General features: G+C 40.7%; 3 protein-coding genes and 1 pseudogene across 4 annotated transcripts; 3 read left to right on the top strand and 1 right to left on the bottom strand.

Moving 5' to 3' along the window:
- Positions 1–42,958: 42,958 nt before the first annotated feature.
- Positions 42,959–60,060, bottom strand: LOC132819802 (dihydropteridine reductase-like). Its single transcript, XM_060831595.1, has 7 exons — positions 59,885–60,060; positions 59,489–59,581; positions 59,244–59,340; positions 58,398–58,538; positions 51,404–51,512; positions 48,410–48,493; positions 42,959–45,107 (listed from the first exon to the last, which is right to left on the bottom strand). Exons 1-7 carry the CDS (start codon positions 59,969–59,971, stop codon positions 45,002–45,004), a joined length of 717 nt encoding a protein of 238 aa, XP_060687578.1. The 5' UTR covers positions 59,972–60,060; the 3' UTR covers positions 42,959–45,001.
- Positions 60,061–60,807: 747 nt separating this feature from the next.
- Positions 60,808–60,901, top strand: LOC132821047 (U6 spliceosomal RNA; annotated as a pseudogene).
- A 9,639-nt stretch (positions 60,902–70,540) lies between these two features.
- clrn2 (clarin 2) lies at positions 70,541–78,918 on the top strand. The gene is made up of 3 exons (XM_060831582.1): positions 70,541–70,793; positions 76,361–76,540; positions 78,653–78,918. Exons 1-3 carry the CDS (start codon positions 70,541–70,543, stop codon positions 78,916–78,918), a joined length of 699 nt encoding a protein of 232 aa, XP_060687565.1.
- A 9,559-nt stretch (positions 78,919–88,477) lies between these two features.
- lap3 (leucine aminopeptidase 3) lies at positions 88,478–143,836 on the top strand. Of its 2 annotated transcripts, XM_060831566.1 has the most exons (14): positions 88,478–88,631; positions 97,018–97,133; positions 99,733–99,787; positions 103,806–103,911; positions 104,937–105,096; positions 106,012–106,176; positions 122,092–122,250; positions 123,798–123,922; positions 125,066–125,154; positions 134,228–134,330; positions 140,282–140,361; positions 141,984–142,093; positions 142,902–143,132; positions 143,231–143,836. In XM_060831566.1, the coding sequence occupies exons 1-13, from the start codon at positions 88,521–88,523 to the stop codon at positions 143,095–143,097; spliced, it is 1,575 nt and encodes a 524-aa protein (XP_060687549.1). In that variant the 5' UTR covers positions 88,478–88,520; the 3' UTR covers positions 143,098–143,132; positions 143,231–143,836. The 2 variants fall into 2 exon arrangements, with proteins under 2 accessions (XP_060687549.1, XP_060687543.1); XM_060831560.1 differs by lacking the exon at positions 143,231–143,836 and having other exon boundaries at positions 142,902–143,220.
- Positions 143,837–144,179: the final 343 nt, after the last annotated feature.

The following is a 144,179-nucleotide window of genomic DNA, read 5'->3' as shown; positions in this document are numbered from 1 at the left end:
TCCTTGGATAAACACATGGATGACTTTAACTTTCCCAATATTGATTGGAACTTCCTTCGAGCAGAAGATTTGAATGGAACTGTTTTGTAAGGTGTATTCAGGATGTTGACAGGCCGATGAGGGGAGAGGCCATTCTAGACTTGGTGCTCGGAAATGAGCCGGGGCAGGTATCAGATCTTGTGGTGGGAGAGCATTTTGGTGATAGTGACCACAACTGCCTCACATTCTACATAGCTATGGGGAAGGAGAGAATTAGGCAAAATGGGAGGATATTTAATTGGGGAAGAGGAAACTATAAAGCAATTAGACATCAGTTAGGAAGCATTGATTGGGAGCAATTGTTCCATGGTAAAGGCACTATAGACATGTGAAGACTGTTTAAGGAACAGTTGTTGCAAGTGATGAATACATATGTCCCTCTGAGACAGGCAAGAAGTGGTAAGATAAAGGAACCTTGGATGACGAAAGCGGTGGAGCTTCTTGTCAAAAGGAAAAAGGTAGCTGACATAAGGTGGAGGAAGCTAGGGTCAAGCTCAGCTCTACAGGATTACAGGCAGGCGAGGAAGGAGCTCAAAAGTGGTCTGAGGAGAGCCAGGAGGGGACATGAGTAAGGCTTGTCAGGAAGGATTAGGGAAAACACAAAGACATTTTACACTTACATGGGGAATAAGAGAATGGTCAAAGAAAGAGTAGGGCCGATCAGGGATAGCATAGGGAATTTGTGTGTGGAGTCTGAGGAGGCAGGGGAAGCCCTAAGTGAGTTTTTTGCTTCTGTCTTTACAAAAGAAACGAACTTTGTAGTGAATGAAACCTTTGAAGAGCAGGTGTGCATGCTGGAATGGATAGAGATTGAGGAAGCTGATCAGCTGAAAATTTTGTCAAACATTAAGATTGAAAAGTCGCCAGGCCCAGACCAGATTTGTCCTGGCTGTTTTGGGAAACGAGAAATGCAATTGCTTCACCACTTGCGAAGATCTTTGCATCCTCGCTCTCCACTGGAGTTGTACCTGAGGACTGGAGAGAGGCAAATATAATTCCTCTCTTCAAGAAAGGAAATAGGGAAATCCCCGGCAATTACAGTCGTCTGCAAGGTGTTAGAAAGGATTCTGAGGGATAGGATTTATGACCATCTGGAAGAGCATGGCTTGATTAAATGCAGTCAACACGGCTTTGTGAGGGGCAGGTCATGCCTCACAAACCTTATCGAGTTCTTTGAGGATGTGACTGTAAAAGTTAATGAGGGTGGAGCTGTGGATGTGGTGTATATGGACTTCAGCAAGGCATTTGATAAGGTTCCCCATGGTAGGCTCATTCAGAAGGTCAGGAGGAATGGGATACAGGGGAACTTAGCTGTCTGGATTCAGAATTGGCTGGCCAACAGAAGACAGTGAGTGGTAGTAGGAAAATATTTTGCCTGGAAGTTTGTGGTGAGTGGTGTTTCTCAGGGCTCTGTCTTTGGGCCTCTACTGTTTGTCACTTTTATTAATGATTTGGATGAGGGGATTGAAGGATGGGTCAGCAAATTTGCAGACAACACAAAGGTTGGAGGTGTCATTGACAGTATAGAGGGCTGTTGTAGGCTGCAGCGGGACATTAACAGGATGGGCTGAGAGGTGGCAGATGGAGATCAACCTGGATAAATGTGAGCTGATGCATTTTGGAAGGTAGAATTTGAAAGCTGAGTACAGGATTAAGGATAGGATTCTTGGCAGTGTGGAGGAACAGAGGGACCTTGGTGTGCAGGTACATAGATCCCTTGAGATGGCCACCCAAGTGGACAGGGTTGTTAAGAAAGCATATGGTGTTTTGACTTTCATTAACAGGGGGATTGAGTTTAAGAGACGTGAGATCTTGTTGCAGCTCTATAAAACTTTGGTTAGACCGCACTTGGAATACTGCATCCAGTTCTGGTCGCCCTATTATAGGAAAGATGTGGAGGCTTTGGAGAGGGTTCAGAGAAGATTTACCAGGATGCTGCCTGGACTGGAGGGCTTATCTTATGAAGAGAGGTTGACTGAGCTCGGACCTTTTTCATTGGAGAAAAGGAGGAGGAGAGGGGACCTAATTGAGGTATACAAGATAATGAGAGGCATAGATAGAGTCAATAGCCAGAGACTATTTCCCAGGGCAGAAATGACTAACACGAGGGGTCATAGTTTTAAGCTGGTTGGAGGAAAGTATAGAGGGAATGTCAGAGGCAGGTTCTTTACACAGAGAGTTGTGAGAGCATGGAATGCATTGCCAGCAGCAGTTGTGGAGGCAGGGTCATTGGGGACATTTAAGAGACTACTGGACATGCATATGGTCACAGAAATTTGAGAGTGCATACATGAGGATTAGTGGTCGGCACAACATCATGGGCTGAAGGGCCTGTTCTGTGCAGTACTGTTTTATGTTCTATGTTGATGGGATAGTGTAGGGGGTCGAGCTGAAAATAGTTCACAGGTCGGCGCAACATCAAGGGCCGAAGGGCCTAGTTGTATTAAGCACTGGACCATTGTGGTTACAGCTGTTATGAAGGTGTAAGGGGTACTGTACCATTAAGAGAGTTGAAAACTAGCAAGGACTTAGAGAGATCTACATAGAGTACTGGAGAATTTACAGTGCAACATGTGGTCCAGCAGCAAGCAGTACCTGGGTTGCTATGGGACAAAAAAAAAATTCAAATTTGGCCAGTTTAAATTATGCCTCAAGATACTAAACTCCAATCAAGTTTGAATTTGGTATTTTGATAAAATTAAAGCCTATGAAATGATCCAATGCTCTGGGGTATAAATATTAAACAAATTGAACAGTTGGGGGAGAACTACCAAAAGACCAACAGATGTAGGCTGCTAGTCAGAAGTCTCTGAGAAGTAAATTGTCTGGAGAAGGAATTTGTACAGAGGAAAAACACCGACACCGACCTGGAGAGCAAATCTATAGAGGAAGATACAAACAGAAAATTTGCCAACTAACTGGTTTTGAAATTTGAATATTTTTTGTAAATCTTAATCGGGATCTTTATTGGACCAGTATTATAGAAGGGAAAGTAAAAGATAGGTTAGTGAATAGTTGTTAGTTAATTATTCCTGTTAGACTTAAAAAAAACAAAGTTGTTAATTTTTACTTTAAATAGTGACTTTTGGGATAGTTCTTGGCCTCTCGAATTTTAACAGATTACAGCACGGATTAAATCATTTCTGTGTTGCTAGTTTAAATTAGCAGGGGTGGAGTTTACCCTGCGTCGTAACAACTCAGTGAAGCTCTGCTAGTCACTACCTGCCATCCTGAAAAGACCCATTTATCCCCACTCTCTGCCTTCTGCCTATCAGCCAATCCTCTATCCATGCCAGTACCTTATCCCTAACACTGTGGGCTCTTATGCTACTTAGCAGCCTCTTGTGTGCTACCTTGTCAAAGGCCTTCTTGGAAATCACATCCACTAGTGTTCCTTTGTCTCCCCTTGATGATGCCATGCTGAACTCAGCCCTATTTTACCATGTACTTCCAAAACTCCACAATGTCATCCTTAATAATTGGCTCTAAAATCTTAGCAGTGTCTGAGGCCTGTAACTTACATAAGGCCATGGGTGCAGAAATTGGGCCATTCAACCAGAGTCTGCTCTGCCATCCAATTATGGCTGACAGGTTCATGATAGATGAGGAGAAAGTGGTAAAATGGGGTTCAGAATCCTATCTATCTCTGTTTAAATATATTCAATGACCTTGCATCCATAGCCTTCTGTCACAATGAATTCCATAGACTCACCAACCTCTGGCTGAAAAAGTTTCTCCTTATCTCTGTTCTAGAGAGTCTTCCCTTTCTTCTCAGGCAGTGCACTTCGGTCCTCACCTGCCAATGGAAACATTTTCCCAATGTCTACTCTGTCCAGGCCATTCGGTATTCTGTAAGTTTCAATCACCTCCCATCCTTCTAAACTCCATCGAGTATTGACCCAGAGTTTTCAAATGTTCCTCACATGTTAAGGCTTTCATTCCTGGGATCATTCTTGTGAACCTCCTCTGGACCTGCTCAAGGGCCAGTACAGCCTCCCTGAGGTTTTGGGGCCCAAATATTGCTCACAATACTTCAAATGTGGTCTGACAAGAGCTTTATAAAGCCTCAGAAATACATTCCTGCCTTTCTATTCTAGACAGCAATAAATGCCAACATTGTATTTGCTTTCCTAACTGTTGACTCAACCTGCAAATTTACCTTGACAGAATACTAGACCAGAACTCCCAAGTGCCTTTGCACTTCAGAGTTCTGAATTTCCTGTCAGAAACTTCCTGTCTTCTGCCTCCCTCCTTTAAACAGGTGTGTTATGAAAGCAATTTTCCAGTCCTCTGGGCCCCTCCCTGACTCTAGAAATTCCTGAGAGATAACCACCAATGTCTCCACAACCTCCTTCAGAACTCTGGGGTGTAGTCTATCCAATCCTGATGATTTACCCATCTTCAGATCTTTCAACTTGCCCAGCATCTCCTTGGGGTTGGAAACTACACTCACCTCTGCCCCCTGACTCTCGAAGTTCTGGTATGCTGCTGGTGTCTTCCACTGTGAAAACTGATGTAAAGTACCGATTCAGTTCCTATGTCATTTCTTTGCTCCTGATCACTACCTCTCCAGCCTCATTTGCCAGCAGTCCAATATTCATTCTTAACTCTCTTATCTTTTAGAAATCTAAAAACTCTTGTAATCTTTTTCTATTACTAGCTAGCTTACTCTCATAGTTCATCTCCTCTTGCTTATTACTATTTTGGTTATCCTGGTTTTTAAGGGCTTCCCAATGCTCTAGCTTCTGACTAATCTTCACTATACTGTATGCTTTTGCTTTAATGCTGTCTTCCCTTGTCAGCCTTGGTTGTTTTGTCCTCCCCTTTGTATGTTTCTTCTTTATGGGGATGAATCTTGGCTGTGCCTCTTGAATTACTCCCAGAAACTCCTGCCATTGCTGGTTCACCATCTTCCCTTCTATGGTCCCTGTCCAATCAACTCTGTGTAGCTCCTCCCTCATGTCTCTGTCATTACCTTTACTCAACTGTATAACCATTACATCTGACCCCAGCTACTCTCTCTCAACTTGCAGGATGAATTCTATCATATTCTGGTCACTGTCCCCTAGGGCTTCCTTCAACTTAAGTTCCCTCATCAAATCTGCCTCATTAAATGTCACCAAATCCAGAACTGCCGGTTCCCTACTGGGCTTGACCAGTACTTCTCGAAAACAAAAATCTTGGAGACATTCCACAAATTCCTTTTCTGGAGATCCACTCCCAACCTGTTTTCCCAATCCATCTGCATATCGAAGTACTCCATGTTTATTGTCATAGTGCCGTTCTTACATGCCTTTTCTACCTCCTGATTTAGTTTCTTCCCCACGTTGGATTACTGCGAGAAGGCTTGTACACAACTCCAATAAGGGTCTCTTTTGCAGTTCCTCAACTCTATCCACACAGATTCTACACCTTCCAATTTGATAAATTGATAGCAAGAAGTGTTCATTTCATTTCTTACTAACAAAGCAATCCCACCCCCCTGCCCATCTGCTTATCCTTTTGATATGACATGTATCTCAGATATTTAGTTTCCAGTCATGTCTTGGTGGTACCCACAACATGTACCTACCAATTTGCGCTATGCTCATTTACCTTGTTTTGTACTGCATGCATTTAAGTACAACACCCTCAGTCTTGTGTTGACTAGCCCCACTTCTCATGGTTGTCCTTTATCTGTTGTGCTTGAAGTTAGATTCCTGACCCTTTCTGTACTTTGTCCGATTACTTGTTCTGGAAACTTTAATAACTTCTGCTGATAACCTCCTCCCTCCACCATTCCATAATTTTCCATGTAACTGAACCCACCCCTCCACTAGCTAGTTTAAAGCCCTATCCACTCACCAGAAGTGCCAAGTGGATGAGCCATCTCGACTTCCTCAAGTGGTCCCCAGCATCACAGATGGCAGTGTTCAGCCAATTCAATTCACTTCACATGCTATGAAGAACCAGCTGGAGGCACTGGATACTGTAAAGTCTATGGGCCCTGACAATGTTTCAGCAATAGTACTGAAGGCTTGTGCTCCAGACCTTGCTGTTCCCCTAGCCAAGCTGTTCCAGTACAGCTACAGCACTGGCATTTACTGGCAATGGAGAAAATTGCCCAGGTATGTCCCGTACATAAAATGAAGGACAAATCCAACCCAACCAATTACCACACCTGTCTACTCTCAATCATCATGCTAGGAATTTTACACCAAGGAATTTACCTGCTGACTCCCCAAAGTCTATCCACCATTTACACAGCACAATCAGGAGTATGATAGAATACTCCCCACTTGCCTAGATGGATATAACTCCAAAACACTTGATGCCATCCAGAACAAAGCAACCAACTTTACTGGCACAACATCCACAAACATTCACTCTCTCCAGCACCAACATCAGGAGCATTAGTGTGTACAAGATGCACTGTAAAGGACAGCACCTTCCAAACCCATGTCATCTTCTATCGGGAAGGACAAGGACATCAGATACTTGGAACACCACTTGAAAATTCCCCTCCAAGCCCCTCACCATTCTGACTTGGAAATAGATTGCCGTTCCTTTGTTGTTACCAGGTCAAAATCTTGAAACTCCTTCCTAATGACAATGAAGGTCAAACTACAGCAAACAGACAGCAGCAATTCAAAAAGGCAGCTCAGCATCACCTTTAGGGGCAACTGGGATGGGCAATAAATACTGCTCTAGCCAGCAATGCCCACGACTCCATGATTCTATCCTGGAACATGACTAACACACCACACTGACTGATGGCGATAGGTTCATATAAACAAACAGCCTGACATGCTGCAATCAGCTTGCCAAACCTTCCACTTTTTACAATACTCTAAGGGAAGAATGTAAAGATGAGAATGACAATTGATTTATGGTTGTTTTTATAAATGGTCATTGGACTTGAAACATTACTTAATTGTCTTCTCTCTACAGAGGCTGCCAGTGTTTCTCCAGTACATTACTTTTGTCTCAATTTTCTAAGCTCGTCTTACTCGCAGTATCTCTTGTCTTGTCCAGAACACACATTATAGATACATTTAAATGAGAAAGAAAAATTGCCAAGGGACAAGCAACCATCTGTGACTGACTTGGAAACTGTTAAAGATTGTATCAACCTTGAAGATAAGGCACATAATTGTGCATGTCCAAAGGCTGGACAGAATATAAAGAATAGCAAAGAATGATTTAAAGATTAGAGAAAGGTTTGAGTACAAGAGAAAGCTAATTACAAATATTAAAGTTTTAGATATTTAAAAAGCAAACTTAAAGTGAGAATCATTACTATACACAGACTGAATCTGGAGAATTAATAAAATTGAAAATAAGGAAATGGCAGAAAATTGAATAGATATTTTGCATCACAAGAGGAGATATAGTTCTCTGTCAGAGAATGGTTAATCTGTGGAATGCATTGCCACAAAAAGCTATGGAAACCAAGTCATTGAGCGTACTTAAGACAGAGATAGAAAGGTTTTTAATTATTAAGGGAATCAAGGGTTTACAGGAATGTGACTTTATAAATGTAACAACTTTAATAACTGTTAATGGATTGAATGAACCAAAGATAATCTGTTATACTTGAAAGAATCAACAATAACTATTTCTGGAATAAACTGTTTCTTGAGATGAAAAGGGCAAGAAAAAGCTGTTAGCAGAAGGTTTAAGCAACATGGGAATTAGCCATCTCTGTGAAAAACAACATAAACAATCTGTTTCCTGGGAGAGAGAGAGATCATAACTGCTTGATAATCTGCTGCCATGTGACAAATGATTATTTAAGACTGCATGCAGAAGTAATATTTTGAAATAAAGCAGTTAATTGCAGGAAGAGCTGGGTTTTAAACAGGTAGCTAATCCTGAATGTAACAAGGAGCAGGGAAGCTACTTCTGATAAGAAGACAACCTACAAACTTGAGATCTCCAAGAAATAATCAATGTTGGGAATGAAAGAATCTACTGGATCATCAATAACACCCCACTACAAACTTGAAAGAGAACAAGTTGCATAGAAATCAAACATCAGGACAAGCCAGTAACAGAACTTCAAAGAATAACACTGCACAAGGATTGAACCCTGGAGACTTGTGGAGACAGACACCACTGGTGAAATCCTGGCCACATTCCTCAGGTAATTGCCAAGTTGGGTTGTAAGGCTTCACTTGTTTTCTTGAGGGGGTCTTAATTTGATTGCAACATGCAATAACATTTAAATCATTGTTTCAGTGCTTGATTATCTGTGGGACTCCTTAATAAGCAGCAAATTAAAGGTAAGTTGGAAGAAAGCAGGAGAATGGAGTTGAGGAAACATATCAGTCATGGTCAAATGGTGGAGCAGAATGATAGATCAAATGGTCTAATTCTGTTCCTTTATCTAATGGTTTAACATTCTAGAAATAGCTGTAAATCATGAATTGGAAGGGTGGGAGGAATACAGAAAACTTACAATCACCAGGGAAGTGGCTATGAGTAAATGCTTGGAGCTCTGGTTCCTAGAATCTTAAAAAGGAAGTGGTTGGTGAGATAAATGATATGTTAGTTTTAAGTCTCAAATTCTCTCATTTGAGTACACTTTCATTAGTTTGGAAAGTAATGAATTTAACACCTTTATTTTAACTGTGAGAAAGATAAAGCACGAAATTACAGGCTACTTATCGGTCTTGGAAAGATGTCAGAAAAAGCAGCAATTGTAAAAATTCAAGGCCATCAATAATGTTGTTTTGCGAAAGGGAAATCATACTTAATGATTGGGGTTCTTTGCAGTATCACCATGTGCTTTGGATAAAGGGAACAGTGGATATATTGTACTTAGATTTCTGGAAGGCAATGTTAAAATGCCATGTCAAATGCTATTATGAAAAGTAAAAACTCATGGTGTAGAGAATAACATTGTCATGGATAGAAGATTTCCAATCAGTCAACTTAAATTCGGCATAAACAGGGCTTTTTCCATTTGACTAGAATGCAACGAGTGTACCACAGGAAATAGCAGCAGCAGCTGGAGTAGATTATTCCATATCTCAAACCCGCTCCATATTTAACTGATCATGGTTGGTCTCCTACTTCTGCTATTTTCTTGCACTACCCTTATATCCTTCCAGTCCTGATGACATCAGGGTATGAGGAATAAGGCACCGAAGCAATGAAACTTTCCTGCCAGTAGGCAGATCTGCACTAAAGTTCAGCAGGGATCACGAAAATGCATCTTTACAAATGTATTTGTACAGACCAAGTGGGGCAACAGTTTCCTCTAGGTGCCAGAAGGAAATACTGGAGCTTCTCTTATCCCAGGTTTTCACTCGCACTGCAGAGCATTGCCTGTGGCCTGGTTCCACAAGTTCCTGTTGACGGCCTCTGAACAACCTGACTTTATCAACTCAGCAGCTGCTTCTCATCAACCTGCCAGCCATTTAGGTCAGGAAACCAACAGGAAGCATTTTAACAAGACACAGCCGTTATTATCATTAGAGTCTCCTTGTTCTTGTGCCTGGAACCTGCTAAAGCCACTGAACCAGTCAGCAACTTGTTTAGGTCTTGTTCAAACCCCAGAGTGAGAATTGTCTCTGTCTGCGAGTTACCTTTACACCTCTGTTCGGTCTGCAAGAATGATTTTGAGCTGCCATTTACTCTCTTTTGAAATTGTCTCCATTGCAATTATGCAGTCAATCTGACCTCAGTTACCTGCCCTGTGCCAGTAAAACTCTCTCCTGTGCCCTCCCCCCCAACATAGTCACCTTTTCTTCCTGATTCTTTACTTGCTCAAACTGTGAAATCTCTAACTCGTCCAGTTCAAATGAAAGGTGATTGACCACACGTTTTGACTGAATATGAAAAATAAGAAAATGGAGCAGGGCTCGGTAATCTGACCCCTTCAGCTAACCTTCTCCACCATTCAATAAGGTCAAGACTGAACTTTAACCTACAATCCACTTTAACCATTTTCCTAGATTCCTTGAGTCTATTGTTCTTAATAGGAATCCACCAATTTGCTTGCTGACCCACTTCGTATTTCCAACATTTTTTGAAGTAAGCTGACATAATTTCACAGAGTTATATTTCACAATCTACCACTGAGAAAGCTAGATAACACAAATCCTGAATAGGCAGCTACCACCCTTCTTACCCGGGGAATTCAATGGCACAAGGAAATTGAAGAAAAATCAATTCTTCTACCTTTGCAATACCAAAGCAAATCACATTTCTGTTGACAAATGTCAAAGTGTATATCCATAAAACGTGGATGCAGCAATATTATCCTTATTTGTATCCATTGATTTTCTGTTATTGGAGCAAACCTTCCCTCATTCCCTCTTCTCTGTACACAAGTACACAGAGTCTAGATCTCAGGTAAGTGTACTTTTGAAATACTCATTCCTTAGATATCACTAAAACAAGGTTATATAGTGAATAATTGCTTGGTAGTACAGACTTAAACATTAAAAAAAAAGACAAGAATCTAAACTTTTCATCTCACATAAGTAGAAACAGGTCATTTGGCCACCCCACAATATTATGGCTGATCTGCCTTAACTCTTCTTTCACATCAGTTCAACATAGCTCTCAATTCCTTGATAATTTCAAAAATCTACCTACCTCCTCTTCAAATACTTTCAGTGACTGGGTATTGCAACATAAAATTCAATATTCACAGCCCTCTGGGAAGAGAGATTCCTTTGCATCTCAATTTTAAGAGTTTGTCCCCTTATTGTATAACTATATACTGTACCTCAAAACTCACTCATTAAAGGAAACATCTTTTCAACATCTACCCCTGTAAGCCCCCTCAGAATCTGTATGTTTCAATAAGATCAGCCTCATTCTTCCAAACTCTAATGAATAAAGACCTGACCTGTTTGACTTTTCTTGAATCCTTTCAGCCCAGGAATCAGCCTAATGATCTTTTAAACAGCTTTCAAAGCCAGGATATCCTTTCTTAAATACGGAGACCAAAACTGTAAACAGCATGCTGCAGGTACCAGTGCCAGACTCACCAACACCATTATACCAAAGCCTCCCTATTTTAAAACCCAAACACCCAGCAATAAAAGCCAAAAAATGTATTGCTGTCTTAATTGCTTGATGTATCAGCACATTAACTTTGTTTTGTTTTACATACACCGGGACATCCGTAACCCACTGCGCTGAAGTATACTGGACTCTGCTTCCAAATTAGATAACAATCTGTCTTTTTGATTTTCCAACTAAACTGCATGACCTCATTTTCCTACATGCAATTACAGGCGGTGAAGTTTTTGCCCAGGCACTCAACAATCCTTATGTCCTTATCACAACATGCTCTCCTACTTATTCCAGCAAGAGGTAGTTGTGATGTATTACACTGTGCTCTCTCCTCTAAGTCGTTAATATAAATAGTGAATAATTAAGGCCCTAGGAATGATCCTTGCTGACACTTTCCATGTTACATCTCTCTAACCTGGAGAAGACTGTCTGTTTTGTGTGTTAACCAATCCTCAATCTGTTTTAATACGTCACTCCCAACACTGAGCTCCTACCTTTGCAATAATCCTTTTATGCAGCAAACTTATCAAACACCTTCTGGAAATGCAAATACACTACATTTACAGGATCCCCCTTATCAACTCTGTTTATTATATCTTCAAGGAACTTGACTGTCATTATTCTACTTAGGTTAAGATAACTACTGTAAATATATCAAATATTGACTATAGCTGACACCTTTAGACAAAGATTGCTGCTGGCAAAAGCACTCATATCATAACCAATGAACAATGAACTAGCATACGATTAACATTTTGCTTGTTGTATCGGTTTACCTCATGAGATCAATTTCTTTATAAACTTCACTTTTAGTATAAAGCACAGGCGAGATGCACTGACAAGAAATTTTAAACACTCAGGAGCTGTATACTTCAGTTCTTCATAAAACAAAATCAAATTACTAGTTAAAAGGAAATCAGTGCATACTTATCAAATAGAAGGCAACCGAAAATTAAAGTAAAAAGGCTTTTAGTGGCAGATAAATCAAGAAAATACTTTATCAAATTGCAGAACAAGCATCCAAACTAAAACAATCTTAAATCAAAATTTTAAGCTCACTATCAAGAGTAAAAGATGGAAGGCTGATTCTGAAAAATACTTCATAATAGGAACTAATTTCACAGGACCTATCTGGAAATAAGCAACTCAAAATACTTTTATTGCTGAGCAAATAGAGAAATGACCATGCTTGGATACTGGAAAGGTGTTGCTGTAGTCAGGCAAAATGTAAACAAAGGGGCAGGAGTCAATAGATATGAAGTTGGAATTGCACAGCAGGTCAGACAGCATCCAAGGAGCAGGAAAGTCAATGTTTCAGGCCAAAACCCTTTGACAGGTCTGTGGAGGGGGAGGGGATCCAAAAGTAAATAGAAGAGGAGGCGCTGGGGGAAGGGTGGGTGGGATGGTGACAGGTGGATGTAGGTATTATGATTAGGTATGTGGGAAGGGTAGAGCAGTTAGGTGAGTAGGAAGATGGTTAGATTAGGTGAGGGGATGGAGATGGGGGGGACGGGCTGGACATATGATAAGGCTGGGGGTGGAGGGAGTTTGAAGCTGGCGAAGTCAACGTTGAGGCCATTGGGCTGTAAGCTCCCCAGACAAAATATAAGGTATTGTTCCTCCAGTTTCTGTTTGGCCTCACTCTAAGAGTGGAGAAGGCCAAGGATGGACATGTCGCCAGGGAGTGGGAGGGGGAATTCAAGTGGAAGGTCAGGTTGGTTGATGCAAAAGCATTCATATCCAAATCAAAGAACAATGAGTTAGCATATATTTAATATTTTGGCTGCCGTATCTGTTTACCTCATGAGATCAAGTTCCTTATTACAAAGGTGTAAGTTTTATTTTAAGCATAATGATAAAACACAGGCTAGAATGCAGATGCTCCACGAACCAGTCCCAAAGTCAGTGTTTGGTCTCTCCAATCGAGAGGAATCCCTATCAGGAGCAATATCTACAATAGAGGATGATTCTAAAGGTACCAATGCTAAGTTTACAGGTTCAGCAGCCATTATATACAGTTTTCAGGTTAACGGGGCTGTTTAATGTGATTACAAATTGTCTTTTACAATAACCATGCAACTGAGGAGAGCAGTGGCACTGGAGTTTACCTAAAATTCTGGTCTGTAACATCCAGAAAATAAATGAATATCATATACCAAATTCCACAAGATGCAGCATAATAGCTTACTATACATCTAAACACAAGCTCTAAATTCAATAGTAAGAAAGATATTTTAAAATAAAAGAGAAGCCCCTTTCCAGCTAGGTAAAGTATTTCATGAAACACCAAATTAGTTTTAAAAAAAGAATCAATTCTCAAAATTTCCAAATTCTACAGGGCACTCTGCAAGGATCAGTCAGACGAAGTCTTGAGCATCAGTTTGTAATCATAATCTGATTTGATTTATTGATTGTCATGTGTATTTTGTGAAACACAGTGAAAAGTGTTGTATAGCCACTCTCCGGCACAATCTTAAAACACAGAAAAAAAACCAAAACATAGAATATAAATGCAGAAAAATAAAGAAATAAAGTGTTCAACTTTACAGTTTTTCTTGTTAAGCCTTGGGACTGGTGGCCAGGGACAAATCCTCTTTGCCACGCCACCTTCACTGGAACAACTGTTGCCACTGTTTGGCACCAACTCACCTCCACCAACACCCTCTCCCTCGCCGAATTCTCGCAGAACTTCACCAAAGTCACCAATGCCACTGAGTACTGTACCAGCCCAAACTCCACTCTGCTGCTGCCTAAGTCCACTTTGAACCCACCTTGCTGATGTCACAAGGTCTCGTACTGGGCCCAAATCCGCCCAGGCCACAGCCTTCATGAATCTGCGGTGGGCACAGGACTCCGCCAAGAGCCCAAACTTGCCTCTGACACTGCCATCATGAGTCGGCACTGGGCTCACTCAATGTCGCTATGACCAAACTCTTCAACAAGAGATAAAATAACAAAGAAGAAAAACAACAGAAGAAACGAAAAAGAAATAAATGAAAAGAAAGGCAAACAAAGCGGATGAGACCCTTGGCTAAGAAGCACTACTCCACTGCCATCTTGGCAGAACGTCGCTTCCAACTTTTGATACAATTGATCTCAGCAGAAGGTTGGACACTCTATGTTGAGAGTATGTAATGGAAGTGTGTTTGTACAACTTCAGGAGAGTCACTCAAGCTTCCCAAGGAAGGAAACATACAGTGGCACTTGTGACAGGCTGGAATGTCATATAAAGATAATCTTTTCCCATAAATAAACAAGCAAATTGTTTTCCCAAAATGCAGCCTCCCTTCCACACAAATGGTGATTCTGGGTTCCTGTCAAGTGAAATTTGACAGTCATTTGTGGAGAAAATCAAAGAGCATTTCCTGACGTTGTACATACATAACCCTATTCTGCTGCTCTGAATGTGTGCTTCATATACTTGAAGTCTCCAATGTGCATGTACCCTATGAAGCCACACAATACATGAAGTGAATCTATAATTTAGTACAAATATTACAAAAAGGACTTACAATAAATATCCTCAGAATAATTTTTCAAAAGCACATTTCAAATCATTTAATGTCAATTAAATTATGTGAACAGTGTCTTAAATTACACTTTACTCTATCACTCTCTGAAACAAAATCTTTGAAACTATCCAGCCTGCATTGACACCACACTGTCTTAATTACTCTTGTGTCGAATATGACAACTAATTAACAACTTACAATTCCCTGCATGCAGTTGTTGAGCAATTGAGTTATGCTGACTTCTCATAAACTGTACATGCCTGGAGTGAACTTGTCTTTTTTGTGTGCATCTCCTTCAATTAGCGAATGACACTCAAAGGTCAATCAAAAGGTCACAATATTTCCATTTGGTTTGGTCGCATTCCATTAAAAAGGATCTTGGATTACTTTTAATGAAAGGATACTATGAGAAGTCTGACAGTTTGAGGGGCTGGACATAAAAGGCTTGAAATTCCTAGGCAAACTATAATTGCAGCAGCAGGTGCAAGGCTGACTTCGATAAACAGGTATATGATATTATAACTGGTCACGATTTGTAAGTATCAACAAAGATAAACTGCTATACATGGAAAGCAGCAGTAATAATTCTGTCTGGAATAAAGTATTGAAGTGAATGACAAACATTCCTATGTCTAGAAAAAAGAATCAAAGCTACATGAACAAAATTGTTTTGACATCTGCTTGATAACTGGCTGCTTTATTTATAAGGATAATTGATTGCCCGGCAAAAAAATTTAAGGAGTATCACATAAAAGTTGTGTCTTCAAATAGACAGACAATGCCAAATGTAACAAGGAAAAGGAAGCTACTTTTGATAAGATGGCAAGCTGCAATAATTTGGATGAAAGAAACTAAACAAACAAACAATAATATCACATCATAAACCTAAAGGATGAAAAAAACTATGTAAGAATCCAACACTAGAATCATTCGACAAGGATCGAACCCTGGACACTTTCAAATAACGACACTGTTGTCTGGAATCACAGCTGAATTTCACCATTAATTGTGTAATAGCCAAGTTGGGTTGTGAAGTTTAACTTGTTTACTTGAGAGGTCTTAATTTGTTGCTACGCAACGTTTAAATCATTGTTTCAGTACTTGATTGTCTGTGAGATCTCTAAATAAGTACTGAAATTACCAATGGTGTTGATTTACCAATAAGTATAATGCTTGAAAGCTTTGAAACTGCAAAAATTGTAGGCATCTTTAATTTTCAAATACATTAACAAATCAAACTGGCAAAAAAAAACAGGAGGAAGCTCTCATGTTCATGGTCTGTATTTCAGACAATTTCTGTGTCCAGTCAGGGAGCAGACATATGTTTGTTCTTGTAATGTGTAATGAGACAGAATCGATGACCTTATAATAATCATCCTGCAGGCAACAGTAATCATAAATCACACAGAATTTGACATTGTTTTGACCAGGTATGAGAGGGTGAATTAACTCTCTGCATTCCAACCTTTTTAGTTAACCACAAAGGCTGAAGTCTCAAGTTGAAAAGAACTATCTGTCTCCACTGAAAATGTAGTTGATGTTTTTTAAATTGCAGCAGTAGGGAACCAATCAAGGTTTTCTGGAATGAAATTTTATTTCTGGCTAGCTCTGACAAAAATAATGAAGATGTGACATCAAGCATACATTCATCTGGCAGTCTCTCTCACACATAAATATCCAAAGTTTAAATGGGATAGTGTCTAGTTCACAAGGAAGGTAAGAGAATACACAGCTTAGAGTCCTTGCCATGTCCCTGAAACACCAAGGGTTTTAATCTAAGACGATGATTGATTAATTGACTTTTTGGATCATTAGCAGAAGCAAACACTATTTATTTTAAAGTTCTTGGGTTTCCTGATGAGTCTTTCATGTCAGTGTTGATACTGGGCTGTTTTTCTTGAGACACAGAGAGAGCCTTTTCCAGCCTATTTCAGACTGCAACTAAAATCCTTCTCCTCAAACTTTTCACTAAAAGCACCTCAAAATACAAATCAAAATACAATATACTCAGTTCTAAAGTTTTGGTTCCTCAGGCTTGCTAATCATGGGTGGTAGAGAGAACACAGAGACACTTAACAGAGTTTTAGCGTCACGTAATTATATAGGCCCGGGGAATGAGTTGGCCAAGTGGACCGGACAAAAATATTAAAGTTGAAGAATAGTGGCAAATGCTTCATGAGTCATTAGATACCTCTCAATTAAAGTATATTCATGAGAGGAAAAAGAATTGTAAAAATTTTTTTTTTAAATCATTCATGACTTAACAAGGATTTCAAGGATAACTAAGGCAAAAACTAAGGCAAACCATACTGCAAAAGATAAATGGCACTCTGGAGGATCAGGAGAAACGTAAATTTCTGCAAAGGGTTTCTAAATAATGAAATCAGAGGAGCAAAGATGAACTACGAAAGGAAACTAACAGAAAACATAAGCACTGATACCAAAAGCTTCTACAAATATAAAAAGGAATACTAAAAGTAAATGTTGGCCATTTAGAGGGCAAAAATAGTGAGGTAATAATGGGAAATTTGAATGGCAGAGACACTTTTGTTTCTGTTTTCACCAAAACTGCAGTTACTACAGAGGAAATTACAGTAACAATACAGTAACAGGAATGGGAACCTGAGGTGTAAATGCAGTGCACAGGAGGATGAGAGTAAGGAGGACATGGACAGGCTTTCATGGTCACAGGAGTGTGCTGGCAGACAGCAAGTTGGTTTGAAGTGTGTCTACTTTAATGCCAAAGTATCTGAAATAAGGTAGGTGAGCTTGCAGCATGGATAAGTACCTGAGACTTCGATGTTGTGGCCATTTCAAAGACACGGATAGGGCAGGGTGAGGAATGGATGTTACAGGTTCCGGGGTTAGATCGTTCATTAAGAACAGGCAAGGTGGTAAAAGAGGGGGAGGTATGACCTTGTTAGTCAAGGACAGTATAATGTTGGCTGAAAAAACTTTTGATGAGGACTCATCTACTGAGGAGTTTCGGGCTGAGGTCAGAAACAGAAGAGGAGAGGTCACACTACTGGGAACTCTTACAGCCCTCCGTAGAATTCCAGGGATGTGGAGGAGAGGATTGGCAAAACGATTCTGGGTAGGAGTGAAAGGAACAGGGTGGTCATTATGGGGAACTTTAATTTCCCCGATATTGACTGGAAATGCTATAACTCTAGCACGTCGGATGGATCAGTTTTTGTCCAATGTGTGCAAGAGGGTTTCCTGACACAGTATGTTGAAGGACCAACACGAGGGGAGGCCACACTGGATCTGGTGCTTGGTAATGAATCAGGCCAGGTGTTTGATTAGTGGTAGGTGAGCCCTTTGGAGAGAGTGACTATAATTTGGTTACATTTAGTTTAGCAATGGAAAGGGATAGGTATATGCCACAGGATAATAGTTATCGATGCGGGAAGGGAAACTATAATGCGATTAGGCAAGACTTAGGATGTGTAGAATGGGATCGCAAAATGCAGGGGATGGGGACAATTGAAATGTGGAGCTGGATTAAGGAACAGATATTGTGTGTCCTCGATAGGTATGTCCCTGTCAGGCAGGGAGAAAGTGATAAGGTAAGGGAACCGTGGTTTTTCTAAAGAAATTGCAGCTTTTATTAAGCAGAAGAAGGCTTATGTGAAGTTGAGACGAGATGATTCAGATGAGGCAATGAAGAGTTACAGATTAGCTATGAAGGATTTAAAGAGAGGAGTTAAGGAGAGCAAGGAGAAGATATAAACAGTCCTTAACAGGTAGAATAGAGGAGAACCCTAAAGCTTTCTATAGGTATGTGAGGAATAAAAGGATAACTAGGGTAGGAATAAGACTGAAGTAGGAAGTTGAGTGTGGAACCTGTGGAAATCGGAGAGTTGCTAAACAAATATTTCTCATCAGTTTTCACTCAGGAAAAGGAGAATATTGTAGAGGAGAAGAATGAGATATGGGCTATTAGACTAGAAAGGATCGAGGTTAGTAAGGAAGGGGTGTTATCAATTCTAGAAGGAGTGAAAGTAGACAAGTCCACTGGGCCGGATGGGATATATCAGAGGATTCTCTGGGAAGCTAGGGAGGAAATGGCGAAGCCTTTGGCCTTGATCTTTGAGTCGTCATTGTCTACTGGTTTAGTACCAGAGGACTGGAGGATTGCAAATGTTGTGCCCTTGTTCAAGAACGGCAGTAGAGACGACCTAGGTAATTACAGAGCAGTGAACCTTACGTCTGTTGTAGGAAAAGTTTTGGAAAAGATTACAAAAGATGAGATTTATGATCATCTAGCAAGCAACAATTTCATTGTAGATTGTCAACATGGTTTCATCAAGGGCAGGTCATGTCTCACAAACCTCATTGAGTTTTGAGAAGGTGACCAAGCATGTAGACGAGGATAGGGCAGTTGACATGGTGTACATGGACTTCATAAAGACTTTGATAAGATTCCACATGGTAGGCTTTTGGAGATTAAGGGTGATTTAGCAGGTTGGATTACGAATTGGCTATCTGTAAGAAGGTAAGTGGTGATTGATGGAAAATATTCAGCCTGATTACTAGTGGTGTGCCACAAGGGTCTGTTATGGAACCACTGCTCTTTGTCATTTTTATAAATGACTTAGATGCAGACATAAGTAGATGGATTAGTAAATTTGCAGATGACACTAAAGTCAGTGGAGTAGTAGACAGTTTGGAAGAATGTTACAGGTTGCAGAGGGACTTCGATAAACTGCAGAATTTGGTTGAGAGGTGGCAAATGGAGTTCAATGCAGCTAAATGTGAGATGATGCACTTCGGGAAGAATAACAGGAAGGCTTGGTCAATGGAAAGATTCTTGGTAGTGTGGATGTGCAGAGGGATCTTGGAGTCCATGTGCATAGCTCCCTGAAAGTTGCCACCCAGGTTGATAGTGCTGTTAAGAAGGCATACAGTGTGTTAGGTTTTATTGGTAGAGGGATTGAGTTCCGGAGCCGTAATGTCATGCTGCAACTGTACAAAACGTTAGTGCGGCCGTATTTGGAATGTTGTGTATAGTTCTGGTCGCCCCGTAACAGGAAGGATGTGGAAACATTGGAAAAGGTGCAGAGGAGATTTATTAGAATGTTGCCTGGTGTAGAGGGAAGGTCTTATGAGGAAAGGTTGAGAGACTTGGGTCTGTTCTCATTGGCAAGAAGAAGGCTGAGAGGGGATTTGAGAGACACATACAAGATGATCAGAGGATTAGATAGAGTAGACAGTGAAAGTCTTTTCCTTGGGATGATGACATCAGCTCATACAAGGGGGCATAACCACAAATTGAGGGGTGATAGATTTAAGACAGATGTCAGAGGCAGGTTCTTTATGCAGAGAGTGGTAAGGGCGTGGAATGCCCTGCCTGCTAATGTAGTCATCGCAGCCATATTAGGGACATTTAAACAATCCTTGGATAAGCACATGGATGAAGGGATAGTGTAGGGGCATGGGCTTAGATTAATTCACAGGTCGGCGCCACATTGCGGGCCGAAGGGCCTGTTCTGCGCTATATTGTTCTATGTTCTAACAAGGGAGAAGCTATTAACCAAACAGATGGGATTAAAGGTAGATAAGTCCTCAGGGCCTGATGGCTTGCAGTCCAGGATATTAAAGGAGGTGGCAGCAGAGATAGTGAATGCATTAGTTATACTTTTCCAAATTTTCCTGGATTTTGGAAAGTACCACTGGATTGGAAATATGCACATGTGACACGTTTTATCGTAAAAGGAGATAGGCAAGAATTGGGAAGCTAGTTAGTTTGACCTCTGACTCCAGCAACATGACAATCATAAAGTAGATGATATCTGAAGGCTTAGCAAAGCAAAACTCAATTCACCAGTGTCAGCACGGTTTCTTGAAGGGTAAGTCCTGCTTGACAAACTTGCTGGACTTCTTTAAGGACGTGACCAGCAAGGGTTGACAATGGGGATCCCGTGGATGTGGAATATTGTCAGAAGACATTTGACAAGGTACTGCATAAAAGACTGATCCAAGAGTTAGATCTCAGGGGGCTCAGGATAGAGAGTATTGGCTTATATAGAGGATTGGCTGACTGACAGAAAGCCGAGGATCAGGATAAATGGGGCATTCTATGGATAGCAAATTTTAACTAGTGGGCGAGTGAGGGGCTCAGTTCTCGAACTCAACTACTTATCATCCATATAAATGATCTGCAAATAGGGACAGAGTGTAACATAACAAAGTTTGGACATGATATACTAAAACAGGTGGGAATGCAGGCAGTGATGAGGAGATGGAGTTTACCAATGGATATGGATAGGCTTGGAGAATGGGCCTGAATCTGACAGATGGCGACTAAAGTGGATAAGTGCGAGGTTGTCCATTTTGGCTGGAAAACTAAAAGGGCAAATTTTTAGTTAAATGGAAGGAAGATTCAAAGTGCAACAGTGCAGGGGATCTTTGTGCGTGAATCATAGAAAATAGGTATGCAGGTGCAGCGTATAATAAGAACGGCAAATGGCAGCCTGGCATTTATTGCAAAGGGACTGGATTGTAAAAGTTAAGAAGTGTTGTTACAAACATATAAGACATTGGTGAGACCAGATCTAGAATTTTGTGTCCAGTTTTGATCTCCTTATTTGAAGATGAATATGGTCGCACTGGAGGCAGTTCGAAGGAAATACAGCAAGTTAATTCTAGGGTTGAAAGGGCTGTCATCCAAGGAACATTTGAATAACTTGGGTTTGTACTCTCTGGAGTCCAGAAGAATGAGGGGGCATCTAATTGAGGTATCAAAAATGCTAAAGGGGATTGAAAAGGTGGATGCTCCCCCCGTGGGACAGTTTTGAGCAAAAGGGCATAGATTTAAAGTGAGAGGAGGTAGGTTCAAAACTGAGATAAGGAGAAATTATTTCTCTCAGAGGCTTGTCAATCTGTGGAACTCTTTGTCCCAGAGTGCAGTGGAGGGAGAATCAATCAACAGACTCAAGAAAGAAATAGATATACTCCTGATGAAAAGGGAGATAAAAGGTTACAAGGAGCAGGCAGGAAAGTGGAGTTGAGACCAGGATAAGATCAGCCATGATCATGTGAAATGGGGGCTCAGGCTCGAAGGGCAGAATTTCTTACTCCTGTTTTCATCTGCAACACCTTAAGAACCTCATAATAGTGCAAATCATATAAGGATCTATTCATACCTTTGGAGTTAAGATGGCAAGGGTGGAAGAAGCTAGTTGACTGTTTTTATTGCCATGGGGGAAAGAAAATCAAAATTTCAACCCAGGCTATCTCTTGCCTATGACACGGTTTCATGAAACTTGGCCAACCTATGTATCTGATGATGCCTGTGGCCATTTCAAATTTGGTGCACTTGGTTTCTTTTCAAAATCATTCAGTCCATGAAAGCTTAGGTCTTAAATCAGAGGATAGAATTCAGAGATATTGGTCGATATTTTATGTCATGGTAAGATTTAATTGGAGAATGAAAATTGGAAATTTGAAACAAGAGCCCTGGTTACAGACTTGAATAAAACAGATTGAGAAAATAGGTTGCAGGTAAAATTGGAGAGAAGCAGGGCAGATGCTGAAGGAGATATTTGATCATTCTCAAAGATATATTCTCTAGGAAAGACCTTGCAAGAAGGTTGAACTATCCATGGTCATCTAAAAAAATTAAGGCTTGTATCCAATTGAAAAAAAATGACACACAGTTCAGAAAAAGATTAGTTATTCCAAATGATTGGAAACTTTGCAAACCAACAGAGGATAATAAATAAATAAAGGGGAAGAAATTAGGAGAGAAAATGAGGGAAATGTAAGAACAGACAGCGAAAGCTTCTGCAAACATATACAAAAAGAGCAAAAAGCTCAGGTAAACGTCTCCTGGACCCATTACTTTGTAGTTTGACTCTAAATAAATGACAGCGGGCATGGGTGCTGCATCGTTTTCCATCTTTCAGAATTCATTTGATTTTTGGAAAGGTCTCAGCACATTGGAAAATTAGAAATAAAAACATAGGAGTTAAGAGCAAAAATAGTGTATTTAGGGTCTCTGATAGGTTCTACAGCTCAGTTCTGATCTAACTGTATCCACCATATTACCCTGGGAACGTTTGGTACCCATGTTATTCAAGAAGGTATCTACCACTGGCTTAACAATATTAAAATATTAAACAACGATGCCACCACTATTCTTTGGGGAAAGAGGATTCCAGAGACGTATGATCTTCCAAGCAGAAAAATATAATTTCTCCATCTTAAATGAGAGGCCCATATTTTGAATGGTGTCCCATAACTCTTGTCTCTCTCGAAGGAAAACATCCAACCAGCATCTAGTCAGTCAAATCCCTTCAGGATCTTATGTTTCAATAAGATCTCCTCATTCTTCATGACTCCATTGGATATAGGCTCAGCCTATACAATCTATTCTCAAAATATAACCCTTTATCTCAAGAATCAGTTGTGTGAACCTTCTCTGAACTGGGGCAAATACATGGCAGAAGAATGTAATTTGGATTAAGTGTGACAATATCCATTTTAATAAGAAAATAGAATGGTGGAGTATTTAAATTATGATATATTGGGAAAGGTTGATGTACATAAATATCTGTACATCAGTCAATGAAAGTAAGCAGGCATATGCAGCAAACAGTTCGGAATGTAAATGCTCTTGCACAAATACAGAGGCATGGGATTGAGGGTGATTTAACGGTTTGGATCAGAAATTAGCTAGCTGAAAGATGACAGAGGGTGCTGGTTGATGGGAAATCTTCATCTTGGAGTTCAGTTACTAGTCGGGTACCGCAATTTTGGGTCCATTTCAGTTTATCATTTTTACAAATGACTTAGATGAGGGCGTAGAAGGATGGGTTAGTAAAACTGCGGATGACACTAAGCTTGGTAGAGTTGTGGATAGTGACGAAGGATGTTGTAGGTTACAGAGGGACATAGATAAGCTGCAGAGCTGGGCTGAGAGTTGGCAAATGGAGTTTAATGCAGACAAGTGTGATTCACTTTGGAAGGAGTAACAGAACTGCAGAGAACTGGGCTAATGGTAAGATTCTTGGTAGTGTAGATGAGCAGAGAGATCTCTGTGTCCACGTACATCGATCCCTGAAAGTTGCCACCCAGGTTGATAGGTTGTTAAGGCGGCATATGGTGTGTTAGCTTTTTTTAGTGTAGGGATTGAGTTTTGGAATGATGAAGTCACGGTTCAGCTGTACAAACCTCTGGTGCGACCGCACTTGGAGTATTGCGTACAGTTCTGGTGACCGCGTTAGAAGAAGGATGTGGAAGCTTTGGAAAGGGTGAAGAGGAGATTTACTAGGATGTTGCCTGGTGTGGAGGGAAGGTATTATGAGAAAAGGCTGAAGGGCTTGAGGCTGTTTTCGTTGGAAAGAAGAAATTTGAGAGGTGACTTAATAGAGACATATAAGATAGGGTGAACTGTGAGAGCCTTTTTCCTCGGATGATGATGGCTAGCACAAGGGGGAGAACTTTAAATTGAGGGGTGGTAGATATAGAACAGATGTCAGAGGTAGTTTCTTTACTCAGAGTAGTAGGAACTCACTGCCTGCAACAGTATAGATTCGCCGAATTTAAGGACATTTAAATGGTCATTGGATAGATATATGGACAAAAATAGAATAGTGTAAGTTAGATGGGCTTCAGATTGATTTCACAGGTTGGCACAACATCGAGGGCCGAAGGGCCTGTACTGCGCTGTGATGTTCTATGGTATGTTGGCCTTTATTGCAAGAGGGTTTGACAAGAGCAAGGAAGTCTTGCTGCAACTGTAAATGGTCTGGTGAGACCACACTTGAAGTACAGTCTACAGTTTTGGTCTCCCTACCCAAGAAAATATACACTCATCATACAGAAAGCACAATAAACGTTTGCCAAACTGATTCCTGAGATGGAGTTTAGAAGAATGAAAGGGAACCTCATTGAAATAAAATTCTAACAGGGCCGGACAGACTGGATGGAAGGACATTTCCTCAGCCAGGGACTGTAGAACAAAGGGTCTTGGATTCAGGATACTGTTTAGGCTATTTTGAGTTGTGATGAGGGTAAATTACATCATTTAGAGGGTAATTAACCTGTGGAATTCTATACCAAAAAATGGCCATGGAGGCCAAATCACTGAATACATTTCAGAGATAGATGTCTAAAGGCAAATGGTATCAGAAGATATGGAAAGAGATCAGGAGTATGGTGTTAAGACAGAAGATCAGCCATGAGCATATTAAATTGTCAGGCAGGCTTGATGGGCTGAATGGTCTATTCGTGCTCCTACTTTTTATGTTTCCATAGTGTACACAAAAAGCATTTCAGGTATAGCTGTAAATGAGGAGGTAAAAGGATGAGTGGAAATGACAACCACTGGGAAGGTGTACTGACCAAACAGATGAAGCTCTGTGTTGGCATGTCCCAGAGTCCTGAAGGACTTCATCCAAAGGTCTTAAAAAGAAATAGGTCATGAGATCATAGATGCCTTGGTGTTAATTTTACAAAATTTATTAGTCTCTGGAAAGAGTCCATCAGATTAGAAAGTAGCAAACATAACTCTGATATTCAAGAAGGGGCAAACTCTGCAAACAATAAACTATAGGCCAACTAGCTTGATGTCTGTCATGGGGAAGGTGTTCAAATTGATCATTAAGATGGGCACTTCAGAAGGTTTAGAGGCAGGGAAAACCTGGGAAGACAGAATAATTGAAATAGTCTTTCAGAGAACAAACCCAGTCGTGATGAGCCATCATGGTAACAATTAGCCCACACAGTTGTTGTGAATCCATACAGATTTGGGTATTGTCAGTGTACATGCAGGTCTACATATGAAAGCAAATGTTGTGCTTTCACATAATTCAGTGCATGGCAACAAGTAAGTGTGAAATAGGAGAGGGATAAGTACAGACTCTTGAGGACACCACAGATAATGGTATGGGGGCAGGTTAAAGGCCGAGACTGATTCTCTGTTTTGCATTTCATTCCACATAGTCCAGAAAACTAAAAGGCATTATGAATTTTTAATAATGCTATGTTAGAAGAGGCAGCAATCAACAACTTCATAATTGGATTTTTAAAAATAAGAACAAAATGCAGTCACTTTTAGAAAGAAAAATATCTATGGAGTCAAAAAAGCTATTGTATATTGGTTTTTAAACAAACTTAAATATGCTTGTGGTAGTGACGACTATCTTCTTGCCAACTATTTTCCTGCAGAAAGTCAACTTTGCAAGTTGAACATCTAGGCTCAGTGATCAATCTTTCCCAATGTCAGCGGAGTTCCAGACTAGAATAGTTTTGGTCTTGAAGTGTTAACCTTTTAACTTTTCCACAGATCCTGTTGAGTTTCTCCAGCATTTTCTGGTTTTGCTTCAGAACTCCAGCAGCCACAGTCCTTTGTTTTACACCAATCCTTTGCAGCAGTTCATCAATCCTGATCAGTTAATCGATTTGTACACGTAACACTGTTCTGGTTAAGTGTGTGTGTTCAATGGTGTGCTCACAGGAAGAATAGCAACAGCCGATGCCATCCAAAGCCTGAAAACGGCAGTGTTCGGAGCCGACATAGTGCACCAGTTGGAGGATGCTCAGGTGGAATCCTGTCTACATGTACCCCTGTTCAGACTGAATTTACATCAACCCCAAGGATCAGAACTTCCCTCACGAACCCCCCCCCCCTTCACTCTTACAATCTGAGCCAGCTCTTAGTTACATGCAGTGTGTTTCTTGTGAAGAGGCATTTTTAGTAAAGGTTGCTGCTGCACCTCGATTTTAATATCAACTCCCCCAGACACGCCTTGGCATGTCAATTTACATCGGGCAGCAATGATCCCCAGCAAAGGGCTTTCTAGATGGGAGTCCTCTCTCTATTCCTCAGGGATCTAGGGTGGAGAATGTTCCAAGCAGCAGATCCTTATATCTGTGGATTGAGGTGGTTCAGAGACTCCCAGACCAACTGTTTCATTTTGCAGCACTGTGGAGTCTGTGGACCATTTTTATGTTGGCTGTACTCCCTTTTTAATTATTTGTCAAATCTTCTGTTGTATTTGAGGCTGTATGTAAATCCTATGGTCTTGATCTTTGGGCATCCACTGCAGAGGGGTGTGGGCAGATCAAAGGACTTCCTCGTGGGTCTACTCCTGATCCTAGCCAGGCTGGCTATAAACAGATCCAGGCAGCGGGTCATGGAGTGGATATATCTGCCAATTGTCTGTCTCTCTTCCATGGCTATGTTCATGCCCAGGGATCATTGGGAAGGGGACACGTTGCTCTTGATGCCTTTAGAGAGAGGTGGGTACCACAGAGGATACAGTGCTTTATTTCCGTATCCAATGCCATCCTGATTTAGTCACTTCCCACTCTCCCCACCAACTGCCTCACCATTGATGGCTTGCATTACCCATATTAGGCTTGGCCTGTAAATATTCAATTGGTGACACTAGTATTTTTACTGGTGGTAGTTATTAGATAAAAAAAACAAGTCACTGGTGTTTTGGTGGTGGGACGGTCACCCAGTTGCGTGTGATGGGTAGGAAACAAAAAAAAAGGAAAAACAACAACAGGAAAAATAGAGGCCAGTTAACCCAGGCTTATTAGTTTCAGTCCATGCCAGTTATAATACACTATCAGGCAAAAAGCAGCCTTCAAGGTTTCATCACTGATACAATACCAAAGAAATCACAGAACTGGAAGGTTGAAACCAGCAATACAATTGAAAAACCCACCAACTAAGTTCAGTCATCATTGTTTTACAGTCATTTAATATTAAACTCATTACATTTCTATGTTGTTTTATTTAAGACCTGTTTCTTTGAATTACATTGTCATTTCTTGCTATTGCACATTATAACTATCAGATTTTGGACTTGGTTAGTGCCATGTTGGAGGAAATTCAAGTCAGAGCTTATTTTGCAAGAAGACAGGCGAACCCCTTCTCTCATGGTCTTGCCTTCCAATGTTGCCTCATTACTTTCTCCTAGCCACTATGACCTTGTTTCCCTCTGCCCTGTGCCCAGCCTTGCCTCTTGCACTCTATTCTTCCCACAGGTCTGTATTCAACTAATCCTTTCTCCCAGCTCCTGTCCTGAGCTCACATTGATACGTGCCATTGAGATGTTGGTCAGTGCAGGTAATATTGGGACTCAGCAGCTCCCTGCATTGACTGACTTCTTCCACTAGATGGAACCTGATCATCTAAAATGAGAGAACTCTTAAATTTTACTTGAATACTGCCTAATGCATTGCATATTTTTTATATTTAGTGATGTATTTGTTTTGCAAATTATTTCAGTTAGGAATGCACAGTGCTGTACACGTACGGTTCAGTATTTCAACTTGCGCATTGTTTTTTCCAGGTAAGAAATGCCTGAAGGAACCTAACTCTGGCTTTAACATTGATTTCTGTGGGTACCTAAGATTCACTTGAAGTCACAATTTTCAGGAACACAGTCTCAACTTGAAGTGAGGTCTCCGTGTAAATTATAAATTTGACTGACTTTACCATCAATTTACCAGCTATATACATGTCACAATCAACTTTGCAAATATTATTTTTCAAAAATAATAACATTTATCAGTCAATATTCTCCACAAGGCTTCCCTGGATATAAGGATTATGCAATATTTAAATGATTCCATAGAGTACTAACACTTTAGCTTGCAATTGTACTGGTACTTGCGCATCAAATTTCTGGTTCATACTAAGAAAACACTTATTGGGCTAGCTAGGTATCTGACACAAGGAAACCCATCAAATTTATAATGCAACAGCCCCACAATAATGTTATTGACTCTAAACTGCCCTTTGAAGTCAACTATCCAGTTATTCAGTTATATCAAAGCGCAATCAGCAGATTAAGTTATCAAATTGCTGTTAGCTGCAGCTATGTAAGACTCTGGTTAGACCTCACTTGGGAATACTGTAACCAGTACTGTGCATCACTCCTTAGAAAGGCTATAATTGCCTTGGAGGATACCTGGACTTTGGGAGTTATGGGGAAAAACTACACAAATTAGGCTAGTTCTCTCTAGAATTTAGAGGGTTAATGGATGATCCGGGTTATGTGGAAATGCAGCAAGATCTTGATCAACTGCACCAGTGGACTGAGAATAGCAGATGGAGTTTAATTTAGATAAATGCAAGTGCATTTTGGTGGGTCAAACAAGGCACAACTTACACGGTTAATGGTAGGGCCCTGTGGAATGTTATATAACCATTCGCCACAGCAGATTCACCACCGACAATTAACCACTGCCCTTTGACCACTGAGGACGCTTAACCACCGCCCATTGGCCACTGAAGATGATTCGCCACTGCAAGTAAGTCATATATTTTGAATATTGGTGGTAGCATTTACTTGTTTTAATAACCATTTATTTTTGTTAATAGAATTTTTTTTATTTAACAATGTTTAAAATGTTAGAGAACAAGCATATCTAATATATACAAAATTGTCGTTATCTTGGTTAAGATAGTGTTTGCGTTGTTTCAGTTACAACTTATTTTCATTACAGGAGAGTTTTTTTCAAGCCTGTTTTTTTTTCCATTTACCCTCAAGTCTTCAAAATGGAAACTGAAATTATTAGTAAACGTGGAAATAAGAAGTTTTATCACGATGGTTTTATATATGTTTTCGATAAACTATCCAAGAGTGATTCAAGTACTAAGTTTTGGTGATGTGAACAAAGGGGCTGATGTAATGGACGAATCCACACCAAGAGTGGCACTGTGATAAAAACAATAAATGAAGATTGTTTGGAATATCTTAGATAAATTATCAAATGAACTAAAATTTCATTGTTTAATATTAAGATGAGATTTTATTGCCATTATAAAGGTGTTTAAAATATATTTCCTTTTTCTGGTTAAATTTTGTAACTCATTTTTATATATAAATCAATAAAATGATATTTATTTTACCTCTTTTTTTAATCAATATGTAGTATGTAGTTGTACAAATAAAGGGGACCGAGAAATATGAAAGAACAGGCGGGAGGGAAAACAGTCAGTACATTTATATATTTCCGGTGGTGAATAGTCTCCAGAGGTCAAACGACCCCAGTGGAGAAACGCTGGTGGAGAACCGGCAGTGGCTAATCATTGGCGGCGAATCTGCCGTGACGAATCGTCACCAACCCAACCAGGGGTACAGGTTCATAGCTCCTTGAAAGTCGAGCCACAGGTAGACAGAGTAGTGAAGATGGCTTTCAACATGCTTGCTTTCATCAGTCAGAACACTAAGTATAGGTGTAGGGACATCTTTCTGCAACTGAACAAGGCATTGGTGAGGCCACATTTGGAGTACTGTGTGCAGCTCTGGTCATCCTATTATAGGAAGAATATCATTAAACTAGAAAGAAGGCAGAGAAAAGATTTACCAGGATGCTACCTGGACTGAAAGGTTTGAGTTATAAGGAGAGGTTGAATAGACTGGGACTTCTTTCCCTGGAGCATAGGAGACTGAGGGGTTGCCTTATAGTGGTCTACAAAATCATACAGGCATAGATAAGACTGCTTTCCCCATGGTAGGGGATTCTAAAACTAGAGGGTATAGGTTTAAGGTAAGAGGGGAGAGTTACAAAAGGGTCCGGAGGAGCAACGTTTTCAGAGTGTTGGTGAGTTTTCAGAGGTTGGACTGCCAGATGTAATGGTGGAAGTGTGTACAGTTTTGTCACTTAAGAAACAGTTAGACAGGTACATGGATGAAATAGGTATGGAGTGATATAGACCAAATGCAGGGCAATGGGACTAGTTTCATTGTGAAAACTGGGCTGCATGGACAAGTTGGGCCGAAGGGCCTGTTTCCATACTGTGGACCTCTATGACTCTATCTGATCAAAGCCTTCAATATATTAACAGGAAACGATGGGGTTATTAAAGGTAAAAGATGGGGTTGGTAAAGGTAAACTATTTCCAGCGTTTGGGGCTTGGACTTGGGTTGGGTGAGAAAACAAAATTTAGAAAGCGTCAAATTTGACCTCAGTCCACCTTGAGCCCACAGATCCTATTTCACTAGAATGGGAGACAGCCAACAAATCCACATCAGAACAGGAACAAGAAATAGCTTTTAAATGGTGGAGGCTGCTTACCTCCATTTAAAATAAAGGTGCCAGGATGAAAGAGCATTCCCCAAGTTTAACAGCACAGCTACTTCCAGTTCAATGTTGGCCAACTTACCTTATCTCTCTTCATGTACTCTCACAATGACCTCTCACCATCGTACACTCTCATGTTCTTCTTGTGACCTTTCAACAATCTTCCACAATCTCAACCTCCAAATGTCAAACTCCTCCAAACATTCCCAGCTGAAATCAACTTGTCCCTCAGTCTGGCTGTCAGATAAGAACCCTGGAATTTAAAAACTGCAATCAATATCTGCAGAGCATCCTGCAAACTGCCCTCTCAGAGTCTTTTATCACACTCCCAAAGCGCCACCCTGTAAAGTGTGGCCATGAACTCTTGCCTCGCAACTACCCTGACGCTAGCTGGCCTGCTGATTATCACCAGCATTTTCTGATTGGGGGTCAGATTTCCAGCCTTCGCAGTGTTTTGGTTGAAGGTAAGAAAGTGTCAGCCGCTCCCTGACCCCTTGAACTGGGTTCAATTCACAGGGGTGGAGCTCTGTGTTCTGTCGGATACGCGCACAGGGAGGGCAGAGTTTTGAATCATTTACAAGTCGAGCTCCATTTGAAAACCTTTTATTTCTTTGCAGTGCATGTAATTATACAAGACCGTTAAAATTGAATATGAAAACGCACAAATGGGTGTTCAAACAATGAAAATATTTAAAATAAATTCCAAAATGTTCACTGATGCGTTCTGCACTTGGTGCCCTTCACGATTTAAAACTAAATTCAAACTTTCCAGGCGGGATGGCTTTTCTGTCGCCAAGATAGTTTGAGGTCCATGCACTGATATCAATAGAAGGACCACTGGGTTATGCTGAAGGCTGTGGCTGTGCTGCCCTCTGGAAGTGAGGGCGGGTGCAAGTGGGTGGGTGAGTGAGTGGGGATCGCTGGCCCAGCCTTGGGACCAGGCTGCACTCTGTGCGATGGATCAGAGTCTAGATTAGAGCAGTGCTGGAAAAGCACAGCAGGTCAGGCAGCATCTGAGGAGCAGGAAAATCGACGTTTCGGGCAAAACCCCTTCATCAGGATGGACCAGAGCCAGCAGGGGAAGGGGAGAAACTTGGCTGTGGATCAAATCAGTGGTGCTGCCAGCCCTCTCCCTTCATCTTCCACTGGGTGGGAGGCTGCAGTAAATTCACATCTTTGTGCAGCATCTTGCCCGATACCGCCACCAACTAGTGCTTTCATTTCCCTTCTCTCTCTGAAGGCTTATAAGTGATGTTTACACATGCACCCTGGGTAATAGAGTGGTACAGCACGGTAACACAGCCTTCGGTCCAACCAGCAAGCGCCCAACATAATTCCAAACTAAACTAGTCCCACCTACCTGCTCCTGGCCCATATCCACCCCCCCCCCCCCCTCCCACCCCCAAACCTTTCCTAATCATGTTTTTATCCATGAGTCTTAAACATTTTAACTATACCCCAACCCACCACTTCCTTGGGAAGCTCATTCCACCGGAAACGCTCTTTGTTCTAAAAAAAGCCTCAAGTCTTTTTTAAATCTTTCTCCTCTCACCTGAAAAATGTACCTCCTAGTTTTGAAATCCCCTACTCTAGGGAAAAGACAACTACCATTAACTCTATCTATACCCCTCATTATTTTTATAAATTTCAATCATATGACATTATTATGAAACAGTTGAAGATGCTTGTTCTGTTGTAAAATCTTTCCAACATGCCTATAATAATTATAAGTGGTTTAATCTTACTTGTCTAGGAGGGTTTAATCCCTTGTTTTGATAATTTGGCCCTTACCCTGGATTTCAAGGTCCTGTAAATCTCCAGGGTGAGTCTGAGTGGAGTGAGCTGCATCTGCACATGATTAACTGGGTCAGCAGGGGCATCATAAATGTTGTTGTTCATCCTAAACCCCTCCCCCACACTATTTAGGTCTGAAGAACACCCAGTGCCCCTTTTGAATTTTGAAACCCCTGTGGCAAGTCTAAGTTACCCTTACCATGTGAGAATTGGTCACCCTGCCTGGTTTCTCTGCTTGTTCCACGATTTCTGTGTCTCCTGTTTAATCTTTCACTGTCCTTGGCCCATCCGCTATCTTACTAACTGTGACACTGTCACTGCTCTTGGTTTATTCATCTGTGGATATTATAAAAGTCCCAGAGGACCATAGGCCTGCTCTCTCATTAGAGAGGGAGAGAGATGACTTGTGGTTTAACTTCAGCGTCACTGCCTCAGGTAAGGGACAAGGCTGAGAATGCGGGACCTTCATGGTGACCTCAGCTGGTGTGAGAATTGAAACCTCATTGTTGGTGTCTTTTTGCACCACATCCTGCTAACTGAGCTAACCAACCCCCAATGAATATTATTTTATTACATGGTCCTTTGTACCTCTCACACCGGTCTCCCTTATAAACCCTGTACAAAAGTACTTTCCATTGATTCTGAGATTTGGAAGCTCCTAGCTTTTGATTGGCACATAGGTTGTGGAGTTTGACTCTATCATTTCATTCTTGGAATCGGAACAGCAGAGTATCTTGGTGGTTTTCCCCAAGGCTAAGCAGCCTTCTTCAGGATTCACTCTGCTCAACCCTGCACGGGGAAGGTGCTAGAAAAGGTGTCCATTGCCAACTTGGCTGGAAGATGCAACCAACAGGCTCATCTACTTGTAGACTGAAAACCAATGAGAAACTCAATCTCAGGACCTGGAACACAAACCTTCATCAACAGCAGGCAAAACAATTGTCTGGAATGAAACCTCAAGACCCTTGAGAATGACCATCAACGTTGTTTGAGCCGGATTCTCCACTGGGAGGGCAGGCATACCAGCATCAATGTACTTGAAGCAGCTAACAGCACCAGCATCGAGGCTATGATCATCAGAAACCAACTCCGCTGGGCTAGCCACATGCTTAGGATGCCTGAGTTATGACTGCCATAGCAAATCTTCACCCAACTCAAGAAAGAGGACAGAGGAAGTGTTTCAATGACACCCTGAAGGCTTCCCTCAAAGAATGCAACATAACTGTTAACACATGGGAAACCTTCACTCAGAAGAAACCAACTTGGAGGAACCTCCTGTATGAAGGTGGACAATTCTTTGAGAACACTCAATGGCAGGAGGAAGTACAGTAAAGGCACTGGAGAAAATAATTCCAACAATCTCAATGCCATCTCCTGAAAATACCTGCCAAATGTGTGGTTGGAGATGCGGCTCGAGGATCAGGCTCATCAGCCACACATGGACCCACAGAAACAGCGACCAGAGACACAGAATTTCCTGGGGGAGAGAGTGGGGGAACAATCATACTCGTTAGTGATAATTGCTACCCACAGAAGGTCTACCCGTAATCCTTGGAGATGTTTTCCAAACCTTGTGTTCTTTAATGCATATTTCATAAATGCAAAATCAGAAATTATGACTTTTTAAATTTTAAATAACATTTATTTAGTTTTGATATTATCATTTTTGTTTGGCCCTTGACAAAGTGAGGCAACTACTGAACTGAACATCATCAGCACATGCATTCTGAAAATTACTTGGAAATCCATTCAATAAATTATCCATCAGTAACTAATAATTTGTTAATAACCAAAAATAGGACGTAGACATATGGAAACTAGAGGAGTGGGAGGAGGCCATTCAAGCCCTTCGACCTACTCCCTCATTAAATATGAGCATGGCTTTCTCCCCATACCTACTGATCCCTTTAGTCCTTAAGAACTATTCTTAGTTCCTCCTTGAAAACATTCAATGTTTCGGCTGCAACCACCTTCTGGGGCAGAGAATTTCACAGGCTCGCCACATTCTGGGTGAATAAATTTATCCTCCTCAGCCGTAAATAGCCTATCCCATATCCTTAAACCGTGATACTTGGTACTGGAATCCCCAGTCAGCAGAAACAACGTTCCTGCATTTACTCTGTCTAGTCCTGTCAGAATTTTCTACATGATAAGACCATAAGACCATAAGACATAGGAGTAGAAGTAAGGCCATTCGGCCCATCGAGTCCACTCCGCCATTCAATCATGGCTGATGGGTATTTCAACTCCACTTACCCACATTCTCCCCGTAGCCCTTAAATCCTCATGACATCGAGATCACCCCTCATTCTTTTATATTCCAGTGAATAAAATCCTAACTGATCCAGTCTCTCTTCATATATCATCTGCCATCCCAGGAATCATTCTGCTAAACTTCATTTATTAATCACCAAAACAGTAATTTCCAACAGTTGGTGCTGAATATTTACACTCGGGGGAAAAAAAACTCTCAGACTCTCAATTTTTAACCAACAATCCCCAGACACAGGTTTAAAAAACAAACCTTGAGAAAAGGAATTCATGAGTAATGTAAAAATGAGAATTGAGAGTCTCTTTAAAGGTCCACATTTGCTGTGGAGTTACAGATGGATAACACATAAGAGGGAGAGGCAAGACCAGAGTAAATTCTGCAAACACTGGGCTCATGGTTAATTCTCTGTGGTCAGTCTGTAACACAGAGGTACAAAGAAATCAGAAAATTTGCAAGTTTATTCCCTAATCTTGGATTTTGAATCAACTCAACCTCAGACAGCGTGATGGATGCAGCAACATCCCCATTTTGAGAAATGAGAGTGGACAGCATAGCACCAAAAATACACCAAGACTTCGAATCAATAAAAAAAAGTTTAAATCTCAGCAATAATTAGGATCTCCATTCTAAAATTTAAAATCCAATAATTGTAGACAGTCAGAACGACTGAAGGAGATAAGGAGTCTCAAATATTAATGGGATAATACTAGATATGTTTTTTGGAAGGATAAATGTTACCAGGGGATCAGGGAGAAATCTACTTTTATTTAAAATAGAATCATGGGATCTTTTATGCCAACAAACAGATGAGGGCATCTGTCGGGGCATAATGTACATGCTTACAACAAAATGGCCCATGTCTGCTCACACAATGTGACCAACAAACAGAAAGAGACAACCTGCCTTCCAATTAAAACACAAAATGGCTGACAGGTGTTAAATAAGTCTAACAGTCTGTTCCAGCCTTTAATTAAAGAAAATGACATCTTTGAACAAAGTTACGCCAAAGCCATGAGTACCCAATTCCACAGAGTACTGATAAAGGCATGTATCTAAAATAGACAAGCAACTAATTCCAGCTCTCATTAATGGAAAAGTAATTGCCCCAGTGAATGAATGAACACCAGGCATGAGATAAGCCCAGTCGCCTCCTTAAGTCATTACCAGAACAACAGTTACAGTTATTTTGTAGTTGTTTCTTTGAAAAGAATTACTTTACAATATGTTCTAAATAGATATTCCTTTGGGAATCGTAAGGATAGTTTTTAGCATAAAAATATATGCATATAACCAACGCTTAATAAAAGTATTAAAGAAAAAGCATTTAGATCTAGATGTGAAAGTTAATTAGCTTCAGGAAATACCATTCTGCGCTCTGAACAAACTAGATTGCTTATACCAAAGTACTCTTGAGTAGGAAAAGCTGTATTTAACTAACTTCCTAACAAAAGTCAATATTACAAATCTTAAAGCAACAAGTTGAAACTAACTGTCTTTTGTATTTTTGCACGCATAATTAGGTCAGTGGGCAACTGAATTTAATAAAGACAGCACAAGATACAATAAATAATCAAATTCAAACCGTCCCTACAGATAAATCCAGCCTGAGAGGCCCGAAGGAGTATAGCAATAAACTTTGGAATGCAAATGAACAGGATGCTTAGAAAGATCTCAAGGCCTAGAAGTTATAGTGTCTGTTAAACACCATGAGATCATGGGAAGCTGAGGCTGGTCAAAAGGGCGTCTATCACTGATTGGGTATTTTACTGGTTTGGATGTATGGATTAGAAGAGATGGACTTAGTTACATTGTATGTAATCATTGTAGTACAGAAATGTATAAAAACACTACTTTTTATTGTATGCGTTAGCGTGTATCATTGATCTATCTTCTGATCTGAGCCAAAGATTAAGCAAATAATATAGTTTGTACATCGAGGCCAGGTTCAGGGAAAATTCTTGGCTCTCTCCCTGCTTTAACCAGTTTCTGCATGAATAAACTTCCACTTTGGAGATGCCGGTGTTGGACTGGGGTGTACAAAGTTAAAACTTACACAACTCCAGGTTATAGTCCAACAGGTTTATTTGGAAGCACCAGCTTTCGGAGCGCTGCTCCCTCATCAGGTGGTTGTGGAGTACACAATTGTAAGACACAGAATTTATAGCAAAAGTTTACAGTGTGATGTAATTGAAAGTATACATTGAATAATACCTTGATTGTTTGTTAAGTCTCTCATCTGTTAGAATGACCATGTTAGTTTTAATTCTTTCATACGTAAAACACAAAACTTCTTGTAAAATTTACATTCTCAGGTTAACTCATTTTTTAGATTAGAATCAGTCTAAACATGGCACAGACAGGGGGCGAAAACACCTTCAACATATTATCTGGGCTGACACCAATTGTTAAAGTTAACCTGAGAATGTAATTTTCAAGAAAGTTTTGTGATTTACATCTAAAAGAAGTAAAACTATCATGGTCATTCTAACAGATGAGAGATTTAACAAACAACCAAGATATTTTTCAATGTATAATTTCAGTTACATCACACTGTAAACTTTTGCTATAAATTCTTACAATTGTGTACTCCACAACTACCTGATGAAGGAGCAGCGCTCCGAAAGCTAGTGCTTCCAATTAAACCTGTTGGACTATAACCTGGTGTTGTGTGATTTTAAACTTCCACTTGCCTGAGTTCTGCCTGCTTCCTGAGTTTTCATTCCCTCTCAGGGGAAAACGCTTCTACAGTATCAGTTTAATATATAATCTAAATGCATCACTGACTGTGCACCTTAACCTTAATATCAATGGAAATCACATCTTGATGGTTCAATTTTGCCAAAAAAACCATCCAGTTTCTCTCTTGGAGCAAAGAATGGCAAGTGCTTGAAAGGTAGCCTGCCTCATCAATAGAAATGGAGTTTCAAAATCTTCTCTGTTGCCTGAAAAAATCCACACCCAGAACTCTGAGGACTTGGCATGTAAATAAGACATAAAGATGAAAATTATTCCTGAATACGTCATCAGGTGAAGGCTTTAATTTGCAGAAAGGATGTGATGATTCAGGACCTCAACAGCAGCCTTGAGGCCTCAAAGTCACAAAATGCAAAGTTTAAACTTAGATCATTCAAATTAAATTACATCATTACTGGTCCATGAGATGGCAGTTGAATCAATGAACAGCAGAATGGCCCATTAACTTACAAAAACAATGCAAGCAACATCACAGAAACACAACTGGACAATTAGCTTTCCTTAAACGTTTTTCAGCATCGGAAATGGAATCATACTGCCAGAGGAGAAGAAAACCAGTCACTTGGTGAGTATCTGCTAAGTAACTAAAGTCTTTTCTAATCTTGAGGTTCAACATAGAAAAGCAACTGGTAATGAAATTAATAAAATGTACAAAAACATAGTTAAATATAAAGTTCAATAAAGTAATTGAATGTTTCCTTAGAACACATTAATGATGCATGGCAGGACAGGAGTTGTGTCACAGCTGCAAAATGTGGGAGTTTGAGGATACCAGTTTGGTCCAGAGTAGGATGGCATGGTGGCTCAGTGGTTAGCACTGCTGTCTCACAGTGCCAGGGACCCAGGTTTGATTCCAGCCTTGGGCAACTGCCTGTGTGGAGTTTGCACATTCTCTCCATGTCTGCGTGGGTTTCCTCCGGGTGCTCTGTTTTCCTCCCGCAGGCCAGGTGAATAGGCTATGCTAAATTGCCCATAGTGTTAGGTGCATTAGTCAGGGGTAAATATAGGGTAGGGGAATGGGTCTAGGCAGGTTATTCTGTGGAGGGTCAGTGTGAACTTGTTGGGCAGAAGGGCCTGTTCCCATACTGTAGTGAATCTAATCTAAATACATCAGTGACAAGTGTTTGTAAATCAAGCAGCTTCTTCTCTGAGTTCATGAACTGGAGGCTGAGCTACAGACACCACAATGTAACAGAAGTGGGGAATGTTATCTCAATTATTTGCACCAAGAAGCAGTGACACTTGTTAGGTTGGAGTTATCTGATTTAGTCATTATTCAGGGAAGGAGATTGACTGACTGAGCGTAAAGCAGGTAAGGGGACCCACAGGGGACAGAGCACCAGAGCCTCACCTTTTGCAATTGTCCAACAGGTCTGAGGTTCTTTCAGCTTATCTGGATGAGAATTGGGTTTCCAGATAGCTTCTCGAATGTTATTGGAGTTGCACTCATCCAGCCAAGTGGGGAGTATTCCATCATACTCCTGGCTAGTGCTTTCTAGATGGTGGACAATCTTTAGAAAGTCAGGTGGTGAGTTACTCGCTGCAGGATTCTTAGCCACAGTATTAGTATGGTGAGTCCAGTTCTGCTTCTGGTCAATGGTAACTCCCAGAGTGTTGATAGTGGGGGATACAGTGATGCTAAAGCCATTGACTGTCAAAGGGTGATGGTTAAAGTCTCTCTTGTTGAAGACGGTCATTACCTGACACCTGTGTGGCAGATGTGCCACTTGCTCTTTGTCAGCCCAAACCTAGATATTGTCCAGGCCTTGCTGCACTTGAACACAGACCACTTTACTATCTGAGGAATTGTGAATGATGCTGAACATTGTGCAATTCTGACTTTATATAAATATGTTTTAGTCCCCTCCCCAACACCCATGTCGTGAGCGTATAGGTGTAGGACACAGTGAAGAAACATCGAGTGCAGAAATCTGTATTCATATTCCACCACCAGAAGAAAAAGAACACCCGAGTGGCCAGTGACAGGCAGTGAATTCTGACCCTATAATGGAGGCAAGGTTGACCTATCCCCACTTCACCATCCTGTCCCACCTCCCTCTTTATCTGCAGCTCCCCCCATCCACCCCCAGTCCTGAAGAAGGGTTATACCCGAAACGTCAACCTCTGCACCTTTTGATGCTGCCTGTTTTGCCGTGTTCTTCTAGCCTCCTGCCTGTCTACTTTGGATTCCGGCATCTGCAGTTTTTTTTTGTCTCTAACCACAGTTGTTGATGAGACGGTTGAGCCTAGGACACTGCCCTGAGGAGCTCTTGAAGAGATTTCCTGGAGCTGAGATGGCTGACCTTCAAAAAGTACAACCATCTTCCTTTGTCTGACTCTGACAAAAAATGGCTTCTATTAATAACTTACCTGGTTTTATCTTTGTGGCCAGGTTTTTCTCTATTTCTCCCTCAACTAAATTTTGATTTTTTTTGCATTCTGTCCAATCTTTTGACTGTGTACAATCATATTTTTCTGTTTAATACTGTCTTTAACATTTTCAGTTCACCATGGCTGATGAATCCATCCCTTGGAAATTTTCTTACTGGTTGAAATGTATCTATATTGTATATTCTGAAATATCCCCCACTGCATCCTTATTGAACAATCCTTTAACCTAATTTGCCAATTCACTTCAGCCAGCTCTGCTTTCATACCATCATAATATCCCTAACTTAATTTTTTCAAAAGTCTCAGACCCACACACCTCTCGCAATTGGTTGCTGCTACACAGGGGCACTTCAACCAAGCAATCATAATCTTATCTCATTGCTTTCTAGTTGGCTCCAAATGTGCTGTTGTCGGAACCTAACCTAAAAAGGTCTGTAAACTCCACATCTAGGATACATTTGCCCAACTGAATTTTTCACTCAATGTGTAGATTTAAAACTCCAATGATTATTGCGGTACCTTTCTGACAACCTTGTACTGTTACTTCCTTTATGCTCCACCCAATCAAATGGTCATCATTAGGTGGCCTCTACACCAATGCCCACATGACTTCTTACCTTTACTATTTCTCATTTCTGCCCACATCTTTGGTTTTCTGAACCTAAGTCATCCCTTTGCATTGAGCTTCCTAAAAAAAAAAAATTGATGGGATCTGGGCATTGCTGACTGGATTGGCAGTTATTACCCATCCCTAGTTGCCCTTGAGATGCCTTCTTGAACGACTGCAGACCATTGGGTGTTGGTATGCCACATTTGGGAAAGGACTTACAGGATACTGACCTAAGATATATTATTAACATTATTAATTAAGACTCACCCCTTCACCTTAAACTGGCTTCCTGTCATTGCTAAATTCCTGTACTTGATTCACGTCCTAATCCATGTCAGCTTGCAGCCTTGTCTCTGTAATTGCTACCAGATTGTACATATTCATTTCTATTTATGCTCTCCATTCATCTGTCTTGTTTGAATGCTACAGATATTCTGATGTGGAATCCTTTGTTTTATCTCTTTACTCTCTTTGCAAAGTCTAGTCTTATGTGTTGGTCGTTTGTACTTACTGAATTGTTCAGATTAGGTTCATTTGTCCACAAAGTCTCTTGCCTTCTCTGCCGTGTCAAAGAGATGTACAGATCCATCTAAGGTGATCCAAAGCATCGCCAGATACCTCAGAGAGTACTGAATCCCAAGTTCACTCAGTCTTCCCTTGACGCCATCATAGGATTTTCTTTTTTGAATCACTGCCGCTGAGAAGTCCTGGAAGAACATGATCCTACAGTAAATTAGGGCCAGTGTATCCTTCCCCTGAATTGTGGAAGCTTCCACGATTCTCTCCTTATTTCTATAGTGATGAAACCGCACCAGGAGAGGACGAGGACGTTGACTAAAACCTGATCTCCACACTGTGACCCGGTGAGCCCTCTTGATCTTCAAGCCTCTCATGCCAGCCTCCAAGTTAAGGAATTTCGGCAACCAATCCTCAATAAATTCTGCAGGCCGCTCACCTTCCTTACCCTCAGGCAGACCGACGATCCGAATATTCTTTCTCCTGCCCCTGTTCTCAAGATCATCCACTTGGTCACGCAAATTGCGGACCTGCGTGTCCAGGGCTTGGATCCTATCCTTGGAGGAACTCACATCAGCTTCCACCATTGTGACTCTGTTCAATCTTTTCCAGGACTCCTAGCTTCTGCAGCATGAAAGAGATTGGGGCCAGTTTCTCCTCTACCTGCTTACCCAGCATCTTACGAGATTTCACGAGCTCAATCACCAGGGCCTGGTAAGTAATCGAGTCAGAGGATCTTGTAGGCTGGGCCGCAGGCCCGGCCTCGGCCTCGGTTGCTCCTCCTCCCTTCTTCAGCATCTCTGGACGGCAAAAAACTGGAAAGTCAATTTTTCACAGTTTCCTGGGACTCCACGACCTTTCTATCCCAGGATATAGCAATGGTCCGGGTTGGGCGGGTTAGAAATTTGTCCCGCTTGTGCTGCGGTGTGGCGTTCTGCAACATGATCGCCCTAGATTGCCGCCATCTTGGATCCCCACCACCTGACTTTCTAAAGATTGTCCACCAAGGCACTAGCAAGGAGTGTGATGGAATACTCCCCACTTGCCTGGATGAGTGCAACTCCAATAACATTAAAGAAGCTTGACACTATCCAGTACAAAGCAGCTGGCTTGATTTGCACCACTCATCCACATTTTTTCCTTCCATGACCAATGCTCAGTCGCAGCAGTGTGCACCATCCACAAGATGCACTACAGAAATTCACCAAGGCTTCTTAGACAGCACTCTTCCAAACCCATGATCACTTCCAGTTAAAGGGCAGAAAATACATGACCTTCAATATCCCCTCTGAGGTCCTCACCTTCCTGACTTGGAAACACCAATTCCTTGGCTGTCACTGTTCTGGAACTTGCATTGAAATTTTATCCTCCCCGCACTGTGCCTGTACCGATACCAATGGATTGCAACAGTTCAAGAAAGCTGCCTTCTCAAGGGCAATCAAGGATCAAAAGCAGCGTTAATATATTGAATAGGAATTAACTATTTTTCTGTTGGAGGATGTCAGTGGTGGGGTTGCCAATTTAAACAGGTCACCAGGACTTTGGGTTGTTGGAGTATTAAATAAGCAATCAGAGATTTCTGTAAATGTTATAGAGACAAGAAACAGCACTGGCAGAGACCTGTAAACAGGTCACCTCCTTGTAGTCTCATCCAGCGATGGTGCTCAGGGCAAAACTCAAGAAAGAAGAACATGAGAAGTGCAAAACTACCATTAAACAATTATCACCTTTAACAGAATGACTTTGAAGAACTCAAAAATAGAGCATGTTAGGTTAGTCAAAAAATGTGAATTACACTCTCTTTCTTTGCATCTGTTATCCATTGATAATTGTATATAAAAACCTATTTTCTGATAGTTTCATCACAATGGAAGCCTCCATAATGCAGATAATATTTAAAATACCTTCTTTGGAACTAGTAGTTCTGTAGAACTAGTGTGTGCTATCAAGTATTTCCTGTAAAACATAAGCATCATCTTAACACACTGGAAAGGTCAACAAGGAAATATATATTTGCTTTATTCACGACAAGCTACAGCATTCAGATGTAAATTTTAATATCTCCATTTTACACAACATCATGAGTCAAGGTGTACATGGCAACAAGATGCAAAAATACATTTGTGCAAAGCAGTAACATGTTTGTATTGGTACAGTTATACCTAGAAACACACACAGACAAACAAAACTACAGCACTTGTCAGAAAGTTAAAAACAGAAATGGTTCCGACCTGACTGTAAAACTGACAGATTAGTAAATTTTCTTTTTATTTTCACACTTGGTGACACTTGACGAGTTTTATTATTTTTAAGATACGTTTTCCATATAATTAGACTAGATTCCTCCATATAGTTTCCATGGACTATATCCCAACTTGCTGGCCTGGGGCATGAAAAGAGAATGAGAGAAAAAAAGAAACAACTCATGGGCAACTGAATGAATTATCTGCCCCAAGACTCTGGTAACGAGTTTGAGAATAGTAAACACTGTACCAAGCAACTAGTTACATTCCTGTCAGTTGGAAAACAGGACTTGTTAAAAAAAATTGTATAAAATACATGTTTTTCTACTATGTTTTTATTCTAGTCATTCACAAATATATTCACACACCAATTCTGACATCTTAGAATAATTTTAAATTAAAATGAATTATGGAAACTGATTTTGAAAGCCTCAAAACGCTTATGGAAAATAAATGGTCTTTAAATAAACAATATTTCTCACATTTTGCTCAAACATATGGAACAGACAAATCTTGATTTGCATCAAAGAAGACAACTTTACAAGCACATGTAAACAAAATGACAGGAGGAATTAACTAGCACTTCCAGTATTTGTGAATACCAGTTTAGAATTAATATTGAGTGTTGAATCTAAGAAAAATATAATGCTGATTCCAGGGTCTCGCTGGAAAAGGCAAAGAACAAATAACGAGATGCAAGCAATGAGGTAGTGGTATAAATTAATACAGTCAGTGTGTGTGACTGTTCTGTTCATTGAAGATTTCTGGTAATGCCTTCTTTTTTAAAAATCACATGGATCTTAAATTTGTTTATATTCCTCTTGTGATGTGGCAATCTTGAAAATATGAATGTTTGGTATTGCCCTCCATTATGCCCCAGTTACAGGGAGGATGGGCGGCACGGTGGCACAGTGGTTAGCACTGCTGCCTCACAGCACCTAAGACCCGGGTTCAATTCCCGACTCAGGCGACTGACTGTGTGGAGTTTGCACGTTCTCCCCGTGTCTGCGTGGGTTTCCTCCGGATGCTCCGGTTTCCTCCCACAGTCCAAAGATGTGCGGGTCAGGTGAATTGGTCATGCTAAATTGCCCATAGTGTTAGGTAAGGGGTAAATGTAAGGGTATGGGTGGGTTGCGCTTCAGCGGGTCAGTGTGGACTTGTTGGGCCGAAGGGCCTGTTTCCACACTGTAAGTAATCTAATCTAAAATTTCAATGCAATTCTAAAGGATTCCACTGAATTGAATGTATTACTCAAAATAATTTGTTGGATCAAACCAAAATCATCCACCAGTAGGAATTCTGTTCAGGGTGTTCACCCTTTTGGAATTCTGTGACGTTAAGAATTTTGGAAGTGAGCATGACCATAAAAGTTTAAAATCCATCTGTACATTTAAATGGGTCATTTTGACCTGAAACAGGATTTATTACAGTGAAGCGCACATGTTATTGTTAAGCGATATATCTCAAGTAAATAAGACACAAGGAGGTTTTGGGCAGTGAAAATTGACTTTCTTTCTCCAAATAACTCTGTGGGTGCATTGTGCATTAAAAAGAGATAAAGTAAGTTATTGCATTTAATTAGACAAGAAAAGTAAGAGGTGCAGGAAAGCCAAAATAATTAAATGGGAAAAACTGGCAATTATGTACAGGAGCCAGTAAACTGTAACTTTCCAATCAAATATTTGATTTTTCTATCACCCACCAAATTGGAATTTAACATTCAACTTGATCTAAACATGTTCATGGCACTTCTTTAAAAAAAAATTGATTTCTCAATTGATACTTTTACAACAGTAATTCCACCTTAAAGTTGAGCAGGAATTAGTTCAGTTTTGCTCTCAGCTGTAATAAGCTGAATAAGACTTCCTGAAGTAGGTCTGGTTTCTCTGAAGGTCCAATTGAATAAGGTTCTGGAAAAGACATATAGAACTCTATGTTACACAAAAATCTATGTTGTATAGAACAGAATAATCTTCTAAAAGTTTAAAAACAGTGATTTGCAAATTTGCCAAAACTTGGAAATTTATTTTCTTAAGTTTTAAAACAATCAGAATGCAATACACCTTCAATTATTCTTCTGGGGTTACCAAATTTCTGAGTAAGACAGTGAGAACAATCTCAAAATTCCAATAAGTACAGATTCAGTGAAACAAACATATGAGGTTAACTCAGGGTTGAGGGTGACTCTGCACTGAATCCATAACTCAGGAGAGCTGACAACCCTTCAACTTGGGGCCAATAATCTGAATGGTCTGCTTGGTCCAAAGAGTTTGCTGTGGTGGATAATTGTGACCTGTCAATCTGGTTGGAGAATGCTTCATCTTGGAGAAAAACTGGAAGAAAATGTCCTAGACTCAGAACTGACAGTCTTTGTTAACCAAAAAGCATTGCATTGAACTAGAAGAGTCCAATGTGCAATACAGACTATCCTGTGCTCTTGGTGAAATTTAATGAAGTGGTCAAATGCAACAATTAAACATTTTTTAAAAAGTGGGAAAAGGATGATGCGCAGGATGCAAGGTTGTAAAACATATTAGCACTTTTGGAATTCGGATGATTTAAAAAGAGATGCATATAAATGTGGGTTAGCACTGTGTTGTTTTTTTAAAAGAAGTCAGAAAACCATTCTGGAACAATGACATGGATGTACCCTAGTTCCATGCAATTAAAGGCTTAGGAGAACCCTTGGACAGTTATGGAAGAAATTGTTTATACGTTTGGGTTTATAAAGAGCAGGGTAAATACATTAAATTATTAGTTTGCTTTCAGTTCAGTTTAGAAAGCACCAGAGTTTTACTTGTGAAGAAGCAAGCTTTTAGCCTCTGTCCCAGTGTAGGAAAACATCCGTCACCCTCCCTCAGAAAGGGATTGTAAAATTGTCACAATAGTTCAAGAAAGAGAAACTGGAAGAGTCGGTTAAGTTTCTGTTTATAGTGTAGAGTAATAACTTGCATATAAATATGGAGGTAATTAAGTTAGTAAGTTTGCAGGCAATTGCAAAAATTGGTGTTGCTGATATTGAGGAGGATGGTCTCTATGGATCAGCTGGTAGGTCGGGCAGAGCAAGGCAGATGAAATTTAATCCTGATAAGTGCAAAGTGATGCATTGGACACCGATAAAGGAAGGATTTATGCAATGAAGGTGCCTAGAGAATACGGAGGAACAAAAGGACCTTGGTGTACAAGTCCAGAGATATCTAAAGATGTCCGTACAGGTAGACAGGCTGGTGAAGAAGGCATAGAGGATACTCGCGTTCATTAGTCGGGGCACAGAATTTAGGAGCAAGGACATCTTGTTAGAACCTTACAAAACACTGGTTAGGCTGTAGCTCGAATGCGGTTCTGGTCACCACACTATCAGAAGTACATGTTACACCAGAGAGGATGCAGAGGTGATCCACCAGGATGTTGCCTCGGATGAAAAGTTTCTGTCATGAGGATAAGCTGGATTTGTTTTTCTCTGAATAGAGGAGGCTGAGGGGAGGGCTGATTGAGGCACACAAAATTATGACAGGCATAGACAGTAGATAGTGAAAATTCTTTCCCCATGGCAGATGTGTCTAAGGCCAGAGGGCATAAGTTTAAGATGAAGAGTAAGTGATAAGATGAGCCGGAGGAAATTTGAGGAAAAGAAAAATCACTACAGGGTGGTGGAAATAGAAAACGTGTTGCCTGAGAGGGAGGTGGAGGCAGGTACTCTCACAACATTTAAGTAGCTTCTGGATCAGCATGTAAAATGCCAGAGCATAGAAGCCTGTGGACCAGGGGCAGCTAAATGGGATTAGTGTAGTTTGGTGTTGTGAAAGCATAACTTCGTCTCTACTTCTTCAAAAAGCTAAAGAAATCTGGCGTGTTCGTAAAGACTCTTCCTATTTTTTATAGATGCACCTTAGAAAGCATTCTATCCAGAGGCATCACAGCTTGGAATGGCAATTCCTATTCCCAGATCTGTAAGAAACCACAGTCCAGTCCAGTATGCAATCCAACCTTCCATCCATTGACTCCATCTATACTTCTTACTGCGTCAGGAAGGCAACCAACATCATTAAAAATCCTTCCCACCCTAGTTATACTTTTTTTCCAACCTCTTCTGTCAGACAGATGATACAAAAGCTTAACCACATGTACTAACAGATTCAAGAACAGTTTCTTCCCCTCTGTTATTAAACTTCTGAATGGACCTCCCAAATTTTAAATTTAATGTTGATCTGCCTCTTTGTGCGCTTTCTCTGCAGCCGTAACATTGTATTCCTTGCTCTGTTCTATTGGGAGAAAGTGAGGACTGCAGATGAAGGGCTTACGCCCGAAACACCAACTCTCCTGTTCCTCGGACGCTGTCTGACCTTGCTGTGTTTTTCCAGCACCAAACGTTTTGACTCTGTCCTATTACCCTAAAACACTGGTACGATTGGCCTGTACTGCATGCAAAACAAAATTTTTTTCACCGTATCTAGACACATGAGACAATAATAAATCAATTTTTTAAAAAATCTTGTTTGGAAGTAAGCTGCATAGACCACGAATGCTGAACTCATTGATCTCAGATTTGGCAATTGTTAAAAAAAAAACGTGCCACTGTTCTCAATGTCCTGGCCTAATTAAGGCATACAAGCCATCTGTTTTCGAAAACAACTCTTGTGAACCATGTACCAGGTAATATAGAGACCACCTTGACTTTGATGCCTCCTGTTGTCAAATATTCTTCTGCCATTCACTGTCTAAACTCACACATGAAGAGGGATGATGTCCAATTTACTTTGACACAACAGAATTTAGATGGAATGGTATATGTTGATTTAAAAAAAAGCTCAACAAAGTATTATCATAGATACATTCTAATTAAACTGGTGATTCTGTCTGCAATAAACATAAAATATTGATTTCAACAGTGTAATGTGTTTTTAAGGAAGAAGATCTCAAATGGGGCAAAAATTATATTGTGCTTTCATTTGTTTTTCCCATTTGGAGTCACTGACGCGAAAGTATTAATTTCCGTGAGCCAAACGCTGCAAATGAGTCACCATGGAAAGGAAATGTCTCTCAGAAAAGGTCAGCTGTCCTTTATAATTTGTGTGTTCAATTTGTGGCCCTGCTCAGTGAGATAAATCAACCTTCCATCTGGAGCCTGAACATTAGACAGACAAATAAAAACCAGACAGTGACAAACAGATGTGAAATGATTACTGACAATTCAATCTAGCTGGATACTTACTCAGCAACAAATTCTAATGGTGTCCAGGAGCTGAAATCTGCATTAGGCATTGATTTCCTATTCATTGGCGTGTCCAAGGTAACACTGCAAAATAAATTAAATTGCTTTGAAATCCCTTTGTGTTGTACGCATATTACGTTACCAAGGTGGATAATGCCAGGATGTCGATATATTGGTAATATAAAAATAAACTCACTTCAGGCTTCCACTGACCTTTCCAAATTGAGAATAAATTCAATTCTACTGTTCCTGCATTGCAGTTATACTCTGACTTGTAAATCTAACTTTAAGTCTGTTCTACTTACAATACTTGGGAAGCAGGATAAAAAGCAGAGTGTGATCAGTTTCTCTTAGAAGACCACCTGGATAGAACTGGTAGAAAACCTCACCGATCCCAAATAGTTTGACTGCAATACTGATTGTTAAGCAAGTGTGTTTGTAACAAAAACAGCTTGCCTTTCACAGCCAAGGTAGTTCATAAATAGGTAAATGAAGAGGGAAACAGAGCAAGGAAGAAAGAGATTAGGTGGTGTACCTGAAAGCTATGATAAAAGAATGAGTTTTGAGGAAGTAATTTGGAAAGTGAAATAAAACAGATAGGGGAAGACAATTAGGGAAGCAATTGCAGAGACAGCCAAAAGGTGCCTGCCAGCAGCTGTGAAGCAAAAGCACAATATGTGCTTAGTGTGTGGGTTTTCACAACCTCAACATGCCTCAACATTATATGCCATCAATTAAATCCCTTGAAAGCATAGGACCTATTGTAATGTAGGAATGCCCATACCAAGCATCTCAAACAATAGGAGAATAATCGGATCATTTGCTTGTGATACTTACTAAGAAATAAACATTCTGTGGTGCATCATTGTCTCAGGGTAACAGTGTCATACAGCATGGAAATAGACCCTTTAGTCCAACTCGCCAGCACCACCCAAACATCCCAATCTGACCTAGTCCTATTTGTCAGCGTTTGGCTCATGCCCCTCTAAGTCCGTCCTATTCATTTACCATCCATATAACTTTTAAATGCTGTAATTGTACCCACCTCCACCACTTCCTCTGGTAGTTCATTCCATACATGCACCACCCTCTACATGAAAACGTTATCTCTTAGGTCCTTTTTAAAATCTCTACCCTCTCAACTTGATCCTATGTCCTCCAGTTTTGACTGCCCACCCTAGGAAAAATACGTTGGCTATTCACCCTATCCATTCCCCTTGTGATTTTATAAACTGCTTTAAGGTCACCCCTCAACTGCCATGCTCTAGGGAAAAAAGCCTCAGCCTATTTACTCTCTCCCTATAACACAAACCTTCCAGTCTCAGCAACCTTCTTGTAAATCTTTTCCGCACCATCTCAAGTTTAACAGCATTTTTCCCATAGAAGGGCAACCAGCATTGAATACAGTATTCTAAAAGTGGCTTTGCCAGCTTACAGCCGTAACATTACCACTCAACTCCTTTACTCAATGTTCAGATTAATGAAGGCAAATATGCCACACGCCCCCTTCACTATCTTGTCTACCCCCGACTCCACTTTCAAGGAACTATGCACCTGTACCCCTAGGTCTCTTTGTTTGGTAACCCTCCCCTTTATAAGCCCTGCTCTGATTTGCCTTACTCAAAATGCAACACCTCACATTTATCCCAATTAACTCCATCTGCCACTCCTCAGCCTGGTGGCTCACCTGATCAAGGTCTTGTTGTACTCTTGAGATAATAATCTTCACTGTCCATTATCCCACTATGTTAGTGGCACCTGCAAACTTACCAACCATGCCTCCAATATTCATATCCAAATCATTTATAAAAATGACGAAAAGTAGTGGACCCAGCAACAATCCTTACAGCACACTGCTGGTCACATGCCTCCAGTCCGAAAAACAACCCTCTCTCTCCCACTTTCAAGCCAATTTTGTATCCAACTGACTAGGTTCCCCTGGATCCCATGTAATCTAACCTTACTAGCCAGTCTACCATGCAGAAACTTGTTGAATGCTTGTGCTATTTAGCTAGAACCTCCTCCCTGGTGAAGAACAGATGTGATGATGTTTGGTTAAAGTATGGGGTATTAATGAGGTCTTAAAGAAGACAGCGCGAGATGGAAAAGGCAGAGACAAAATTATAGAGTTAGAGCCTAGATGGTTGAAGACAGCCACCAATAGCGAGCAAAGGGAGTAAGACATCTAAAAGAGGTCTGTGCTGTAAAAACACACAGATCTTGGAAAATTGAAGGGTTAAAGAAGGTTACAGATATAAAGACAAGTCCAAACAATTATTTCACTACTACTGCAAGCAAATAAATAGCAACTTGCATTTACGAAGCACGTTTAACGTAGTTAAATGTCCTAAGGTGTTTGACACAAACTAGCTTGAACACAAGGGGCTCTGAATTTTAAATCTGAGGCAATGGGTGTCACTGCTTATTGACTTACATTTGTCAAATGTAATGGGTGATAGGTGAATCGGACATGTGCAGTTTGCAACGCAGCTAGTAGATAACTGAGGAAGGATCCTCAGAGAATCAACAGGAAAAAAGACAAGGAATGGCCTAGGGTCATGAACAGAAGCCAAACTGCTCATAAGAGTCAGAGATATTAATGACTAAAGAGACATTTTGTGATCACAAACAGATGACCAGAAGGAAATAAGCCATTAACACCCAGTGTATATACATATACGAAAAAAGTAATTAACTGCTTTCAAACACTTTGGCAAATCCGAAGGATAAGACATAAATAAACAAATGTTTGTTCTTTAATTTTTACATTCAAAACACAGCCGTCTTAGAGAACTGTGAATAATTAACAAATTGAAAAGATGCATTTAAAAATCACTAAAATGTTATTACACTAAGTTTAAAAAAAGCTAACACTCTAAATATCAGCTTTTGACCTCTGTCATTTATGAAAGTCATGAGCAATTTTCTCTTCGTGGGGCACTGAACATTATCAAGTCTATTGTAGTGCGAGGTACTATAATTGCAGACACTTACGGCAGAATTGCAAGTGCTGAAGATCCAGGGGGCATTCCACTTTTCTCTCCAGCTAGACTCTGACAGAGCTGATGAACAGCTGCCTTTGCCATGCCATAGCCCACCATTCCTAAAGAAAAAACGGAGAATTTAAAAACTAAAAACTTTACTGCGGTCAAATACATTTCAAGTGGAAGGGAAACCCTTTTGTGAAACTTCTGTCAACCACCTGATGAAGGAGCAGCGCTCCGAAGCTACTGCTTCCAAATAAATCTGTTGGACTATGACCTGGTGTTGTGTGATTTTTAACTTTCTATTTTTAAGAGCATCTCTGGACTCAAACAACAACTCGTGTTTTTTTCTCAAACAGATTTTGTATAAAATAGCTTTCCCATGTAATCTGATGCATGTTTTCATCATGAACTGTATTTTAAGGTTGCACAATATAAGGTGAGTTCACTTTGTTCTATTCTCTGAGGGCAACGACAGTTGCAAACTTCCCAAGCCTACCAAGGTTTAATGACACTGGCAGCTTTTGAGACTATGCCCATGCACAGACCAAGCAGTAAACATCAGCTGCTTACTCAGCATCACAGGCAAATATCAAACTATCTTTTACCAGACATCCACAAATTTCTAGCAGGAGTCATATTTAGATTTAAATTGTCCAATCAGTTCAGTTTTGCATATCGAGTATCGAATTGAAATAGTACGCAGGATAAAGGAAATACCAAAAAGAGATTGTTATAATCGTGCATTATGTTCAAGTCTTCCAAAATGAAAGACAAATAATGATGACTATTTACTCTCGCTGTGACGAAGTGGATCCTCAGCTTGAGTTCAATAAGTTCAGATCCTGATCTCTGTGAACCATTTTGATACATCCTCGCCGAGGTTGGCACCTTGTTTTCAGTCAGAGCTGGCCTCCGTTCTGCTCTTAACACCAACTCCGAACCCACGAGCACGATTATGCCCTTTGCTCTCTTGTTCCCTGGCACTTTGATCTCTAATCTCTCCTGTCCTCTTGCATTGATTTCCATCCATTTTCCTCTTCCCCACTTAAAAACAGCATAAATCACATGACACTTCCATCTCTTCTTCATTCTGAAGAAGAATCACACCAGATTTGAAATGTTAACTATTTTTCTCTCTCCACAGTTGCTGCCAAGCCTGCTGATTTTCTCCAGCTTATTCTGTTTTTATTTAGGCTGTGTCTGCTGACACCCAGTGTTGCTTACAAATGCATGCGCTACATCTGATTAAAACAACTAGAAAAGTTAGGGTCTGGGCTGCCTTCTTGAAATGTTTTGAGGGGATCTGGCCTGATCGAAAACACGGGGTCCCTAGCAGAGATATTTGTATCATCAACAGCCACATGCGAGTTGCTGGAAGACTGGAGGGTGGCTAATTTGTATGAATATTTAAGAAAGGCTGCAAGGAAATGTCAGGGAACTACAGACTAGCAAGTCCATCACTGGTGGGCAGGTTGTTGGAGGGCATTCTAAGAGACAGGATCTTGCATTTGGAGATGCAAGGACTGATTAGGGAGAGTCAGTGTGGCATCGTTCAAGGGAAATTGTGTCTCACAAATATGATTGAGTTGTTTGAAGAGATGACCAAGATAGATGGATAAAGGCAGAACGGCAGATAGAGTTTAAGTCAGATAAGTGTGAGGTGTTGCATTTTGGCAAAACAAACCAGGGCGGGACTACACAGTTAATGATAGGGGTCTGGCGAGTGTTGTCAAATCGAGAGACCAAGGGGCAGTAACATAGTTCCTTTAAGGAGGCATCATAGGTAGACAGGGCAGTGAAAGCGGAGTTTGGCACTCTTGCCTTTATCGGTCAAAGCAATGAGTACAGGAGTTGGGACATCATGTTAAAGCCACCTTTGGAGTACTGTATATAATTCTGGTCTCCTGCTATAGGGAGGATGTTATTAAACTTGAAATGTTGCAAAAAAGATTTACAAGGATGTTACTGAGACTGGAAGGTCTGAGTTGAGGCTGGAAAGGCTGGGACTTCTCTCCCTTAAGCATAGGAGGCTGAGGGATGACCTTATGGAGGTTTATAAAATCATGAGGGGCATAGATAAGGTGAATAGGCAAGGTCTTTTCCCAGGGTAGGGAAGTCTAAAACTAGACAGCATAGGTTTAAGGTGAGAGGGAAAAGGTTTAAAAGGGACCTGAGGTGAAACGTTTTCACACAGAGGGTACTGGATATATGGAACGAGCTACCAGAGGAAGTGGACTGGGTACAATTACAACATTTAAAAGACATTTGGACAGGTACATGGATCATGGATAGGAAAGGTTTAGAAGAATATGAGACAAATGCAGGCACGTGGGACTAGTTCAGTTTAGGAAACCTGGTGAGCCTGGACAGGTTGGGCCGAAGGATCTTTGTGCTGTATGATTCTATGACTGAGACATTCTAGAAGATTGCATAAAATTCCAATGACGTCGTAAGCAAAGGGATTCATATATGCGTGCAGGGAAGTGGAGAGGGCGCACTGAAATGGAGTTCAGCAGGGGGGTGAGAGAGGGAGGGAGAGAGAGAGAGAGAGAGTGAGGACATCAGGTTAAGAATGGGTGAAATGAGGATGGGAAGCCCCTCTCTCTTCCATCTTCTCCCACCTATTCAGAGCTGCTGGGGGAGGGGGAATTTAAGGCCAAACCCGTTTAAATGCGCCTCAGTAAATTTAGGCATTATCCAGTGCACAGACATGGTATTTTATTTATTTTTCAGGTTTCTTTTCCAATCAAAAAGGAAAAGGGAAGAAAAGACTGAAAAGGTCAAAGGAAGGATTTTAAAGAATTGTGAAATTTAAGATAAAACTGTATTACACATCAGAGGTGGATGGTTGTGACTGATTCTATGCCCTGAGGAAAAGACTATCACCACTCAGAATAAAGCAGAACATCAATTATCACATTTTTAATTTAAATAAATATTGTTCTGTGTTGTAACCTAGGAGGAAAAAAAACTGGCAAATGAGACATACTCATCTTATGTATTTCAAAATTGACATCCAGTATGATCATTCCTGAGAATTATTATTTTTACCTCTTGGGGGAAAAGAAACAAATGAGAAATCGGTTTTGAAACCAAGGTAAATGCAACACATTTTATAATATTTCCTGTGAATGGAATTTACTTTTGTTTTGATGCCAGTTATTATTACTGGAGAAGCCAAATCTCAGACTGAAACTTGGATTGATGGATCATATTTTGTTTCGGTTTTAACAAGGCAGTGTCTCACTGAAATGTAAGCACATAATGTGACAGATTTTGTGTTAAAAATGAACGAGTCTGTTAGACAAAATAAATGAAGATAACTAGAAAGAACCAAACTATTTATGTATAACACTAACACAAATAATTTTAAACACACATTAGAAGACTAATCCCATTAATCCCAAAACCGTCTGTTACTAATTTTAAAAAAATCAAATCTCTTATGTAGTACCCAAAAGCTCCCATTATACAGTTTTGACACCAGAATCCTGAAAATTTTATTTAACACTTCACTATGACTTTAACCTTTAGACTGGAACCTCTGATAGCTTAGTTAAGTTCTCATACACCTGAGTAACCTCTTTAGGGTTTAGCCTAACACTTCTGATCCAGAACTATCACTAACTCTTTTCAAAGGAAATTTATTTTTACTATATTCTTCCCTTCTCAGGACCATTGCTCTATACATCCACCTTTTTGCAAGGACTTCACAGAACTTCCCAAACCAATATATAACTGAAACAAAAGTCTTTCTCTACACCATATGTAATTAAGCCTTAAGCTTAAAAGAAATACTCCCACTCTAGAAATTTTAACAGAAAACTTGAGGTAGCGTATTTACCTAGCTAAGCTGTAAAATCCTAAAATAACCATTATTGCTGTTAAAGTAGCTCTCACAAATTATTTTAAATCACTATACTTACTGTCAGTTAATTATTGACTTCAGACACACAGGAAATCCATATGTTACTAACTCAAATTCCAAAAGCCCAAACTTAAAAGCAATTGCTATTAAATATACATATAAATCATGCAATTCATAAATCTAATACAACAATTAATAATTTTGTACTTTACTGCTTAAAAAAAACAATTCCTCAAGTCCTAACACCAAAGGTAGCAACTGATTACTTTGAAAACAAACATTCAACTTTTAAGCAGACCATCCAAATTATTGACACTGTGCATTACGAAACAAGTCAAAATTCTCTAGGTTCAACAGTACTTCTCTTCTACTGATCAAATACCAGTTCAAACTTTGAACTCTTACACATATAAAAATGCTGTCTCATTCAAAATTTAACCCTTCAACCTATGTCCCCTTGAAGAAACATTTGCATATTTTACTTAGCTACGACTTTCAATGAAACTATGGAAACAGCCACCATAATGGCATACATTGCTAAATTGTAAATTATATTTGTTAATATTTCATAGAAAACAAGAACTATAAAGCAATCCACATATTTATTCAACTATTTTTATGCTTGGCACATTTTCTATCAATAAGATTTTTTTTCAAAAAAGATTAAGTGAATTATAATAGAAATATGGAGCATGATTTCAGTTTTTATTAAATTTTTAATGCAGAAATCCTACTGAAGTTGAGTAAAATTTGCAAAGTTATTCCGTTAGTTATTAAACTGAGATAAGCATTTACTTTGATAGATTTAAATTTTGATTCATATTCTGGCAATCACATATTGAAGAATAGAATTTCAGAATTGTTACAGTACTGAAGGTGGGCCATTCAGTTCAGCATGTCTGAATGCTGTTAAAATGCTGTGAATTCCACTCTCCAGTTCTTTCTCCAAAATGCTGCACAGTGTGTCTATTTAAATAACAATCTCATGCCCCTTTCATGTCTCAGCTGAAACTGTCTCCTTCCAGACCCAAACCCATTGCTGTGCAAAAAAGTTTCTTCTTACTACTTTTACAAAGTACTTTAATCCTCTGCCCATAGTTATGGAGTCAGAGATGTACAGCGCGGAAACATACCTTTCAGTCTAACCCATCCATGATGACTATGAGACAGAACAGTTTCTCTCTGACTACTCTGTCCAGACCCTAATGATTTTTAAAGCTTCAATCAAATCTCCTCCTAATCTTCTCCTCTCAAAAGAAAAACTGCCCCATCTCCCCCAATCTACTTTCAGAACTGAAGTTCCTCATCCCTGGAATAACCCTCATAAACCTCATCTACACTCTCAAATATATGGAGATGCACTGAATGGAAATGTGGTGGAGTGGGTTCATTCAGGATGGCTTTGGATGATTATTTGGGTTAAAAATATTGGTTTGGGGAGAAAGCAGGAGATTGGCACTAGATAATGATGTTCATTTAAAGAGCTAGAACAGACACGATGGGCCAAATGGCCTCTTTCTGCACTGTAAGACTTTTGTGATATTGTATTCCCAGCATTTCTGGATGTAGTACCCAGAACTATCCACAATACTCCCTTTGAGGTCTAATTAGTGACTTGACCAGGGCATTCAATTAAATTTGAAACATTTGTGAGTTTTACTTTAATATACATTTTATTTATTGCTCAAAAATTAATATTTACATTTCTTTGGACCCAAACTTCATTTTTATTTTTTAAAAACTATTTCTCAACATGCCTTGCTGAATTGGTTTATTCATGTGAAGTCACCAGACACAGCATGGTCAGAGAAAACTCATTGGTTAACCAGCAGCAAACTGTCAAATATACAGCTGAAAATGTGTTGCTGGAAAAGCGCAGCAGGTTAGGCAGCATACAAGGAACAAGAAATTCGACGTTTCGGGCATAAGCCCTTCTTCAGATTCTGAAACGTCGAATAGGAGGCTTGCTTATTTAAATAACTTACTGATTTCCTAATTTCCAGCACAGTTCAGTGCCAAGATGAGCAGAAATGATAATACCAGTCTGTTCAAGTTAACATATTTCCAACAACATACATTTAAATGCATTCCTGTCCATCAGCTGCTTGAGTCAGTTCTGCCATTTAATGAGATCATGGTTGATCTGATTGCAATCTCAAATCCACATGCCCACGACCTCCTGAAATCCCATCGACCCCTCCTTAACTAGAATCTATTTACCTCAGCCCTAAAATATGCAAAGATTCTGTTTCCATCACCTTATCACAAAGAGAGTTCCGAACTACACGCTCTCAGGAAAAGATCTCGCCTAATGTCTGATTTAAATGAGTGACCCTGGATGTATAAAGTGATTTTTTTGATAGTGATAGTTCTTGATTGTCCATCTGTTCCATACTTACCCCGAGAATACTCCTCAGCAATGTGCGTGTGTCAGTCAGGTCATCTCTATCATTCTAAATTGAACAGATACATCTCGAGCCTGTCCACCCTTTCTTCATAAGACATCTCGCCAATATAAAGCATTAGTACAGAGTACAATCCCACATTATCCTGCTTTTGTTCCAGTATGGAAACTGGATCTACATAATGAATCAAAGGAGCCTAATTTCAGCCAAAAGTTTGTATTTTGGAAGAGAATCCAAATACAAAATTGAATGCGCACATGTAGTATTAAAATTAAATTATTTTTAAAAAATCAACGTGTTCAGACACCACCAGGGCAGCTTCAACTTGAACTGGACCCTCTGGCCCTGGAATAGGGACACTATCAATGTCCATAAGAGCGCATTCATTTAACAGTTCTAGGAATTACATCAAACGCTGCACAGATATATTATTTTTAATCAACCTGTTTGGACACACTATGACACTGCTTTCATGGAGCTAAGTGTGAGCCACTATTACTGGCCCATCTGCTCCCTAAAAGTTATATTTAATTAACTTGTTATGACACACTTCCAGAATAGACAGGGCTTGATCACAGATTTTTTTTGGTTCAGAGACAGGAACAATCCCACTGCACCATGAGACACTTCAGGAGATTCATTTCATTAAACCTAGTCAACGGTGCAAGTGCTAACACTGACAGACTTCAGCCTATGTGTCAAGAGGTAATAGGAGAAGCTCTGCTCACCTGCTGTACCCTTCAAAGCAGGACTTGCCCCTGTCAGTGTCAACAAGCCATCGTCTTTCAGATGTTTTGTAGCTAAATGACTAGAGATTGTTGATGTCCACACACTCTGTTTCCACATCAAGTCAGCGTTTTTAAAAAGAGCTTTGAAAAATAAATATCAAATATTGATTACTTCCATTGTTCAAACTAACCCAAGGAAAAATGGTAACAAAACAAAGAGAAGAGATCGTGTATTTAGAGTATCATAAAATTATTATTATTAGTATTTCAATACAGAGCTTTTTTTAAAATCTTTATTGGTACTTAACAAATAACTAAGGACAGAGTGAAGAGAATCCAAGTATTTTACAGAAAAATACTTTATTTATCACAAGCTTGAAAACTATGTGTCAGAATTTGAGCCCTTCAATTCTTCCACACTGTAAGTCTGGATCACTTCTATTGACATTCATCTGTAATTAACCATCTAGAAGCTTTTATGAAAAGATATTTACCATTATTTTCTGTGCTAAATCATACAATTGGTCATTTGCAAATGGACAAAATTTCCAACAGAATATGATGGTCAAACAATGCCAACTCAAGGTCAATAAATACAACAGTTCTTGTTTCCTTGCATACATACCATACTAGAAATGGGATTTTTAGATTAATCCATACCACTGATGAAGGGAGCGGGCAGTTTTCGTAATCTATAAAATGTAACTGTGAAAAACAGAACTCACCAACATTCATTCATTCAACTTCATAAGACCCCAGAATAATATGGAAGTTGCTTAAGTTTTCTTATCTTATAGAACAATAAAATATGAATGAAAGCTTTAACAAAATACAATATAGACTTACATTTTGCCTTTGCACTGCCACCAGCCCACCCTCCTGCTACACAGATAATGGCATCCACCTTCTGTTCCCCAAGAAGACTGGCAACCTCTGTGGTAACCTATGGCAATGAAAGACATTTACAAAATATCAATCCCGAACGTTTAATTCACCTTAACCCTGTGGAAGTACCTACATTAAAACTTACAGTCAGGTCCAATGTACTCCTACCTGGATCTGTCAGCAGCATTTACTGCAATAGTTATTACCTGCTCCGCCTGCTCAGTGAACGACTCGCTCATCTTCACGATGATATTTGCATTCGCTTCTTCATTAGACATTAGATCAATGGAGGCAACCCACTGGAACCGAGAGAAGTTTATCAGACAGTGAAGGAGATGGTGATTTAGGTTCGGACAGAAATGAAACTCTAGCACAATGTGAAAGTCACGGCCTGTTGGTGAACCCAGCCCCGGATTCACTTGTCACTAACAAGGCTTTGTGTTTAATGCGGTGCAAATGCCGCCGATTATGCTTTAATTAATTGTTAAATATAGCAAAATGACAGGTTGTGATCTGAAATGAAAACTGCATTATTTTTCCTACCCACCTCCCAACAAATTATCTCCCCGTGTGTCCGCGAGATCCTCGTTCCTGAAACTTACCCAGTGCTTGGACTTAAAAAACTCAACACACTTCGTGCCCAGAGCTCCCTTTCCTCCATACACGATGACTCTATGAGCTGCTGCCATTGCTGTCTTTCTCTGCCGCCTCCCTCACTCTCCCAGATTGTTCACAAACCTCCAATCGTCAGCCCAAGACCTTCAATATAATGCACAGTCCAAGCAGAGTCAGCAAGAATTAATATGTTGTTCTAGCACCACCTTCCCTCCGGAGGTCTCAGTACACATGAAAAGATACATTTTAGTAAGTGGCTGACAGTATTGACAAGTATTGTGCTAAAGAGTCGTACTTCCACTGTCTGTTCTCCTCACAGATACATGCTTAAATAAACTTGTAAGGATACTCTGAGTGCACCCAGTTCCATTAAACAAAACAAATGTGCATCCTTTTCAAAAATCATTGAATTGACGCAGATGGAGACCACTCAGGACCTGATAAATGCAAAGGCTTTCTGAATATTTTGACAGATTGCCAATCTCCTATCTTTTCCTCATTGTTTTCCACATTGCTTCTGTAGTGATTGTAACAAGAACAGCCTATGGACCTCATAGAATATGAGTTCCTCATTGGGGCTGTTGATCAAGGGGCTATCACATCCAGAACTGAGACCTTTTTGGACTAGGAGAGACCAGATAACAGTAGAGGCTCACTTATTACTTATGGGGAGCAAGAGTGATTGGCTCGATGGTGGCTGAACTCCACCAGGGTGACCAGGGATTTCCAAAGTGAAGATGTTGGCGAGAAGTTATGTCCAATGGCCAGGATTGGATGCAGACAGCCTAATTGGTGGGACAGAGTCCAGAGGACCAACAAGGCAAAAGACAAAAAGCCATTGGCTCACCCGTGTTCATGGGAATGGCCAGATAAACCCTAGACTCAGTTACAAATCAACTATGCAGGTCCTGTGCTCGCTTTGGCAGCACATATACTAAAATTGCAATGACACAGAGAAGATTAGCATGGCCCCTGTGCAAATTTATGAAGCGTTCCATATTTTTATAATAAAAATATATTTAAAAAAAGACTGTGCAGGTCCTTTCGTGGGCTCAATTTTCTTCATCATTGTGGATGCCCACTCAAAATGGTTGGACATGCACAGGGTCCATTTGTCAAGGATGGGAATCACGATAGAAAAACTGTGCACATCTCTATTAATTTTAAAATAGTGATGGAGAAAGATAGACCAAGTCTAAACATTGAAGGTCTAAATTGGAGAAAGGCCAATTTTGACAGTATTAGGCAAGAACTTTCAAAAGCTGACTGGGGGCATATGTTCACAGGTAAAGGGACGGCTGGAAAGTGGGAAGCCTTCAGAAATGAGATAACAAGACTTCAGAGACAGTATATTCCTGTTAGGGTGGAAGGAAAGGCTAGTAGGAATAGAGAATGCTGGATGATGAAAGAAATTGAGGGTTTGGTAAAGAAAAATAAGAAAGCATATATTAGGTATAAACAGGATAGATCAAGTGAATCCTTAGATATAAAGGAAGTAGGAGTATACTTAAGAGAGAAATCATGAGGGCAGAAAGGGGACATGAGATCGCTCAGCAAATAGAGTTAAGGAGATTCCAAAGGATTTTTACAAATACATTAAGGACAGAGGGTAACGAGGGAGAGAATAGGGCCCCTCAAAGATCTGCAAGGCCACCTTTGTGTGGAGCTACAGGAGATGAGAGAGATATTATATGAGTATTTTGCATCAGTGTTTATTGTGAAAAAGGACATGGAAGATATAGACTGTAGGGAAATAGATCTTGAAAAATGTCCATATTACAGAGGAAGAAGTGCTGGATGTCTTGAACTGCATAAAAGGGGATAAATTCCCAGGACCTGATCAGGTGCACCCTAGAATTCTGTGGGACGCTAGGAAAGTGATTGCTGGGTCTCTTGCTGAGATATTTGTAATTTGTTAGTCACAAATGAGGTGCCAGAAGACTGGAGGTTGGCTAACGTGGTGCCACTATTTAAGAAGGGTGGTAAGGACAAGCCAGGGAACTATAGACCGGTGAGCCTGACGTCGGTGGTGGACATCTCTTTTTTTAAGATTACTTACAGTGTGGAAACAGGCCCTTCGGCCCAACAAGTCCACACCGATCTGCCGAAGCGCAACCCACCCATACCCCTACATTTACCCCTTTACCTAACACTACGGGCAATTTATCCTGGCCAATTCACCTAACCTGCACATCTTTGGACTGTGGGAGGAAACCAGAGCACCTGGAGGAAACCCACGCAGACACGGGGAGAATGAGCAAACTCCACACAGTCAGTCGCCTGAGTCGGGAATTGAACCCGGGTCTCAGGCGCTGTGAGGCAGCAATGCTAACCACCGTGCCACCGTGCCACCCACATCTTGTTGGAGGGAATCCTGAGGGATAGGATTTACATGCATTTGGAAAGCCAAGGCCTCATTAGGGATAGTCAACATGGCTTTGTGTGTGGGAAATCATGTCTCACAAACTTGATTGAGTTTTTTGAGGAAGTAACAAAGAGGATTGATAAGGGCAGAGCAGTAGACAAGATCTATATGGACTTCAGCAAGGCATTCGACAAGCTTCCCATTGGAGACTGGTTAGCAAGGTTAGATCTCATGGAATACAGGGAGAATGAGCCATTTGGATACAGAACTTGGATACAAAGGTAGAAGACAGAGGGTTGTTTTTCAGACTGGAGGCCTGTGACCAGTGGAGTGCCACAAGGATCGGTGCTGGGTCCACTACTTTTCATCATTTATATAAATGATTTGGATGTGAGCATAAGTCTGTAAATGACACCAAAATTGGAGGTGAAGTGGACAGCGAAGAAGGTTACCTTTGATTACAATGGGATCTTGACCAGATGGGCCAATGGGCTGAGAAGTGGCAGATGGAATTGATTTTCGATAAATGCAACGTGCTGCATTTTGGGAAGGCAAATCTTAGCAGGACTTATACACTTAATGGTAAGGTCCTAGGGAGTGTTGCTGAACAAAGAGAACTTGGAGTGCAGGTTCATAGTTCCTTGAAATTCCTTGAGTTCCTTGAGTCACAGGTAGATAGGATAGTGAAGAAGGCGTTTGGTATGCTTTCCTTTCTTGGTCAGAGTATTGAGTACAGGAGTTGGGAGGTCATTTTGCAGCTGCACAGGACATTGTTTAGGCCATTTTTGGAATATTGCATGCAATCCTGGTCTCCTTCCTGTCGGAAAGATGTTGTGAAATTTGGAAGAGTTCAGAAAAGATTTACAAGGATGTTGCCGAGGTTGGAGGATTTGAACTATAGGGAGAAACTGGATAAGCTAGGGCTGTTTCCCTGGAGTATCGAAGGCTGAGGGGTGCCGTTACAGAGGTTTATAAAATTGTGAGGGGCATGGATAGGGTAAATAGACAAGGTCTTTTCCCTGAGTGGCAGAGTCCAGAACTAGAAGGCATAGGTTTGGGGTGACAGGGGAAAGATATAAAAGAGACCTAAGGGACAACCTTTCCACGCAGTGAGTGATACGTGTATGGAATGAGCTGCCAGAAGAAGTGGTGGAGGCTGGTACAACTGCAACATTTAAAAGGCATTTAGATGGGTATATGAATAGGAAAGGTTTGGAGGGATATGGGCCGGGTGCTGGCAGGTGGGACTAGATAGCCTTTCCAACTGTTCCTGAACCCGTGGGTTCTCCTTCTCTGAGTGTTGAAGGTACCTTGGAATCTGAGATGGACATGGAGAATGTTGCCAGCTTTTGCTGCCAGCAAAAGAGAATGAATTTCCTCCCCGGCAACCTACTGTATATCAGGGGCAGAGTAAGAGGAACCTGACTCGGTGCTAAAACACCCCAGGAGGAGCTACAAAAAAAAAGGCCTATGTCCATGGACTCAGAGGAGGAGGGGTTCAGTGATTGTAACAAAGTCAGCCAGATCCAAAGATGTGCAGGTTAGGTGGATTAGCTATGGAAAATACAGGCTAATAAGGGTACAAAATGGAGTGGGTCTTGTTGGGATGCTCTTCAGAGAGTCAGTGTGGACTCGATGGGCTGAATGATCTGCATCCATACTGTAGGGATTCTATGATTCTAGGCGGACCTCATAGGATATGAATTCCCTCACTGCCGCTGTTAATCTGGTCTGATCTGGAAATCCTGGCTAACATAAAAACAGGAGTGTCTGACACCCTGTTCACACTGAGAACTGTCTCTGAGGGAGCTGAATCAGTGTCAAGGATTCTCCACATGCAAATAAAGGATGACTTGGTGACAGGATACTTGCATCTGTGGAGTTATTTCATTTTCTATTTCAATAATAATCCAATGTCTCTTGGATGCCTCAACTGAACTAGCCTCCAACCTCATTCCAATGTATTTCATCCCATAACTGTGTGGAAAAGATTTTAATGAGCTTGTATTTGCTTCAGTTGAAAACACTTTAAATCTGACCCCTTAGTTCTTGATCCTTTTACAAACAGGAACAATTATATATTCTATCCAGGCCCATCATAGTTTTGAAAACATATATCAAACCTCCTCATAGCTGACTCCTCTCTAAGGAATACAGTCCCAACCTCTCCAATCTTTCCTCATAACTGAAGGAGAACCATCCTAAACACATTTTGTAAATCCTATTCACATCCCGCTTAAAGTAGCAAAAAGAACTGTACACATTACTCCAGCTGAGGTCTAACCAGTTCAGCATGACCTCCTCGACCTTGTACTCCATGCCCCTACTAATGAAGCCTGGAATACTGCAAGTTGTTATGAACAATCTCAATCTACCTGTCCTGCTACATTTCAATGACTTCTATACACACATATACTCAGGTCTTTTTGCTTCTGAGTATCCTTTGGAATTATACACTTTATTTTAAATTGTCTCTCCATGTTCTTTGTGTCAAAATATATCACCTCATACGTCTCCACATTGAACTTCATCAGCTACTTATCTGCCCAACATCAGCAGCCTGTCAATGTCCTTTTGGAGTTCTACACTGTCACAGTTTTTGTGTCATCCAAAGATTTTTAAACTGTCCCCTGCACACCAAGATCTAGATCATCAATATATATCCGGAAAAGCAAGGGATCCAAAACCAATCTCTGGGGAATTCCACTACAAACCTTTACCCAGCCTGAAGATACACCATAACCCTCACTCTCTGTTTCCTGAAACTCAGCCAATTTACATTCCCATTTCCACTGATTCTTTTCTTTTTCCCCATGAGCTATATCTTTTTTTCACAATTCTGCTATATGGTATTGTAATGAATGCCATCATGTGCACACAACAACAGCATTGTCCTCATCAATCCTCTCTGTTACCTCTTCAAATAATTCTGGCAAGTTAGTCAAATTTGACATTTCCTTGACAAATCCATGCAGGCTGTTCTGAACTTACCCAAGATTTTCCATAGGACAATTATTTCCAGTAGCTTCCTCACCACTAAAACTAAATTGACTGGCCTGTAATTGCTTTACAACTTTTTTTGAACAAGAAAAGGGCACAGCTAAGGTGCAATGACTAAGGAAAAGGGTAAATTGAAATAACATTGTTATTCTTAGTTTCCACAGAGGCCTCCAGCCCAGGTCATGGCAAGTCTCAGACAAATTGACACATTCTTCACTCTGAGGCTCACATGGTTCACTTGTACGCTGCCAAGACTGTGGCAGGGGTAAAGGCAGAATTGACACTCACACGAGGCATTACCGCATGCATCCTTAAATGGCCATTATGTTAGCTTTTTCCTGTTTTATTTCAGATTTCCATAATTTTTCAGCATTTTTGTTTTTTTGTACCACAATACTTGGCAGCGGCAATTCCGTCACTGCCATCCGTGATTGCCAACTTTCAAACACACTAAGTCAAAAAGGCACTAGAAAAGCACAGCAAGTCAGGCAGCATCCGAGGAACAGGAGCGTTGGCGTTTCAGGCATAAGCCCTTCATCAGGAATGGGGTGGGGGCAGAGGGGCCTGAAAGATGAATAGGAGGGTGGGGGGAAGGTAGCTGGGAAGACGATAGATGGAGGGTGATTGTGACAGGTCAGTAAGGAGGATGGAGCGGAGATGTGAGAATGAAGACGGACAGGTTAAGAGGGCGGTGCTGAGTTTGAGGGTTGGATCTGGGATGAGGTGCTGGGAGGGGACATTTGGAAACTAGTGAAGTCGATGTTGATGTCTTTTGGTTGAGGGGTCCCAAGGTGTTCTTCCTCCAGTTGTCAGATGGCTTGGATCTGGAGGTGGAGGTGACCTAGGATTTACATGTCCTTGATGGAATGGGAGAGGGGAGTTGAAGTGGTCAGCCATAGGGCGGTAGGATTGTTGACTGCATGTGTCCCAGAGATGTTCCCTGAAATGCTCTGTGAGTTGAGGTTCTGTCTCCCTGATGTTGAGGAGACCACATCGAGAGCAACAGACACAATAGCTGAGGTGGGTGGATGTGCAGGAAAATCGTTGTCTCTCACTTTCAAACAGACAAGCCATTTATTTCTCACTGTTTATTTCTCCCTGTTTGTTTCATGCTATTTCAACCTCTATTTAAACTAAAGATAGGTACAAGACTCGATGGCTACTTGATAGATTTTGCTTTCTGCTATTTGGCCGCTTTCCCATATCTTTCACCAGTTTACAGTGTATGGGCGGCCTGTGCAAGCCAATGAGAGAACATGGGTTTCCATTGGTTTGAGGCATTCTTAACCAGGGTTCAGAGGTCATGGGGATAATATTCAGTGTAGTCTAAAAAAAGGCAAATATTCTAATGACAATTTCATTTGAAATGGGGTGGGGAGTCCAGAACTAGACAGTATAGATTTAGGGTGAGAGGGAAAGATATAAAAGAAACCTATGGGGCAACTTTTTCACACAGAGGGTGGTACATTTATGGAATGAGCTGCCAGAGGAAGTGGTAGAGGCTGATTCAATTGCAACATTTCAAAGACATTTGGATGGGTATATGAACAGGAAGGGTTTGAAGAGATATGAGCTGGGTGCTGGCATGTGGGACTAGACTGGGTTGGGATATCTGGTCGGCATGGACGGGTTGGACTGAAGGGTCTGTTTCTATGCTGTACATCTCTTTGACTCTATGACTCTAAATTAACAAAAGATGCTATGCCCAGGTGAAGTGAGGTAACTAAGCTCCCCACTTTTCAACCTCTTCAGTCAGGCATAATGAATTTTAAAAATTATTTTCTTGCACCAGGCTATACCACTCTTCTATAAAAATGTAGTTACCCAATATCTACACTATCGATAAGGAGTCAACTAACGTATTTTCATGAGTTATATGTGTTATACTATGTTAATCTTGAGAAAAATAAGAATGAAATGCAAAATCAATCATTCATAGATACAAGTGCAAAGTTAAAAAGATGTGGGCCCAGTAGAAAAGAAAGATTAAAATAAAACACTTTACAGTCTTTAGGATGTCATTGAGGTATGAAGTTTTAACCTGAAATCTTGGTTGTTTAATCAACATCTTGTATCTTCATCAATGGCAAATTTAGAATTTTGTGTTCTGACATTTCTTTTTATTCAGTTCTATCACTGGGCACTTCTTCTACTTGGAAAATCAAGAGAGAATTTTCTCCAGTTCTGCAAAGTCACAGATCCATCTCTTCCACTCTGCCAAAAACATATGCTGAAAGACAAGTTGGTTTGTCTATTTTTAAGTTTGTGTTCATTGTTTTCAAGCTTGATAGTTACAAATCATTTCGTTCATCTCCTTACACATGTAAACCAAAACTGAGACTTTGTTTGGGTGAACAAGTTTCAATTTCTCATGATAAAATAATAACTTGAAGTTCAGATAATTTCTTGCAGCATTGCTGGTGTTCCTCCAAATCATGGATACCTCAGTGACCCAGTTGGCCTTCTTTCATGAGACTAGCATAGTTTGATGCCCTGGTCTCTTTCGGCAGTCCTGAGTAAGGAGGACAGCCTGGCCACCAGAACCTCAGGTTCCTGTCATAGAATTGAGGTGTCAACTTCCTCATTCAGCATGGTCTTTGCAATTATTCGCGAACATAAAACGGACAGTTTCTGGATTACAGTGTTTAAATATGCTGCCCATGGCTTGAATGTTGGAAGAACCTAGGACCAGTGACCAGTTCCCCCTCTGTGTGAGAGTGATGCCTTGGAAGCAGTTATTAACGTTAGCAGTGGAGAATTGGGGGAGAAAACTCATCAGGATACTCACAGAAATTGACACTCAGCCTGAACATGAAAATTTCCAGCTCACTGCCTCTGCTGGGTTCCTGCCAAATTTGCAACTCACTGCCACTACAATAGACCCCCCCCCCCAAAGTCTTGGGTAGACAGACAGATTTGTTATTTTATTTTTTAATAGAGCTTTGCGCAGTACACAAACTGTGTCAAAACTAATTAAATTTACTCATAATTGTTGCACATCAGAATAATTTCCTTCCTGAAAGGTATAAACTTTAAAGTCCAACTTCATCGAACAGCTCTATTCTTCAAATGTACAAATCTACAGTTGCTTGTGATTCATCAGGTTAATCTACACCATGGCTGGTCAACTGGTTCGAACTGCATTTAGATTAGTTACATAACGTTAATGTAACCAGGCTGGAAAGGGAATGTTCTGCTGCTAGATTGTTTTTCCAAATCTATTATTTGGGAAATTGAACTTTTACAAAACAGGGATTGAAAGAGAAGATGCAGAATTTCAAAGTTAATAACCTTCCTTAAACAAAAAAAGCTACTATTATGTCAAAGTTAATTTTATTTGGTATTTGCCACAGTGCCTATCTTATTGCAGAATTTTCATTATTTATACATCTCTTGATAAGCATAGGCAGCGAGAACATCAGCACAGTAACCTAGGAGATGGTCACATGTCCTGCTTTAAGATTCCTGTCCTAATGAATCGCTAATAGTCAGATTACACATTCACTTCTAGTGTTCATTTGATGAGGATTGACTTCTTAAAGAAAGATGCTTTTGGGTACCGTGACTCCAAAGTGTTTGATTTGCGCCACACTAAGATATTTTATGAGGATTTTGCAGCTACAATGAAGCTGGACTGTCTTCCTGAGAAAGAAACACAGTTCACAAAGATCAATTTGAGCACAATGGATTTTGGATTACACAGTGAAAGGTAAGTTCTTAAATAAATAAGTAGGCTACTTACTTACTTTTAAAATGATTATTCCTTAAATTCCCAATGTGTTTTATCATCCCAATGATAGGTAGGTTTCTGGCATGTGACCAGGAGGCAAGGATGGTCTGGTCAGCAAACATTTGCCTGCTAATAAACAATTGAACTGAATTGTCTGACAGGAGGCCGATGCATTGTGAGACAAGGAAAGGAATGTTTGATCTCTATTCAAAGAACTGTAAAATTGTGATGGCAAATTTATATGTGAATTTCAGTATTTACTAATAAATGTGGATAATTTATAATTCTGAGGTAGTGGTGTATTCGTATTGTCACTGGATTAGTGATTCAGAACTGCAGGTAAATGTTCTGTGGACATTGGTGTGAATTTTACTATAGCAGATGGTGAAATTTGAATTCAATTTTTCAAAATCTGATATAAAAATTTAGCTTAATGGCAACCTTGTAATCGCTGTCAATTTTGTAAAATGTGGTAATGTCTTTTAGAGAAGGAAATCTGCCATCCTCACTTGGTCTGACCTACATATGATTCCACACCTCAGCAATATAGTTGACTTTTAACTATACTCTTTCTGAGATGGGCAATCAATGTTGGCCTCACCAGTGACATCCACATCCCATGAAAGTATAAGTAAATCAAAGTCAGTAACAAACATGATGCCCCTATAGAAGCTTTACTCAGAATGTGACACTGTTGTATTATTCAGTCCAATCATTACCCTGCTGTTAAAGAGCTACCTCATTAATATAAACTGATGGGAGCTGGTACAATTTATAAACTTATTCCCCACTTTTTTTGTGTGTATTTAATGCTCATCAAGATCATGTTGATCCTGGGGAATAACAAAGATCTTTCATTTTGGGCTATTGAGATTTAAATTCTCTCAATCTTTCCTCAGTGTGTTAGAGCTTCAATTGAAGATGAGTTCCTTACACTGAAAGCTGTTTCAATTTTGATATACGACCGCAGTCTTTAGTCTATAAGCACATCTGAAAAGTGAATTCTTCTAAACGTTTTGCACCTTATTGCTATTTTCTCTTTTCTTTTACAGTCATTCCAATATCCACTCTACTATTGCACAGAACATATCCTGGCCTGGTGTTATTGATGCTGAATAAGTTAAATTGGAAGCATTGACGTGCTGACAATTAATCTTGTCAAACAAGGGTCAGTTAGAACTTTCTGTATTCCCATGTTAGCAAAGCTGAGGGGATGTTTACATTTAGGAGAAGACACTGATTATTATATCTTCTACTTTGGAGAATTGCACTAAAAATGATAAGAAACATAGAAGAAAATATGAATGACAAGTGAATGGAACAGTAACATGACGAATGGAATATTGGATTACATATATCCAAATTGGTTTGTTTGAATCTTTATATTATTTCTTTCGTGAATTTTCAAGGATCAAAATTTGGCTGGGAGCTGGTTAGGAAAAGAATTTGTGCAAAAACAACTTATCTATACTTGCACCTGGAAGATCTCAATGAGCCGTACTTTTAGTAAGAAATTCACAAACAGGTTTTTAAATTATATTTGATGTGATGCCCAATCACTTGAAGAAAGCTCTCTTTTCCATAGCTGCTATTGTAAGTTTCATTTCCATAATCCTGCTGACTGTGGCACTGGGGTCAACGCGATGGGTGACTGCTTCTATTCTGTGCAAAACTGGGGCTGATATTGTAAATGCCACTGATCCAGAGATGGTAAAGTTTATGGGACAACTTTACTATGGACTATTCCAGGGAAGAAAGATTCGACACTGTGGTCTTGGAGGACGGTGCTCTAAAATCACAAGTAATTATGTCATATTTGAAGAAATTGGTTTTGTCGTGTTTGGTTTGCTATGTGTTTGGGTGTGTGACACATTGAGTTAACACATTCACCTTTCACATGACTGAAGCCCAGGATAGAGTGAGACAATGCTAGGATGAACGTTCCCTTTTGTCTCAAAATTGTTAAAATCGTATATGAAATGTTTGTTTATGAAGTCTGAAACTATTTCCATGTGAATATAATGGCTCACTGTGCTAAATTGGAAAATTTAGCACAAAGTGACATCAAATTGTCAGTCTCACTGAACAATCATAACAAGCTGTTCTTCACAACATAAAACAAGGGGTATTTTTCTAGTGATCATACCTGCATTGGGGATGCTCCACGCGAACACTGACATTCCTCACCAGGAACAGCACAACCAAAAACAAAAAAACAGTTATATTTCACTTTACATCAGAAATGAACTTTCACATAGTTACTACGTAATGAGAGTTATGCATGTGTCCAAGTTTTTTTTTAAACACTTCATTTGAAGGAAACCCAGAATCAAATTAAATTGTAAAAGGTTATTTTCATCCATCAATGTGCATATTTTTAAGATCCGTTGTTTGAGACTTAATCAAGTGAAAAAATAGCTGAAGTGGTCACAGTTTAAAACGAGATCAAATGAAGATTATTCCATTTGACATTTAGCTTTACTGTGCCTGAAGAGGACACATGTCACCATTAAATACCAGTGAAACATACAGCTTGGTAAAACCGCTTGGTATTTTCTGCATACAAATGAAAATTAATTTATATTAAAAAAATAAGTTGACTTGAAGAAGAAATTGCTTTTTAGATAACAGGCAGATTACTTAAAACGAGCATCCAAAATCCAGTAAAGCTTGTAAAACTACCAACCATGTACTGCAGTTATTGCATTTGATCTATAGCAAAAATATATATAATTTTGAAATTGTTTTTGCACAGTTAAGTTCAGAAAAATAATGAAAGTGAAAACAAAATTGGATACCATGCAGATATTGTTCTTGTCTTTCACTGAATGATAATCAGGCTTCATGTGTTCTACAATGGCTGAATGCTTCTCTCTGACAGACTACTACCCACACAGTGGAAAGTTACCTCCATAACTTGTAATGCAGACTTCATTAGATTTCATTTTTACTTAATATTATTCAGTCGTATAGTTTCCCCCCAACCCCGCCAATGCTCCCCCCCCCCAAGCCCCACAGCAATTGCTGCTTTAAAATAAGAGCAAAGCAACCTGATTTATCAAAGAAATCGCATAATTTGGACAGGGAATTGGATGATAATTGTAAGATTATACCTCCTATGGACACAACATAGTGATAAGGCACACAGATGATGTTATTAAGGTAGCTTTTTGGATAGAAACCCATAGAATCAAGTACAATACTGCTTCTAATCCACCATAATATTATTTGCTAACTTTAATGGTGAATAAAATCAGTGGAGATTGTAAAACCAACATTGCATTAATTCCCCAATCAATAGACTGACTTCACTTTTCACCCGAGCAAAATGTAAAGTCAATGATCTGCCTCATATATTGGATTTCCAATCCAATATGTTATGTGCCTCATAGCATCTGGGAAATTCTTTGGAGCTGCTGCCATCTTGCTGCCAGTACTTCATTGAATGAATCACATAAATGAGTTTCACAGTGTTCCTGGTCAACTAAGGCCAATAGAGTGTGACCAACACTGAGGAATTTCCTGGTCATAGAATTTACATCATTGGTCCTGTGCCAGTGACTGCGCACCCAGTACTCTGCAATCCTCTCATCTTTAATTCTATGTCATTGATTTTCTCTTATTACGCCTTCATACTGTTTCAGGGGAACAAGAAAGGGTAATGTAGAACCATAGTACCATAAAAATGTAAAAACACAGAAAGGAGCTTCTCAGTCATCTTGCCAGCTCTGGCTACATAAACTATTCATCCTTCATTATCTTACTTACCAGGACCTGGTCTATAACCTTGCAAGTTCCAGTACTTCTGTTGCAGCTTCAGGTTCCATTTAAATGGGTTAACGGTTTCCACCTCAGCCACCAAAATGGGCAGTGAATTGCAGACATGCACCATCTCCTGAGTGAAAAGGAGTTTCCTTTTGTCCCCTTTAATACTTCAAATGTTCAACTGACCTCTCTGCCAGAGGAAACAGATCTTCCCTGTGCACTCTACGAAGACCCTCATCATCCTGTACACTTGAATTAAGCTCAGCCTCCTGTGTTTTAAGAAAAACACGTCAGCCTATCCAATCTTCCATCATAGCTGTAAATTACAACTTTTAGCAACATTGTTGTAAATCTTCTCCGTATAGCGTCTAAAACAATTTTGTCTATCCTTGGTGACCAGAACTGTACACAAACCTCCAGCTGTGGCCACACCAGTGTCTCATATAGCTCCAGTATTACGTCCTTGTTTTTGTACTTATTATCTTACCAAATGAAGGAAAGCATTCCTATACTTTTCTGCCACATACAGCAAGGAATTGAGAACTGGGTCCTCTGGAACATATGGGAAACTGTTTTCCATTTACAAAAATGTCCATTGACCTTTTACCCTTTGCTCTCTGTCACTGAGCCAACTGTGGATCCAACATGCCACATTCCCCTTTATCCAATGGGCTTTAATTATTCTGAGTAGTCTGCTGTGTGAGACTTTGTCAAATGCCTTACTAAAATCTATGTGGACAACATCCACTGTGTTACCCTCATCAATCCTTTTTGTTACTGCCTGAAAAATATATTAAGACTGTCACTTGACAAAACAATTTTGACTATCCATAATTAAACCGTGCCTTTCCAAATAACAGTGATTTCTGTCTCTCAGTCTTAATTCTAGCAATTCACCCACCACAGAGGTCAGATTGACCAACCTATAATTATTTGGCCTATCACTCTTATTTTGAATGATGATCCAACATTGCACAACAGAAGTACATCCTTTGGTACTTCTTTTGTATCTAGTGAGGATTGGAAAATGATCCTTAGAGCATTTGTTATTTACTCTGAAAACAAAAAATGCTGGAGATCACAGCGGGTCAGACAGCGTCCATGGGAAAAAAGCAAGCTAACATTTCAAGTCTAGATGGCTCTTCATCCCTTGTTTCCTTTAACAGCTTAGGTTACAATTCATCTAGCCCCAATTATCTACCTTCAAGAAGGTGAGCCCCTCCAGTATTTTCCTTCTCATTATACTTTCTTTATCTAATAGTTTATCCTCTTCCTCTTGAACAAGAATGTTTACATCAACCCTCTCCTTTGTGAAGACACATACAAAATACTCATTAAGAGACCTGCCTACACCCTCTGTATAGGCTTAATCCTTTCCATAGCCATCCTCTTGCTCTTAATGTATCGACAAAATATTGTTGGATTTACCTTAATTTTGCAAGCAATTTTTTTTACTTTTTAAATTTCCTATTTCAGTTAACAACTGTACTTTCTATTCTCCCACAAAATACAAAAGAGTATGGGACACAACATAGGAGATGGCCTAGGAATGTTGCTGAATAATTTGATGAGATCATAAGCTCAGTTTCTGGAGGAAGAAAAAGGAAGGAAAAGCATTTAGTCAAAGGAGTATAATTTAAATGAATAGGAAAGATTTAGAGGGATAAGGACTAAATGCAGGCAAATGTGTCTAGTTCAGTTTAGGATACCTTGTTGGCATGGGCGATTTGACTGAAGGATCTGTTTCCATGTAGTATGACAGTGACTCTAAATCCTACAAGTAACTATGAGATATGCAGGTAACAGGTCCAGATTTATCTTGAGTACTCTGAACAGCAGTGGTCACTGTACCCTGCCTGTGCAGGTTACAAAGAAGCTGTAGAGGAGAGCAACTAAGCTATTAGTGGGAATGTGACACCTGAGCTAGAAAGTAAAACAAAGAAAAATGAAAATTTTTGCACTAGAGAAAAAAGCTCAAAAGATGTGTTATATTAGCAATTTGAGAGTTATCATGAAAATAAACACTAAAAATTGTCAGGGATTACAAACACCTCTGGAACCTGCAACATGGACTCACCCTAAGAAATGTATGGTAAATAGAGAGTTTGAATATAATTCTTTCACATGGGGAAACCGGAGATGAGGACGAGATTGCCAGGGGATAGGCAATATTAAGACATTAAAAACAAAACTGGATCATTTATTGTTGATGAAAAAGTTATAAACAATGTATGTCTTAATGTTACTGTTGAGAATAGAAGTTTTTAGCAGTCAGGTACTAAAATATTTTAAAAATTATCTTCTCCTGTTGCTATTTTAGAGAGGCATTATCATAGTTAAAATAAATAAGTTAATGTCCTGGTTAAATCAATGGCATAGTACATTGGCCACAGAAATTTCTAAGCTACACTTTGCCATTAACTTTGGTATGGGCCAAAAGTGCCGGAAATGGATTTTCAAGCTCTGTTTACTGCTTTATTTCTAAAAAAAATCTGTTTGCCATAAAAATTCAGAGGTGTACATGGCGTGAAACCATTTTCATTCAGCTGAGGAGCTCTGAATTTATGTAGAAATTCACGATGGCCAAAACAAATCATTACCTATTCCCAACAATTTCCCCATCTGTTCGCTTATACATACAATGCTGTTGGTCTTATTTGATGCCTTTTCCTTAATAAGTTAAAATCAGTTTTCCAAGCCTAAAGGTAAAGCACTGAAGATTTCTCCACAGCTGTCACTATTGTCATTGTATAATTCATCATCAGGAAGGACAGTACAAGATGATTAACTAATTAATTATCAAATTTTTCTTATTTTTCCATTTACATTCCATCAAGAAACTGGTAAAAAAAGGTTGTGTGGTTGTATCCTTTGGAGTAGAAATCCTGGCCATTTCTTTTCCCCATAACCTATGGCAGTAAACACTCTGATTTGAAGCTGTTTGGTCCCGCCCTAAATAATAGCAGCTAACTCAGCACTGATTAGATAGGTGAAACCTAGGACCTACTTGTACTACATTAGATTACTTACAGTGTGGAAACAGACCCTTCAGCTCAACAAGTCCACACCGACCCTCCGAAGAGCAACCCACCCAGACCCATTCCCTTACACCTAACACTACAGGCAATTTAGCATGGTCAATTCACCTAACCTACACATTTTTGGACTGTGGGAGGAAACCAGACCATCCAGAAGAAACCGGGGAGTATGTGTAAACTTCACACAGACAGTTGCCTGAGGCAGGAATTGAACCCGGCTCTCTGGCGCTGTGAGGCTCCAATGCTAACCATTGTGCCACCATGCTGCAACATTCTCTAATATATTGACTAACTCAGTGATATTTGGGACGAACGATGGACAATTTCTATAAAAATGGAAAATAATTAATAGTTTAAATTTTAACCTCAACTTGAAAGAAAATGGAATCATAAAAGTTTAACATTTAAAGCCAGAGGCAACTACACCCAATTTGAATATTATTGTGATGTCACTAGCCTGACAGATTCTATTTGCACATCAATATAAATGTTCTTGCAAAAAGATGCATGCACAAGCTGCTTTACTTTTTGTCTGGCTATTGTCTTTTCTAATCTATATTTTCAGTTTTTCCACAGCTGGTGAAAACGCTGAATGCAGCTGTTCATATTTTGGTTATATTTTTTATCTGCCTAGCGATTACATTTTCTGTGGTCAGTTTTGGGTTTTGTATTTACAATGCAGTGAAAATTCCTTACCAAGCCATAAAAGGACCAATGGGCATCTACCTCTGGACCTCAATTGCAAGTAAGTGCATGGAGTGTAATCATCCTTAAGTTGTTCCCACCCTATTATATTCTATTGCTAACATGACCAAACCTCATTAGTAGTAAGTGTTTCATTTATATTAAGATAAAAATTGCTCATTTAATCCATATTTGAAGTTGAAGCTTTGTAACAAAGCATTCTCTAAGCTGAGGTGCATACATATTTGCAGAATAGAAAAATCTGCATAATTCATCCATTTTTAATATAGTTAAAAATAACACAACACCGGGTTATAGTCCAACAGGTTTATTTGAAAGCATAAGCTTTCAAAGCGCTGCTCCTTCATCAGGTAGCCAGTCTGGTAGCTACCTGATGAAGGAGCAATGTTCTGATAGTTTCTACCTTCAAATAAACCTGTTGGTGTATAACCTAGTGTTGCGTGACTTTAAACTTTGTCCACCCCAATCCAACACCAGTACCTCCACATCATTCTTAAATTAAACAGTTTAAACATTTCAACATCAAATAAACTCCTTCCAGGTTGAAATTTTGCTCATATAATGTGATAGTTAAATCCTTGACGTGATACTTCATAATTTTGTAGCTGGGTTAAGTTGCTGGCATGATCATAATCTCTGGACATTTTGTATAACTTCAAATTGCAATGCAACCACAATACTTTTCATTCTAATTGCAGTTATTAATTGTGCACTTGTTTAAAATCTAGAAGATTTTTATTTTAAAATTCTTTTGATTTTATTCTAAGAAACAAAATTATTCTACAAATAGTAACTTATAGCCTATACAAGAACTATTTTAACAGTTACAAAACTAGTCACTGCATTGTATTACAGATTGGTTGCTATTATGAAGGAAAGGGTGGCACAGTGGCTCAGTGGTTAGCACTGCTGCCTTGTAGCACCAAGGATCCAGGCTTGATTCCAGCCTCGGGCAACTGTCTGTGTGGAGTTTGCATGTTCTCCCTGTGTCTGCATGGGTTTCCTCCCACAGTCCAAAGATATGCAGGTCAGGTGAATTGCCCATAGTGATATGTGCGTTAGTAGGGAGTAGGTGAATGGGTCTGAGTGGGTTACTCATCAGAGGATTGGTGTGGACTTGTTGCACTGAAGGGCCTGGTTCCGCTCTGTGGGGAATATAATCATCTAGTCAAATTCTGCCTTATAAAAAACAAATCGGTGGAAGAAGTTCACCTGTTTCTCAGATTAGGGTTGCTCATGTTTTATTACAGATTACACAATGCATGTTGGTTCAGACAAGGGGGGGCTGTGTAGTTCTGTAATCCCACTTGATATTAAATAGAATATTTGTGGTATATTGTGTTTGCAGGTTTCACAAGGTTCTGTGGGTATATATATACACATATATATATATATATATATATATAGATTGAGTTTCACTGTTTGACAGGGACTCTATATTGGCATACTCAGTGAAGTGTTGCTTTAAATAGGCTTGTCTAATGTCTTTATATATAGCTTTAAAAATATTTTAAAAATTCATTACTGTGCACCACCAAACTTTAAGCAGATATATCACTGTTCCTTTATTGCTGCTGGGTGAAAATGTGATAATTCCACTAACACGAGGACTACAGCGATACAATTTCAAGGCCCACGACTACCTTCTCAGGACAGCTAGGGTGGGAAATAAATGTGATCTTGTCAGTATTGCCAGATGCCAAAAGTGAAAAAAAGTACTTTTTGTGTTTATTAAATATTTTGTAAGGCTGCACACTAGGTCTCATGACCAAACATTGCTTCCCTTTGATCTCTCCATACTGATTTGCCATATGTCAAAGGCCATTCCAGAGACCTCCAGGGTGAGTAAGCCCCATCGTCAGTGTCTGGCCCTGCTGGATGGGAAGCATGACCCCCCATCCATGAATCCAATTCTATTCCAGCAAAATCTTTTAATTCTATCAAAAGAAATACAGCATTAACAAAGTTTAGAAATTAAGAACAGTCATATTGGATTGAAAACATTAACTCTGTTTCTCCCTCTACAAATGCAGCTAGACCTCTGAGTTTCTCCAGCATTTTCTGTTTTTATTTTAGATCTCCAGCATTTACAACAGTTTGCTGTTGTTTTCTTCTAATTCTATGTTGCATTTACTCTGGTTTTCTTTTGCAGGTCTATGTGGACTGTTTGCAATTGTGTGCTTTATTTCTGCTGTGAGGCTTCATCGGCATACAGAGAGAATTGCCAATTTTCAGGAACATGTTTTTAAATTCATTATCCTTCAGGAATACTTTGATACCTCTTTCTGGTTGTGTGTGGCAAGTGCGGTTGTGCATGTAGCCAACATGTTAGTAGTCAGTATCAGTGGAGTGCATTTCCCAAAACTGAAGACCAAAACGGAGGAAGCAAATGTCACACCTGAAGACCTAATGTATTAGTAAATGGATGTTATAGTTATACAAAAGCTTATTATTGGAACTATCAGCAAGATTAAACAGCTTCCAGGAGTTAAGTGAATCTTGTTACTTTGTGACAAAGGGTTTCTACTTGGTAAAATACAAGTGATATTGCTCCAAGGTTAAAAACAAGCACTTAGCATATTTTCTTACTGAAGTAAATTGTCGTCAATAGTATTTACAATAAATTGCTACTGTCTGCGTTCAAAAGCTTATTTTCTTTGTATAACATTCAGTTGATATTCTAATAATATATTTGCTTCTACATGTATTTTTAGCTTTCTTTTCATATGATAGTTTTATGCCTTGCTGATGTAAATGTGATTGTCACTATAACATAGAAGTTTAAGAGTCAGAAGTGAGACACCTGATGCTTAGAATGCTCAGTACATATTTTGTAAAAGGTTAGTACAACAGTATTTCAGAACAACCTCCGAGCTAAATAAAGCCTGTGCCATTACTGTATGTGTTTTCATTCCAACATACCAACACTACTCACTACTAGTGCAATTTTCCTCTCTGTGAAGGTTTTTACTCACAGAGTACCTGTTTGGTCATCTACTTGCAGATCAAACATATCAAGAAATACATTTCTGTGATGGCAGGTCTATAGTGACAACATTCTTCTCCATATGCCAGCTGCAAGAGAAGTAAGGGGGCAGATGTGCCTTTTTGGCTTTCTTTTGTGAATAGTACTAGAGCTTCCAATATTTTCAGCAGGGTAAGGCTCTACAGAATTTATGGGATAATTAGTTGTCTATTAAATATCATCTCTCTTCCAATCCTTCCAATGACTGGTCGGATACACAGGGTGTGGTCAGGTCAGGCGTGCTGTTTGTGGGTTGGCTGAGTGGGTAGGATTGATGACATTCTTGGAGAGAATGTTTGGATGTATACCATAGTTAATCACTGACTTACACCATACATCAACAGTAGCACAATTCTTGGGTAAATATAACACAATAACTGTAGGATGTGCTGATTTATGTTGCCATGACATTTTTGGTTCAAAGTTCTGTTCTGCACACTGTGAAGAGGTAACTAGCCCTGTCTCTTCTTTGCAGTTTATGGCCTGTAATGGTTTCACCTCACATATGAGTGGCTGTTATCTAATTGTAGCAGATATCTGGAAACTCTTTTATTTATACCATTGTACATAATATTGTCCTCTGTCAATGTCTCTCACTAATACTGATTTTCTTCATAATCTCTTGCTCATGACCACTAACATCACTGTTGCATCATGATATACATTGCCATTTTATTATCATGTCCATTCTCATTACACCACACCCCTCCCCATATTTCTCTCAAATTTTGCATTGACACTATTTAACTTCTTCTTTAAATTCTCATATCATTCTCATATCTACCACTCCACCCAAACCTGTTTACAGTTCACCCTGATCTTATTCTTATTACCAGTGATCAAGGATGATGGTCTACAACCATTTCCATAATAAGATTATCATTTTGCAAAGCTATCTATGTAATTATTTTCTCATTATTCCATAGTCTGTGGTAAATATAAACAGTTTTTCTTCCTGCTTTGAGTAATATTAACGGTTTTCTTTTCCATCTAAACATTTCCACGAGAGTTCAAACAATATAAGATAATATTTGCTCTGTGCTTTTGAGGACTGCTGCCTCTGATTCCCTACATTTGTGGTATCCCTGCTGACCTGACACCAAAGCTAATAAATTCATTGTTGCATGCCTGGAACTACTAATGCTTCCATTCTGTTGTTGATGGATTTGAAATCTACAGTGGTGTTTATCCTCTGTCCTACAAGAAAACAGGGAAAATGCACTGGCCTGCAGGTGAGACTGAATCAATGTACTTGCAATTACCCCACCCACCCCCAAGCACACTCCTGGCAAATGTCCAAGGTATCGAAAAGAAAGTGGATGAACTCAGATCTAGACTTACCTTCCAGAGGGAACTAAGAGACTGCTGTGTGCTCTGGTTCATGGAAACATGGCTCACTCCTGCCTTACCTGACTGTGCCTCGCAAACAGAGGTTCTCCAGACATCGCATGGACTGCACGGTGTCCGCGGGTAAGACATAGGGCGGAGGGGTCAGCTTCCTGATCAACACCTCCTGATGTTCAGACATGGCGATCCTGGTAAGCCATTGTTCCCCGGACCTAGAATACCTTACAGTGAAATGCCGCCCCTATTCCATGCTACGCGAGTTCACCCCCACCATCCCGACAGCAATCTACATCCACCCCTGGCGTGTGTGAAGAATGCCCTGGATGAAATTTCACCACAGCAAACACTCTGGAGACAACATCCCCTGAGGCCTTATTTTTCATGGCTGGCAACTTCAACCAGGGCAACCTCAAGAGGATGCTGCCAAAATACCACCACACGTCTCCTGCTCCTCTCGAGGACTGAACATCCTGGACCACTGCCACATAACCACCAAAGATGCCAATTGCTCCATCCCCGGCCCACATTTTGGAAAACAAGATCACAACAATGTGTTCTTCCTCCCAGCTTACAAGCAAGAGATGAAATTCATAGCATTCCTCCTTGACAGAAAGTATGCTGGCCTGAGGCAGCAGAAGAGCATCTCCATGATAGCTTGTAATCAGTGGATTAGACCATATTCAAGTACTCAGTGGAAAACCTCCATGAATATGACCCCTCAATCACAGATGTCATTACTTGTGTGCCAAAGAAGTCAATCCGGTGTTCCCCAACCGGAAACCTTAGATGAACTGAGAAATCCACTGTCTACTGAAGGTTATGCATGCAGATGTGATCCAAGAGGCAGTACCAGACCAAGTTAGTGGCTCCACCCAACCATACAAAGACCTGTCTCCTGTGGCAAGGCCTAAAAAACATAACAGGATATAAAATGGAGCAGAGCAAGATAGCAGACAAAGACACATCCCTCCCTGACATGGTCAGTGATTTCTGTGCTCGGTGCCAGGGTGTGGTGTCACGTGCCCCGTCATCCCCAGAGGTAACTGTTTCCTCCGTTACCGGTGTAGGCATCAGATGAGTTTTCCTGAAAGTCATCCCAATGAAAGCAACGGGCCTGGATGGAGTCTCCAGCTGTGCACTTAGATTGTGTGTGGACCATCTGGTGGAGGTATTCCCTGGTAACTTCAACCTCTCCCTCCTACAAGCCGAAGTCCCCACCTGCTTCAAGAAGACCACCGTCATCCTTGTACCTAGAAAACAAATGCAATGTGCCTTGATGACTACCACCCAGTGACTCTAACCTTCATAATCATGAAGTGCTTTGAGAGGCTGTTCATGGCCCACATCAACTTGAGCCACCCAGCCTGCCTCGCTCCTCTGCGACTTGCCTCCCAAAGTAACAGGTCCACAGTGGACACCATTTCTCTAGCCCAACACTCATCTCTGGAACATCTGAACAACAAAGGCATAGACTCCTATTCATTGACTACAGCTCTGCTTTCAACACCATTATCCCCTCCAGATTAATCTCAAAACTCCGAGACCCAGGTCTCAGTATTGCCCCCTGTAACTGGATCCACAGCTTCCTGACCCACAGACACAATCAGTGAAGAAAGACAACCTCACCTTCTCCATGATAACCCTTAACATTGGATCCCCAAGGCTGCATTCTCAGTGCCCTAGTATATTCCTATATACCCATGACTGTGTAGCAAAATTCCAAGTGAACGCCATCTATAGGTTTGCTGATGACATCAATGTGGTGGGACAGATATCAAACAACAATAAATCAGAATACAGAAAGGAAATAGAAGACTTGATGTTGTGTTGCAATGATAATAGCCTCTCTCTCAATGTTGGCAAAATAAAATAACTGATCATTGACTTCAGAAGGAAAGGAGAACTTGCCCTCATCTACATCAACAGAGAGGAGGGTGAGAAGGTTAAGAGCTTCCTAGGAGTGACAATAACCAAAAACCTGTCATGGACTTCCCACGTAGATGTAATGGTCAAGAAAGTACAACAATGTCTCGGCTTCCTTCAAGGGCTGAGGAAATTTGGCATGTCCATAAGGTCCCTCAGCAACTTATAAAAATGCACCATAGAAAGCATACTATATAACTGCCTGGTATTGCAACTACTCTGGCCAGGACCATAAGAAACTACAGAAGGTTGTGTACATAGCCCAGACCTACACAAAAACCAACCTTCCATCCATGGACTCCATTTACACTTGTCACTGCCGCGGAAAGGCTGCCAATATCATCAAAGACCCCTCCCATTCTGGTAATGCGGTCCCACAATCTCTTCCATCAGACAGAAAAACACACATACCATCTGCTGTTATTAGAGTAGTGAATGGACTCTCTAACTTCAATTAATGTTGATCTTGTTAATGCTGATCTTACTTTGTGCACCTTCCTTTGCAGTGTAACCTGTATGCCTCACTCTCAGCACCCTTTGATCTCTATGACCTTGCTTATTATGATCTGCCTGGCAACCAAAGTTTTTCACTGTACTTCGGTACACGTTACCACAATATATCAAGACAAAATCACATCATATCAAAATCATCTGCATCATTGGGTTGTCATCAGCAAAATTGACAAAGCAAACCAGTGTTTTCCCTTTGACATATAGTATATTGTTTCTTCCATAACTCCCAATGTTTATATATCAGAGGGTTTTTAAATGGCTGCAGAAGGAGCCGTGACTGTTAGCAACATAAACAAACATTTCCTACAGAAAATGCTAGCATCTGGAATGCCCTGTCTGAGAGTGTGGTAGACGCAGATTAAAGCAAAACATTCAAAAAGGAAGTAGACTTGCCTGAAAAGGGTCAGAGCAATAGGATCTTGTGGTGCAGCGGTAGTGTCTTTACTGGTAAGTTAAAAAAAAAACCCAGGTTTACGATCCACCTGCTCTAGAAGTGTGCTATTTATCTGAATAGGTTCATTAAAGATATCTATTGGATAAAACGTACATTCCCAGAGCTCATGCAAACATGACAGGACAAATGATCTCCGACATTCTAGATTTAAAGCTTTTTGACAAAATATGTAATGGCAACGTGAGGAAAAACGTTTTCACTTTTAGGATTGAAAATGCATTGCCTGAGAGTTTCAATTGGAGGATTCAAGAAGGAATTGTATTATTATTTGAAAAGGAGAAATGTGCAGGGCTGGAGGGGAATACCATGGAGGCTGTGCAGACACATAAAGCTGAATGGCTTCCTTTGCAGAGCAACTTACCTGGCAGGGGAGATACCAACTTACTTGGCAGGGGAGATCCCACGATAACTCAGGGAGACCAGCCGATTTCAGAGCTATGACCTTAGCAGCTGTCTGCAGCCCTGGACAGGGGGTTTGAAACACAGTCAGGGTGACTGTGAAGAAGGTAGAGGGTCGTACACTGGTTGATCGCATCCTGTTTATTAAGAAAGTGCTGTTGGGATGCTTTGGGTTCGCTGCAGCGGACGTGTACTGCCTACAGGATTTCCCTGGGGCAGGCTACTTTGATGTGACCTTCAGAAGTGTGAAACAGTGCGAGTAGCTCCTGAAAGTCTTCAAGGAGAAGGAAGGGGAGCCGCTGTTCTCCATCTTGTCGACGATCCCATTGTGTGTGCTTCCTGCACAGAGGAGGCGGGTTGTTACAATCCATATGTACAAGTCCTATGTTACAGCGGCTGATATCCTGACTTTCCTGGGAAGGTACGTCCAAGTTGAGGGAGAAGCCACCGATGTGATCGACCCCTTTGGGATCTGGACCAATAAGTGGCAGGTCAGGGTAACTCTGAGGGTCAATGATAATGGAAACATTCTCCACTCACCCTCGAGCTTCTCAATTGGAGGGAGCAGAGGCTACCTGACATATGCAGGGCAGCCGAAAGTGTGTCGAACCTGCAAGAAGGTGGCAGATTGCAAGGTGACCATCTACAGGAATTGCAAACAGGAGGGTCACCTGACTAAGGACTGTCAGGAAGCAAAGAGCTGCAACCTGTGCGGAGAGGCGGGCCACATGTACAGACCTGCCCAAGATGGGGGTGGGGGGGGCACTTATGCACAGATGGCTGAAGGTGGCAATGTGAGCCGTGGATCCCCAAAGACCAGCAAGGTCCACCCAGACAGCAGGGAAACGGAGACTGGTGGCACCCAGAAAGAAGAACAGGCTGGAGTGGAGGAGGCAGCAGCCTGCGGAGAGAGAAAGCAGCTGATCCTAGCTGGGCAGATGGAAGCAATGGAGGAGGAGGTAATTGAGAAGGCAGAGGAGTGGATACTTGTTTAAAAACAGGAAGAGAAAATCCTGCCAGGTCCCCAAAGCCTCCCAGCAAACGGGGAAAAGACAGCTTCACGAGGGAGAGACGGCCAGCTCTTCGATGGGGAAGACGGGCGCAAAGAAGATCATCACCACCAGAAGAAGAGCCAGAGTGCCATAGATAAAGAGGAGGATATTTCCTCCCAAACAGGAAACAACAGACCCCCCGAAGTCCATCCTCCACCCAGTGAGAACCGGGGGTACCCACTGCCCCACAACTACAGGTAACTGAAAACTGTGATCCTCTGACAGTCCCATTGTCAGACACAGAACTGAACGGTGCGGACCCTTGCCTTGGCTCAATGACACCAGAGCGGGTAAATGACCCCAGTGAGGAGCTGGATAGCTACCTGAGCCCAGCGAAGGTCCAGCAGTTCGAGCTCACCATGGGGATGCAGACAGCTACCCCAGAGACAGGGCAGTTAAATGGACAATGGTAACCCCATAAACTGGGGGTTAAAGAAGGGTCCTTTGCTATCATATAACAGGGCACCCACTCAATAGGTGGCTTCCACTGAAGCCACAGCTAAATAATAAGAGACTGGATGGTTAATAAAGGGAACTGTAAATAGGAAAACTGTAAATTTGATTAATTCAATCTGTTCTATATAATGTTAAGACATGCAATGTATATATCTATGAACGACATGACAAATTGTACAGGTACCAAAGATTTATTTCTATGAATAAAGTATATTTTGAAATAAAAAAAAATTCAAGTCGACAGGATGAAGGGCTTTTGCCCGAAACGTTGATTTCGCTGCACTTTGGATGCTGCCTGAACTGCTGTGTTCTTCCAGCACCACTGATCCAGAAAGGAGTACAACTGTACCTGGAGACTGCAGTACTGCCCATAGCTGGCCACAGGTGGCGCTGTGTTGGAGACTGCAGCAGAGCCATGATGTGGAGGTGCTGGTGTTGGACTGGGGTGGACAAAGTTAAAAATCACACACCAGGTTATAGTCCAACAGGTTTATTTGGAAGCACTAGCTTTGGAGCACTGCCCACTCATCAGGTAGCTGTGGAGCAGGATCATAATTTAAAGAATTTACAGCAAAAGTTTACAGTGTCATGTAACTGAAATAACGCATTGAACAAACCTAGATTGCTGTTAAGTTTTTCATCTTTTAGAATGGATTACAGGTTTTGGTTCATTAATATGCAAATTCCAGAAATTCTTTTAAGTCCCATTCTCAAGAGAACTGCCTGCAGTCAATCTATGTAATATTTTGTAAATTCCACTTTGGAAATAGAACCAGTTTGACTCAAGATTGGGATACAGACAGACTCTAACCTCACACCTTTAATGCATTGCCTACAGTCAATGAGCAAATTAGAATGTATCTGCAAATATAACTCTGCAAATGCAAATTCACCCCATCGACTTATATATGTGTGTGTGTACATGAGAGAGAGTGAGTGTGTGCATGTGAGAGAGTGTGGGTTTGCATGTACATGCTTGGTAAAGTGTGTGTGAGTGTGATGGAGTATAAGCCTGTGAGAGGGTGTGCGTGGGTATGAGTGTGGGGGGTGTATGTGTATGGCAGAGGGTTGACATGAGTGTGTGAGTATGCAAGGTTGTATGTGTGAGAGAGTAAACAGTGCAATGGGGTCACCTGTAGTGTGACATGAACCCAAGGTCCTGGTTGAGACCATTCTCATGACTACCGAACTTGGCTATCAGCCTCTGCTCTGCCCCTCCGGGTTGTTGTGTATCCCAGCATCCACCTTGGAGGATGGTCACTCAAAGATCCGAGGCTGAATGTACCTAACTGCTGAAGTGTTCCCCGACTGGGAGGGAACACCCCGTCTGGCGATTGTTATGCGCAGAATTATATTTGCAGATACATTCTGTTTTACTCAAAAATTGCACAATCTGCAGGCAGTCAATCCATGTAATGTTTCATAAATTCCACTTTGGAAATAGAACCAGTCTGACTCAAGATTGAGATACAGAAGACTCTAACCTTACATCTTTAATGCATTGTCTGATCTGAGATGTCACCTTTATTATAAAACCTTAAGTTATCTCAAGAATATGACTTAAAAGAAGTTCTGGGATTTACATATTAATGAATCAAAACCTGCAACCCATTTTAAAAGATGAAAGACTTAACAGCAATCTAGGTTTGTTCAATATGTCATTTCAGTTACACGACACTGTAATCTTTTGCTATAAAATCTGTGTATTATGATCCTGTTCCACAGCTACCAATGAAGGAGCTGCGCTTCCAAACAAACCTGTTGGACTACAACCCTACTGCCATCTGGCAGAAGACACCGGAGAATTCAGTATCTCACAGCCAGACTGTGCAACAGTTTCTTCCCCAAAGCCATCACGCTCTTTAACACGGTATGATCGGACTCTTTCCCATCTGAAATTCTTTGCATGGCTTCGAATTGCTGCGAGAAAAATGTCTTATTATTTATCATTCTTCTATTATGCTGTAACTTGCGTGTTTTGCACATCTTCTGCATTTTATGACTTGTACAAGTGTATAGTCTGTGCAGTCCACGTAGCACCCTTGGTCTCATTTTAATGTATCTGTTGTATATAATAGAAATGACAAATTAAAATGGGTCTGGGTGAGTTAATCTTCGGAGGATCGGTGTGGACTTGTTGGGCCGAAGAGCTTGTTTCCACACCGGAGGGAATCTCAGGGCTGCACGGTGGCTCAATGGTTAGCACTGCTGCCTCACAGTACCGGGGTCCCAAGTTTGATTCCAGCCTTGGGTGACTGTGTGGAGTTTGCACATTCTCTCTGTGTGGGTTTCCTCCCACAGTCCAAAGATGTGCAGGTCAAGTGGATTAGATTAGATTCCCAACAGGTCCACACCGATCCTCTGAAGAGTTAGCCACCCCAGCCCCTTTATCTCTCTGACTAATGCATCTAATTGACAATTTAAGCGTGACCATTTCACCTAACCTGCACATAATTGGCCATGTTAAGTTGCCCATAGTGTTAGGTGCATTAGTGAGAGGGAAGTGGGACTGGGTGGTTTACTCTTCAGAGGGTCGGTGTGCACTTGTTGGGCCGAAGGGCCAGTTTCCACAGTGTAAGGAATTTAATGTAAAAAAACTGTTGTGTGATTTTTAACTTTGCAGCACTGCCGGCAGCTGGCCAGGCGTGGCGCTGTCCCAGTGACTGCAGCACTACCGGTAGTTGGTTAGACGCGTCTCTGTTGTCGGAGACTGCAATACTACAGGCAAAGCTGTCTCGGGGGGACTGCAGCACTGTCGGCAGCCGGGCAGTGGCGGCGCTGTCCCGGGAGTTGCGGGTTGTGATGGCACGCTGCTCCTTGCGGTGACCTGGCCGGTCAGTGTCTGTTGGAGATGTCTCTCGGTGTTTGTGGAAAGTCGCTGCTTCGGCCCATCCTGAGGGCGAGTCTGAGCCGGAATCTGCTCCATGTGTCTCCAGTTTCCCGGTCCAGCAGCGGATCCAAGGTCCAATTTACCGAACTTGATAGTTACTGTTTGTTATTAATATAAAATGTTCTTTGAGCTTTACTTGAACAAAGTTGAGGAATCAAGAAGTGCGAGTGATCCTCATAGAGTAATGTAACAGTGATGGAGACCATTCGGCCCATCGTATCTATACCTGTTCTTTTATAAAGCTGTTCCATTGATCTAGCTCCCCTGCCGTTTCAAATGCCCTTACACGTATCCCCCTGCAATATTTATTCAATTCTCCAGGAGTTCTCAGCACCACCTTTTAGGAAAGATGTAAAGGCACTGGGAAGAGTACAGCAAAAAAAAAGCAAATGGTTCCAGGGCTGAATAGCTTCTGCTGGGTAAATAGATTGGAGAAGTTTGGGACTGTTTTCCTCAAGTATTATAAGATTGGAAACATTTAAATCACAGGGTGTTTGCGCAGAGGAGATGGGGAGAAACCTTCTCCTTGTGATATTACTGTTAGGCTGTTGACCCAGGTAAAGATCCGGGGACTCAGGTTTGAACTTAACTATGACAGATGATAGAATTCAACAGAGAATTTGGAATTAACTTTTTGTCAATTGTTGGAAAACCCATCTGGTTCACTAATGTCCTTTAGGCAATCCTTAATGTCATCCTTACCTGCTATGGCCTACATGTCACTCCAGAACCACAGCAACGTGATTGCTTCTTAAATGTCCTCTGGGCAGTTACGAGTGGGCATAAATGCTGGCTGACCAGAGACTCTCAAATCCTGTGAGTGAATAAGATTATCATGGAATACCTACAGTGTGGAAACAGGCCATTTGTCCCAAGTCCACACCGATCCTCCGAAGAGTAACCCACCCAAACATATTCTCCTACCCTATTACTCTACATTTACCCCTGAGTAATGCACCTAACCAACATGCCCTTGAATACTCTGGGCAATTTAGCATAGCTAATTCACCTAACTTGCACCTAACTTGATTGTGGGAGGAAACCCACACAGACACAGGGAAAATGTGCAAACTCCATACAGATAGTCACCCAAGGCTGGAATCAAATCCAGGTCCCTGGTGCTGTGAAGCAGCAGTGCTAACCACTGAACCATCATGCTGCACCACAATAATTGTTATCTGTGGTAGTGCAGTAGGTGAATTAATGTTTTAGACAGCCTGTGCAAGCGTAGGACCAGAATACTTCCTCCTGCATTGTGACATTCTATAATTTTAAGATTTTTGAAAGCCCATATACACATCAATTGCAATATCCTTAATCATTCCAATATCCAAAGATATCAAATAAGCTAAAGATAATTTTTCTTTAACATGTCCATGTGAGAATTTATCAAAAATCATATAGGCGTGCGCATGGCAAGATCAACATTAGAGAGTCCATTCATCAGTCTGATAACAGCAGGAAAGAAGGTGTTCTTGAATCTGCTGGTGTGTATTCAAGCAACCATATCTTCTGCCTGATCGAAGAGATTGTAAGAGAGCATTGCCAGGGTGCAGTGGGCCTTTGATGATGCTAGCAGCCTTTCCCCAGCAACGGGCCTTGTAAATGGTGTCCACGGGTGGAAGGTTGGCTTCTGTGATGATCCGGGCTGCGCACACAATCTTCTGTAGTTTCTTATGGTCCTGAGCAGAGCAGTTGCCATACCAGGTCATTATGCACCCAGACAAAAGCTTTCAATGATGCATCTGTAAAAGTTGGTGAGGGACCTTGTGGACATGCCACATTTCCTGAGCTGCCTGAGGAAGAGGAGGTGTTGTTGTGCCTACTTGACCTTTGCATCAATGTGGGAAGTCCAGGACAGGTTGTTGGTTATCATCACAATGAGGAACTCGATGCTATCCCCCCTCTCAGTTTCAGCTCCATTAATGTGGATTGGGCATGTCTCCTCCCATCTTTCTGACGTCAATGATCAGTTCTTTGATTTCTTGAGATCATGACTGCTCTGGTAATTCTGAAATCTACTTTCCTGCCTTATCTCTATAGGCCTTGATTCCTTTACTCATTAAAAATCTACCTCAGGCTTGAAAATACTTAATGACCCAGCTCAATAGCCTTCTGTAGAAAAGAATTCCCCAGATTCACTCCCTCAGGAAAAAATTCTCTACAGGAAAAAATTGTCTAAAATGGATGATTCCTCATTGACATTATGCCCTTTAGTCCTAGACCTTCTGGCAAAGTGAAACAATCTTAGAGCGTTTATTCTTTCAAGCTGTGTAAGAATCTTGAGTTTCAATAAAGCCTCCTCTTATTTTTATGAACTCCAATGAATGCAAACCCAAGCTCTCCTCACAGGAAAATCTCACGGTAACTAGAATCAACCTAGTGAACTGCCCCACTTGCTTGTATATCCTTCCTTAAATAAGGGAGCCAAAACTGTTCACAGTATTCTGAGTGTGGTGTGACTAGTGCCTTTTTTCATTACTAGCATACGCTGCATCAAATGTGCTACTCTCATCAATTCTTTTTACCTCTGAAAATAAAATCCTTACCAAAACTATGAAATTGTCTTTGATTAATACATTTCTTTCTGAATATTCTTCAGTATTATTCACAATAATGTGCTCACCAATGAATTTAAATAGATGGGCTTGTAATTACTGAGTCTAGCAATGAAAACAGTTCTCCAAGCTTTGTGCTTATAACCAGGGATGATTGGAGAATGATGGTTAGAGGTACTGTTATTTCTTCCCTTGCTTTTCTAAACAGGTTGGTTTGAGCCTGGCAATTTATAGACTGCCTAAAATGTGGGAGCAGGCCATTTGGCCCATCAAGTCTCCAAATAGCTTATAACCCTGCATTTTCCATAACCAACTCAATGAGCATGTGCACTATGGGCAACTTAGCATGGCCAGACCACCTAACTTGCATATCTTTGTTGGACGAAAGCAGCACAGACATGGGGAGAATGTGCAAACTCATCACCCAAGGCTGGAATTGAACCCAAATCCCTGGTGCTGTGAGGCAGCAATGCTAACCACTATGCTACTATCTTCACAGACCTTCAACCTCTTAATATTTACTCTTTCACTTCAATTATTGTATCCAATTTTCACATTCACCTGAAACTGCAGTTTGTATCCTTACTTCCTTCTCTTTGAAGATATGCAAAGTATTAGTTTAAAGACGATGTCTATGACTTTGGTGTCCACATACGTTGCCTTTTTTTCTCCAAAACTTGCATCTCCTTAGATACCTTCTGCTTTATCTATTTAGGAATGCCAAATGAAATATCTCTAATGAAAGCAAAATAATGTAGATCCTGGAGATCTGACACAAACAAAACAGAAATCAACAGATCTGTGGAGAGAAAACATGCTAGATTATTTGTACATGGAACTACAATGTGGTAGCCATTATTGACAGCTGGTTAAAAGAAGGGCAGGACTGGCAGCTCAACGTTTCAAAGTTTAGATGTTTCCAGTTGAATGGAGAGGGATGTAAAAGGAGTGGAGGAGTTACGTTACTGATTAAGGAGAATGTAACAGCTGCACTAAGAGCAGACGTCTTGGAGATTTCGTCTAGCAAGGCAATATAGATAGAACTTAGCAATAAGAAAGGTGCAATCACTATGATGGGATTTGGTCTCCCTTCCAATAGCTAGCAGGAATTAGAGAAACAGATATGTAAGCAGATCTTGGAAAGATATTAAAACAACAGTTGTGATTTTGGGTGACTTTAATTTCCCCGATATTCCCTGGAATTCCCTTAGCGCCAGGAGCTTAGACAGGGCAGAATTAGTTACGTGCATCCAGGAGGGTTTCTTGAATCAATGTGTAGACAGTCCAACTAGGGAAAGGGCCCTATTAAAACCTGTAATATGAAATCAGATTGGCCAGATGATCCAAGTTCCAGTGGTGAAGCATTTTGGGAACAGTGATTACAATTCCTTAAGTTTTGAAATAGTTATAGAAAGAAATGAGACTAGTCCTTGAGTGAAAGTGCTAAACTGGGGGAAGGCTAATTACAAAAATATTAGACAGGAATTGGATTGCGGGCAGCTGTTTAAAGGTAAATCCACATTTGACGTGTGGGAGTCTTTTAAAATCCAGTTGACCAGAGTTCAGGCCGAGCATGTCCTATGTGGATGGAAGGTAAGGATGGCAAGATTCAGGAACTTTGTTGATGAGAGATGTTGCAAATTTGGTTAAAAAGAAAAAAGAATCATCTGTAAGCTTTAGGAAACAAGGCATTTACGGACCATAAGAATAAAGAAATTAGGAGGGCTGGAATAAGTCATAAAATGTCCTAGGCAAATGGGATTAAGGAGAATTCCAAGGCATTTTATATTTATATTAGGAGCAAGAGAAAGGGTAGGCCCACTCAAGGATAAAGGAGGAAATTTATATGTGAAGTCAGAGGAACTGGATGAGGTTCCTAATGAGTACTTTGCATTCACCAAGGAGAAAGTCATGGATGATGTGAAGTTTTGAGAAGGGTTTGTTGACACTTTCAGGTGTGTTGATATTAGGAAGGAGATGGTGTTGGGTGTCTTGAAAAACATTAAGGTAGATATGTCCCGAGGGCCTAATGGGATTTATCCCAGGATGCTGAAAGAGGCAAAGGAGGAGATTACTGAGGCCTTGACAGAGACTGGAGAATAGCTGATGTTACTTTCTTCAAGAAGGGCAACGGGGATAATGTTGGAAATAATAGGCTAGTCAGCCTTCTGTTAGTAATAAGGACATAATTGGAGAAGATTTCTAGGGATAAGATTTACTTGCATTTGTAGAAGAATGGACTTATTAGGAATAGTCAGCATGGCTTTATTGCAGGCGAGAACTTGTTTCACAAAATTGATTAAGGAAGTTACAAAGATGTGTAATGAGGGTAAGGCACTCTGTACAGACTTTAGCAAGGCCTTTGACAAGGTCTATCATGGTAGGCTGATCGAGAAGATCAAATCACATGAAATTCATGGTGAGTTGGCAAGTTGGATACAAAATTGGCTTGACCATAGAAGACATAAGGTGGTTGTGGAGGGGTGTTTTTCTAATTGGAGACTGTTCCACAAGGATCAGTGCTGAAACCTGTTATTTGTAATATATATATGATTTGGATAAAAATTTCAGTGGTCTGATTAGTAATTTTCAGATGACAGGAAAATTAGTGGAATTATGGATAATGAGAAAGGATATCAAAGGATGGAGCAGAATATAGGTCAGCTGGAAAGTTGGATGGAGAAATAGATGACAGTTGTGAGTTGACATATTTTGATAGGTCAAATACAAGAAGAAAGTACACAGTAAATGGCTGGACCCTCAGCAGCATTGATATATAGTGGATCTTGGGGTCCAAGTCTATAGTTCTCTGAAAGTGGCATCGTAAGTGGATAAGGTTGTAAAGAAGGCATCGGTTGGGGGCGGGTTGAGTATAAAATTTGGCAAGTCATGTTACAACAATATAAGACTTTTTATCAGACCACATTTGGAGTTGTGTGTGCAGTTCTGGTAGCTGTAGAATAGGAAGCACGTGTGAAGGCTTTGGAGAGGGTACAGGTGAGGTTTTCCAGGATGTTGCCTGGTTTGAAGTGAATTAATGAAAAGTAAAGGTTGGACAAATGTGGATTGTTTTCACTTGCCTGTCGGAGGCTGAGGGGCAAGCTGATAAGAGTATATAAAATTATAAAAGACATGGATAAGGTGGTTAGTCAATGTCTCTTTCAAGGAAGGCATCCTTGTAAGAGGATTCGCAGTAGGTTAAAATCTTCGAGTAAAAAATGAGGTCTGCAGATGCTGGAGATCACAGCTGCAAATGTGTTGCTGGTCAAAGCACAGCAGGTTAGGCAGCATCTCAGGAATAGAGAATTCGACGTTTCGAGCATAAGCCCTTCATCAGGAATAAGAGAGAGAGAGCCAAGCCGGCTGAGATAAAAGGTAGGGAGGAGGGACTAGGGGGAGGGGCGATGGAGGTGGGATAGGTGGAAGGAGGTCAAGGTGAGGGTGATCGGCCGGAGTGGGGTGGGGGCGGAGAGGTCAGCAAGGAGATTGCAGGTTAGGAGGGCGGTGCTGAGTTGAGGGAACCGACTGAGACAAGGTGGGGGGAGGGGAAATGAGGAAGCTGGAGAAATCTGAATTCATACCTTGTGGTTGGAGGGTTCCCAGGCGGAAGATGAGGCGCTCCTCCTCCAGCCGTCGTGTAGTTGTGTTCTGCCGGTGGAGGAGTCCAAGGACCTGCATGTCCTCGGTGGAGTGGGAGGGAGAGTTAAAGTGTTGAGCCACGGGGTGATTGGGTTGGTTGGTTCGGGCGGCCCAGAGGTGTTCTCTGAAGCGTTCCGCAAGTAAGCGGCCTGTCTCACCAATATAGAGGAGGCCACATCGGGTGCAGCGGATGCAATAGATGATGTGTGTGGAGGTACAGGTGAACTTGTGGCGGATATGGAAGGATCCCTTGGGGCCTTGGAGGGAAGTGAGTGTGGAGGTGTGGGCGCAAGTTTTACATTTCCTGCGGTTGCAGGGGAAGGTGCCGGGGGCGGAGGTTGGGTTGGTGGGGGGTGTGGATCTGACAAGGGAGTCACGAAGGGAGTGGTCCTTGCGGAACGCTGATAGGGGAGGGGAGGGAAATATATCCTTGGTGGTGGGGTCCGTTTGGAGGTGGCGGAAATGGCGGCGGATAATACGTTGTATGCGCAGGTTGGTGGGGTGGTAGGTGAGAACCAGTGGGGTTCTGTCTTGGTGGCGGTTGGAGGAGCGGGGCTCAAGGGCGGAGGAGCGGGAAGTGGAGGAGATGCGGTGGAGGGCATCGTCGATCACGTCTGGGGGGAATCTGCGGTCCTTGAAGAAGGAGGCCATCTGGGTTGTGCGGTGTTGGAATTGGTCCTCCTGGGAGCAGATGCGGCGGAGACGAAGGAATTGGGAATATGGGATGGCGTTTTTACAGGGGGCAGGGTGGGAGGAGGTGTAGTCCAGGTAGCTGTGGGAGTCAGTCGGTTTATAATAGATGTCTGTGTTGAGTCGGTCGCCCGAGATAGAAATGGAAAGGTCTAGGAAGGGGAGGGAGGAGTCTGAGACAGTCCAGGTGAATTTCAGGTCGGGATGGAAGGTGTTAGTAAAGTTGATGAACTGTTCAACCTCCTCGTGGGAGCACGAGGCAGCACCGATACAGTCATCGATGTAGCGGAGGAAAAGGTGGGGGGTGGTGCCAGTGTAGTTGCGGAAGATGGACTGTTCCACATATCCTACGAAGAGGCAGGCATAGCTGGGGCCCATGCGGGTGCCCATGGCAACTCCTTTAGTTTGGAGGAAGTGGGAGGATTGAAAAGAGAAGTTATTCAGGGTGAGGACCAGTTCAGTCAGTCGAAGGAGGGTGTCAGTGGAAGGGTACTGGTTAGTGCGGCGGGAAAGGAAGAAGCGGAGGGCTTTGAGTCCTTCGTGATGGGGGATGGAGGTGTACAGGGACTGGATGTCCATAGTGAAAATAAGGCGTTGGGGACCGGGGAAGCGAAAATCCTGGAGGAGGTGGAGGGCGTGGGTGGTGTCCCGAACGTAGGTGGGGAGTTCTTGGACTAAAGGGGACAGGACCGTGTCGAGGTATTGGGAGATGAGTTCGGTGGGGCAGGAGCAGGCTGAGACAATGGGTCGGCCGGGGCAGGCAGGTTTGTGCAGGAGCAGGCTGAGACAATGGGTCGGCCGGGGCAGGCAGGTTTCAGGAGCAGGCTGAGACAATGGGTCTTTCCCCAGATGGAAATGCCAAATACTAAATAGGTTTAAGGTGAGAGGGAGAAAGTTTAAAGGAGATGTGTGAAGAAAGATTTTTACACAAAGGGTTGGTAGATGCCAGAAATGCACTGCCAGGGGAGGTGGTAGAAACAGATATGATAGCAAAGTTTAAGAAACATGTAGACAGACAAATGAGCAGGTAAAGATATATGGACCATGTATAAGGAGCTGCACATACATGATGGGCTGAAGTGCCTGTTCTTGTGCTGTACTGCTCTATCTTCTAAAACAGAGTTAACATTTTGAGTGAAGTGACCCTTCTGCAGAACTAGAAGCAGCTAAGGGAAAGGTGAGATTTATAGTGATTGTAGAGTGAAAGGAGTGAGCGAATAGGTGGAGATGAACCTCAGACAGAAAAATAGGATTAACATATGCATTTCAAACAAAGGGATTGTTGATAGTAAATGTCTTGAAATGTAAACCGGGTGATTGCTTTGCAGATCACTTATGTTCCATCCGTATGAATATGAATGAGAGACCAGGCTCCAGAGTTTCTTTGTCTGTGTCTTGATCACCTGTCCTGCATCTTCTGCTTCAACTCTGTCAACATTTTTGTAATACAGTACACTCTTTGCTATGTTAAACGTGCTATGCAAGTGAAAATTGTTATTTTTTCTCATCAGTGCATTTTTAGAAATACAGTAGATTGTGTTTTAATTTTTATTCCTAACTTTTCTCTGCAGGGTCTGGTTCTTGGTGTGTACGAAGGAGAAAAAGGGAATGACTCAGTTCAGTTCACGAAGGCAGGGGAAGTTTTTGATAATTCCACATCTGGAAAACTTAAAGAACTTCTGACCATGTACGTATTGTATTCCAAATGAAATTGGAGACTACAGGTTATTAAGAGTAATTATGAACTGATTTATTCATTGTACTTGGATGAAAGCATTTCCAACTATTTTGAGGCACTTTTAATACAAAGGAAGATTTTTGTTGTTGTGGTCAGATATTTTGGCTCCAGGACATCTCTGCAGGTGTTCCTCAAGATAGTCCAACCAGCTTCAGCTACTTCAAAATGACCTTTCCCTCCATCATAAGGTCAGAAACAGGAATGTTTACCGATGATTGCACAACTTCTCAGATACAGAAAACAGTCCATGCCGAAATGAAACAAGACCTGGACTATATTAATCTTGGATTGACTAGTAATAAGTGGGCTGACAAGTAACAAGATTCATGTCTCACATGTCTCACCACTCCAACAAGAAAGAATCTAACTACCACTCCTCACTCAATGTGGGTGACATGGTGGCACAGCAGTTAGCACTGCTGCCTCACAGCGCCAGAGACCCGGGTTCAATTCCCGCCTCAGGTGACTGACTGTGTGGAGTTTGCACATTCTCCCCGTGTCTGCTCTGTTTTCCTCCCACAGTCCAAAAATGTGCGGGTTAGGTGAATTGGCCATACTAAATTGCCTGTAGTGTTAGGTGCAGGGGTAAATGTAGGGGAATGGGTCTGGGTGGGTGCGTTTCGGTAGGTCGGTGTGGACTTGTCGGGCCAAAGGGCCTGTTTCCACACTGTAAGTAATCTACTCTAATCATTACCATTGCTGGATTCCCAATGAGTAACATTCTGGGTGTTGCTATTAACAAGAAATTGAACTGAAGCCATTAAAATATCATGGCTACAAGAGCAGATGAGAGACTAGGAATCCTACCTGCAGTAATTCACTTCCTGACTACCAAAGCCTGTTCACAAACTATAAGGTGCGAGTCAGGAGTGTGATAGAATACTCTCTGCTTGCCCAAAGATTTGCAATGATCTTTGGTTGCTCAATCCTTACATACTGGCAGTTGCTCTGTAACTTCACAACCATGGTGACATTCAAATAAGGCCAGATGATTTAAATTATCATATACTTCTGCCATTTCGATAGGAAATTAGCTCAGTTAATATCCAACAGTATTTCAAATTTAGTGGTTAACATATGCATTTCAAAATGCTTTGACTTCAAATATGAAAAACAATATTGCATTTTGTCAGTTTGAAATGCAGTTAATTAACTGAAAGTGTTGCAACTTGTGAGGAAACTATTGTACACGTAACACAATTCTTAAAAACATCAAGGTGAATGGGCAGTTAGTTTGACCATTCGTCTCATTTTGAAGTGTTCGTGGAAGACTAAAGCTATTATATTTGATCCTTGTGGCAAAGTCTCAACAGTGACTCAGGCTGGACCAGGCAATTTATAATGTGTCCTGTTTGCTCCAATGAAAACTTTTTAATCTTTATTTGCTTAATCACAAAACTGCCCACTTCCAATTGTGTAAAGTGGCACATTTTCACCCAGACTTCAGCCCATTTAATCCTGAAACCCTAGATTTTAATAATTTTGTGTTCTGTATGAATGTAAGCTTATAATATGATTAGGTTAGATTCCCTACAGTGTGGAAACAGGCCCTTCGACCTAACCAGTCCACACTGACCCTCCGAAGAGTAACCCACCCGGACCAATTTCCCTCTGACTAATGCACCTAACACTATGGGCAATTTAGCATGGCCAATTCACATTGCCACATCTTTGGACTGTGAGAAGAAACTGGAGCACCCAGAGGAAACCCACGCAGACACTGGAGAATGTGCAAACTCCACACAGACAGTCATCCAAAGCTGGAATCAAATCTGGGACCCTGGTGCTGTGAGGCAGCAGTGGGAACCACTGAGCTACCGTGCCACCCCATGCTTTGAATGCTTCAAAGTACAGGTATTAGCTAAGGCATTTGGAGGGGTGGAGGGGTTGTTTTGCTTCTCCCTCAAAAACATTCAATGGTTATAGGTCGGCAAGATCTGTTTAATTTTCCTTTGAAACAAAAGCATGCCTGGCAATGCAGTAGACCCTCAACTATGGACTGGAAGGCTTAGGGGCTGAAATCTGCTGTCGGGATTCAATTCCTATCATTTTAAATGAGCTGAAGTGAAATATGCAATGTGTTTGTCTTTACCATTTCATGACAATTTGTTCAAAATTGCCTCTTTCCGGAAACTAACAAAAAAGTTAAGCAGTTATAAGGGTGAAAACGAAGTATGTGTAAGGCATTGTCACCTTAAATAAGCAGGAAATCATTTTTGACTGCTCACATGTTTAAGTTCTCTGCCATTAGTTTCTGCTATTAATGCTTTTCTCAGAACCTGGTGAAATCTTTGACCAGATAATATCAAGTCTAACATGAGAAAATCCCAAAATGCTTGGAATAGGATGAAAATGAAGAAGTTTAATTGTGTTTAAGATTGAATACGTGAGAGGCAGGAAAATCAACAGTAGGTTAGTGAGGGGCAGGCCTGCTGGGGCTGGTTGATAATCCAGCAATATGTTGGAGCGAGGAATTGGGATCAGTGGGAGCAAATGTCCCTTTTTGTGCACCAGTTTAAATGGTTTTGATGATTTTACTTTTTTTAAGATCTGGACCTCTGCTTAAGAAAGGCCGAAGTCGCATATTTTATGGGCTACATCAGGTATAGTTTATAGATTCCATATATTTGAATCATTATTCAAGTATGTGTGGGAATGTTAATTTTAATTTACTGATGCTAATGAGGAATTGTCAGAATTTCAAATACTATAGCTGCATTTGATTGTATGCAAAATTTGTAGAGTTTCTTGATTATTGTCAGAGTAGGAACATTCAGAATTTAGTCAATAATATGTCAATAATTAACAAATTATCAAAATTCTATAAATTGCATAAATTTAGACATGGTAATTATAGTTCTGCAATCTGAAAACTGACATGAAATTAAATACTGGTCAAAACTGAGTTAATAATTACAATGGAACTACATGCATTGAAATGCATTGTAAAGCTCGAGTTTGTATCAGTAAACCTTATTAACGTTGGAAAAGGAAGTATTTATGCATTTGCAGAGTTCCACACCACATCCCACCAATTAATTTGGAATTGGCATTTGCTAATACAGAACTTGAATCGTGCTGAAAAGATGCATTTTGTCAAAGCTTTTCTTGCACTTGCCAGGACAGTTCACGAATGCCAATTGAAGTGAAAAACCAACATATATATATTCAGTGAGGAGCGTTTGATTGGTTATGAAGTGGACCTTCTTGGTAAAAGTGTTCATGATGACTGATAGTTAATAACCAGGCTTTATTTAACTTTTAATTCAGGCACGTTTACTCATTTCTCAGGGCAACACTTTGACCAATGAACAAATGAATGGCTGCCATCTATTTTGTTGAGTTGAAACAGAGATGGTGCAAATTCTGACTTTTAACAACAGAACCTTGATGCATTATCTAAATTCTCATGCATCACATTTTAAACTTAACTGACAATCCTAAATTGGTTATCGCTGTAATTCTTCACACACCTGAGGATTATTCAGAAAATAGTGTTCAATTGTGGAATCATATCTGATGTTGGATGCTGTTATGAATTTTGCAAGCGCAAGCTGGTTGGGTACAGGGCAATATTTCACTTGTTGCAAACAACTGAAACAGTATGAGGATCAAATCATACATCATATCCCTTTGGCTGTTTGCACCACGTAAGAGCATATGAAAAATTAGAATGATAAACAATTTTGGACACAGTTTTGTGGGATTGTATGTATTGGAATATATTTATCTTAATATGTAGGGCTTTCCAGGCAGAAAAAGCATGTACATAAATGTTCCTATTAACTCAACAAAACAAGTGGCAGCCATTCAGTTCTTAGGGGAGAGCCTTGAGTGTCATTATCAACGTGCTTTGGTTTCCAGTTTAAACATAATTGGCAGTTAACTTTCAGTCAATGGTAATACCTCTAACAGAAGCCAACCAATTAGTATTCTGCTTTCATACAGTCTAATGTTCACCTTCCCTTTAAATTGATATTTTTATGAATTATCTTGTTGAATTCAAAACAAATGTTTTTACAAAATCTTTTTTTGGCAATCATTTGGAATTTAAAGCTAGTTGCAGTAATAGTGACAAGGAAAGTGTCTTCAATTGTCATTAACACCCAATATCCTTTAGGGAAGAAAATTTGCCACCCTAGTCTAGCTTGCCCTAAATTTGACTCCTGCAATGTGGCTGACTTGGAACTAACTGTTAACTGAAATGGCATTGTAGGTCACTCAATTGCAGGGGTGACAAATACAGCTTCAACTCCAATGCCTGCTTCTCACAAAAGAATTTTTAAAAAGTTCACAAACTCTTTGAGACCTAACTTTCATCTTGCATGCTTTTATCCATCATTTATATTACTGGTTAGCTGGTTCTATTTTTATCAATTTAACCAAGCCCAGAGAGTCATCTGCAATGGCTTCTCTTTCTGCTCTTGCAATGTTAACTCTGGTGACTCTCAAGAAGATACATTTTTGGTCCCTTCCTGTTACTGATCTATGTGTTTGCCCCTCAAAGACATGATCCAAAATGATCGTTTTCATATGCAGGCTGACTTACCAAACTCTACCTCTGTCAACATTTCCACTGCCTGTAAGTTGTCAGGTTGATGCTGAAGTCTAGGTCTGAATGAGCAGAAATTTCCTTTAATTAAATATTGAGTGAACCAAGGCCATTTTTATTTTCCATAGTTATGGGTTCCAACAAAGTCTTTGGCACCTGTCTGAAATTGAACCTTGATGTCATAGTTGACCAGATGTGAATTTCCAATCACATATTTGCACTGTCACTAATAACAAATCCTTCCTACCTAAGTGGTCCTGAACTCTGCCTCTTATGCAACTCATCTACTACAGTTGTTAGCCACCAGACTTAATGTTCAATGCCCTCCTAGCTGGTCTCTCTTGTTCTACATCCAAAATCCAAAAATATATTCCTGTGTCCTAATATGTGTTAAATTCTGTTCACCCTCTATCCCTTTGTTCACATTCCTGCATTGACTATTGGTTAAAAATGCCTCAGTTTAAAAATTCTCATCTTTGTTTTCAAGATGTGGCCTCATCTTTCAATATCACCAAATAGCTCCACCATTACTGTGCCTTCAGTTATCTAGTTCTTAGCTCCAGAATTCTCTTCCTAAGCCTCTTCACCTTACTGTCTTTTTGCCCTTTAAGATTCTCTTAAAACACACCTAATTGATCAAGCTTTTTTTCACCTGCCCTAACAGTAAATTAACTCAACATTAAATTTTGTTTTATAACACTATTGGGAAGAGTCTTATGGTGGTTATTGTATATTATCACAAGTTGTCATTGGGTCATACAGATGTATAGCACAGAAACAGACCTTTTGATCCAATGTGTCCATGCTGATCGGGTATCCAAACCTAATTTAGTCCCATTTGCCAGCACTTGGGACCTTTCCTACTCATGTACCCACCCAGATGCCTTTTAAATGTTGTAATTGTACCAGCCTCCACTGCTTCCTCTGGCAGCTCATTCCATACATCCATCACCTTCTGCGTGAAAACGTTGCCCTTAGGTCCCTTTTAAATCTTTTGCCTCTCACCCTAAACCAATGCCCTCTTGTTCTGGGCTTCCTCACCCCAGAGAAAAAATGTTTTCTATTTACCCTATCCATGCCCCTCATGATTTTAATAAACCCCTATAAGATCACCCCTCAGTCTCCGACACTCCGGGGAAAATAGCCCAGCCTATTCAACCTCTCCCAATAGCTCAAATCGTCCAACCCTGGCAACTATTTTGTAAATCTGCTCTGAACCCTTTCAAATCAATTCCAGTTATTTTATAACACCCTGTCAGCACCAACCACCCTCAAAAATCTGCACCCATGAATCAGTTTCCTTAATTTTCTGCCGTGGCTGCTTCACTCATTTTCAAAGATCTTGGAAACCTGCATCACCAACCATTTCTTAGAACTGAAAGTGTGTGTTACAGCAATTACATTTCAGTTCAGTTTATGTTGTCATATATCAACCAGGCCACTGGATGGAGCATTGCCATTGCGCTGCATCTATCTGAGAACAACACCTACAGAATATACTTGGTTGATTAGCTGCCAAATTCTATGTTAGTAAACCATAACAATGCAGCAATTCAACCTAGATTGACTTATTCTCTCTGGTGACTAAGGTTGTGGCATGATAAGGGCACAGAACTTGGTTAGTTAGTACTTAAAAATAAATGAACTTCTGTTAGAATTGCTGAAGAATAGGGATCCAATACCGCACCCCTGCCCGCTCCCCCCCCCCAAAAAAAACTGAACATTTCATCACGTACCTTGCTACTTTGTTACCTGGCACCCAATCCCTATCCATTTGGCACGTAGCGGATATCAGTTTCTACTGTATTCTCCATTCCAACACCACAACTAGACAGAGTCAATGTGACAGCCAGTTGGTACCATTTCCTTATACGTTATAAATTAATATTCCCTTTGAAATTTGATATTGACCTGATGAGTGCTAGTTGAAAAACTTTGACAAATGTCCCTTTTCTCAGCAGTATACATGTTCTTTACTATAAAGTGACTCCTACTAGGATGCAACTATATGAATTTTAACACAAACTTACGATAATGTTCTTATTCATTAAAAAAAATTATTTTAATAGGATTTCCCTCATGTTGTAGTTGTTGGTCTTGGTGACAAAGGTGTTGGAATAAGTAATCTGGAACAATATGATGAAGGCAAAGAAAATATTCGAGCTGCAATAGCAGGTAGAGTATGCTTTTGGTTAATTTGTATGTGATGATTATTAACATCAGCTGCACATATAACGAGATCAAGTAAAGTGATAGTTTGAAGCTTGGGAGATATGTTTAAACTGATAAAAAGGACCTAGTGGATAGAAGAAGTATAATATGTACCAGATTATTACTACCACTCCTTACAGTGATATAACCTTTTGCTAAAAAATAAATGGATAGTTATTGGTAAGAGGCTCGTTTAGAGTGCATTTCTTGCCTTTTATTGAAATTGGCTGCAGTTAAAACTAATCAAACATTGATAATTAATGGCTCCACATTATGAAAAACATAATTAAAACATTAAAATTGGCATTGAAAAATAGTAGTGTTGTGTTAGATTTAATTCATGAAAAATGTCTGGACACCCCACTTAGAAACAAGACTTTCCATTCTTAAAACTGGGCAGGTGACAACTTGAACCTTTAAATGATTTGAAGGTTTCAAAGTTATATTCAACTCAATTTTAAACAAAAGATATCTATGAACAAAAGCACAAAATAGATATCAAGAAATTCTTATAAACAAGCTACCTACTTATGGCATTGATTTTCAGGGCAACAACCAAAGAACCTTTTTGGAAACAATGTAGTGATACAAGGGGGCGTTCTTTGGTTATTTTTCAATGACTGAATTTAGGTGGGCTAACCAGATTCCTCACTTGTAACCTATATGATGAAATACATATTCTTCAACACAAAATTGGAAAATAGTGTGGCTGTATTGGCATCACAATTCCTATACACACACTTCCTTCATATGTAAAACTATTAGAGAGTCTGAAATTATTGTATGAAGTCAAATACTATTATAAAATTCCACATAAATTTTCAATTCAGTGGAGAGATCATTTTGAAATTTGATGTTTAGAATTTTGACTATAAGAAATAACAGTTCAATCAAATATTTTTGACCGTTTTATGGATCTGTTGTATGAAGGAAAACACATTTGTACAGTACTTTAATGATACAAAATTTGTCATCTGAATTTCTTGTAGTTGGATGCAGGCAGCTACAAGACCTAGAGGTTCCTCTGGTTGAAGTTGATCCATGTGGGGATGCTCAGTGTGCAGCAGAAGGAGCTGTTTTGGGTTTGTTTGAATATAATGAGCTGAAGAATAAAAAGAAGACTGTGGTCACTGTGAAACCATATGGAAGGTATTCAGATATTCTATATTTATGCAAAGTGTGCTCTTAATTTTACAAACAACTTTTTATTTATTTGGTTATACTTTTGGAAATCTGCACCTGAGCAAAGCACTGAATTGTTATCAAGATTTCTATCCAGATCTTTACATAACTTTTTGTTCTTGGCAAGTTAGCTGTGGCTGTGTTTCAATTCAGCAATCATTTAACAAAATAATTGAAGGACTTCTAGTTTTTGTGTAAGTCTGCGCTGCTTTTCTGTTTTTATGCTCTGATTTCTGTAGCAAAGTTAGTTGTTATAGTACTTTAATAGTTCACTTGTCATATTAACACCTGAATCTTCTCTATTGTCTCCACGCTTGTTGACTGGCTTGTGGACTATTTCTCGCATTTTGTTTTGCACACTTCCAATACAAAGGAACCTCGATTATCCGAAAGACACTGGTGGGGAGTATTTCGTTCTCTTAATTGAATGCCAGATAATCGAATGTCAGATAACAGTTAGCCAAGCATTGGGACCTTGTGATCCTGTTCAGATAATTCAAAATTTGTTAACTGAATGCCGGATAATGGAATGCTCGATAATTGAAGTTACACTGTATCTACAGATGTTTTCCCTCATATTTTGTACTTTTATTTAACTGACTTGTTTACTTTTTAAAAATATAGATAATAATTAAACATATTTATTTCCCCAAAATATGTACTTTGGGGAATATTGGACGGTTAAAAATCCTCCATAAACTCAAGTCTTTCTTATCCTTTTTCATATAAGTGAGTACTGAAGATTTTCAGTTCACAATTTTTTTAATGTGTTTGTTTGATCTGATAATTTGGACTTTTTGGATCTGATACTTTGGTTTCTTTGAATTGCATTGACAAACGTGCAATTTTTATTTTAAAAAAACCTTTGTTTCTTTCTACAAGTTTGGAAACTGAGGCATGGCAGAAGGGAGTTCTGTATGCTGAAGGGCAGAATTTGGCAAGACATTTGATGGAAGCACCAGCTAATTATATAACTCCGACCAGTTTTGCAGAAAGCATTCAACAAGCGCTGTATTCAACCGGTGATAATGTCAAAGTGCATATAAGGTAATTCTGACATCCTGTTCTAATATTACACTTGAAGTCTCAGTGCATGTGAGAAAAAGCAAACTGGCATGAATGATTCATTGTTAACTTATTGAAATATAGTTAAGGAAAGCTCCAGCGTGTGGATAATATAATTAATACCAGCGATGATACATCCTGCAAAGAAATTAAAAAATTGTTTCTCTACTTATTATCTCCTCCTACTCTGTTATTTTTCAACATTCAGTATGACTCGTTAAACCGATTTCATGTGCACAACTGCTGAACCCTTACCAATCAGCTTGCACTGTCCCTGCAAAGGCTTGCACAGTGTTTATACCGCTGGTGTTTGTCCATCAACAGTGTCAGTACTGTTTTGTGTCTGTGTGTGGTGATGTTATTGCACCCCCATGCTCAATTATTCTTTCTAGCTTTGAGTAACAATATCCATTTATAGTGCCAGTACCTTAGGATGCTCTTCGGTTTGCTGTTTTCAACCGCCTTTCATTGTTGTCCTTCTCCTATGCTCTTGTGATCCCATCTTCTTCACTCTGTGCTACAGGATCATAGAATCCCTACATTGTGGAAAGAGGCCATTTGGTCAATCATGTTTGCATCATCCCACTCAAACATAGTCCCCAACCCTATACACAGAGCCCCAGTTTACCATGGCTAATCCACTTAGATAGGACAACTTTGGACTGCACCTGGAGCAAACCCAACAGATACAGGGATAATGTGCAAACTCCACAAAGAGATTCACCCAAGGCTGGAATTGAACCCAGGTCCCATGTGCTGTGAGACAACGGTGCTAACTAATGAGCCAACATGCCATCCTATGTGGCACTTCATTTTCTGGCCTTTGCCTCCTGTGGTCTGTTGCTATATCTCATTCCTACCAGGACATAACCTTGTTCTTCAACCAGCCAAGCCCACTCTCTCCGACCCCTAATTTCTCTTCTCTTCTTATTTTGTCAGTGCTACAATGATTTAACAAACTCCTTCCTGTCCTTAAAAGTTTTGTGCACATTTTTTTAATGAGGTGTACCTATTTTTTCTTCTTAAGTTAGTTAGTAGTATGTGTGCATTGCTGTTCAGGCCAGCCTTGACTGTCCCGAATTACCCTGGAGAAGGTTGTGGTGAACTGCAGTTCTTGGGTTGTAAGGAATGGGGTTCTGGGATTTTTGCCCAGCAACAGAGAAGACCAGTGATATAATTCTATAAGATGGTGCATACTTTACAGAGGATCTTTCAGGTAATGGTGTTCCCATGCAGTTCTGCCTTGCCCTTCTAGGTCATAGAGATCACAGGTTGAAATGTACTGTCCATGGGCACTTGATAAGTTGTTGCATTGTATCTTGTCGATGTTTCCACTACAGCTGCATTGCATCAATGGTGAAGAGAGTGAGTGTTGAAGATAGTGGATGTGTTGCCAATCAAGTTAGTTGCGTTGTCTGGATGGAGTTAAGCTGCTAGAGTGGTGTTGGAGCTCATCTGATGTAAGCTGCAAGTGTTCCATTACATTCCTGACTTGTTGCTTTGTAGGTGGTGGACAGTCTTTGAGGAGTTGGGCGATAAATTACTGTTCGCAGAGTTCCTAGCCTCTCACCTGCTGAATGAGCCTCCATTTTCCCCTTGATTGCTGCTCATTCCAGTTTTGCTAGGGCTTCTGATTGATACATTTGATCAAATGTTATGATGTTAAGGGTCAACACTCTGGTTTTACCTTTTGATTTCGGCTCTTTTGCCCAAATTTGGCTCAATTTAATGAGGTCAGGAGCTGAGTGACTCTGGTAGAACCCAAACTGAGCTTCACTGAACAGATTATTCATTTGCAAATACAGTCAATAGCACTGTTATTTTATATGGGCATATGTGAAAATCTTCTAGTTGTCTCACACTGTTTGAACTAGATGGATTGGAATCCTTTTCAATTGACAGATATTCCTGAATGATCTGAGGCAACTTTGATTGTAGTGTGTACTGTGTGTTAATCCTGCATCTTTTAGAAATGTAGCTAATGAAGTATACTTAAGAGTGCATGTAAGTGGCACCCTTTCTAACATAACATCAATCATATCAGTGATGCAGTTCTGGCCAGCAGGTTGGATATCTTATAGGTGTCACTAGCTGATTCTTGGGAAGTACCAAAAGCAAAGAAATGGAGGGCTCTGGTGACACTGATGGCCACTGGCACTGCGTGCACATCTGTTCAACTTAGAAGGGAATACCATTCCAGGAGGCTGCAGATGACAACAACAACCTGCTACAAAAGACTGAACCTGTTGAGGTACTCTTGCTCTGTGACGTCAAGAAACTCTGTTCTGGAAGTGTCGCATTTTCAAGCTGGAGTCCTTTGTTCACCTGTTCTGCCTGATATAACAGCGTGCCAGTGTGGAAAAGGAAGCTGTTGTTGGTGCAGTTGACCCTCTAGTTCCTTATCAGAGGTATGATATAAGCCACTCCCATGCTGCAGTGAAGGCTAAGAGATCAAACTGAACAAAGCCCAAGATGGGTAAAATGGATTCCTTCTTGTTCAGGCACAGGCTGTTCTCTCCACAGGTTAGAATGGTCCAAAATTGTGTATTAAATGAATAAATGTTGCAACGGCCTAGTGGTATTATGTCTGGATTGTTAATCCAAAGACCCTGGTTTTGGGAACCTGGGTTCAAATCCTGCCATGGCAGTTAGTGGAATTTGAATTCAATAAAAATAAACTGAAATTAAGGGCTGACTGATGACCACAAATTCATTGTCAGTTGTCGGAAAAAAGCATCTGCTTCTTTTAAGAAAAAAGCTGCCATCCTTACCTGGTCTAGCCTACTAGAATCACTACAATGTGGTTGACTCTTAATTTCCCCTGGGTAATGAGGGGTGGGTCAAGTCAGCGACACCCTCACCTTGTGAATGAAATAAAAATAACACATTACAACCATGTAATTCAGAAATGTTTGAAATAATCAGCAAAATAATTAATGTACCCTGACAACAAGTGCTGTATACTTAAGTTTCCCTAGACAGGAAAGCAACAAAACAGTTGCAGACTGACAGGCTAGAAAGCTTTTAAATTCAATTGCTGAATGACTACCTGCTATGCTTTCATGCTGGTGGTTTCCACATAGTTCGTGTGCTGGCTGTTAAAGCCAGAGTGCTTTTTTTAAAGGCAGAAGCAATTACTTCTTTGCATATATAAATTAAACACACATTTCAATTCCTCCTGCCTCCAAGTATGCATCAATAAAGACTGGAAGTGACTGTGATCATGTTAACGTTTGACAAACTGACATTCTTTTGAGATTTTAACCCTTCCCACCATTGCCCAAACACAGCCTTTCTTGACATTTAAAATTCTGCCTATTGTGCTTATGCTGTAAAAATAAACGAAGTTTCTTTTCACCTTTTGAGATAAACAGTTGGCAGTCATTATTGATGGCTGATATAATATGTCTGATGGCTAGAAAGTAATCTGTGTTCATTTCTTATTTAAGTACAGAATAACAGTAATTATAGATTTTTTTGTATATAATAACTGCTTATAAAAATTGCAAGGAGAAACTTCAATTCCTAGTCTCTAATATAATAATATAGAGTTGAAGAACATTTAGAGCTGCTAAAACTGTGATTTGACAGCTCTAAGATCAGGATGAAGGTGAATTAAGGAAAAGGGGTGAAAGGAGTACAGCAGGCAGGGCACTCCTGTACTGCGCAGGGGTGCTCACAGCCATTGCTCGAACACCCGGTGCTAAAGTACCTATTCGAGACGACTCAGGGAATCCCTGATGGACTCTACCTGTAGCCTTTCTTGGTTTGTCCCGGAGATCATACTCTGTGGTAATCTCGAATATAAAACTCTTACAGACACTTTTGTTTAAATTATTATCCTTATTTACCACTGGAATCAATGTTACACTGTAACATAGATACCTACAAGCCAGGCTTGAGCTAAGGTTCTAAAACCAATAGCAGAATAGCTCTTGCCCCCAAGAGTTCTCAGGCTACTCTCCTTATTGCTGCAAGCAAGCCGTCTTTAGACAGAATTTGGTATTAAAATTACAAAAATGCCACATGTCCTTAATTAGATAAACAGCAATAAAATGGCAAAAGTTTGCAGAGGAAGAGAAACTTGACAGGTCTGTGTACGTTTGTGTATGTTACATGTACATCAATTGGGAAATCTTGACCCGGCCAGGCCTCAAATGGTCAATTGTTTTGGCTAATATATCATAACGAGAGACTAGTCTAAACTATGTGAAAAAGATCATGGGGTCACCTCGCTCAGCTATGTTCAATATCATTGTCCTACAAAATGGCTGTTTCTTTTAAAATCATCTTCAATTCCCAAAATGCAACTCAAATTCATAAAATTCCGAGTTTCAGGGAGCAACACACTCATTCAATCGATGGCAAGCCAGTGTTCACTCAAATCAGACCAAAGAGGGTTAATCTTTCCACCAGCTTCCGTCCTGTGTGTCAGTCTGTCTGTCTGTCTGTCTCTCTCTCTCTCTCTGTGTCCCTCACCCCCCCCCCCAGGTCTCTCTGCGTGTGTCGCTTGAACCCTTCAGTTAATGAATATAATTTACAGAAGAATGTTTTCTCTTTGTCACTCAAACATGAACACCTTCCAACTTTCGGCCTTCATGTTTTCCTAGCCTGTGAGAGTAGTGAGACATTCACTTCCCAGAACTGTCAAGATGAGGGAGCTGAGGTTCACAATTTCAAATCTGCTCAGTGTGGTATACATGAAAATGTATCAGGATTGTTTTATTACGTGCATATTCTACTCAGTTTATTAAATTACAAGTTCTTTTCCTATTGAGTATGAGTTTTGTTTAGAGTTTTTGATATAAACCAGCAATTTAGTTATTCGATATCCCACTGTGAAATATGCATGCCTCCAGCCTCAGGGATGAGAAGGAAGTACTGCCACATATTTCACAAGTGAACAAATATTATCACCTTATTGAAACCGATCCGTTGACACTGAGAACAGATGTCCGAAATTCTTCTGAACAAATGTGTCCCCCCTGTGGTCGAGCGCTTTCCCGCATCTCCTTAGCCGATGTAAGGCTACCAGCTTTCTCATTCCCTCCTTTTATCATTTGATGATGACAATACAGCATATACAGGTACAGTTAGTCCATTTGTATTTTCAACAAGTTGACCACCTGTTCTTACAAGTCGTCGTCTGGAGGAGCAGAGTTGGAAAGATACCTGATTCTGGCATAAAAATTCAGAGATGAAGGTCCAGGAGTGAACAAAGGTCGATTAACAAGATTCTTCTTTGGCTTAGGCGAAAAGCAAAGCACGGTCCACTTCATGCTTAAGCGGACAACAATGTATATTCCTAGGATGTGACCAATGATTATCAGTGCGTCCCACATGAACCATCCGCATAGTGACCATAGTCAGCGGGTAGGACTCCATCCACATGAGTTGGACGATGGTGGGGCAGGTTTCTTCCCCGCATCTTGACCCATTTGGTTGATGACATCTGTATCATAGACAGACTCTCTAAAGACATTGTATATGTAAAGACAGCATTGTGGGCCAATGACAGAATAAGCGCCTCCTTCATTAGCAAGGAGGAAATCTAGCACTAATTGATTGTGAAGCATCATCATCCGGGTCTCCTGTAGTTCTTTGTTCATTAGTTTCAACGCGTGGGCAGTTGAGTTGGCTAGTTTTTCGACATCATATGCAAGGTCACCTATCTGATCTAGGGCTATCTCAACACCCCAGCCAGTAATAAGACCTCCCATCAACCTAGACCACCAGGTTTGTTGATGGAAGAAGTCATGCAAGTCTTGTTTTTTTCCTCTAATTTTTGTCCATAGTGATTCACATATTGGTAGGCTTGCCATTCATCATCTACCTTAGGTATTTTATGATGGAGGGTAAAAGTGGTAAGGTGCGCACTAAAGCACATCATCCATACCAGTCATTGAGTAAGTATGGATAAGCCTTGCTTTTGCATAGCCAATGAAGGCTAAATGGAGTTCCGAGGGTGCACTTCTGTGAGTGAATGATGAGTCCGCTCAGAGCGAGGGCTGAATCTTGTAAACAGTGGATGTTATCATAGGTTCGGTTGTCCAAGTATATTAGTAGATGGAGAATACGAGTATGACCAGTGTCTTTTATAAAGTTTTTACACAGTACTTGCTTCACTTGCCCCATGTTGTGGGTAACAGAAGTTCTTTAATTGCACCACTCGTAACAGTGGAACAATGTTAACGTTGAATCTTATAGGCTGAGTGCACTTCACACAATGAAGTGCTACTTCTACCGAATGAGTTTTGTCATTGCAGGTGAAAGGTTGCATAAGTGGGTGAGTCTTATTCATAGACTGTACATCAGAATGATGGAAGAGTGAGCAGACAACACGCAGATTGGGGTGTTTAGCTTGAATAAAGAAACCATTGGCAACAGAAGCAGGATTGAAGTATTTTGGTCTTTCTTCACCTTTCCACCTAGTCTTGTTAACTACAGTAGTTACTGATTGGTCAGACAGGAGAAGCTTCCACCGAGAAGGTATAGGTTATCAGTCTCAGCAATAGATGCCTTAAGGTTCTGTGATTTTGGTACTATGTGTTCAATACTGCAGTTCGTATGGTTCCATTTGGGAGGGGAACAGACAAACATTTCAAAGTAACAGTTTTCAGCTGATGGAGTGGATGAAGTTATGGAATCATGCCATCTCATGACAACTGGCATAGATGAGTTGTGAGGATAACAATAATGTTGAAAGTGATGTTTGGAGGTGCAATGTGAATAGCTTAAATGAGTTTCAACTGGGCAGCTGCATTCATAGTTTCTAACAGTATTGGTACAAGTTTCATGGAGCTGACAAATTCTATCTTCAGGTGGAGCAGTGGGGAAAATAATACATTCATCGTCATTGGAGCATCCCGAAGCACCAGTGCCATTGCCAGTGTAGCCGTGATTACATTGACATTTTACACCTAAATTGTTGGTTTTATTTCTGCAAGTGGCATCGGGGTGACCAGTGGGACACGTTAGTGTTCTCATGGTATCAAGGGTAGTGTTCAGAATCGCAATAGGGGTAGCGAAACGGGCAATGGTTAGCAGAGTGAGTGTTGTTAATTTCTGCTGTATCGTGGTAATCAGGGTTATCTTATCATGAGTGGTAGTAACACCGTCAGTGATAGTGATGATGGTAGGTGATGATATGATTGTCGGTTTAGGGGAAAGATTCATTGATGGGCATCTAACGGTCTCATTGTTTCGGCATGTGGCATCCTCTGAAGTATCGTTTAGATTGATAAAAGTAATTCCTGTAAAATTGTTCATACCAACAAATGTACATACCACCTTAATCACTTCTCCATTTGATTCATTAAAATTTATACAGTCACGTTGGAGGTTTAGCTCGTCAGAGATATTACAAATGGGCAGATTACATCTGGGCACATGTACTTGGGTTGGGTTTTCATCAGATGATTGCACTTGTACTAACACTAGGATTGTGAGGGTCATACAAACTTGCAATGCCTCTTGTAAACCCATGTTGAACATCCTTCTACTTTTACTGCAGTTTCCGTTGTCAGATGAACTTGATAAGGACCTTTCCAGTGAGGGCTCACTTTTTCCTGAGTAAAGTCTTTCAATAGTATGTAGTCACCAGGGTTGATGTTTTTAAATGTTGGAGCTCTTTCTTTTTCCTTCCCTGATATTCGATAGGTTCTTTGACATATTGATGATAAGACTGCAATGCTTCGGTTAGCTTAATCAGGTACCTGTGCATTTCTTCTGCCATGACATGCTCATCAACAGGATGTTGGGCCATCAGTGGTCCTGACCAGGGAGTCCTCAGCACCTTTTCATATACTAGTTCAGCTGCCAAGAATCCTGTCTTTTTCTGGATCATGGTTCTCATATTAAAAATGGCAATTGGGAGTACTTACAGCCAATTAAGGCCCGTTTCCTCTACCAACTTTATTATCTGGCCTTTTAAAGTTCCATTGGCTCTTTCTACAATTCCTGCTGCTTGGGGATGCTTGGCACAATGGAATCTCTGATTCATATTCAGACCCTTACATAGTTCCTTATTTAGCTCTGCACAAAAGTGGGCGCCATTATCAGAGGAGACTGTTGCTGATATTCCAAACCTGGGTATGATTTCCCTTTTGTAGGTAGTTTTTGCTGTGCAGTCAGTACAGGGATGAGCTTCAATCCATCTACTAAATACATCAATAATCACTAAGTAATACTTATAATAATGGCATCTCGGTAATTCTGTAAAATTAAACTGGATAGTATCAAAAGGTGCACTTGGCAAGGGAGTTTCACTCGGTGGACACTTTACTCCTTTCCCAGGGTTATGTTTTTGACAAATTGAGCAATTTTCAGCTGCTTGTTTTGCTTTATCTTGCAGGTGGGGAATTGATCATGTTTGAGCCTTTTACTCCAACCTGCATAAGTGCCACACAAGAATTGATATGTTCTTTGTTCTGTCGGTTAGTTTGGACTTAGTCGTGCTACCAATCCTGCAGGCCAACACCATTTTGGACCAAGAGGCAGTATATTTAGATGTTAAGACCAAAGGTAGTGGAGTAGGCACGCGGCACTGGTGCATGGATCCGTTTCTCTTGAAAGATGACAACTTTCTTTAGTATATCACAAGGGATTTCAGGTCTTTTTGGGACATCAGTCGGGATATGGCCAGAAATCCATCAGTGCTCTGGGTGACCAGCATAAGAGGTATGATTAATCCATACTCGACAATGAGAAGGAAGCTGAGAGGAGAGCAACAGCGGATGCTTGAGGCAGAAGGCAACTGAATTGGTATTTTATACCAGATCATCTGTGGTCAGATTGCAACAGCTCTTCGGGCTGCTGTGGACTCAGCACTCACAAAAGCGGCGAAGAGAAGGCTGTTTGAATATGGGGATAAGCCAGGTAGATACTTGGCTAAGAAGAAAAGTGCTCCACAGTCCATTGTGTCTATCTGGAAAAGAACTGGCAATGTCACTCGTGAACTGAGCAAGATCAGCACCAGATTGTGGGAATACCAGTCGGAGTGCGATGAGGATGGAGGAGCGAGAATGGAATCCTCTTTTTGAAAACTTGGACCTCCCCGGTATAAACACAGATCAGGCCTCCCTTTTAAATGCACCTCTGACAGTACAGGAGGTGCAAGAGGCAGTAAGGCAACTCTATGGTAAGGCACTCAGTCTAGACGGTTTCCCGAGTGAATTTTACAAGGAATTCTTCATACACGTTAGCTGAACCACTGCTGGAGACGTATAGTCATTTGTATAGCCAGGATTGCCTTCCGCCCTCTCCAAGGGATGCTAATATCTCCCTTATTTTAAAGAAAGGGAAAGACGCTAAGGATTGTGCATCGTATAGACCCATCTCATTGTTGAATGTGGATTTTAAAATCCTATCAAAGGTGCTGACTCTGAGGTTGTTATTATAAGAGAGGACCAGACAGGTTTTATCAAGGGTTGCACCTCCTCCAACAATATTAGACAGATATTGAATATAGTGCAAATGTCAGGAGAAAATGATTCTGGGTTTGGTGGTCTCCCTGGATGCAGAAAAGGCATTTGATAGGGTGGAATGGTTGCATCAGCAATTTAGTTATCCAATATCCCACTGTGAACTATGCACATCTCCAGCCTCCAGCATGAGAAGGAAGTGCTGCCACACATTCCACAATTGAACAAATATCATCATCTTATTGACACTGATCCATTGACACTGAGAACAGATGTCCCCAATTCTTCTGAACAAATCCCACCCCCCCACCACCATGGTCGACCGCTTTACCACATCCTTCGCAGAAGTAAGGCTACCAACTTTCTCACCAGAGTGGCCCCTTTGGATTTAATGGGGCAACGGCATTTACTGTGAGTTTGTCATGCTCTAAGAAAAGATTGAGGCAGTGCTGGAGCTGATATCTGCTGAAGAAGCAGGAGCAACAGACCCAACCATTGGATCAATGAGTGGAAGCATCTAGCAGAGGAACACAGCATTGGAGTCCATGGTGGAGGTCTCGGGTGGACTGATCCGAACACTGGAAGAGCAGGTTCGGATGCTTTAGGAACAAGTGGACGACCTGGAACATAAAAGTAGAAGAAAAACGTACGGCTCGTGGGTCTCCCGGGGCATGTGGAAGGCGAGGACCTTGTTGGAATCTGGGAGAAGTGGCTCCCGAAGTTCCTGGGTCTGGAGATAAGAGTTGGACTAGGTGAGTGTGGAACGGGCTCACCGGATCGCAATACGTAGGTCCGGGTTGGATCTGTGCCCATGCCCAGTCCTAGTGCAACTCCAGCACTACAAAGAAAAACAGTTAGTAATTGAAACAGCAAGAAGAAGGGGAAGAGATCCACAGGCTTTAACATGCAAACGGTCAGGAATAATGTCTTTCAAGACTTCTCTAGAGCCATAATTAAGAAGAGAGAGGCATTTGATGAAGTCAAGAGGAAATTAAGGGACCTAAACAATCAGTACTCCTTGAGGTACCAGCAGTGTTGTATTTTGCTTATGGAGGGTTGGTCTATAATTTTGATTCAGCAGAAAAGGCAAAGGACTTTGTGAACTCTGTGAAATAAAGGACTTTAGTTGGGGATGGTGGGGGGAAGAAAGGGGTGCCATTATGGACAATGGTACAGTTTTTCTTTACTTTCTTTGCACTGTTTTTTCTCTCTCCCTTTTTGTAGTTATCAGTTTTGTAGATTCTGTACTGCCTCGGTGTAAAACCTGATTTATTTAACATTTCAATCAGTTGGTTATTATTTGGGTTTTTTTTGTTGCTGTCCTTCTTTGGAATGGGGGTGGCTATATCTGTGGTTAAGATATATGCAGAAGAGGTGTGAAGGGGGGAGGGTGGGTGTAAATAACATGCTTTCTTTGTCAGTGACTCTGGTGCGGCCTTAGCTGGAAGGAGCCAGGATGGTTGCAAGGATTGGGAGGATTGCACCTGATGGGCAAGGGGGCAGATCTCTAGTCAATTGGGGTTTATTTGGGTGTTTGTTTAAGTTAACTGTAGTTTGTTAGTTATAGTAGTTTTTAGATTTTATAGAGTTAATGTTGTTTTTCATTCGCTACACCTCGGATAAGCTTCCTCCTCTTGGGAAGCCATAGGTTGCCATAGGACAACTATGGCTCGTGATCTGTTTAGATGGTGCACCGGGAATGTAAAAGGGAGCCATTCCCCCATTAAAAGAAAGGAGGTGCTTTAGAGCCTTAAGGATACGGTTGACAATGCCCTGCTGCAGGATAGGGGGGTTATGATAGGGAATTCTTCTCCTCCTTTAGCTCCAAGAGTAGAGGAGTGGCTATACTGATAAGAAGGAGCCTCCCATTCCAGGTAACTGAGAAAATTAAGGAGGAACATGGACAGTTCATCATTCTTAAAGCTCTAATACATGGAGAGGAGTATGGCGTCCGTAATATTTATTCTCCCCTGGTACACACTCTTACATTTCTAATTGATGCACTTGTTAAATTGATGAATCTTGGGCTGTGCTGTATGATTATAGAGGGGGATTTTAACTGCCTAATGGATTCCGAGTTAGACAGAATGTTGAGAGGCCTGGCGGGCACACCCGTGCAATCTAGACAGTTAGTGGATTTGTTTGAGGAGTTGGGATTGGTGGATGTGTGCAGGGATCTCCAACCTAGTGGAAGAGACATCACTTTCTATTCTAACCCATACAAGTGCCACAGACGAATTGATGTGCTCCTTATACCGTCAGTATGTTTGGACAGAATAGTGGCTTGCAAAATTGGGAATACAACTATCTTGGACCATGCACTGGTGCATTTTGATGTTAATATCAAGGGTGGCAGAATAGATGCATGGCACTGCACGCAGGGACTCATTCCTGTTAAGGTATAGCAAATTTGTTGAGTACATTATAAGAGAGTTCAGGGTCTTCAGGTTTATCAATTTGGTTACAGCCAGTAATCCGTCAGTACTTTGGGAGGTCACTAAGGCATATTTACGTGGCCTGATCATTTTGTATTCAACGACTAGAAAGAGGCAGAGGGGGGAGCAGCAATGGGTGCTGGAGGCCTGGCTGAAGATTGCTGTAGAAGCATATTATAATCGGCCTTCAGTGGTCAAGCTGCAGCGGGTCATGGCTCTCCGGGCTGCTCTTGACTCATTGCATACATGGGTGGCAAAAAAGAAGTCTCCTTTGCAAAACAAAGATTGTTTGAATTTGGAGATAAGCCAGGTTAGGAAGAAAGGTGCTTTGCAATCCATTATATCTATCGGAGAGAGGGCTGGCACAGTTCCCCGTGAGTTGATGAAGATCAATGCTAGATTTCAGGAATACTTTGTAGAGTTATATTGGTTGGAAGGCGGTGAAGATGGTGCAGCGAGAATGCAGTTCTTTTTTGAGACCTGGACCTCCCCAGTATAAACGTGGAACAGGCCTCCCTTTTAAATGCACCTATGACGATTCAAGAAGCAATAAAGCATCTCCAGGGTGGCAAAGCACCAGTGCCAGATGGATTCTCGTGTGAGTTTTATATAAAAATGATAAATGTGTTGGCAGGGCCACTTTTGGAGATGTATAGTCATTCATATACTCAGGATTGTCTTCCCCCTTCTCTTAAGGAGGCTAATATCTCCCTCATTTTAAAGAAGGGGAAAGACCTTGAAGAATGTGCTTCACACAGACCCATTTCGCTGAATGTGGACTTTAAAATTCTGACAAAGGTGCTGGCCCTGAGATTGGAAAAGGTATTGCCCAATATTATAAAAGAAGATCAGGCGAGTTTTATCAAGGGCCGTAGTTCTTCCAACAATATCAGGAGGGTACTGAACATAACGAAAGTATACCAGCAAAGATTGATCCTTGGTTTGGTGGTGTCCCGTGACGCGGAAAGGCATTTGACCGGGTAGAATGGCCGTACGTGTTTGGGATCCTAGAGCGCTTTGGTCTGGGGGGGAACCTTTGCTGGGTGGGTAGTGGTGTTGTATATTGATCCTAAAGTTAGCAATCATTACAAATGGTATGAAGTCGGATAATGTTAATATTGGGAGACATAGCCGACAGAGATATCCTCTCTCACCACTGTCATTTACCTTCATAATTGAGCTGTTAGATGGCGCTATCAGGAGGGACCCTGAAATAGTGGCACCAAAGGTGGGAATGGGGGAGCATAAGATCACTCTATATGCTGACAATGTCCTTTTGTTCTTGGTCAATCTAGAAACATCCATACCCCGATTGATACTAAAAATTAATTTATTTGAAATTTTTGGGATACCAGATCAATTTTACAAAACCGTAAGCAATGCCGATGGGGGGAGCGGGGAGGCTAGTGGAAGTGCCTGATCTGAAGGATGGAATGCAGCTCCTGCTTAGCTGGTCGTCAAAAGGTTTTTGTATTTGGGAATTTTTATTACCCCTGCTTTCCATCAACTGTATAAGGCTAACTATGCACAATTACTGGAGAGGATAAAACAGGATTTGCAGCAGTGGGAGGGATTACCATTATCATGGTTAGGCCGAATAGCCCTGATTAAAATGAATGTTCTTCCTCATGTTGTACCCCATGAGAATGCTCCCGTTGTTGCCACCCAGACGAGTGTTATGAAGGGCTGAAAATGTGTTGCTGGAAAAGCGCAGCAGGTCAGGCAGCATCCAAGGAAAAGGAGATTTGACGTTTCGGGCATAAGCCTTCTTCAGGAATCCTGAAGAAGGGCTTATTCCCGAAATGTCGAATCTCCTGTTCCTTGGATGCTGCCTGACCTGCTGCGCTTTTCCAGCAACGCATTTTCAGCTCTGATCTCCAGCATCTGCAGACCTCACTTTCTCCTCGAGTGTTACGAAGGCCCAATGGATGGCTTGGGTCCTTCATTTGAGGTGGGGATGGACCTTCCAGACTTGAAGAGATATCAAATCAGTGCTCCATTAGCATATGTGGGTGACTGGGGGGGATTCGGGGTCGATTTGGCTTGACATTGAAGCATCACAGTCGAGATGTCCGCTAGTTAATCTGTTATTGATGGATAAGATGTAATCCGTGACCAAGCAGTGTAAGAACCCAACTTTTTTGAATATGGTGAAAATTTGGAGAATGATGAAGCAAGATGAGGGCAATTGGCTTAGGACCTCTCTATTTACCCCATTGGTAGGAGCCCCAGAATTTAAACCTGGGGCAATCGACTCTGGCTTTAAGACATGAGAGAGTAAGGGAATGTCTTGTTTGGGAGATTCATTTGAGAGGGAGGTCTTGATATCGTTTAGTCAACTAAGTCAGAAATATGGATTAGCTAAAAGGAACCTTTTCTGGTACTTTCAGAGAAGGGTTTATATACAGAAGAGGACCACACTCCTGGCTCTGCCTTACAAGTCAGACAGGGAGAAAAGAGTGCTCTGGTGCACAGGCGCTCTTTCAGTTAGCACTCTGTATCATTTAAGAAAGGGCGTGCCTTAGGAAATGTGGAGAGACTCTGTGGGACTTGGAATCAGGAACTGAGCGGTTATTTCATTGGAAACATGGGAGGATATATGGGAAAATATAAAGAAAATCTCAATATGTAACAAAGCGCAGACCATGCAATTGAAGATTTTAAGCAGGGCTCATATGGTGCCACAGAGGCTAGCTATGTTCAAGAGAGGAGCATCTCCAGGATGTCCCAAATGTAAAATTAATATAGGCACTCTTACATAGGAAAGTACAGCACAGAACAGGCCCTTTGGCCCACGATGTTGTGCCGAGTCTTTAAAAGATAGTCACTGCTTTTGGTCATATTGCAAGATCCGGAGATGCTGGAGTGCCATTCGTAAGGGAGCTGAAGGAAATCCTGGCAAGTGAAATCAAGGTGGATCTGATATTTCTTCTCCTCGGTTTGCCAAACTTAACCTCTCTGGGGGAACACAGGAAAAGATTGTGAAACATTCTTGTGCACTGTGCGAGGAAGAACATTTTCATGAATTGGATGTCAGAAAAACCTCCAGGTCTTATGGGATGGTGCTGGCTGGTAATGGAGTGTCTCTCCCAAGACTATCTTACAAATATGGTGCACCATAAAACGGAGCAGTTTTATAAGACGTAGAGGTCCTTTCTAAATTATATAGATGCAGACTTGTCTGTAATATTAACTAGGGCTGTGGTATAGCTGTGGGAGTCAGATTGGGCGGCCCGTGGATCCCTGGGAGGGGGAAGCTAGGAAAATATGAGTACAATGATTGGTGCTTCCAGGGATTGGAGCTTCAATGGATATGTGGTGAGTGAAATAGTATAAAGTAATGTGATGTAATTTAATTTAATACGAATTAACTTAATTTAACTTTATTTAATTTGATTGTAGCTTAGTTTAAGTTAAGTAGATACGTTTGTTCTGGTAGAATAGTAGGTAGTTTATTATTAATAGTATTGTGATGTGACACGGTTGTAATCCTCTATCTTTTCATATTCTGGTATACTTTATAGTTGCTTTTGTGAAAGGTTCGAAGATGTTTTTAATAAAAATATTTTTAAAAAACACAGGCTGGAAATACTGGAAGACCTTATAGCTGCGCATGTTGTTGGAAACTGAAATAAAGTTATTGTCCGTACCCTCAGATGTATTTGTTAAACTACTTGACTAGTAGTCCAGAATATGACAGGTTAAGAATTTGAGATGAGATATTTAAAAATCTGACATTCACTGAAAAGTTTTTGTTAAAAGTTTGGATGCTGTAAAATGACAATTGGTTCATTAAGACCCTTCAGAAATGGATACCTGCTGTTCGTACTGAGTCTGGTCTGAACTTGCCTCCAGTTTCACACCAACATGATTGATCTTAACACTTTGGTGAAATGATCCAGCAAACTATTTGGGGAAACTAGTGATGCACAATCACAGATATATCTTTCCAGCACTTAACACAATAGCACTTTCTTATGACATAATTTTACTGAAGGAAGGTTCCAGTAATATTTATTTTCCATTTATGTCTTGCATAGACGTAAGTCCTGGATAGAGGATCAACAGATGGGAGCTTTCCTCAGCGTAGCTAAAGGTTCAGATGAAGAACCAGTTTTCTTAGAAATTCACTATAATGGTTCTACAGTTGCCAATGAATCACCACTAGCCTTTGTGGGAAAAGGTGTAACATTTGACAGGTAGGTTCTGACTTTGACTCATGTTTTCTCACTAATATATATAAAAAAATCCAAGATGTTGTGCCCAGTCTTCCCAATCATAAACATGGTGATGAAATAGTAGATCTAAACTTCAGCTGAAAGAAACAGGCAGACTTTGAGTTGAGTAGGGTAATTCAAACTTCAAGAAACATTCTTGACCTAAATCCAGCTCCAACCTGTCCACTTTCAGCTTTAACTGAAACTGGAAGTTGCTTGGGTAGCCAACATAATTCAAATAAAAGGGTTGGAACTTCAAATACAGCAATGAGAATGGATTTTTCTATTTTTGAGCTTTTGCCTATGATCAAACCAGCCTGGAGTTCAGAACCTTAGCAGCTTTGTCAAGACAAGTTGATGGATTCCGGCATTAATTGCTTCCATATACCTGCTTGTGGAAATTCCTTAGCCAGAAGGTCCATCAATGACCTTCCCCACCAGTTCCTGACCTCCCCCTCTCATCAAGCCCCCATAATCCATACACCCAATAGATCCTGACCTATTCTCCACCTTAAATGCTCCCCCCTCCCCATATCCCTGTGAAACAATGTCTCTTCCAGTTTTAGGCTGTAATTATTCCCCATTCCTCTCCAGGAAGATTCCAATCTCCTCCACAGCAAGACAAATGGCATTATTCTCATTCTCTCTCCTCACCCCACCATTAACACACACACACACACACACACACACACCACTCACATTTAGGACCAGGCACTTTCACACGCTCCAATTCTCTTTATCATGACAGCCCTCCTTCTGTTTTACCTTCTCCCATCCCTCCTTCAGTCAACCTTCTAGTCATTCCCCTCCTTGAATGTCTCCTGTTTCCTTGTATAGATTCACCTGTTCCAATAGCCGTTAATAATCAGCACCTTGCCTGAGGCATTTAGGGAATAAATTGATCTGTGATAGCAGAGCTGGCTGAAACTCTGCAGTGTGTGATAGTATCCAATTAATGCTGGCCAGTCCAGTAAAAGTTATTTTAAAGTTAAAGTTATCATTTTTTGTTTTTAAATTTTCCATCTTACCACTATTGAACTTTAGGAGAGTTTGGTTTATAAATTCTGACAGAGCAAACTCCCATGTCCTCTAAGTCATAAGTCAGGTTTCCACTTCTCCGTTTCAAAACACAAAGGCATTACTTACTTCATTAGTGAAGGCTTTCATGGGATTTTCATCCAAAGTAAACCACAGCGTGTGTCATGATCCAAATCTGCCAGCCCTTCAGTGTACTCTGCCCTAGCTTTGGGCGTTATTGAATAGAATGTTGATAATGTTAACATTTGAACTCAAACTCTTGTTGATTGAATTTTTTTTCAGGCTTTTGTTGAAGTATCTTAGAATATTGGAAAGCTAACTGAAATAGTCTGCCAGAGAGCTACAGTATTCACTTAGATTTCTCGTAAATTCATTCCAACTGGACTTTGTATGCTGGGAGAAGTTAAATTTTAGTTGTTGAACTGAATAGTATATTGTTTTCATGCAAATGGTATTGTGTTTTAGCTGACTGTATTTCCATCTTTTGGCAGTGGTGGAATTTCAATCAAACCTGCTTCAGGTATGGAAGCAATGAGAGCTGACATGGGCGGAGCAGCAACAATCTGTTCTGCCATCATCACTGCAGTATCTTTACAACTTCCCATTAACATTATAGGTAAAAGAGCAGAATATGATTCTCCTGTAAGGTTGACCACTTTGAGATGTTACTAAAATTAGTATTAGCATTTTTACTCCGCCTTAGTTGCAAAAGTTATGAATCTCAGAACATTGAACCCTTGGGTACTGATTACCATTTCTTGCATTTATTTTATGAAAGCATTATCTATGACCACATAATTTATGTAGCATTATAGAAAGTATCGCATGGAATCACATTTTAAAACCATGGAATAGTTGTATTTTTTGTTTGTGAAGATTTTCTTGCTCATACTTTGTTTAATTTGAAGGTTAAATTCACATCTCTGGAATGGCATTTTTGGAATTAGTTTGACTTTTAAAAATAGTTTATCTCAAAACATTGATGTTTATTTTGTCCTAAATATTTACCTGAATTTATATCCAGCAACTTTGATTTAATCGGCACCTTTTCACCTGGCAAAAATTATATAACTCAAATTTCAAGATGTTTGAGTATTTATGCTGTACATAAGGTATAACAGTGATGTCTATACCCCTGCATTACATTTCTGTTAATTACAGTATGTTTTTACATTGATTTTATGAGGTGTGTTGATGTCTTTACATAGATATTTAGTCGAGATATTGTCTCAAAGCTTCACTTGGTCAGGGTTTACTGCAATTATGCGTACCTCTTGATTATCTGGAATATTAGATCAACCAGCACACTCCTGGTCCCAGAGGTGCTGGTTAATAAAATGTTTGATATATTAATTCAGCTGAGAAATAATTGTCGCCTATCCATCATTTATTAAATGATCTAGCAGTAGAAAAAGGAAGATTTGAAGTGCCTTGCTTCCCTCCCAAAAGGAGTTTAGGTTGTCCACTCACCACTCCCCAAAAAGCCATTCTTAATTTATTGAGCTGAACTACCCATTCTGTCAGAAATCACTTCTTTGATCACATTCAGTTTTTAAAAATTTTGTTAATATTCTGTAATGTCTCTAAATTGTGAAAGAATAAGAAGAAAACACAGGTTCTGAAGATTAATTTTACTTTGCTGAATTTGCATGTAATTCTTACCACCTGTATTAGGGGATCCCAGGATATGGAGAACCATACTTGCTTCTGGTGAATAAGCTTTGTTACTAACTTTATTTACTCCTCATATTACTTGTAGGCCTGGCTCCTTTGTGTGAGAATATGCTTAATGGCAGAGCAAACAAACCTGGTGATGTAGTCAAGGCAAAGAATGGGAAAACAATACAGGTAAATTTTATCTTTATTCTTGCAATGTGGTTAGCCACAATTCTATCAACTTCAATTTTATTTATTTATTCATGCAATGAGGGCATCATTGGCTAGGCCAGCACCTAGCAAGCAGTTAAGAGTTGACCACATTGCTGTGGGTCTACAGTCATGTATATGCCAGATCAGGTAAGGATAGCAGTTTCCTTCCCCGAAGGGCATTAGCGAACCACATTGGTTTTTCTGATAATCAGCCATATATTCATGTTTATTATTAGACTCTTAATTCCACAATATTATTGATTTCAACTTTCACCATCTAGCACAGTGAGATTTGAAACTTGGTCGCCAGAACATTACCTGGGTCACTGCATTAACAGTCCATTGACAATACCACGAGGCAGTCGCCCCCTCCCCCCTCTTTAAGCTCAGAATTTTTAGTTCAGAAACATATCAGATGTTTTCTGGACATCCATGTGGATAACATTCATTGTCACTCCAATATACATGGTGTTAATGACCTCAAATGCCAGACAGGACCTATCTACCAAATATCCCTGCTGATGTTCTTTGGTTCGTTCGTACTGGCTGTGTGCTCTGTTTAGTGAAAGATTCCAAAGTTTTCTCAATAAATTACATTAAATTGACAGTTTTAAATCTTCTTGAGTAATTGAGTGCCATTTTTCAGTTTTCCAAGACATGATTCAAATCTAGAGAGTTTCATAAAATTAGAAGTTAGGTCATTCGGGAGAAAATCAAAACGCACTGTTTGACATGAGGGAAATTCAGCTGTGGGCGTTGCTTGTTTGACCAGCATTTGTTGACTACCCCTAATTGCTCTAATAAGGTGATTTTGAGCTAAAATGATGTTTTCCTTGAAAAACATTGTCCTGTCCTTTGCTTTGCTTCATTTATATAATTCAGCTTGGTAATATTGCCTATTGTTAGCCTGTGTTTGGAAGAAAAATGCAGTTTATACTTGTGTCTCTCCAGGCTTACATAAAACGAGCATAAGGAACAGGAGTAGGCCTCTCAGTCCCTTGAGACTGCTCTGCCATTCAATAAGATCATGGCTGATCTGATTATTCCACATTTCTGCCTATCCCCAATAACCTTTCACTCCCTCGCTTATCAAGAATCTACTTACGTTTACCTTAACATGTATTTGAAGACTGTATTTCTACTGCCTTTTGAGGAAGAGTTTATCAAAATCTCATGACTCCATGAGAACTTTTTAAAATCTCTGTCCTGAATGTGACTCCTTATTTTTAAACAGTGATGCCCAGTTCTTGATCCTCTCACAACTGAAAACATCCTTCCTAAATCCGCCCTGTCAAGACCCCTCAGGATCTTACATGTTTTCCTCGTCACCTCTTATTCTTTGAACACCAGTGGATGCAAACCTAGCTTGTCCATTCTTATCTTATAAGACAGACTTCTCATTTTGGGTATTAGTCTAGTAAACCTTCTGTAAACTTGTTCCAAATTTTACATCCTTTCTTCAATAAAGATACCAACATTTTACACCAGTATTCCATATTTGGCTTTACCAATTGTCCTCTACAAGTGAAGCTTATCCTCCCTACATTTCAATTCACCTCGCGTTAAGCTATTAGATTTTTGTGAGCTTTTCTTATTGCTTTCTATACCTGCATATTAATATTGTGTTAGTATCTAATCTCTATCCCAGAGCTCTACGCCATTTAAATCATATGTTGTTTTTGTTGCTGATGAAGTCGATATTTTCCTACATTATATTCCATATGCCAGACCTTTCCTCACTTAGCCTGTTTATATCTCTAACAGTAACGCATGCGTAATGTTGAGAATACATATTTACATTTAAGGACAATATAAAGGAAGCTGGAAGAGAGAATTATTTGGGCATTTTTCTAGATTAACAGTATTATGTGATTTCTTGGAATTATGTTAAGCAGTGTTTGGGCTGTAACCACTTGTTAATTATTGAAGTCAAATGTTCAATGTATGCTCCAAGCCTTCTGTTTTTGTGGAAATCAAGTGTGTATGGAGGAGCAGAGAAGCGTAACTTTCAAGGGCATAAGAAATGGAGTTTATTGCTGCAACTAATGAGAAAGAATTCTGGCTTTGAGAGGACGAAGGACCTGTGCTGATAATTGCCTAGCAACCTCTCTGTTCTTAAAGTTGGTTTTAAGACACACAAGTCTGAGAGTAGAGAAGATACCCCAGAAACTCTCTTCTGAAGTCCTTCTTCATGGAATAAATTCCTGAGAACGTTTATTAGGTGAAGGCTTTGACTCAATTGTGGCTGGTCAGCAGAACTAATTGAAGATTCCAACACAGAAATTTTCAGTACATTTTGAGATGAAATATTCTGACCCATTCTTTGATTTTAATTTATAGTAGGGTTTTATTTTATCCTTTTGATTATTTACTGGCTATTTATTCCAGTATTAGTGGTATGCCATCAAGTACTCTTGTGCAGATAGCACTTATAAAACCCAATAAGTGTACAGTTATTTCCCCACCACCATTCTGATGTACAAAAGTCAAGCTGGCAAGTTTTTTTCTTTAAACTTTGAGGGGTGATCATTGCAACCTGATGTAAATTTTTAAGATTATGGAAGAGATGGTTAAAAATCACATAATCAGCAACAGACATTGCAGAGATGGAATGTGATCAGATCTTGGAAGGAGTTATTGGGGAAGATAAGAATTTTAAATGTAATTTTGTGGACTGTGAGCCAGCGTGATTGTCAAGACTATGATTGTTTTGAAGAACAAGACTTTGTGAGAGACTGTAAATTAGTGACAGTGTTTATGCAGCACAAGAGACATGTAGAGTATGTACAGCATTAGAATACTTGAAAATGTTTTTGTACAGGTTGCTGTAACAAAAGGGGTCACTTACAGTCAGAATCAGGGACCATCGTGGAGATGGAAGCAAATGACCATGGTCTGTGCCGTGTTATTTTGGAGATCAACTTGTTTTAACATGACATTGATTAAAACTGATTTGATTCATTTTGACTGGCTGCTTAGCAGTATGGTCAGTGGTAGAATGTAAGGGGATTGGGAATATAGTGCAACTAAAAATGATTCAGTCTTCTGAGACTTAAAATTGATTTTCAGCTGGAGCTGTTGACGGAGTGTTAAATATTCCACTATTAGGACAGGAATTGCTGATTTGATTGTCAATTGGTAAACTGATGATTGGAAACTGAAGTTTGATCTTGGGACAAATATGGTGAATGTTTATTTATGCAAATTGATTGGTCCAGAAATCTGGCTGGCACCAGAACTGTTCTGACTGATATCAGGAAAAATGTACTCACTTACCAGTCCCTGGTTTTCCTGGTCAGTCTTGGAATGCTGATCTCTCCCTGGAACCTATACTCAGAAAGTTGGGTAGAATGTTCATTACAGTACAGGGATATTTCAGCCATCCTCACCATGATGCTGGAAGAGTTGAGAATGTCCCTTAAGGGTGGCACCAGATAATAGAATAATAAATGGATTTAATCTGCAAGGTAAGTTGATCGGAACATAATGTAGAATCTTTCAGGTATTACATAGCTTTTTATTATTTTTGTCTGTTTCTTTTGAACATTTACTAATTGTACATTTAACATAAATATAAGATAATGTTTTTGTTTCTGTTAAACATTTCCTAATTTTTTTTATTAATAACTCATAAGTATAAACAAATTGAGAACCAGAGGCCACAATTTAAAATTTTGCAAAAGAAGCAAGTGTAAAGTGAGAAAAGAACTTATTCATAGAGTAAATAGTTAGGGGCTGGAATTCGGTGCCTGTGAGTGTGGCGAAGGCAGGTTCAGTTGATGCATTCAGGAAGGAATCGGACGACGATTGAAATAGGAACAATGTGCAGGGTTATGGGAAAAAGGCAGGAGATTATCACTTAGTCAAAATATGTGGAGAGCTTGTCCAGACATGATTGGCTGAATGGCTCCCTCTGCACCTTAATAATTGTATTATTTTGTTACGTAACAGTCATGATTCTTTAGAGTGAGTGAAGCAAATATCAATGGTGGAGGAGCTGATGTACGTGGGTAGGGTGATAATCTTTGAGTAGTCTAGTGGGTGGGTAGGAAGGAAGGCTTGTACATCTTGGCAATATAGACATATGTAGGCCATTCAACCAGTCAAGCCTGCTCTGCCATTCATTAGATTATGGCTGATCATTTACCTTAACACCACTTTGTAATATCAATACCCTTCTCCAGATGTCCCAGCATCATAGGTGCTAGCCAATTCGATTCACTTCACATAATATGAAGAAACATCTGAGGGCACTGGATACTGTAAGTGCTAGTTGACAATACTTTGGAAATTGTACTGAGGATTTGTGCACTAGAACTTCTCTTTGGTACAGATCTAGCACTGGATCTACCCAGCAATGTGCCACATTGTCCAGGTATGTCCTGTGCAAGAAAGACAGGATAAATCCACTCCAGCCAACTATCACCCCAACAATCTACTCTCAATCACCAGTAAAGTGATGGAAGTGATCATCAACAGTGCTACTAAAGTGGCACTTGCTTTGCAATAATTTTCTCTGATGCCCAGTTTGGGTCCTCATCTGTTGCCCTTGTTACAGCCTTGGCCCAAGCCCTTAACATCAGGCTGCATTTGACCAAGTGTGGCATCAAGAAGCCCGAGCAAAATTGGAATAAATGTGAAGTAGAGGGAAAACTCTGCATTGGATGGAGCCATACCAGCCACAGAAAGAATTGTAGTGGTTGTTGGCTATCAGTCTTCTCAGCTCCAGGACATCTCAGCAGGAATTCCTTATGATTGTGTCTTTGGTCTAACCATCTTCAGCTGCTTCATCAATGGCCTTCTCTTGCTTATCAGGTCAGAGCTGGGGATGTTTGTGATGGTAGCACAATGTTCAGCACGATTCGACACTCCTAAGTTACCGAAGCAGATCGCGCTCAAATGCAGCAATATCTGAACAATATTCAGGCTTGGGGCTGACAAGTGCCAGTATGATGAGTGCCACAGAGTGGTGGCACTGCTAATCTTTAACAAGCAAATCTAATCATCACCCTTGACATTCAATGATATCACTATCACAGAATTCTCTGCTATTAACATTCTAGGAGTTTTGAATGTAGGTTTGCTTGCTAAGCTGGAAGGTTCATTTCCAGACATTTTGTTACCTTATTAGGTAACATCTTCAGTGGGCCTCAGGTGAAGCAATGCTGAAAATTCCTGCTTTCTGTGTATATGTTTGGGTTGGTGATGTCATTTCCTGTGGTGACATCACTTCCTGTTCCTTTTCTCAGGGGTAGTAGATGGGGTCTAACTCTAGATTGAGTACCCAATGAACACAGCCTGCCGATTTCTCAACAACAAACCCAAACAAGCAGACAAAACATGTCCAGAAACCCTACCCACTCTCCTCTGCATCAAAGACATCTTGGAAATGGCTGCCAGACTACTCAGACCCCTTGGCATCATGGTAGCCCACAAACCCAACAACCCATGACCCTGTCTCACTAATATCCTCACATACGGATGAGGAAGGACACCACTTCAACTGGGACAACATCCATCCTCGGACAAGCCAAACAAAGACACACACGAGAATTCTTAGAAGCATGGCATTCCAACTGGAACTCTATCAACAAACACATTGAATTAGACCCCATTTACTACCCTTGAGAAAAGGAACAGGAAGTGACTTAACAGGAAATAACATCATCACCCCAAAGAAACCCAAACATATAAATAGAAAGCAAGAATTTTCAGCATTGCTTTGCCTGAGGCCCGCTGAAGATGTTACCTAGTAGGGTAACGAAATGTCTGGAAATGAACCTTCCAGCTCAGCGAGCAAACCTACACCCACAACCTCAACCTGATCGATAAATCTTTTCAAAATATCTAGGAATTACCATTAACTAGAAACTGATATAGATGAAGCAAATTAAAACTGTGACTACAACAGCAAATCAGAAGCTAGGAATTCTGCATTGAGTAACTCACTTGCTGACTCTCTAAAATCTGTCCACCGTCTAAAAGACAAAGGTCAGGAGAGTGATGGGAAACTTCCCGCTTGCCTTGATGAGTGCAGCTCCCAGAACATTCTTAGAGTAATACAGCACTGAAACAGACACTTGGGTCCAAGTCTTCCGTGTTGACCTAACATTCCAATCTGACCTTGTCCCATTTGCCAGCATTTGATTCATATCCTTCTAACTCTTCCTATTCACGTACCCATCCAGATGCCTTTAACTGTAATTGTACCAGCCTCCTCCACCTCCTCTGGCAGCTCATCGTATTCACACCTCCTCTGTATGAAAAAGTTACCCCTTAGGTCCCTTTTAAATCTTTCCCCTCTCACCTATGACCTCGAGTTTTGGACTCCCCACCCTGAGGAAAAGACCTTGTCTATTCACCCTATCCATGCCCCTAAAGATTTTATAAACCTCTATAAGTTAACCCTACAGCCTCCGACGCATCAGGGAAAAAAAGCCCTATTCACCCTATTCCTAAGACTCAAACCCTCTAGTTCTGGTAACATCCTTCTAAATCTTTTCTGCACCCTCTTAAGTTTAACAACATAATTTCTGTAGAAAAACGACCAGAATTGTATGCAGCGTTCTAAAAGTGACCTAACTAATATCCTGTACAGCCACAACATGACATTCCAACTCCTATGCTCCATGTCTGACCAAGAAATTTAACATCATTCAGGCCAAACAGTCACTTGATTGGTGCCACAGCCACAGGCATCCATTTTTTCCACCACAGCATAGCAGTAGCACTCTGTACCATCTACAAAGGTACATTGCAGAAAATCACCAGTGCTCCTTAATCAGCACATTACAAACCCACAACATTATCACCTAGAAGGGCAAGAGCAGCACATAAATGGAACACTACCATCTGAAGATTCCCCACCATGTTGGCCACCATCTGGATTCCCTCCTAAGAGCGTTGTTGATGTATCTACACCAAATGTACTGCATCAGTTCAAGAAGGCTACTTACAACTGTCTTCTCAAGGGCAGTTGTAGATAGGCAATAAATGCTGGCCTAGCCAGCAAAGCCTTGATCCTTGAATTAATAATTTTAAAAGTCCTTTGATGACATGAGTCTCCAGAAATGTATCAGTTTTTGAACTTGCACAGATCGATGGCATCGCACGTTCAAAAGATTCATCACCCTCTGAGTAAAGAAATTACTCAGTTTTCAGAAATATATCTCAGTTTTAAATGGGCTACCTCTTTCCAATTTTGGCTTGTTTACCCTGGCTAATGAACCTACTCCTGTCACACCTGGTAAGAATTGGGCAAGTTTTAAAGATATCCTTTTTCATTCTTCAGAACTGTAAAGAATAAACACCCACTTTCCTCAATCTGTGCTCTTAAGTCAATCCTGTCATCCAGGGACTAGTCTGGTGAACCTCCATTGCACTCTGCCTACCACAATACTTCTGATGTAGTGTCACCAAAGCTCTACACAATTACAGTGAGACATCTTTATTCCTGTCCTCGAGTCCCCTTGTGATCAAGGCCAATGGACCATTTGCTTTCTTTGTTGCACCTACATGCTAGTCTTTCCTACTCATTAGTAAGAATACTGGAATAAGATGTCACTTTCACTTATGGTGGAAGTATTGAATAAGATTATTTGTACAATGGTGTTATCACTGAGTCCCTGCACAACACAAGTGCTGTGGGGGAAAATAAGCTCTACTGCCGTGCAGCTGTTGTGTGGAGACAAAATAGACCAGGGATTAAGAAATTTCTCAGGAAAAAAAAATATATAAATGGTGGATAAAAAAGAACATGATCTATCTAAGTCTGCTTGAACCTCTTGCACTTTACTCCCAATTTACATTCCCACCAGTTTTGTGTCACTAGCAAATGTGGAAATATTTCAACAGCTGGGCCTTAGCACTAATTCTAAAAATACCCAATTAATAACAGCCTGAGAATGATCTATATAATCCTACTCTCTTTTCTGTCTGTAACCAAATCTCATACATACCACTATATTGCCCCAATCCTATACAAGATGGATAGCATGGCAAGTGGGTAGGTTGGCAGATGGTTAGAGTAGTGGAATGACATAATGGTAGAGGGGTCACAGGTTGGCCAGTGGGTAGGTGGATCAGGCAGGGTTCTGATCCATTCAGATCAGGGGAAGTCAGGTGATGAAGTCAGGTTGAGGGACTGGGTTGTCAGGGAGTGTCTCGTGGCATTTGGAGGGGGAGGTGTGGGAGTATTTGGTGCATTGTCTGATGGTGAACCCCAGAATCAGGGTTTAGGTAGGGGTAGCAATTGCAATTGGTGGGTGGTCGATGGATAGTATTGAAGTCAGGTCAACAATTGTGTCAAACAGTTCTGTCGTTGCCCAGTGATTGGAACAGATTTCAATCCCTCTAATGTTTCCTGGGTAAGTGTCTAGGTCAGTGAATTAGAAGCTTCTGAAGTCTAACTTTCAAAGTTGGAGACTTTCCTGGAGGTTCCCAATGCCAGCTAATTGTGTAGGAGAAGTTTAAACTACTCGGGCCATTTGCATGTGATTAGGTGTAGTGGAACTTTTGCCTGGTCCTGATTTGTAAGTTTTGTACAATACTGCAATGTCGATCTTCACATCAGATGATTAGATTAGGTTAGATTACTTAGTGTGGAAACAGGCCCTTCGGCCCATCAAGTCCACACCGACCCCCCAAAACGCAACCCACCCATTCCCTACATTTACCCCTTTGCCTAACACTACGGGCAATTTAGCATGGCCAATTCACCTGACCTGCACATCTTTGGAATGTGGGAGGAAACCGGAGCACCCGGAGGAAACCCACGCAGACACAGGGAGAATGTGCAAACTCCACACAGTCAGTTGCCTGAGTCGGGAATTGAACCCGGGTCTCTGGCGCTGTGAAGCAGCAGTGCTAACCACTGTGCCACCGTGCCGCCCAATCTGGGCCCTAATTTATGAAAACATCAGATGTAATTGACTTGGAGCAGAACCCTAAGTTTTCACACCATCTGTTATTGTACATGTTGGGATTTCAGGTATGGATCTTATTTGTGAAGTTCATAAAATCCTCACTGCGTGTATTCTCCTCTATCTTTAAGGTGGATAATACCGATGCTGAAGGTCGTTTGATACTAGCCGATGCCCTGTGCTATGCACACAGCTTTAACCCCAAAGCAATTGTAAATGCTGCAACATTAACAGGTATTGCAACGCTGTCTTTGATGCTGCACAAGTTCTGAGAGGCTTGAAGAATAAGAGAGTGGTTTACTAAGTGATTTCATCAAGAATAAGAGTGCTGAAATATGATTCAACTACAACTGCAGCTTTTTGCTAGTTGAGCATTGAATGTGAAAAAAAGATTCTTTGGACATGATGTTGCTGGCAGGATTGGCATTTACTTTCCCTGAGAAGATGATAGTGAGGCATCTTGAATATGGAATCCATGTGATATCTTTTGTAGTAGTTTCAAAAGAGAGAGAACCTGCACAGTTACCGCCTTTGCTGTTTGAATTCGTGTATCGCTGGACATCGGAGTGGATCTGGGAAAATTAACAAACAGTGAAATTGACAACTAATCTTGGAGGAGCGGTTGGGCGAAGTTCACAGCACAGAATCAGATAAGTTAATTGTTGTTTTAAGTCTGTCCAAGAGAAAGGCTGCAGTAGTGAGTATAGTGGATTCTTTCTTGATTATATGTTTTTGGAGATAAGTCTCTTGATTAAACTTAAAATATAAGCCATAGCTATTAATTTAATCTGGAGCAGTGTTTGTAGAGGAATAAGACGGTGTTATTTTCTGGGTCTGTAGATTATGAAGGAGCAAAAATGGCCTTCAGTACAGTGATATGTACTTCTTGTCAGATGTGGGAGTTTAAAGAGAGTTTAAGGGTTACTGCGGATTATATCTGCCATAAATGCGGTTGGATGCGAATCTTATCAGATCGAGTGGATCGGTTGGAGAGACAAATAGAAGCAATGAGTATTTTGCAACAGCAACAGTATGTGATTGATGGTAGTTATAGGAAGGGGGGAAAGTCTCAGATACAGTCACATAGATGGGTTAACTCCAGGAAGGGTGAGAGAGGTCTGCACCTAGGGCAGGAGTCTTTTGTGGATATACCCATTTCAAACAGGTATGCTGTTTTGGAAAATGTAGGGAGTGATGGATTCTCAGGGGAACGCACCACGAACAGCCAAGTTTCTGGTATTGAGACTGGCTCTAATGCAACGAGGGGTGCATCGGTTTCCAAGAGATTGATTGTGTTAAGGGATTCTGTAGTCAGAGGTACAGACAGACGTTTCTGTGGCCAGCAGCAAAAATGCAGAATGGTGTATTGTTTCCCTGGTGCCAGGATCAAGGATGTCTCGGAGAGGGTGCAGAATGTTCTCACGGAGGAGAGGGGCCAGCAGAAGGTCATTGTCCACATTGGAACCAACAACATTGGAAGGGAAAAGGTTGAGACTCTGAAGGGAGATTACAAAGAGTTAAGCGGAAATTTAAAAAGGAGGTCCTCAAGGTTAGTAGTATCTGGATTATTCCCGGTGCTACGAGATAGTGAGGGCTGGAATAGGAGGATAGAGCAGATGAATGCATGGCTGAAGAGCTGGTGTATGGGAGATGGAGTCACATTTTTGGATCATTGGAATCTCTTTTGGGGTAGAAGTGACCTGTACAAAAAGGATGGATTGCACCTAAATTGGAAGGGGACTAATATGCTGGCAGGGAAATTTGCTAGAACTGCTCGGGAGGATTTAAACTAGTAAGGGCGGGGGGTTGGACCCAGGGAGATAGTGAGGAAAGAGATTGATCTGAGATGGGTACAGCTGAGAACAGAAGTGAGTCGAACAGTCAGGGCAGGCAGGGACAAGGTAGGACTAATAAATTAAACTGCATTTATTTCAGTGCAAGGGGCCTAACCGGGAAGGCAGATGAATTCAGGGCATGGTTAGGGACATGGAACTGGGATATCATAGCAATTACGGAAACATGGCTCAGGGATGGGCAGGACTGGCAGCTTAGTGTTCCAGGATACAAATGCTACAGGAAGGATAGAACGGGAGGCAAGAGAGGAGGGGGAGTGGCATTTTTGATAAGGGATAGCATTACAGCTGTGCTGAGGGAGGGTATTCCCGGAAATACATCCAGGGGAGTTATTTGGGTGGAACTGAGAAATAAAAAAGTGATGATCACATTGGGATTGTATTATAGACCGGAGGAAAATTGAGAAACAAACTTGTAAGGAGATCTCAGCTATCTGTAAGAATAATGGGGTACTTAGATTAGATTATTTACAGTGTGGGAAAAGGCCCTTCGGCCCAACAAGTCCACACTGCCCCTCCAAAGAGCAAACCACCCAGACATATTCCCCTCCATTTACCCCTTCACCTAACGCTATGGGCAATTTAGCATGGCCAATTCACCTAACCTGCACATCTTTGGACTGTTGGAGAAAACCGGAGCAAATCCACGCAGACACTGGGAGAATGTGCAAACTCCACACAGACAGTTGCCTGAGGCAGGAATTGAACCCGGGTCTTGGCGCTATGAGGCAGTAGTGCTAACACTGTGCTGCCCAGTTATGGTCGGGGATTTTAACTTTCCAAACATCGGGCAGGGTGGGAGGAGGTATAGTCTAGGTAGCTGTGGGAGTCGGTCGGTTTAATGTCCGTGTTGATTCAGTCGCCCAAGATAGAAATGGAAAGGTCTAGGAAGGGGAGGGAGGAGTCTTAGACGGTCCAGGTAAACTTGAGGTCGGGGTGGAAGGTGTTGGTAAAGTGGATGAACTGTTCAAGCTCCTCGTGGGAGCACCCTGCCCCCTGTAACACCTTCTCCCACCCTGCCCCCATAACACCTCGTCCCACCCTGCCCCTTGAAAAACGCCATCCCATACTCCCAATTCCTTCGTCTCCGCCGCATCTGCTCCCAGGAGGACCAATTCCAATACCGTACAACCCAAATGGCCTCCTCCTTCAAAGACTGCAATTTCCCTCATATGTGATCGACGATGCCCTCCACCGCATCTCCTCCCCTTCCCACTCCTCCGCCCTTGAGCCCCACCCCTCTAATCGCCACCAGGACAGAACCCCACTGGTCCTCACCTACCACCCCACCAACCTCCATATACATCGTATCATTCGTCGTCATTTCCGCCACCTCCAAACGGACCCCACCACCAGAAATATATATTTCCCTCCCCTCCCCATCAGCGTTCCGAAAAGACCACTCCCTTCGTGACTCCCTCGTCAGGTCCCACCCCCCCACCAACCCAAACTCCACTCCCGGCACCTTCCCCTGCAACCGCAAGAAATGCAAAACTAGCACCAACACCTCCCCACTTACTTCCCTCCAAGGGATCCTTCCATATCCGCCACAAATTCACCTGCACCTCCACACACATCATTTATTGCATCCGCTGCACCCGATGTGGCCTCCTCTATATTGGGGAGACAGGCCGCCTACTTGCAGAACGTTTCAAGGAACACCTCTGGGACACCCGGACCAACCAACCCAACCACCCCGTGGCTCAACACTTCAATTCCCCCTCCCACTCTACCAAGGACATGCAGGTCCTTGGACTCTTCCATCACCAGACCATAACAACACGACGGCTGGAGGAAGAGCGCCTCATTTTCCAACTAGGAACCTTCCAACCACAAGGTATGAACTTAGATTTCTCCAGTTTCCTCATTTCCCTTCCCCCCACCTTGTCTCAGTCAAAACCCTCGAACTCAGTACCGCCTTCCTTACCTGCAATCTTCTTCCTGACCTCTCTGCCCCCACCCCCACTCTGGCCTATCACCCTCACCTTGACCTCCTTCCACCTATCGCATTTCCAACGCCCCTCCCCCAAGTCCTTCCTCCCTACCTTTTATCTTAGCCTGCTGGACACACTTTCCTCATTCCGAAGAAGGGCTCATGCCCGAAACATCGAATCTCCTGTTCCTTGGATGCTGCCTGACCTGCTGCGCTTTTCCAGCAACACATTTTCAGCTCTGATCTCCAGCATCTGCAGTCCTCACTTTCTCCTAGAGAATAGGGCCCCTCAAAGATCAGCAAGATGGCCTTTGTGTGGAGCCACAGAAAAGGGGGGAGATACTAAATGAGTATTTTGCATCGGTATTTACTGTGGAAAAGGATATGGAATATATAGATTGTAGGGAAATAGATGGTGACATCTTGCAAAATGTCCAGATTACAGAGGAGGAAGTACTGGATGTCTTGAAACGGTTAAAAGTGGATAAATCCCCAGGACCTGAGCAGGTGTACCCGAGAACTCTGTGGGAAGCTAGAGAAGTGATTGCTGGGCCTCTTGCTGAGATATTTGTATCATCGATAGTCACAGGTGAGGTGCCGGAAGACTGGAAGTTGGCAAACGTGGTGCCACTGTTTAAGAAGGGTGGTAAAGATAAGCCAGGAAACTATAGACTGGTGAGCCTGACTTGAGTGGTGGGCAAGTTGTTGGACGGAATCCTGAGGGATAGGATGTACATGTATTTGGAAAGGCAGGGACTGATTGGGGATAGTCAACATGGCTTTGTGCGTGGGAAATCATGTCTCACAAACTTGATTGAGTTTTTTTGAAGAAGTAACAAAGAAGATTGATGAGAGCAGATGTGATCTATATAGACTGTAGTGAGGCATTCAACAAGGTTCCCCATGGGAGACTGATTAGCAAGGTTAGATCTCATGGAATACAGGAAGAACTAGCCATTTGGATACAGAACTGGCTCAAAGGTAGAAGACAGAGGGTTGTGGTGGAGGGTTGTTTTTCAGACTGGAGGCCTGTGACTAGTGGATTGCCACAAGGATCGGTGCTAGGCCCTCTACTTTTTGTGATTTACATAAATGATTTGGATGCGAGCATAAGATGTACAGTTAATAAATTTGTAGATGACACTAAAATTGGAGGTGTAGTGGACAGTGAAGAGGGTTACCTCAGATTCCAACAGGATCTGAACCAGATGGGCCAATGGGCTGAGAAGTGGCAAATGGAGTTTAATTCAGATAAATGCGAGGTGCTGCATTTTGGGAAAGCAAATCTTAGCAGGACTTATACACTTAATGGTAAGGTTCTAGGGAGTGTTGCTGAACAAAGACACCTTGGAGTGCAGGTTCATAGTTCCTTGGAAGTGGAGTCTCAGCTATATAGGATAGTGAAGAAGGCATTTGGTATGCTTTCCTTTATTGGTCAGAGTATTGAGTACAGGAATTGGAAGGTCATGTTGCGGCTGTACAGGACATTGGTTAGGCCACTGTTGGAATATTGCATGCAATTCTGGTCTTCTTCCTATCGGAAGGATGCTATGAAATTTGAAAGGGTTCAGAAAAGAATTTACCAGGATATTGCCAGGGTTGGAGGATCTGAGAGGGGAGGCTGAACAGGCTGGGGCTGTTTTCCCTGGAGCGTTGGAGGCTGAGGGGTGACCTTATAGAGGTTTACAAAATTATGAGGGGCATGGATAAGATAAATACACAGAACTGGAGGGCATAGGTTTAGGGTGAGAGGGGAAAGATATAAAAGAGACCTTCGGGGCATCTTTTTATGCAGAGGTTGATATGTGTCAGGAATGAGCTGCCAGAGGATGTGGTGGAGGCTGGTACAATTGCAACATTTAAGAGGCATTTGGATGGGTCTATGAATAGGAAGGGATATGGGCCAGGTGCTGGCAGGTGGGACTAGATTGGGTTGGGATATCTGGTCGGCATGAACGGGTTGGGCCGAAGGGTCTGTTTCCATGCTGTACATCTCTATGCCTCTATGAACTCAGTGGTCTGCACAGCCACTTCAAAGGGCAGTTGAATCAACCATGCTTGTGTATTTCTGGAGGCACATGTAGGCCAGGCAAGGTTTGAATGTTCAACATTCCTTCCTTCAAGGACATTAGTGAATTAATTGTATTATTACAACAAAAATCATTTTTTATTTCTAATTGTTTATAAAAAAAAGTTTGAATACATAACCTGCAATAATAGAAGTGGAATTTGTCAACTTTGGATTATTAGTTCTGACACCTTATTCCAGTAATCTAATCACTGCCTTATTGTGACACCAGCGACTTCATGTCTTAAATAACCTAAGGTTTTGTTTTCAGATAAACACTAGTTTTGAAACAAAATCAAATTCCAGTAATTTTATTTGTGTTATTTCACAGGTGCGATGGATGTTGCCCTTGGATCAGCAGCTACTGGGGTTTTCACCAATTCCGACTGGTTGTGGGGACTCCTCAGACAAGTAAAAATCATTGCGCAATGTTTTATGCCAAATGTCATTTCCACTTAAAACCTGTTCAACATTTGAGACAAGTACTAGTTCTGTAGCCCTATACTCATGTGAGAATTCAGGCTTGAAGGAGGTGTAGGTAGGAGATAGAGCTGAAGTACTGTTTTCCATCCTGATTTTGCCATTTAAGTTCTCAGAAAGAACAACCAGTCACCATTCTCGTGTGTCTCTGTTAAATGACCAAGCATTTTCTATCTTTGCCTATACTGTACAATGATATTGTAACATCAGTGTGAATTTGTGAATAATAGTCTAGTTGCCCATCAGATTAATCAGACTAATTTTAGAATTACTTGTCAATAGCACTATATGAATCGACCCTGCATATAAAGCCTCAAAATCATGTTTTTACTTATACTCCGCTTATAGGGCTACCCTCCTTTTCAGCTACAATATGCTGTACTTGCATTAGTTAGTCACCTCAATTTTTCACCCACAAGTAAATGTTTTATTTACTGTTAAATTTATAACTGGAATGCAGTAGACAAAATGGACTATGTTGTGAAGATGCAGAAGTTTAAGACATGCTCACGCTTTATATTCTTGGACCAATTTTCCCAGGCTTCAAAGGTCAGTTTATATTTCAGCATTTATAGTGCAGATCTCGTTGCAATACAGAGGAACCTCGATTATCTGCACGAGATGGGTGGGCACCAATTCGTTCGGATAATCAATTATTCAGATAATCAATTTTACCTTAAACAAGGGAAACCATACTGATCTAATACTATGCTCTACCGGAGAATTTGTTTAAATCTATAATTTTAATGAGTCTGCTATTTAAACAAACTAATCCTCACAGTTTGCAAATTACAGGTTAAAATGAGAAGGGCTTACCATCACATAAATACTGTATGTCAAATCCCAGCATTAAACAAGGTCCTGAACAGCTTCTATGATCGCAAGAGCATTTGTCAGTTTCCGGGAACTCAGTCTCATGATAGAAAGACAGAAGCCTGGCCTTGCACATGCGTTTATGTTCTCAGTTTGTTTTTAATGAACAGCCCGGTAAAGTGACGGGAATACCCGGTAAAACATTTACTTTTGCAAAGGACTGTGTAACAACCCTACCTAAAAAGTATCCAGTCACTGATGCTTGAACTGCTTGTGTTTCTTTGCTTTTGCCAGCATTTTCACATGTTCTTCAGTACAAGTAAGTCAAATACACTTACCTCTTTGATGTAATGTTTTTGTGGGATCTTGAAATTTTCTTCAGATAATCGAGGTCCCTCTGTAAAGGCACATGGCCTTCTGAATGCAAATTTGCAATAAAGTATTTAGAAGTCAAATGTTTTAATTTTATTAGTTGATGCAGTATTATATTAATTTGTAACAAGACAGGCCATTTTTGCATCAGGTTCAATCTCACATTCAGGTCCTTCATTTGAATTTGAGTGGATCCTTTATTCACCTTTTTCTGTTTTTAAATTGTAATGTTAATAATATGAAATAAAGCTTTACATTGAGGATTAGGTCCAAGTACTGTCCTTTCTTGGTATTTGGATAGTGGAGTTCATACCTTTTATTTGTGTAATTCTGACCATAATTGGTGATGCTGATATGTTCTTGTTTAGGCAAGTGTTGTGACTGGAGATCGAGTGTGGAGGATGCCACTTTTTCAACATTACACCAGACAGGTCACAGAATCACAACTGGCAGACCTGAACAACATTGGCAAATACAGGTGAATATGGTATCACGTCCATAATTCAAATCCAGTTTTACTTTGCTGATCACCAGGGATCTCCCAACAGAATAAGCAGTTTCACTGGATCTCCATCTATTCCATACACCCAGTCATCCTAAATCCCCAGTGCAATTAATAGTGGTCATTCCCTAATGAGGTCTGATCGTGAAAATTAGACCTTAGCTGATGCCATTAACTGATTGGAATAGCCTTGCTTGTTGCTAGGCATAAATATGCACCACATGAAAATCTGCCCCACGATGTATAGCAAAAGATGTCTTCAAGTTGAAAGATTTGAATGCAATGCCCTGAATTCTGGTGTGTTGTGTGCCCCTACGTACAATGATGAGAACTGAATGTAATTAAATTATACATGTTCTTGTACCGCAGCAGAAAACAAGTGCGTTGTATGATTAACATTAAATGTTTGGAAGACCATATCGCTCGCTGTTCATAAAGAATCAAAAATTTCAAACCATTCTCTCACTTAATGAAAGTGAAATATTCAAAAGGAGCTTGTTAATTTTATCTGAATTATTGCAGTGAACACCTAAATAAACAGTCACCCAAAAGACCTGCCCAGAAATAGCATTCATGTCTGTGTTTCACTTGATCATCAAATGGGCATAATAAAAATATGAGCAGAAATTATATGGAGAAAAATGGAACGAAGATTCGTTTTTTTTTCTTTTTTTTGTGAATCTTTGAGGAAGATGATTTCTAATTTTTAAAAATCCATGGTAAAAGTTTAAAGTATATTTGTTGCCACTTGGTAATTTCACTGTGCTTTGAAATGTTCCTGCAGGTCTGGTGGTGCATGTACAGCTGCAGCATTCCTGCGAGAGTTTGTTACAGCCCCTCACTGGGCTCACCTTGACATAGCTGGTGTTATGTCAAACAAAGATGAAGTTCCATATCTGCGGAAGGGAATGGCAGGAAGACCAACCAGGACGTTAGTGGAATTTACAGCCTACCTGAGTCAAGAAAGCCAAAATTCTTAAATCGTCCTTTTAACGATACGCCCAGTTTTTCTTTTGTATGTTTTAATTACATTGGTTTCATGATTTCATTGCCCCTTTTGTATCTCTGATGAAACTTAAGTTTTCTTTTTTTTTTCTTTTTGCATGTGGAAAGATGGTACTTATATCAAAAAGGATGCAAGATTTTAATCTTACAAACTCTGTTAAAGAAGAATCTCATCATGATTGACACTTGTTTATGGAGGCTTTATTGGTAACTTTTGTCTCCCCCAAACCATAATTCTATTATTCATCGTGTGACTGTTCACTTTATGTTAAGAGGATAACTACTTTGCAGCAACACAAAATCTGCAGTGTTTCCACAGCCTTTTTCAAATATTGAAATTGTAAAATCTTATGGACTTTGATAATTAATGATCATTGTTGAAAAGTATTTGTTACAAGAAAAGCTGACATGTGGATCAGGCATTCAACATAGTTAAACACGAGTATTTTTGTAATGATGTAATATTCAAAATGAAGACGTTAGCCAAAACACTAAAGAAGAATAAAGTAGATGTAACAAAAAATTCTAACTGCTCTCAGCTGTAATTGCAAAACTTAGAATATTGACCGTTACACTCAAAGGATCTCAAATTAATTGATGGAGAATAATTCCTAAAGGTCAGCAGTATCAATCTTCAGCAGAACTATATTTATTAGGGTAATTAGAAGCATAGAAAATGTATGACCGAGAAGGAGTCTTATTTGTATTGACCAAAATTATCTATCCAGCATAATTCCATTTTATCATATAGCTCACGACACTTAAAATACATATCTGCATAGTTTATGATTAAAGTTTGTGAGAAGATTTGTGAGTTTTATGATTAGTTCTAAACAAAAAATCTAATTAATTACCAGAATTGAACTGGTGCATGTTTTTTCGGAGATGAAATCTTACCATCCTTATGCAGTCTGGTCTATGTGTAATTCCAGACCACAGTGCTCTTAATTGATCCCTTGAAAATAGCAAAGGCTATTTCTGAATTAGTCCTGCTGGCCCAATTCTATCAGCTGTGAGTGAGATGACTTGGGAGTCCTCAAGTTGACTGTAGATCTCA

Source organism: Hemiscyllium ocellatum, chromosome 1 (assembly GCF_020745735.1).
Source record: "Hemiscyllium ocellatum isolate sHemOce1 chromosome 1, sHemOce1.pat.X.cur, whole genome shotgun sequence".
Classification (NCBI taxonomy): domain Eukaryota; kingdom Metazoa; phylum Chordata; class Chondrichthyes; order Orectolobiformes; family Hemiscylliidae; genus Hemiscyllium; species Hemiscyllium ocellatum.
The sequence above is the reverse complement of the archived record's forward strand: the minus strand, read 5'-3'. Positions and strand labels throughout refer to the sequence as shown.

Excerpts from the sequence above, each read along its gene's own strand:
- clrn2 (XM_060831582.1), top strand. The coding sequence starts at position 70,541 with ATGCCCAATCACTTGAAGAAAGCTCTCTTTTCCATAGCTGCTATTGTA. Across the intron at positions 70,794-76,360 it reads ACGGTGCTCTAAAATCACAA|TTTTTCCACAGCTGGTGAAA; the intron begins GTAATTATGTCA and ends CTATATTTTCAG. Across the intron at positions 76,541-78,652 it reads CCTCTGGACCTCAATTGCAA|GTCTATGTGGACTGTTTGCA; the intron begins GTAAGTGCATGG and ends TTTCTTTTGCAG.
- LOC132819802 (XM_060831595.1), bottom strand. The coding sequence starts at position 59,971 with ATGGCAGCAGCTCATAGAGTCATCGTGTATGGAGGAAAGGGAGCTCTG. Across the intron at positions 59,582-59,884 it reads TTTTTAAGTCCAAGCACTGG|TGGGTTGCCTCCATTGATCT; the intron begins GTAAGTTTCAGG and ends TCTCGGTTCCAG. Across the intron at positions 51,513-58,397 it reads TGCTTTGAAGGGTACAGCAG|GAATGGTGGGCTATGGCATG; the intron begins GTGAGCAGAGCT and ends TTTTTTCTTTAG.
- lap3 (XM_060831566.1), top strand. The coding sequence starts at position 88,521 with ATGTCTCTCGGTGTTTGTGGAAAGTCGCTGCTTCGGCCCATCCTGAGG. Across the intron at positions 105,097-106,011 it reads ACTGTGAAACCATATGGAAG|TTTGGAAACTGAGGCATGGC; the intron begins GTATTCAGATAT and ends TCTTTCTACAAG. Across the intron at positions 142,094-142,901 it reads AACAACATTGGCAAATACAG|GTCTGGTGGTGCATGTACAG; the intron begins GTGAATATGGTA and ends ATGTTCCTGCAG.